Genomic DNA, 144,179 nt, shown 5'->3' on the forward strand with positions numbered 1-144,179 from the left:
TGGCTGAGGGAAGGAGGTTCTCACCCAAGGTTTGACGGTACATGCCTCCGTCCATCGTCCCTTTGATGTGGTGAAGTTGTCCTGTCCCCTTAGCAGAAAAACACCCCCAAAGCATAATGTTTCCACCTCCATGTTTGACGGTGGGGATGGTGTTCTTGGGCAGCATTCCTCCTCCTCCAAACACGGCGAGTTGAGTTGATGCCAAAGAGCTCCATTTTGGTCTCATCTGACCACAACACTTTCACCCAGTTCTCCTCTGAATAATTCAGATGTTCATTGGCAAACTTCAGACGGGCATGTATATGTGCTTTCTTGAGCAGGGGGACCTTGCGGGCGCTGCAGGATTTCAGTCCTTCACGGCGTAGTGTATTACCAATTTGTTTTCTTGGTGACTATGGTCCCAGCTGCCTTGAGATCATTGACAAGATCCTCCCGTGTAGTTCTGGGCTGATTCCTCACCGTTCTCATGATCATTGCAACTCCACGAGGTGAGATCTTGCATGGAGCCCCAGGCCGAGGAAGATTGACAGTTATTTTGTGTTTCTTCCATTTGCGAATAATTGCAGCAACTGTTGTCACCTTCTCACCAAGCTGCTTGGCGATGGTCTTGTAGCCCATTCTAGCCTTGTGCAGGTCTACAATCTAGTCCCTGACATCCTTGGAGAGCTCTTTGGTCTTGGCCATGGAGGAGAGTTTGGAATCTGATTGATTGATTGCTTCTGTGGACAGGTGTCTTTTATACAGGTAACAAGCTGAGATTAGGAGCACTCCCTTTAAGAGTGTGCTCCTAATCTCAGCTCGTTACCTGTATAAAAGACACCTGGGAGCCAGAAATCTTTCTGATTGAGAGGGGGTCAAATACTTATTTCCCTCATTAAAATGCAAATCAATTTATAACATTTTTGACATGCGTTTTTCTGGATTTTTGTTGTTGTTATTCTGTCTCTCACTGTTCAAATAAACCTACCATTACAATTATAGACTGATCATTTCTTTGTCAGTGGGCAAACGTACAAAATCAGCAGGGGATCAAATACTTTTTTCCCTCACTGTACCTCTCGTGCAGAGGATAAGTTAATTAGAGTTACCAGCCTCAGAAATTGCAGCCCAAATAAGTGCTTCACCGAGTTCAAGTAACAGACACATCTCAACATCAACTGTTCAGAGGAGACTGCGTGAATCAGGCCTTCATGGTGGAATCGCTGAAACCACTACTAAAGGACACCAATAAGAAGAAGAGACTTGCTTGGGCCAAGAAGCACGAGCAATGGACATTAGACCGGTGGAAATCTGTCATTTGGTCTGGAGTCCAAATTGGAGATTTCTGGTTCCAACCGCTGTGTCTTTGTGAGATGCAGTGTAGGTAAATGGATGATCTCCACATGTGTAGTTCCCACCGTGAAGCAAGGAGGAGGAGGCAGCAATACGCCATCCCATCTGGTTTGGGCTTAGTGGGACAATCCATTTGTTTTTCAACAGGACAATGACCCAACACACCTCCAGGCTGTGTAAGGGCTGTTTGACCAAGAAGGAGAGCGATGGAGTGCTGCATCAGATGACCTGGCCTCGACAATCCCCCGACCTCAACCCAATTGAGATGGTTTGGGATTAATTGGACCGCAGAGTGAAGGAAAAGCAGCCAACAAGTGCTCAGCATATGTGGGAACTCCTTCAAGACTGTTGTAAAATCATTCCAGGTGAAGCTGGTTGAGAGCATGCCAAGTGTGTGCAAAGCTGTCATCAAGGTGGCTACTTTGAAGAATCTCAAATATAAAATATATTTTGATTTGTTTAACACTTTTTTGGTTACTACATGATTCCATATGTGTTTTTTCATAGTTTTGATGTCTTCACTATTATTCTACAATGTAAAAATAAAGAAAAAACCTTGAATGAGTAGGTGTGTCCAAACTTTGACTGGTGCTGTATATTTGTGCACAGTTCCTACTTAAAATATCAAAGGGACGCAAAAGGAAGTTAATTTATTTCCCAGTTTAAGTGTCTCATCTGGGGAGTTTACAGACATGACATGAAAGCATTAGGTGATATCCATTTCATATGATTTACACAAGTATTTTACATCAAATAATCCATTTTTCCCAAACATTTTCTGTTTGGTCCCAGAGTGAATTAATTTGTAACAATATATTTGTATATGGCTTTCAAGTCTAGACATTATGTCTAGACAGTAAAAGACCATCACAACTGATAAACCCTTTGAAGGAAGAAACTAAATAAATGCTTCTGAGAGATTTTCCTTGTGTAAATTTACCATACTTTACCAAGTAGGTGATGCTGCCATCGTGTGGTTCATTCTGTCAATCCTATCTAGAATACCTTTGTTTATTTTTTTAATTTTACCTTTATTTAACTAGGCAAGTCAGTTAAGAACAAATTGTTATTTACAATGACGGCCTTGCAAAAGGCCTCCTGCGGGGACAGGGGCTGGGATTAAAAATAAAAATATAGGACAAAACACACATCACGACAAGAGAGACCTAAGACAACAACATAGCATGGCAGCAACACATGACAACACAGCATGGTAGCAACACAACATGGAAGCAGCACAACATGGTAGCAGCACAAAACATGGTACAAACATTATTGGACACAGACAACAGCACAAAGGCAAGAAGGTAGAGACAACAATACATCACACGAAGCAGCCACATCTGTCAGTAAGAGTGTCCATGATTGAGTCTTTGAATGAAGCGATGGAGATAAAACTTTCCAGTTTGAGTGTTTTTTGCAGCTCGTTCCTATTTGCTAGCTGCAGCGAACTGAAAAGAGGAGAGACCCATGGATGTGTGTGCTATGGGGACCTTTAACAGAATGTGACTGGCAGAACGGGTGTTGTATGTGGAGGATGAGGGCTGCAGTAGGTATCTCAGATAGTGGGGAGTGAGGCCTAAGAGGGTTTTATAAATAAGCTTCAACCAGTGGGTCTACAAAGATGACCAGTTTACAGAGGAGTATAGAGTGCAGTGATGTGTCCTATAAGGAGCATTGGTGGCAAATCTGATGGCCGAATGGTAAAGAACATCTAGCCGCTCGAGAGCACCCTTACCTGCCGATCTATAAATTATGTCTCTGTAATCTAGCATGGGTAGGATGGTCATCTGAATCAGGGTTAGTTTGGCAGCTGGGGTGAAAGAGGAGCGATTACGATAGAGGAAACCAAGTCTAGATGTAACCTTATCCTGCAGCTTTGATATGTGCTGAGAGAAGGACAGTGTACCGTCTAGCCATGCTCCCAAGTACTTGTATGAGGTGACTACCTCAAGCGCTAAACCCTCAGAGGTAGTAATCACACCGGTGGGGAGAGGGGCATTCTTCTTACCTGAGGAGATACTGTACGTTTTGGTAATATCTACGACATCTTATAGACACACTACTGGTTTCACAAAATATATTGTGAGGAGCAATACAAAACATACCTGATCAGAGGTATCAAATGTCCTCAGTATCAGTGAGACAAACAATATTATTTCCCAATGAATACTGGCCTCTAGTGGTTATTGTTCAGAGTCACATTTAAAAAGCTTTATGCGCTCCTGTTCAGAGGCTGCGTTTATACAGGCAGCTCAATTCTGATCTTTTTTTCACATCTTTGGTCTTTTGATCAATCAGATCAGATCGGAAAAAGATTGAATGTGAAAATATCTGATGTGATTGGTCAAAAGACCAATTAGTGGAACAAATATCAGAATTGGGCTGCCTGTGTGAACATAGCCTGTTCACCCAGACCCAGGTCTTGTCCTGCATGCTTTTTTAAATATCAGTTATTGGGCTGCCTGCCTGTGTGAACGTAACTGGTTCACCCAGACCCAGGTCTTGTCCTACATGCTTTTTTAAATGTTAGACACCATATAGCTTAAATAGTTATTTCAAAGGAAAAATGCTGAAGCATTGAAATTCAGAGCATGTACAGTGTACATTTACATTAACATCATTTAGCAGATGCTCTTATCCAGAGCGACTTACAGTTAGTGAATACATATTTTTTTTATACTGGCACCCCGTGGGAATCAAACCCACAACCCTGGCATTACAAACACCATGCTCTATCAACTGAGCTACATCCCTGCCGGCCATTCCCTCCCCTACTCTGGACGAATTGTGCGCCGCCCATGAGTCTCCCGGTGGCGACAGAGCCTGGATTCGAACCAGGATCTCTAGTGGCACAGTTAGCACTGCGATGCAGTGCCTTAGACCACTGCGCCACTCAGGAGTACACAAAGAGGGTGTGCCAATTCCCTGGATTTGTGTGTGGAACGTGAGCTCATTAACTCTAAACAGTCATCAGAGTTTATTTGAGGACAGGGCTCATCTGATCCCGCACCAGATCTCTTTGTCTGCCTGATGAAGCTCCTGTCAGGGCATGCTGAATAGAAAACAGTTCTCACTGTCTCAAAAAATGTGTCAGTCACACTGACAAGAACTCCCAAGGTGTGGCGTACTGGTACTGGGTGTGTATTCAGTTATCATCCATTACTCATGTGTGTGTTTACACGAAGGTCAGATGGAATCACAAAAGCTGAAAACAGATGGACTCATGTGATTCATATAGTTGGCTATCTACCCTCCACTGTCTACAGTGCAACTGTGTTTTTCTAGAGAGGAGAGTCCACCCTCCACAGCCAAATGTTGCTTTAACTGTCTTTGTATTATCCAAATTTATTTTCCTCATGGAATGTGCTCTAGATACACTATATATACAGCAGTATGTGGACACCCCTTCATATTAGTGGATTCTAATAGAGATACACTATATATACAGCAGTATGTGGACACCCCTTCATATTAGTGGATTCTAATAGAGATACACTATACAGTGGGGAGAACAAGTATTTGATACACTGCCGATTTTGCAGGTTTTCCTACTTACAAAGCATGTAGAGGTTTGTAATTTTTATCATAATTATACTTCAAGTGTGAGAGACGGAATCTAAAACAAAAATCCAGAAAATCACATTGTATGATTTTTAAGTAATTCATTTGCATTTTATTGCATGACATAAGTATTTGATCACCTACCAACCAGTAAGAATTCCGGCTCTCACAGACCTGTTATTTTTTCTTTAAGAAGCCCTCCTGTTCTCCACTCATTACCTGTATTAACTGCACCTGTTTGAACTCGTTACTTGTATAAAAGACACCTGTCCACACACTCAATCAAACAGACTCCAACCTCTCCACAATGGCCAAGACCAGAGAGCTGTGTAAGGACATCAGGGATAAAATTGTAGACCTGCACAAGGCTGGGAAGGGCTACAGGACAATAGGCAAGCAGCTTGGTGAGAAGGCAACAACTGTTGGCGCAATTGTTAGAAAATGGAAGAAGTTCAAGATGACGGTCAATCACCCTCGGTCTGGGGCTCCATGCAAGATCTCACCTCGTGGGGCATCAATGATCATGAGGAAGGTGAGGGATCAGCCCAGAACTACTCGGCAGGACCTGGTCAATGACCTGAAGAGAGCTGGGACCACAGTCTCAAAGAAAACCATTAGTAACACACTACGCCGTCATGGATTAAAATCCTGCAGCGCACGCAATGTCCCCCTGCTCAAGCCAGCGCATGCCCAGGCCCGTCTGAAGTTTGCCAATGACCATCTGGATGATCCAGAGGAGGAATTGGAGAAGGTCATGTGGTCTGATGAGACAAAAATATAGCTTTTTGGTCTAAACTCCACTCGCCGTGTTTGGAGGAAGAAGAAGGATGAGTACAACCCCAAGAACACCATCCCAACCGTGAAGCATGGAGGTGGAAACATCATTCTTTGGGGATGCTTTTCTGCAAAGGGGACAGGACGACTGTACCGTATTGAGGGGAGGATGGATGGGGCCATGTATCGCGAGATCTTGGCCAACAACCTCCTTCCCTCAGTAAGAGCATTGAAGATGGGTCTTCCAGCATGACAACGACCCGAAACACACAGCCAGGGCAACTAAGGAGTGGCTCCGTAAAAAGCATCTCAAGGTCCTGGAGTGGCCTAGCCAGTCTCCAGACCTGAACCCAATAGAAAATCTTTGGAGGGAGCTGAAAGTCCGTATTGCCCAGCGACAGCCCCGAAACCTGAAGGATCTGTATGGAGGAGTGGGCCAAAATCCCTGCTGCAGTGTGTGCAACCTGGTCAAGACCTACAGGAAACGTATGATCTCTGTAATTGCAAACAAAGGTTTCTGTACCAAATATTAAGTTCTGCTTTTCTGATGTATCAAATACTTATGTCATGCAATAAAATGCAAATTAATTACTTAAAAATCATACAATGTGATTTTCTGGATTTTTGTCTCTCACAGTTGACGTGTACCTATGATAAAAATTACAGACCTCTACATGCTTTGTAAGTAGGAAAACCTGCAAAATCGGCAGTGTATCAAATACTTGTTCTCCCCACTGTATATACAGCCACAACCGTTGCTGACAGGTGGATAAAATCGAGCACACAGCCATGCAATCTCCATAGACAAACATTTGCAGTAGAATGGCCTTATTGACGAGCTCAGTGACTTTCAACATGGCACTGTCATAGGATGCCACCTTTCCAACAAGTCAGTTCGTCAAATGTCTGCCCTGCTAGAGCTGCCCCAGTCAACTGTAAGTGCTGTTATTGTGAAGTGGAAACGTCTAGGAGCAACAACCACTCAGTCGCGGAGTGGTAGGCCACACAAGCTAACAGAACGGGACCGCCGAGTGCTGAAGCGCGTAGCGCGTAAAAATCGTTTGTCCTCGGATGCAACACTCACTACCGAGTTCCAAACTGCCTCTGGAAGCAACGTCAGCACAAAAACTGTTTGTCGAGAGCTTCATTAAATGGGTTTCCATGGCCGAGCAGCCGTACACAAACCTAAGATCACCATTCGCAATGCCAAGCGTTGGCTGGAGTGTTGTAAAGCTCGCCACCATTGGACTCTGGAGCCGTGGAAAAGGGTTCTCTGGAGTGATGAATCACGCTTCACCATCTGACAACCCGACGTACAAATCTTGGTGCCAGGAGAACACTACCTGCCCCAATGCATAGTGCCAACTGTAAAGTTTGGTGGAGGAGGAATAATGGTCTGTGGCTGTTTTTCATGGGAAATCTTAACGCTACAGCATACAATGACATTCTAGACGATTCTGTGCTTCCAACTTTGTGGCAACAGTTTGGGGAAGGCCCTTTCCTGTTTCAGCATGACAATGCCCCCGTGCACAAAGCGAGGTCAATACAGAAATGGTTTGTCGAGATCGGTGTGGAAGAATTTGACTGGCTTGCACAGAGTCCTGACCTCATCCCATCAAACACCTTTGGGATGAATTGGAACTCCGACTGCGAGCCAGGCCTACTCGCCCAACATCAGTGCCGACTTCACTAATGTTCTTGTGGCAGAATTGAAGCAAATCCCTGCAGCAATGTTCCAACATCTAGTGGAAAGCCTTCCCAGAAGAGTGGAGGCTGTTATAGCAGCAAAGGGAGACCAACTCCATATTAATGCCCATGATTTTGGAATGAGTCGTTTGACAAGTAGTGTAGCTTGGTATTGGGTATCAAATGTTTCTCCTTTGTCCTCAATGGGATTCTCACAGCAGGGGCATGGGAATTACTTTGACCACATGGTCAATCTATGATAAGACCATTACCAACACGTCCATCTTTATTTTACTATATGGGTACGTCTTGTGACGTCGTTCACACCAATTGCAAAATACCGTCCTGCCGCAATTCGTCAATTATTTGTTCGGAACAGGTTAGATATTTGTGTCTTTTTGCATTCCTAAAATAAGCTGTTGACCAATAGAAATTGTTATCTGGGACACTGCCACTGACAGGTCTGTCGGTTCGTTGTGTGAATTAATTCATTAATTTCTCTCTGCCTCTTTTTTATGTTTGCAATGCATCAGTGCAGCAAGGTATCAATTTATCCAATGTGATCACACCAGAGGTAGGCTACACGTTGCTCTCTCCATTCAAACTTCCCCGCCAGTGCATTGCCAACGCTGTAGCCTATTTTATAGTCATTCAGCAAGCAATAGGATTGATTGATGCTTCTCTCCTCTAAAAGGCCTATTAGTTTGAAAACATTGATTGAAATAAGTTTCAAACTATATTGCTGTTCATTGTCTATATAGGCTACTCGTTCAAGAGCTAGAGAGAGGGGGAAGAGATAGGTCAATGGAGTTGCCAGCGGAGATGCATGAATTGTGCAAGAAGGGAACAGTGAAGAAGACAGAGAGATGTGTAAGTTAGAAGTTAATTAATATATGAATGCATATATGGCCTATATATTTAAGCAATAAGGCACGAGGGGGTGTGATATATGGCCAATATACCAAGGCTAAGGGCTGTTCTTATGCACGATGCAACACAACCCCCCGAGGAGCCTTATTGCTATTATAAACTGGTTACCAACGTAATTAGAACAGTAAAAATAAATGTTTTGTCATACCCATGATATATGGTCTGATATACCATGGTTGTCAGCCAATCAGCATTCAGGGCTCGAACCACCAAGTTGATAATAGACTATATATTATAGGCCTGCTAAAGTCAATCTATAGGCGACCACCTGTGCTATAGGCAACCCTAAAAGACAGAGACAAAAAATTTATTGGCCAGAGTTTACCCTTATTAATAAGTGGTTGCACAGATTTAGATAAAGCACTCAAATTAAAATGTAGTGTCAACATAACCACCCATTGTTCACTCAAATGTATCAACGGCTGATCATTAGGCTGTGGACAGGTTACTGATCATTAGGCTATGGACAGGTTACTGATCATTAGGCTATGGACAGGTTACTGATCATTAGGCTATGGACAGGTTGTCTGATCATTAGGCTATGGACAGGTTCCTGATCATTAGGCTATGGACAGGTTACTGATCATTAGGCTATGGACAGGTTACTGATCATTAGGCTATGGACAGGGGTTACTATGGACAGGTTACTGATCATTAGGCTATGGACAGGTTACTGATCATTAGACTATGGACAGGTTACTGATCATTAGGCTATGGACAGGTTACCGATAATTAGGCTATGGACAGGTTACTGATCATTAGACTATGGACAGGTTGTCTGATCCTTAGGCTATGGACAGGTTACTGATCATTAGGCTATGGACAGGTTACTGATCATTAGGGTATGGACAGGTTACTGGTCATTAGGCTATGGACAGGTTACTGATCATTAGGGTATGGACAGGTTACTGGTCATTAGGCTATGGACAGGTTACTGATCATATCTCCCCCTTAAAACTTTCCTCGTCAATTTGTCATAGGCTACATTGATTTAGCATTATCCTATTATGTAGACTTGTTTTTTATATCCTACAGAAAAGGCAAGGTTTTTAATAAGTTTTTGGGAAAGGAGAAATGTGATTTGCTTCTGTGTCTGAGTGAGATGCGCTGCAGGCGGCTTTGATTGATAGGTCCTTTCAGGTAGGTGGGTGTGCGTGTACGAGTTGACTAATGTCCATTCAGAAAGTTTCCTAAAATAAGCCTGTCTGGACTTCATCTCTTTAATCAGATAGAAAGAAAACCTTGTCTTGTGCAGGGTCAGCATATTTGCGTTTCCTCTCTTATTAAATGGTGTGCAACTGAATGAAACATGATTCATGATTCAACATGATTCATCCTATCAGATGCATAGCCTATATCCTAATATTTTCAGTAGCATATTATTTTTTCCAGTAGTATATGATTTTTCTCTCATTACTGCGTCCTCTCTAGCCACTTAGAACAACATATTGTCACAGAGATTAACCGCAGGAGAGTTGGTGACGTTATGCAATATTTTTTGAGAAGTGCATTGGACTTGGTGTGAATGGTTTAGTGCATCAAAATTGGAATCTGTATTTTTTCAGAATTCTGACGAAAAGAGCCCAACGCAGTTGGTTAGAAAAGGCCTTAAAGATCAATCCTACTTGATGGTAATAGCACTCACTGTTGCCCCTGGTGGCTGGTTTTGAAGGCATTTCCCGATGTCCTCAGGACACGGATAAATGTCCAATTTCGAAGTCAGTCTTGAGCAACCTGCCTGTGCAAAACATGCAATTGTGATACTTTTTTTTATAACACACACACACACACAAGGCCGGTCCTTGCCTTTTTGGGGCCCTAAGTGAGATTTCGTTGGGGGGGGGCCCCCATCTTGCGGGCAAAACATTTTAGTGGCCCTCCTCTTGATGGTGGAGAATTGTTTGTTTGTTTTAAAGTACATTTTCCTTTCCCCTTAATTTAAAGTTAATTTCTACCCATTTTGCCATGGGGTGGAGGGCAACTATTTGCAGGCTTAAAGCAAGTTTTCTGCAATTCTACACATTTTGCCATGGGGCGGAGAGAACATTTTGCAGTTTTATAACAAATTCCATGCAATTCTATTCTCCTGGGCACGTGCCCTGTGTCCTCAGTCGGTATTCAGCCATGATTACTACACGTTTAGATAATAATCAAAAAATGGTTAGTTGACATGGGCTAATTGAGTGACTGTCAGTGACTGACATAACAAGAGAAAAACTGCTGATGCGCAACCACGTTTTGAATAATGTTACTGTGTTGCAATTGTGTGTTCTACCATTGCAACGCTCAAGATTAAGTTGAGACTCCAACTGAGGTCCCTCACAAACACATGCACACACACAGCCATGGAGACACACACACACGCAGTCTGAAGATATAACTCGTTAAAAAAACGACTCTTTATTGCATAAAAAGACACTGCTGATAATGGTATATTTAAACGACTAAATAAACCAAAAAAGATTGTCACCAGAATATATGTTACTGAATAACGATATGACCTTTTCCATTTCAACTGAAATATGACTTGATGAGTTATGAGTCCATAGAAAGTCCCATTCAATGTTTACAACACATTTTGCAATTATGTAAAATGAAGGCACGTCTGAGTATGACATGACACTACTAGTCTTCTGTAGCAGACTCATAGGGCTCTATTGATGCTGTTGAAAGAGACTACATTGTCTCCTGTAAGCCTTTATAAGTCAAATGCTGAATGAACTGTATATCTAACAGTCTGTGGTTGGGTGCTTCATGTGGGTTACCATTATCAGCACATGGAATGGACATGACGTTTTAATAACGGGCTGAATTCAATCTGTAGTGCCAAAGATCAGCGTTGTAGTGCGGTTGAAATTGAAAGGTGATTTTCGATTGAGCCGACATATGATATGCAGCGTTTACCGTGAATGCAGTCAGAAACATTGCTTTTAAATTTCAATCACGCTATGAACATTATAACACTTATCTTCGGCACTACAGATTGAATCCAGCCCAAATGTGTATTTTTCCTTTATTTGTGTTTTAGTTTTCACTTGTCACTAACAATTCAGCAATACCCACTGTCATACCCATCCATAGCCAATCAAGGACATTGTCATACCCATTCATAGCCAATCAAGAACATTGTCCTTGTTGTAGTAAAAAAACTATCATGTAAAAAAGGACAGAAAATCTTAAGATACAGCTGTGTGTTGCATAATACAATGACTAGAAACAGATTTCTTAAACTAATTGAATAAAAGCAAAACAACACTTGTCTCTTTCCTTGTACCATACACAGTATACATTTATGTTTACATTTTCTCTACTGTACTTACAATAATTCAGTTTAGCCATTAAATGACCTGAACCATTCAAATTAGGATTAAAGTGAATAAATCTTTGAAAAGCGACATCTTAAAACATCCAACAATCCTGCAGTCAAATACAGTAGCTTTGTTTGTAGGGCATATGCCCTCTAACTCAGCTGATAAGAACACTTGACATAATCCATCAACTCTAGGATGGAGTTCTTACCATTGATATTAAGTGCACTTCTGTGATTTTGAATTGAACGAATTTAAGGATAAGGTTATGGAGGTTTATGGACATTGTTTATGTATAATCTGCAATATTGCTTCTGAGTCACTTCAACTACTGTACACAAACATCAAACATGGAAAAACATCCAATGTGATAGAAACAAAGCCTCTGGGATATCCATACCTGGCAGCCTCCCTTGGTAACGTGGCCCACTCAAATCAATATAGGGATCAGTATAGGGTCGGAAATAGGGCATTAGACAGAGATACACATCTATGGGATCTTTCCAACGGAGAGGACATTCAGCGTTGTTGGAAATGACAAAAGTGACCTCCAATTATATGTCTAAGTGTCAGTGTCCTCTGTCCTCTGTGGTGGCAGAGGTGCTTCTGTCCGCCCGGAGCTGCATCTCAATAGTCTAAAGTGGGCTTCCTCTCCTTCATCTGGCTGATATGAAAGAACCTGAGCAGGTGAAAGTAAATTCCTGGTAGGTGTCTACTATATTGCTTTCACTGTCCTGTGTTTTCCTCAGTGCAGATGAAGGGAAGGAGATGAGGAGATGAGAAGGAGATGAGGAGGGAAGGAGATGAGGAGGGAAGGAGATAAGGAGATGAGAAGGAGATGAGGGGGGAAGGAGAAGAGGAGATGAGAAGGAGATAAGGAGGGAAGGAGATGAGGAGATGAGAAGGAGATGAGGAGGGAAGGAGATGAGGAGATGAGGATGGAAGGAGATGAGGAGATGAGAAGGAGATTAGGAGGGAAGGAGATAATGAGATGAGAAGGAGATGAGAAGGGAAGGAGATAAGGAGATGAGGAGGGAAGGAGATGAGGAGATGAGAAGGAGATGAGGAGGGAAGGAGATGAGAAGGAGATGAGGAGGGAAGGAGATGAGGAGGAGGAGATGAGGAGGGAAGGGGATGAGGAGGTGAGAAGGAGATGAGGAGGGAAGGAGATGAGATGAGAAGGAGATGAGGAGGGAAGGAGATAAGGAGATGAGAAGGTGATGAGGAGGGAAGGAGATGAGGAGATGAGGAGGGAAGGAGATGAGGAGATGAGAAGGAGATGAGGAGGGAAGGAGATAAGGAGAAGGGAAGTCACTTCAGACTATTGAGATGAAGCCTGGGGGTGTCCGTGGTTCCTCTAAGCTGAGGTATAGATGTATTTGGTCTTGGCAAGGCCCGTGAGCTCGTCTTCGTAGCGAGGCAGGCAGCAGAAGAGGATCCCACAGCCGATGCTAAGGATGGTGGCCCCCCAGCCGAAGCCGTAGGCCCAGGTGTAGTCGTAGTGGCCCTCGAAGATCAGGTCATTGAACCTGACTGGGTAGATGATGAGGGCGATGAACTGAATGATCACTGTGGTGAGAAACAGGCAGAACAGAGAGATTTGTCAGAGGTGGATCATTCAGAAACAGGCAGAACAGAGAGGGTCGTCAGTGGTGGATCATTCAGAAACAGGCAGAACAGAGAAACAGGCAGAACAGAGAGGTTTGTCAGTGCTGGATCATTCCAAACAGGGGAGGAGGCTGACTCTGTGGAACAGTGACACATAAGTGTGAGAGTCTACCAAAACTAGCGTGTGGGTGTGTGAACTTATAGCTCTAGGGCTTAGACGTAACAACAAATTAGAGTATGTGTCATTTAGAGTAGAAGGTGGATAACTAGATTAGAAGGTGGATAACTAAGGTGGATGAGTTCAAGTTGAGAAACTGAGAATTATATTTTACACATTCACTGTATGGACGGCGAATCACAAAGTGGGATCAAACAATGGATCACATAGCGATGATTACTACTGTTACTACTTTACATCCACATATACTGGTGATCCAGTCAGAACTAGTTCTGAATACTAATACTTATTTACTACACTAAACACTAGCAAAACATTCCCATGAGAGCACGACAGCTTTATAGTCAGACACCTCTATGATTCAGCTATGTCTGACAGACAGTTTCAGGGTAATTCTGATTGACTTTTCCCCTAGGCATAGGCCGGGCTGGGCTATCAGGTTTCACACTAGGGGGGCAGGGGGAGTGTTCCTATGATCTCACTATCAGTGCTGTGACTCAGCCAGACGCTGAACATTCTCCCAGATTCCATGGCAACGCCATACCACAGCCCTTCCCTGAACCTCAGAGCAGAGTAGGGACACAAACAACTCCCGCTCCTCGTTGGCAATGGTTCAAATCAGAAGAAGATTAGCTTTAGGACTCTCCAACTCCACAGTAGCTATGGTTGCAATGCTCCTTGAGCACCCTCAGAACGTGGAGGAGCATAAGTAGCACTAAAGTATGAGAGTGCTTGTAGTTTGAGGTTTGAAGCAATACATTTTGAGGCAGGCCGAATTCACAAAAGCAAGCCAGTTGTTAATATTTCACTGTCTTCAATAACTAACCTCTCCTCCATTAGCCCAGACACTTGAAGTACAAAAACATAAGGGGGTGGTTTCTCTGACACAGATTAAGCCTAATGCTAGACCAAAAAGCATTTTCAATGGAGATTGCTTTTTAGTCTAGGAGTAAGATTGATCTGGGAAGAAGAACAGAAAGGTGTTGTGTATCTTACCAGTGATGAAGAGCAGGACCCCGATGACGGGCAGAAGGCTGATGTTGAGGGTGCAGCAGAGAGCGATACAGGAGATGATGAAGGCGATGATGAGGATGATGAGGCCGATGATCATAAGAGCTGCCACAGCCTGGGCCCAAGCTGAAAACACATCAACAAGCAATGTTTAGTACAGAGCCTTCAGAAAGTAGTCACACCTCTTGACTTTTTCCACATTTTGTTGTGTTACAGCCTGAATTTAAAATGGATTCAATTGAGATTTTGTGTCACTGGCCTACACACAAAACCCAGTTTTGTCAAAGTGGAATTATGTTTGAAATGTCTTGAGTCAATAAGTATTCAACCCCTTTGTTATGGCAAGCCTAAATAAGTTCAGGAGTAAAAATGTGCTTAACAAGGCACATCATTAGTTGCACGGACTCACTCTGTGGGCAATAATAGTGTTTAACAAGATTTTTGAATGACTACCTCATCTCTGTACCCCACACATACAATTATCTGTAAGGTCCCCCCTCAGTTGAGCAGGGAATTTCAAACACAGATTCAACCACAAAGACCAGGGAGGTTGTCCAATGCCTGACAAAGAAGGGCACCTATTGGTAGATGGGTAAAAATGTAAAAAGCAGACATTAAATAACCCTTTGAGCATAGTGAAGTTATTAATTACACTTTGGAAGGTGTATCAATACACCCAGTCACTACAAAGATAGGCGTCCTTCCTAACTCAGTTGCCAGAGAGGAAGGAAACCGCTCAGGGATTTCACCGTGAGGCCAATAGTGACTTTTAAACAATTACAGTTTAATGGCTGTGATAGGAGAAAACTGAGGAGGGATCAACAACATTGTAGTTACTCCACAATACTAACCTAAATGACAGAGTGAAAAGAACGAAGCCTGTACAGAATAAACAATATTCCAAAACCTGCATCCTGTTTGCAAGAAGGCACTAAAGTAAAACTGTAAAAAAAAAAAAAAAAGCAAAGAAATTAACTTGATGTCCTGAATAGAAAGTGTTATGTTTCGGGCAAATCCAACACAACACATCACTGAGTATCACTTAATATTTTCAAGCATGGTGGTTGCTGCATCATGTTATGGGTATGCTTGTCATCGGCAAGGACCAGGGAGTTTTTTTAGGATAAGAATAAACGGAATAGAGCTAATCACAGGCAAAATCCTAGAAGGAAACCTGGTTCAGTCTGCTTTCCAACAGACACTGGGAAACAAATTCACCTTTCAGCAGGACAATAACCTAAAACATAAGGCCAAATATTCACTGGAGTTGCTTACAAAGTTGACATTGAATGTTCCTGAGTGGCCTAGATACAGTTTTGACTTAAAATCGTCTTGAAGATATATGGCAAGACTTGAACATGGCTGTCTTGCAATAATCAACAACCAACTTGACAGAGCTTGAAGAATATAAAAAAGAATCATGTGCAAATATTGTATAATCCAGGTGTGCAAAGCTCTTAGAGACTTACCCAGAAAGACTCACAGCTGTAATCGCTGCATCAAGTCTGACACCAACAGCCTCTTGAACAGCTTCTATCCCCAAGCAATAAGACTGATAAATAGCTAACAAAATAGCTACACAGACCGAGTTTACCTTGTATCTTTATTGTCCTTTTATTTCAGTATTTGCAGTGTCTCTATGCACACTTACAGGGCCCTACACACACACACGGTCACTCCAACACACACACAAACACTCACTCCATCATCTGATTACTCACACATACATGTATACTGACTCTAAACACCCACACACCCACTCACATACAAGCTGCTGCTACTCTATTTATCTTATATCCTGTTGCCTAGTAACCTTACCCCTATACATATCTACCTCCATCACTCCAGTATCCCTGCACATGTAAATATGGTATTGGAACTGACTTTTTAAATATTTCCTGTATATAGTATGCTTACTTACTTTATTGTGTATTTCATATTTCTTATTTCTCATTTTTTGTTGTTGTCTAGTAATACATTGTTTTTGATTACTGCATGGTTTGGTTCTGAGTTTTTAAGAAAGGCATTTCACTGTACTTCTGCATGTGACATTGAAACTTGAACTTGAAGAAATGTGATTCTAACATGTATTGACTCAGGGGTGTGAATACTTATGTAAATTAGATATTTCTGTATTTCATTTTCCAAACATTAGCTAAAATGTCTAAAAACATGTTTTCACTTTGTCATTATGGGGTATCGTGTGTAGATGGCAGATACAAAAATCGAGTTAATACATTTTGAATTCAGGCTGTAACACAACAAAATGTGGAATAAGTCAAGGGGTATGAATACTTCCTGAAGGCACAGTATAGACAAGACTATACTTTTGAGCTGGTAAGTACAGATGTAGGATCTTAATTTGATCACCCTGGTACAGGATAACTTTCCTGCAATGCAGGACATTTTAAACTTGTAGTGTATTTGAGGTTTAAAAAGACTTCTGTAGTTTGTAATTTCCACTTTGAAATTTCAGACTTGATTTTCCCTTACGAAAAATGTCCATGAATTATAATCCAAATAATAACTCACATTTCCTGTTGGTGCAGGATTATTTTTCTGCTGTAGCAAACTGGCTCAAATTAAGATCCTACATCTGTATACTATGGAGCTGGAATTAAATGTATTTTGGAATTTGAAGCATAAGAGGTTGAGAGATATTGGAATGATGTTTGGGAAAGTTGATTTTTTTTTTTGCAAAGCACTTGTCATAGACATAAACATTTACATAATTTAGCAGATGCTCTTATCCAGAGCGACATACAGTTAGTGAGTGCATACATTATTATTATTTTTTTTAAAAATCATACTGGCCCCCCATGGGAATCGAACCCACAACCCAGGCATTGCAAACGCCATGCTCTACAAACTGAGCTACATCCCTGCCGGCCATTCCCTCCCCTACCCTGGACAACGCAAAAAATAGTGCAATAATAATAATCATCGTAATAATAATGCATTTCCAGTCATACACACGTGATATGACTTTAACTGATACAAATAGCTCTTCACACATAGCCCTACATTTCGAAATATCTTGAAAACTGATAAAGGTGCATTCAAAGAACATAAACTCAGTCTGGAAGAAATATTGTTACAACGGTTTTTCTCTTACATAATATCCCCGTCCCCACAAAATATGTCAGCTCAACATGTGAAAAAAAATATTTAAAAATGTAAAAATGCAATTTCATGTGCTTTTTTGGTAAGGAAAGTAATGAAACGGTATGGGGTTTTTAAGGTAAGTGGTACGCTGTTCAGCTAAAATAGTGGAAAATCTTTAATCAATGACAATATGATTACATTTGACATGATCATTTGACTTTTCAATGATCCCATCTGGGATTTGAACTCAACCCCTGGCTTTGGGGTATACTGATCTTTCTGCTGCGCCACAAAGTCTGTAGCATTATCAGAAGTCCCCTACACATTCATTACCTATAATACATCTCTGCACTTAGCAAAAGAGTACAGTCGTGGTCAAAAGTTTTGAGAATGACACAAGTATTGGTCTTCACAAAGTTTGCTGCTTCAGTGTTTTTAGATATTTTTGTCAGATGTTACTATGGTATACTGAAGTATAATTACAAGCATTCCATAAGTGTCAAAGGCTTTTATTGACAATTACATTAAGTTTATGCAAAGAGTCAATATTTGCAGTGTTGACCCTTCTTTTTCAAGACCTCTGCAATCCGCCCTGGGATGCTGTCAATTAACTTCTGGGCCACATCCTGACTGATGGCAGCCCATTCTTGCATAATCAATGCTTGGAGTTTGTCAGAATTTGTGGGTTTTTGTTTGTCCACCCGCCTCTTGAGGATTGACCACAAGTTCTCAATGGGATTAAGGTCTGGGGAGTTTCCTGTCCATGGACCCAAAGTTTCGATGTTTTGTTCCCCGAGCCACTTAGTTATCACTTTTGCCTTATGCCAAGGTGCTCCATCATGCTGGAAAAGGCATTGTTCGTCACCAAACTGTTCTTGGATGGTTGGGAGACGTTGCTCTCGGAGGATGTGTTGGTAACATTCTTTATTAATGGCTGTGTTCTTAGGCAAAATTGTGAGTGAGCCCACTCCCTTGGCTGAGAAGCAACCCCATACATGAATGGTCTCAGGATGCTTTACTGTTGGCATGACACAGGACTGATGGTAGCGCTCACCTTGTCTTCTCCGGACATGCTTTTTTCCGGATGCCCCAAACAATCGGAAAGGGGATTCATCAGAGAAAATGACTTTATCCCAGTCCTCAGCAGTCCAATCCCTGTCCCTTTGCAGAATATCAGTCTGTCCCTGATGTTTTTCCTGGAGAGAAGTGGCTTCCTCGCTGCCATTCTTGACACCAGGCCATCCTCCAAAAGTCTTCGCCTCACTGTGCGTGCAGATGCACTCACACCTGCCTGCTGCCATTCCTGAGCAAGCTCTGCACTGGTGGTGCCCCGATCCCGCAGCTGAATCAACTTTAGGAGACGGTCCTGGCGCTTGCTGGACTTTCTTGGGCACCCTAAAGCCTTCTTCACAACAATTGAACCTCTCTCCTTGAAGTTCTTGATGATCTGATAAATGGTTGATTTAGGTGCAATCTTACTAGCAGCAATATCCTTGCCTGTGAAGCCCTTTTTGTGCAAAGCAAAGATGACGGCACGTGTTTCCTTGCAGGTAACCATGGTTAACAGAGGAAGAACAATGATTTCAAGCACAACCCTCATTTTAAAGCTTCCAGTCTATTCTTTAAGGAATACCTAGAATAGTATAAAGTAATCCTTCTACCCCCCCCATAAAAAATAAAATAAAAAATGGTTGTCCCACTGGCTATCATAAATTGAATGCACCAATTTGTAAGTCGCTCTGGATAAGAGCGTCTGCTAAATGATGTAAATGTAAATGTTATTCTAACTCAATCAGCATGACAGAGTGATCTCCAGCCTTGTCCTCATCAACACTCTCACCTGTGTTAACGAGAGAATCACTGACATGATGTCAGCTGGTCCATTTGTGGCAGGGCTGAAATGCAGTGGAAATGTTTTTTGGGGGGATTAAGTTCATTTTCATGGCAAAGAGGGACTTTGCAATTAATTGCAATTCATCTGGTCACTCTTCATAACATTCTGGAGTATATGCAAATTGCCATCATAAAAACTGAGGCATCAGATTTGTGAAAATTAATATTTGTGTCATTCTCAAAACGTTTGACCACGACTGTACCATCTGACTTCTATTTTAGTTATCAGTTAATCTGACTATTTTCTCGTCATTGATTTCATTGACTTATTTCAGCAATTGGAGGGTTTTCTGTCGAGTTGTCTAATGTTGGTGGGGCATATTATTCTGTAATGTTACTCCTGAATCACTATGAGTTTCCACATGTGAAATCATGTGGTTTTCAATAAGGGCCAAGAACAACTGCATCCCTCCAGCACAACTAGAGTCTCTACAGGAACAGAAAGTTGTCCACATTCCATGTTGACAGTATGTCAGTCTCAGGGACGGGTGTGGATACGCCCTGGTTACATCCTACCACACCCAACAATAACACAATTACAGGGCCAGGAGGACACAAAAAAACAAGATCTCATTTAAAGAAAAGTTGTGATTATGCATCCACTAAGTTTAAACACATTGTCCATGGAATCCTGCAATAAGAAATGCTCACAAATGCAAAGATTTGTCCCCCAATCAAATTAGGTTGTGAATGAGAGACTCTGATAGCTATTTAGAGGGTCTGGTTTGATCTCCTTCTCTTGAATGTACAGAAACCAGCAATGCGCTTGCACACTGTTGCAGAAAGTACCCTTGCTTGTTGTAGTTTCAAGTTCAAATTTCAAGTTTTATTAGTCGTATGTACAGGAAACACATGGTATACACCGTCTAATGAAATGCTTACTGACAGGTTCCTTCTGGACAATGCAACAACAATAAGAAATAATAAAAGATACGAACATAAAGTAAATGGCTCAGTAGAATAGAATAAACCATTTAGCATAAGTATAATACAGGAAAGCCCAATTTATAGTCCGATATTTACACGTGTATTGGGGAAGGGGGTAGTACATTATGTCATGCTGTAACACAAACATTGCAATGAAACTAGGGTATTATAATGAATGTATGAATGAATCCTGATAGGTTTCATTGCAATGCGGAACAAACCTTTGTTCTACAGTATCACAACTGCATCGTATTTCAACACACATTACTGGTGGTAGGTTATTAACTGACATCTGTTGCATGCAAATGCATAGCTCACACCTTAAATTATTCACTCTCTCTGTCTACCATCAAGATTAAATGGCAGGCAGCCTACACCTAAGCCTCAGGCACTGCAGTCATGCACTCACTTGCCTCTAACAGACAATGGGGTCCTAGTCTAACAAGTTCTATTTCGTGTGTACTAAACCATAGAGTAGAGAGTATCATTCAAACATTAAACAGAAGTACAGAGAGGTGGCGTGAGAACAGATAATATGTCCCTTGTGTTCAGAAAATGTAAATATTCTCACACTCAAAATGATGTGCTTCTCTGGATCTCAATTCCATGTTTGAGAACAGTTTTGGTGTATTAGTAGCCGACTGTTACAGTTGTTTGACTGTTGCAAAGGATCACTTTAAATGTTAGTGAAGGATCTCTTTAAATCTTAGTGAAGGATCTCTTTAAATTTTAGTGAAGGATCTCTTTAAATGTTAGTGTTAGTGAGTATGTCAATCCAATCCGAACAGTGTGATGTGGACAGCTTACAGGGCAGAAGATAGCTCACAAATACGCCTGACAGTCTAAATACTCTCCAGATGGGGAACATCTGTCTTGTGTCTTTCCTAATCAAGTTAAAAATAAACAACCAATGGCTAACCAATGTTGTTAATTAGAAAAAGTATGGGTCTGAACTTGAAGCGATTTAATCAGTTGAGTCGTCATCTACAGCGATTAAGTACAGATTCTAGAATTGGTTTTGGCACTTTTGTTCATGTGCACTTTTGAGTGTTGTTGATTTCATTCATGCACTGTGTATTTTTTTGTTGATTTCATTCATGCACTGTGCATTTTAAATGAGCAACCTTGTTATGTGACTCCAAGCTAAGCGGTATGCTTACCGTTTTAGGTAGGCTCTGTCTCTATCACATTGATTTGGCTAAAACTTTACATAGCCTAATAATCACACAAAAACGCTCCACTCCATTAAGCAATTCCTATTATTTCCTATTATTAAGTGATTAATAAATTATTGTCTGACAATGTTAAAACAATGTTGATACAATAGTAATTACTGTGTTAATACCCAATTTGTAAGTCGCTCTGGATAAGAGCGTCTGCTAAATGACTTAAATGTAAATGTACACAATATACAGAGAGAATGTCAATGATTTTGAAGACAAACAAATCCCATAACACCATCCATCCAACATGACCCCACTAATTCCAGAGAATCCATCCATGCTATCTTCCCACCCAGAAAGGGACAGGATTGGACAACATCCGGCTGAGGTTGTTTAATCACAACAAAGTTGTGTTCCAGTGGTAATATGTCAATACTAGTTCATCTTGATGGCACCAGTCAGAAAGCGACATTATAGCCAACTGCACTCACCCAAACATTGTTTACCTTGGACCAGCAGCACTGACTCTACATGCACCGCATAATAAAAATGAATATATAATTCCCCTTAATTTGTATTTTCTGACTATATATAAGCTAACTTTTTGTGGTACGAAAATGAATGGTACAATTATACCAACTTCATTTCTCTGAGTCCAATTCCACCTGCCTGCTTTGTTCACTACTGGGCTATGCAGTCCCACAGTATAGGGTAAGTGAATGGTTGCATTTATGTAAGTAACCCATTCACTGAGCAAGGACACTGTGATAAGTGTAACTGCCTTTTCCTCTCCTTATAACATCAACAATGTTGCCATTGTTTACTGAGAGCTGAAACTATTCCTCCATTTGGACTGCTACCTGAATGACAACACAGCTGTTCTAACTGACTGACTGCAGGAGTACTTCCTGAGTTCTGAGAAATAGCATATGTTCAGAATGTACCAGGCATTTATATTTTTCACCAGCGTCCAGTGAAGACAAAGAGGCATTTTCTCAATTCTCTTTTCTCACCACAGATTGTCTGGCAGTGGTTTGTAGCAGGACCTCTCCAGCTTGGTACAGGCACTCCTCACACTTCTAAAAATAGCCCTGAGAACATGACTGAGAAAGCCATCTTGATATGAATCCATCCTGCCTGTTAACACCAATATTCAAAGGCAATTCTCTATTCTATTTTGTTCTATCACATTATATACTATTGTTAGGAATTGGAACATTGGTTGCAATATTCTTACAATATATCTAAAGCAGCCAACATTATAATTTTGTATGAGAAAAGGATCTAAATGGAAATATTTTCTGATTACCATGATGAGTTGAGATGTAGGGGGTAGATCTATTATAGTAGCTGTAAAATGTGCAGGAAAACACCAACACAAACAGCTACCGGTTTGGGTTTGGGTTTATAGGCAAATGACATGCTAAAGACAATGGGGAACAGGGTAAATAAAGTGTTGTTGGAAGTTCACTCTGACTGGCTGCCACTTTGCCATTGAAAAACTCCCAGCAGAGCATTCCTTTGCTTGTTGAGGGCAGACTTTATGTAAAGGAATAAAGAAATAGGTTGTTCATGAAGTAGGCCTATGCACTTGCCCTTCAAACAATTTACAACTAATGAAATACCTCTGCGGAATACCTTTTGTACTGTGTAGGTAGACTATTAGTTATTAGCCCTCGTAAAACTGACTATCCTTAACGATCCTTGACTTCGGCGATGTCATTTACAAAATAGCCTCCAACACTCTACTCAGCAAATTGGATGTAGTCTATCACAGTGCCATCCGTTTTGTCACCAAAGCCCCATATACTACCCAGCATTGTGACCTGTACGCTCTTGTTGGCTGGCCCTCACTACATATTCGTCGCCAAACCCACTGGCTCCAGGTCATCTATAAATCACTGCTAGGCAAATCCCCGTCTTATTTTAGCTCACTGGTCACCATAGCAACACCCACCCGTAGTCTGCGCTCCAGCAGGTATATCTCACTGGTCGTCCCCAAAGCCAACACCTCCTTTGTCCGCCATTCCTTCCAGTTCTCTGCTGCCAATGACTGGAACGAACTGCAAAAATCGCTGAAGCTGGAGACTCTTATCTCCCTCACTAACTTTAAGCGTCAGTTGTCAGAGCAGTTTACCGATCACTGCACCTTTACACAGCCTTTCTGAAATTAGCCAACCCAACTACCTCATCCCCATATTGTTATTTATTTTGCTAATTTGCACCCCATTATCTCTATTTGCACATCATCTTTTGCACATCTATCATTCCAGTGTTAATTCGAAATTGTAACTATTTTGCACTATGGCCTATTTATTGCCTTACCGCCATAACTTACTACATTCGCACAAACTGTATATATATTTTATGTTGTATTTTTGACTTTATGTTTTGTTTACCCCATATGTAACTCTGTGTTGTTGTTTTTATCGCACTGCTTTGCTTTATCTTGGCCAAGTCGCAGTTGTAAATGAGAACTTGTCCTCAACTGGCTTACCTGGTTAAATAAAGGTGAAATAAAATAAATAAAATAAAAATAAATGATCTTGATCAGCTCTCTTACTGTGAGCATAATAATAGTCTCTAAATCAATTTCTGAATACATACACTATTGTACAGTAGGCTATAAATTGTCATAAATAATTAATATAGTCTTATTTTCCTTGTCACTATGATTAGGGCTGTTGAGTGAATCTTTATAGATTTTTTTCAATATGATACTTACAGAATTCCATGAGAGATTTGCATTCCCAGTTGTCATGCAGGCCTCGGCATTGACTCCACATACTTGCGTAGTGGGACTTTGCGTCCTTGTTCTCAACCCATCCCGAGTTAGCAGCAATTGCAATAATGTCAAATATAATCGCAAAAAGCAAAAGAAGTGGTACGATCCACCTGCATCTTGGATACGCAAGTCCACAGCGAAACATTATCGACAAACACAAACCGGACAGTGCGGATAGAAGCGGTCGGGAGTCCAGATACGATATGGGTTTGTGTAAACTACACCTTTTTTACTGATCAAATCTGAAAGCTCCACCCTAGTTTGCAACGTAATCTGTGCACAGTAGCCTAACGCGTCCCGTGCGCGAGCGTTGCAAAATAAATGTACACATACACTGCCAGTCAAAAGTTTGGACACACCTACTCATTCAAGGGTTTTTCTTTATTTTTACTATTTTTTACATTGTAGAATAATAGTGAAGACATCAACACTATGAAATAGCACATATGGAATCATGTAGTAACCAAAAAATAGTTAACAAATCAAAATATATTTTATATTTGAGATTCTTCAAATAGCCACCCTTTGCCTTGATGACAGCTTTGCACACTCTTGGCATTCTCTCAACCAGCTTCACCTGGAATGTTTTTCCAACAGTCTTGAAGGAGTTCCCACATATGCTGAGCACTTGTTGGCTGCTTTTCCTTCACTCTCTTGTCCACTTGGGTGACTGAAAGATGAACTGAGGTCTACGCTCCAGTCCAGTTGGTTGTGTTAATGCACCATAAAGTTGGTTGCCAACCGCCATATAAAGTCAAAAGAAGAAGAAGAAGCCTGAAGTAGGAGAGATTACTAGAAAATACATTTTTACGGTTTAATCAGTGGATTAATTGTCGGAGTAGAGGACCTTGTGGACTTCATGTAAAATAACAACACAATGTTTATATCCCAGGACAAATTAGCTAGCATTAACAAGCTAGCTAGCTAAATAGACAAATGTTTAATGCTTTTCGACCTGTCTCCAAATTAATGTAGTTGGTTCAGAGTTCGTTTTGATATTTCAACCTGCGTGTCCTGATCGTGTCTGGTGTGGGTGGACAAAATCAAAATGCGCGCAATGGCGCACGCGGACGCACGCGTGCGGGCGGTCTAGTCAGCATGTAAACCTGTTTAATAAACCTGTTACTTTGGCAGGAAGGCTCATTCTCGTCAGGCTTGGCCAAATGGCGAGAGTCAACCCAACCAGCATCTCAAGCCCAATCCATTGACACTGTAACATGCTGACCAGACCGCTCGCATGCGTGCGCCATCGCGCTCATGTTGAGTGTGATGGTGTGTACTACTGTGTGCATCTTGCTTGAAGGAGGAGAGATCAGCTCTCAGACTCTCAAGTAAGAGAGCTTTGGGGGGCAGGACCGAGTTTGGGAAACCCTGCCCTACGGCACTGCCCAGGGACACAGGGATCCCCTGTAGCTCAGTTGGTAGAGCATGGCGCTTGCAACGCCAGGGTTGTGGGTTCATTTCCCACGGAGGGCCAGTATGAAAATGTATGCACTCACTAACTGTAAATCGCTCTGGATAAGAGCGTCTGCTAAATGACTAAAATGTCAAATGTGATGTATGGTAAAGTGGCGGATTGTGGGCATGCACCTGTCACTGAGAAATTCAAACACCAGCTGGTTGACAGAGCGCTGGGCCATCTCTATGTGCTTGTTGATGTCCTCCTCACACTGGAACATCTAACTAGTCCACTGTGTGATGTCAGAGTAGACCACCGTTGTCCCAGGGAACATTCTGATGACTACCTCCAAATCAGCTCTCATCTGACGCACCAGGGCTGTCCCCTTTGTGTGTCACAAGTCGTTTCCACCGAGGTGGATGACTATGATCTTTCACGGTCACACCTCGCCTTGGAGAGAGAGAATATTTCAGAACCCTTCCATTGAAAACAGCTCATCCATATTTCGCTCTCCTGTAGTCATCTAGCCAGCTACATTGTGTAATCTCTCCTGTAGTCATCTAGCCAGCTACATTGTGTAATCTCTCCTGTAGTCATCTAGCCAGCTACATTGTGTAATCTTTCCTGTAGTCATCTAACCAGCTACATTGTGTAATCTCTCCTGTAGTCATCTAGCCAGCTACGTTGTGTAATCTCTCCTGTAGTCATCTAGCCAGCTACATTGTGTAATCTCTCCTGTAGTCATCTAACCAGCTACATTGTGTAATCTCTCCTGTAGTCATCTAGCCAGATACATTGGGTAATCTCTCCTGTAGTAATCTAGCCAGCTACATTGTGTAATCTCTCCTGTAGTCATCTAGCCAGCTACATTGTGTAATCTCATAGTAAATATTTGCTTCAGTCTTTCTTCCTTGCTTTCGGCAATTTGCTTTGAGCAATGATCAGTAGGATTATGAGCTGGGATTTTATCAATACATAAATGCACAAGTGAGGGTTCACAAGGAGAGCATGTATTAAACTGAATTATAATGTTGTGTGATAATGTTGCATAACCACCAAAAAACTACGTTTTAAGTGAGAATAGGCATGGGTCTGAAGCCGAAAAAGAAAGGAATTTCAAATGAGCACCACAATGCCTATTTTTGGACACAATATTGCGTTCTGCAGGTATAGAATGTTGCCCAGGTCGCGCAGCTAATGTGGCTACTATGTTGTCTCGCGCTGTGTTGGAGTCGTCACTAGTTACCACAGCCACAAATGGCTAAACCCCGCCTATTTCTACAATGTATTTTCTTAAAATCAGATTTGAAACCTACCTTAACCTTACCCCTAACCTTAACCACACTGCTAGTTTTATGCCTAATCTTAATTTTTAATTAATACAAAAAAGCCAATTGTGACTTTGTGGCTGTGGTAACCGGTGCGGTTGCCTGGAGGGTGAGAATAAATATAATGCATGGAGTCAGATTCCATGGAATTTATCTGCTGGAGAATGACGTGTTTTACATGTCTAAATTGACCTCAGGCTCGGGGCTAGATTGTTTATTCCGAAATACTACTATGTTCATCCCAACAATATTTTTACTTATAGGCCTATCATGTAAAAATAAATGGCCTAAAACACAATCTTGCAGCCACAGTGCCAACCGCTTGCTCCGTCAAAGCCGTTCCAGAAGAGAGCTCCATGGCCACAGTTTCCCAGTTTCTGATTTCCCAGAACGAATATGGGCCATACGTACTCGAATCAAGACAGTTCAGTAGGATAATAGGCATGTAATTTTTCGATAAATGCAGGTGTTTCATTATGAGAATGATCAGGTCGCTCGGTTGCATCAATATAAAACAGTCCGAAAACCCTGGTACGGCTGTGCAACGCTGTAAATAAACGCTTTGTCTCAGCTTCACGGATTTGACGTTCGGTCTTACATCACTGGCCTGGGAGTGAATCATCATAAGAGGATAGGGATGCTGCGGCCGTGAACTGGACATCGCACTTATTTAAACATTGCTCATTTTGTCATCTTTTTGTCATCATGGACGAAATACTAAGTAAGCTACAGAAGGACGCATCTGGAAATAAGCACAAAGCAATTCGGGATGCGTGCCTCTTCGCCTGTGGTGAGTAGCCTATAATAACAGGCTGCAACAGACACTAGCCAATGTTGCACCTGTCATAGAATCGAAAACTGACCAAAGATAGGCGTGTGTTTCAGGCTTCCTGAAAAACCCTCGTTTAGTAGTTCAGCCATTCAGATGGTCAACTATTTTACTATGCCTGCTGCTGACTTTCCGGAAATATTCTTATCAGGCTACTGGAGAGTGGAAAACGGACGTAGCATTATGTGCCATGGCCAACTCGGCAGCACCCAGACCAGTGCAATTATTAAAGCACTCATTCACCTATTTGGCCACATTACATGTGAACATTTCTGTTGTCCCTAATGCAATTGACAGGTGGGCAATAGCTGTCGCATCAATCATAATGTTTATGAATGACAGGTGGGCAATAGCTGTCGCATCAATCATAATGTTTATGAATGACAGGTGGGCAATAGCTGTCGCATCAATCATAATGTTTATGAATGACAGGTGGGCAATAGCTGTCGCATCAATCATAATGTTTATGAATGACAGGTGGGCAATAGCTGTCGAATCAATCATAATGTTTATGAATGACAGGTGGGCAATAGCTGTCGCATGAATCATAATGTTTATGAATGACAGGTGGGCAATAGGTGTTGCATCAATCATAATGTTTATGAATGACAGGTGGGCAATAGCTGTCGCATCAATCATAATGTTTATGAATGACAGGTGGGCAATAGCTGTCGCATCAATCATAATGTTTATGAATGACAGGTGGGCAATAGCTGTTGCATCAATCATAATGTTTATGAATGACAGGTGGGCAATAGCTGTTGCATAAATCATAACGTTTATGAATGACAGGCGGGCAATAGCTGTTGCATAAATCATAACGTTTATGAATGACAGGTGGGCAATAGGTTTTGCATCAATCATAATGTGTATGAATGATAGGTGGGCAATAGCTGTTGCATCAATCATAATGTTTATGAATGACAGGGGGAAAATAGCTGTTGCATCAATCATAATGTTTATGAATGACAGGTGGGCAATAGCTGTTGCATCAATCATAATGTTTATGAATGACAGGTGGGCAATAGCTGTCGCATCAATCATAATGTTTATGAATGACAGGTGGGCAATAGCTGTCGCATCAATCATAATGTTTATGAATGACAGGTGGGCAATAGCTGTCGCATCAATCATAATGTTTATGAATGACAGGTGGGCAATAGCTGTCGAATCAATCATAATGTTTATGAATGACAGGTGGGCAATAGCTGTCGCATGAATCATAATGTTTATGAATGACAGGTGGGCAATAGGTGTTGCATCAATCATAATGTTTATGAATGACAGGTGGGCAATAGCTGTCGCATCAATCATAATGTTTATGAATGACAGGTGGGCAATAGCTGTCGCATCAATCATAATGTTTATGAATGACAGGTGGGCAATAGCTGTTGCATCAATCATAATGTTTATGAATGACAGGTGGGCAATAGCTGTTGCATAAATCATAACGTTTATGAATGACAGGCGGGCAATAGCTGTTGCATAAATCATAACGTTTATGAATGACAGGTGGGCAATAGGTTTTGCATCAATCATAATGTGTATGAATGATAGGTGGGCAATAGCTGTTGCATCAATCATAATGTTTATGAATGACAGGGGGAAAATAGCTGTTGCATCAATCATAATGTTTATGAATGACAGGTGGGCAATAGCTGTTGCATCAATCATAATGTTTATGAATGACAGGCGGGCAATAGGTGTTGCATAAATCATAACGTTTATGAATGACAGGGGGGCAATAGGTGTTGCATCAATCATAATGTTTATGAATGACAGGCGGGCAATAGCTGTTGCATAAATCATAACGTTTATGAATGACAGGGGGGCAATAGGTGTTGCATCAATCATAATGTTTATGAATGATAGGTGGGCAATAGGTGTTGCATAAATCATAATGTTTATGAATATTGTTGTATGAGGTAATGATATATAATGCACTTTCCATGACCCCTGGTCACATTCTTTAGGCCCTACACAGAGCCATATTATTGACCCCCTTAGGAACTTTCTTTCACATATGACATGTACAGTGAGGGAAAAAAGTATTTGATCCCCTGCTGATTTTGTACGTTTGCCCACTGACAAAGAAATGACCAGTCTATAATTTTAATGGTAGGTTTATTTGAACAGTGAGAGACAGAATAACAACAACAAAATCCAGAAAAACGCATGTCCAAAATGTTAACAATCGATTTGCATTTTAATGAGGGAAATAAGTATTTGACCCCTCTGCAAAACATGACTTAGTACTTGGTGGCAAAACCCTTGTTGGCAATCACAGAGGTCAGAAGTTTCTTGTAGTTGGCCACCAGGTTTGCACACATCTCAGGAGGGATTTTGTCCCACTCCTCTTTGCAGATCTTCTCCAAGTCATTAAGGTTTCGAGGCTGACGTTTGGCAACTCGAACCTTCAGCTCCCTCCACAGATTTTCTATGGGATTAAGGTCTGGAGACAGGCTAGGCCACTCCAGGACCTTAATGTGCTGCTTCTTGAGCCACTCCTTTGTTGCCTTGGCCGTGTGTTTTGGGTCATTGTCATGCTGGAATACCCATCCACGACCCATTTTCAATGCCCTGGCTGAGGGAAGGAGGTTCTCACCCAAGATTTGACGGTACATGGCCCCGTCCATCGTCCCTTTGATGCGGTGAAGTTGTCTTGTCCCCTTAGCAGAAAAACACCCCCAAAGCATAATGTTTCCACCTCCATGTTTGACGGTGGGGATGGTGTTCTTGGGGTCATAGGCAGCATTCCTCCTCCTCCAAGAACGGCGAGTTGAGTTGATGCCAAAGAGCTCCATTTTGGTCTCATCTGACCACAACACTTTCACCCAGTTCTCCTCTGAATCATTCAGATGTTCATTGGCAAACTTCAGACAGGCATGTATATGTGCTTTCTTGAGCAGGGGGACCTTGCGGGCGCTGCAGGATTTCAGTCCTTCACGGCGTAGTGTGTTACCAATTGTTTTCTTGGTGACTATGGTCCCAGCTGCCTTGAGATCATTGACAAGATCCTCCCGTGTAGTTCTGGGCTGATTCCTCACCGTTCTCATGATCATTGCAACTCCACGCGGTGAGATCTTGCATGGAGCCCCAGGCCGAGGGAGATTGACAGTTATTTTGTGTTTCTTCCATTTGCGAATAATCGCACCAACTGTTGTCACCTTCTCACCAAGCTGCTTGCCGATGGTTTTGTAGCCCATTCCAGCCTTGTGTAGGTCTACAATCTTGTCCCTGACATCCTTGGAGAGCTCGTTGGTCTTGGCCATGGTGGAGAGTTTGGAATCTGATTGATTGATTGATTGCTTCTGTGGACAGGTGTCTTTTATACAGGTAACAAGCTGAGATTAGGAGCACTCCCTTTAAGTGTGTGCTCCTAATCTTAGCTCGTTACCTGTATAAAAGACACCTGGGAGCCAGAAATCTTTCTGATTGAGAGGGGGTCAAATACTTATTTCCCTCATTAAAATGCAAATCAATTTATAACATTTTTGACATGCGTTTTTCTGGATTTTTTTGTTGTTATTCTGTCTCTCACTGTTCAAATAAACCTACCATTAAAATTATAGACTGATCATTTCTTTGTCAGTGGGCAAACGTACAAAATCAGCAGGGGATCAAATACTTTTTTCCCTCACTGTAGGCCTATTCAATAATGGCACAGCAGTTTTCCCATTAGTACAGAGCACATTAACCTATTCACATTTGAATTTCAGGCCAAGCTCTATCACTGATTGACACATTTTCTTTCTTTAAATACCAAAATGCCAGGTTGTTGTGACAGAAATTACTGAGTACTGTAATTGTCCACTCCACAGTGGAACCTGCTCTTTGCAAGGCTCCTGTCACCTCTCTGTGAGGAATTAGAGTGACACGATAGCACAGGGCTGCCTGGCAGACAGCTGCCCTCCTTCCTGCAGCTGTATACCAATGGACAGCAGGTATGCTGGTGCGAGATTAATGCAATATTGCACATAGGGCACATGAATAAAGGCAAGGACAAGGAGAACTTATCCACTCCCACACACGTACTACATTATTCATGCTGCCATTTCAATGTGAATATCATCATATGGTAATGGTTTTAATGAACTTCCTGTTTTTCTAGAAAACCTAGACCAAACTGACCTGTGTTTCAGATTCTGATACTGTACCACAACAAAGACTGGGTATTCTACAGAAAGACTGAGAACCATATGGCCAGTCCAGTCCTATGTTATTCTACAGAAAGACTGAGAACCATTGGGCCAGTCCAGTCCTATGTTACTCTACAGAAAGACTGAGAACCATTGGGCCAGTCCAGTCCTATGTTACTCTACAGACAGACTGAGAACCATTGGGCCAGTCCAGTCCTATGTTACTCTACAGAAAGACTGAGAACCATTGGGCCAGTCCAGTCCTATGTTATTCTACAGAAAGACTGAGAACCATTGGGCCAGTCCAGTCCTATGTTACTCTACAGACAGACTGAGAACCATTGGGCCAGTCCAGTCCTATGTTATTCTACAGAAAGACTGAGAACCATTGGGCCAGTCCAGTCCTATGTTACTCTACAGACAGACTGAGAACCATTGGGCCAGTCCAGTCCTATGTTATTCTACAGAAAGACTGAGAACCATTGGGCCAGTCCAGTCCTATGTTACTCTACAGACAGACTGAGAACCATTGGGCCAGTCCAGTCCTATGTGATTTGATGTCTTAGCTGTAATCTGTTTCTTTTGTGTTGTATATGATTACAGAAACCCTTCAGAAACAAAATGGATCAGCCAAGATTCCCCCGTCTCGGCTCAGGTAAGTTAGTAAACATCATCAAGAGTTGGTTTGACTTCAGTCGTGTTTGTGTGTGTTGAGTCAGTGTGATTGTTGTGATGTTTCACTCTTCACAGTCCTACCATTCCCTCACCCACACATGCACACACACATCCATGGAGACACGCGCACACATAAAACACACGCACACACACCCAACAACACCTGCTGTGCTAGCAAGAAAGGCAGTGTGAAGATCATGATTTATCATAGGAAAAACTGTGAGTATGATAGTGCTCTAAATTAATTAAACATTTGCAGTATTCACCTTTCTTCAAAGCTGATAAAATTCCAGAGTTAATGATTTAGCCTGTGTTGGTTTAGTCTGCGTATTATAGTTTTGCCAATAACAGTAACTACTCATGTTTTCTTTTTTCACTCTTGCTCTTGTTTTCGACAATTGTTAGTGTATTCAAATTACTTCTTCCACAGTTGAATTCTCCTAACATTCTCTGCCCAGGACTCACAAATTATCTCCCTTTCTGCCAGCTCAGCAACTGCAGAGACCCACACCTCTGCATGTCCTCCCTCCGCTTCCCCCAGTGATATTTCTGTCAGCAAAACATGCTGTCACATGCTGGAACTGAAAAGGAATCCACGCTACACTGAGTTAGCCTCTGTTTGTCTCTGCAGTGTAACAGTTATTCCCTCCGGCTAAATGAGAGGTCTTGTGTAGGCTGGTGTTAGATCTGCAGGCTGGTGTTAGATATGGAAGCTGGTGTTAGATCTGGAGGCTGGTGTTACATATGGATCTGGAGGCTTGTGTTAGATCTGGATCTGGAGAATGGTGTTAGATCTGGAGGCTGGTGTTAGATCTGGAGGCTGGTGTTAGATCTGGATCTGGAGGCTTGTGCTTGATCTGGATCTGGAGGCGGGTGTTAGATCTGGATCTGGAGAATGGTGTTAGATTTGGAGGCTGGTGTTCGATTTGGAGTCTGGTGTTAGAGTTTGTGGTTGGTGTTAGATTTGGAGGCTGGTGTTAGATTTTGAGGCTGGTGTTAGCGTTTGAGGTTGGTTTTAGATCTAGAGGCTGGTGTTAGATCTGGAGGCTGATGTTAGATATGGATCTGGAGGCTGGTGTTGTATCTGGAAGCTGGTGTTAGATCTGGAGACTGGTGTTAGTTCTGGATCAGGAGTCTGGCGTTAGATCTGGATCCAGAGGCTGGTGTTAGATATGGATTTGTAGGCTGGTGTTAGATATGGATCTGGAAGCTGGTGTTAGATCTGGATCTGGAGGCTGGTGTTAGATCTGGATCTGGAGGCTGGTGTTAGATCTGGAGGCTTGTGTTAGATCTGGATCTGGAGGCTGGTGTTAGATCTGGATCTGGAGGCTGGTGTTAGATCTGGATCTGGAGGCTGGTGTTAGATCTGGATCTGGAGGCTGGTGTTAGATCTGGATCTGGAGGCTGGTGTTGATATGGATCTGGAGGCTGGTGTTGATATGGATCTGGAGGCTGGTGTTAGATCTGGATCTGGAGGCTGGTGTTAGATATGGAGGCTGGTGTTAGATCTGGATCTGGAGGCTGGTGTTGGATATGGATCTGGAGGCTGGTGTTAGATCTGGAGGCTGATGTTAGATCTGGATCTGGAGTCTGTGGTTAGATCTGGATCTGGAGGCTGGTGTTAGATCTGGAGGGCTGGTGTTAGATCTGGATCTGGAGTCTGGGGTTAGATATGGATCTGTTGGCTGGTGTTATATCTGGATGTGGAGACTGGTGTTGGATCTGGATCTGGAGGCTGCTGTTAGATCTGGATCTGTAGGCTGGTGTTAGATATGGATCTGGAGGCTGGTGTTAGATATGGATCAGTAGGCTGGTGTTCGATCTGTATGTAGAGACTGGTGTTAGATCTGGATCTGTAGGCTGGTGTTAGATATGGATCTGGAGGCTGGTGTTAGATCTGGAGGCTGGTGTTCGATCTGGAGGGCTGGTGTTAGATCTGGATCTGGAGGCTGGTGTTAGATCTGGATCAGTAGGCTGGTGTTAGATCTGGATCAGATACCATCACCTCAGAGTCTGTCTGTCTCCATGTAATCATATTCTGCCTGCTGTCCTGTTATTTGGAATGCTGTCTGGTTATGTAGAGACCTTTTCATTGCCTTGCCTTGTGTGCCCTGTGATGTTAGTCTGACAGTGGGAGGCTATTACAGGATTTATATAAGAGTCCAATTGCCGGACCCAATTTAGTTATTCTTTGAGGTTTAACCCCATCCCTTTAATTCAAAGTTCAATAGCCTGCTTCAATCAGTGATCTCAGTTAGCTTCTATCAATGACCTGACTATGCCCCCTTTGAAACACTCATCTTAAACTGTCATGCAATTGAATCAATGGGTGAAACTTCCTTCCCTAACATCAATAACATGAATAGTTAACAGCAGGTATGATTAGTCTCAGCCTCAGGCATTAATAATATATTGATATACAGTGGGTTTTCAGGCTCAGTAACCTGCACACTGACCAGTGGTTGCATAACTCCTACACTGCATCAACATTAGATATTCACATTGACACAGTATAGCCATGACAGGCCATGAGCAGCCTCAGAGGGAAATATACTTCCATCCCTGATACCAGTAAGCTTCCCAGATAGGCTTAGTGCATACTTGGAAATAAGTTGGCATTGTAGATTACTGATAATGGTGTTATGATGAATTGAAGTGCATCCAGTCTCATACTCTTTATCTAGTTATAGTTATATAGTTAATGCTGCATTTGTCATTTTAATGTTCAATATATTGATTAATGGAAAGGTTGGGATGAAGCTAGGTATGGAATGCTAATTAGTTCCTTTATAAGTGGCAGGATACTTATTGTGAATTGTTTTGATAAATGTGTATTGCACTGTTGAGGAGAGCTTGTGTAGGCATTTCACTGTACCGTTTACACCCTGTCCTGTAAATGTGACCAATAAACTTTGATTTGATGAGATGAGACAGGGGAAGTGTTGTTAAGCTCAGCATGATGCATGAGTTTGATACTGTAGACTGTAGCGAGAAGGCATCTCCTTATTATGCAGAATGTTCTGTTTAACACGCTCCCTGTAGCCATTTCCAAATGTAATTCCAGTTGGTTAAAAAGGGCAAGGCTGGCGTCCTCAATTCCGCTGTTTTTCCTTCCTTCTCTTGAAATCTCTCTTCCTTCCTGCAATGTTCTCGGAAAAAAAGCTTTTCCTTTTTTTAGATTTTCTGCATCAGCCATATCATTTAGTATCATTTTGAGGGCAAGCAGCAACAAGAATTCTCCCAAAACATAGTATTTAAAATGCCGTTAATAATAGGGGTTGTGTTGTGGATTTGTGGCCTTGATTTCAGACAGATCAAGATGAGATGAAATGTCTCTTGATTTCAGACAGATCAAGATGAGATGAAATGTCTCTTGATTTCAGACAGATCAAGATGAGATGAAATGTCTCGTGTTGTAGGCTGTTGTGATTATATCATTATATAAAATATTATACTCACAGCCTGTCCCCTGAAACATGGTGGATGTGAAACTATCATGCTTGCTTTTGCTCCTGCTTTGTTTTCATGGGATGTGAACATGTTAGCTGTAATCTCTTTTTGGAAAGCCCCACAGGAAATAATTGTCAGAGTGCCCTCAAACCAACCTTCTCCAGTCTAAATATGAAAACTTTGCCCCATTTGTTTTTTATTTTCTCTCTGTAGCTTAATTATATCTTTATGTCTTTGCAGAGAAAGATGCCTTCTCCCTCTTCAGCTGGCACTGGAGTCCAAGAACAGGAAGCTGGCCCAGACTGCCCTCACAGGAATGCAGGTACAGTCCAGCAGCCATACATGCAGCAACAATGACCTGTACAAAACAGCAGATGGGGTTGAACCAGGAAAAGGTCATTGCTTTGACTAGCCATGCGTTTGTGAAACTACAGTACATTCTATACTGAACAAAAATATAAACGCAACATGCAACAATTTCAAATATTTTACTGAGTTATAGTTCATATAAGGAAATCAGTCAATTGAAATAAATTCATTAGGCCATAATCTATGGATTTCACATGACTGGGAATACAGATATGCATCTGTTGGTCACAGATACCCCCCCAAAAAATGGGCCTCACAATGGGCCTCAGGATCTCATCACAGTATCTCTGTGCATTCAAATAGCCATCAATAAAATGCAATTGTGTTCGTTGTCCATACTTATGCCTGCCCATACCATAACCCCACCACCACCCTGGGGCACTCTGTTCACAACGGCTTATGGTAGAGAAATGAACATTAAATTATCTGGTAACAGCTCTGGTGGACATTCCTGCAGTCAGCATGCCAATTGTACGCTCCCTCAAAACTTGAGACATCTGTGGCATTGTGTTGTGTGACAAAACTACACATCTTAGATTGTTCCCAGCACAAGGTGCACATGTGTATTGATCAAGCTGTTGGATGGATTATCTTGGCAAAGAAGAAATGCTTACTAACAGGGATATAAACACATTTTGTGCACAACATTTGAGAAAAATAAGCTTTTTGTGTGTATGGAAAATGTCTGGGATCTTTTATTTCAGCTCATGAAACATGGGACCAACATGCTGCTTTTATATTTTTGTTCAGTGTAAGAGGAAATGTAGGTTAATTACATGCATTACTGCTGCAGACCCAACCCTTTACCCTTCAGTGAGTCTTGATTTGAATTATTTTTTGTCTGCCTAGATTCTGATGTTCTACACAGTATTCATTTTTTTTTTACTGTGTATTGAATTGTCCCACTCTCTACCTGTATCTGTCTCTCTCTCTCCTCCATTTTGTACTGTTCTCCATCCTACTCCTCCTGGTATGACTGTAGAAGATGCTGTCTGAGGACAGGTTTGTGGCCGTGGAGACGGAGGCTCTGGAGAGGCAGCTGTTGAGTCAGATGCTGGACGCAGTGAGGGTGACCCCCATGCTCCACGAGGACCTGCAGGTCGAGGTCATGAAGGTCCGTCCTCTATGCATGCAGGGATTATTAAAGCGATCAGATGACTTAGTCTCTGTTATAGTAATTGACCCAGTCGAAACATTGATTAAAGAAGTATACTTTATAATCCAATAAAGAGTTTGACTGTTTTACCTCTGTTGATGCTGTGTGAAGACTGCTGTTGTATTGTAGTGTAGTGTAGTGTAGTGTAGTGTATTGTATTGCACTAAGGGTCCCTACTCCCCAGGTAGTGAAGTAAAGCCGGGACCAGCCCCTGGCTTGTTGCCAGTCAGTTGTACTCATTCACATTCACATTCACATCGACGGGGCTGTAGTGGAGTGGGTCGAGATCTTCAAGTTCCTCGGTGTCCACATCACTAACAAATTAACATGGTCTACACACACAAACATAGTCGTGAGGGGGCACGACAACGCCTCTTCCCCCTCATGAGGCTGAAAATATTTGGCATGGGCCCTCAGATCCTCAAAATATTCTACAGCTGCACCATTGAGAGCATCTTGACTGGCTGCATCACCGCTTGGGATGCAAGGCATCCGTCCACAAGGCGCTACAGAGGGTGGTGAGTACGGCCCAGTACACCACTGGGGTCGAACTCCCTGCCATCCAGGACCTCTATACCAGGCGGTGTCAGAGGAAAGCCCTAAAAATTGTCAACGACTCCAGCCACCCAAATCATAGACTGTTCTCTCCAAATAGCTACCCAGACTATCTGCATTGACCCTTTTTGCAATAACTATTTTTGAACTATTCCCGTGTAGTTCTGGGCTGATTCCTCACCGTTCTCATGATCATTGCCACTCCACGAGGTGAGATCTTGCATGGAGCCCCAGACCGAGGGAGATTGACAGTTATTTTGTGTTTCTTCCATTTGCGAATAATCGCACCAACTGTTGTCACCTTCTCACCAAGCTGCTTGGCGATGGTCTTGTAGCCCATTCCAGCCTTGTGTAGGTCTACAATCTTGTCCCTGACATCCTTGGGGAGCTCGTTGGTCTTGGCCATGGTGGAGAGTTTGGAATCTGATTGATTGATTGCTTCTGTGGACAGGTGTCTTTTATACAGGTAACAAGCTGAGATTAGGAGCACTCCCTTTAAGTGTGTGCTCCTAATCTTAGCTCGTTACCTGTATAAAAGACACCTGGGAGCCAGAAATCTTTCTGATTGAGAGGGGGTCAAATACTTATTTCCCTAATTAAAATGCAAATCAATTTATAACATTTTTGACATGCGTTTTTCTGGATTTTAGTTTTTGTTATTCTGTCTCTCACTGTTCAAATAAACCTACCATTAAAATTATAGACTGATCATTTCTTTCTCAGTGGGCAAACGTACAAAATCAGCAGGGGATCAAATACTTTTTTCCCTCACTGTACATGCGTACTGGGCATACCTTAGAATGGGGCATCCTGTAAACCATGCCACACAGCTAGACTTAACTGGACTTCAACAGGTTCAATTGGGGGCCGTTTTCAAATTATGTATACCATATAATTGTAGTAAATCTGAAGTTGGACAAAATGTGAGAACTGTGAAAGGTTGTCCTTGCCATGTATAGATTTCTTGCGGATTGCTTTCGTGAGCATGCCACTTTTTGTACATGGTACTTTTTAAACTGCAGATTGTTTTACGGCCTACTTTACTAGTAGCTGTAAGTGGCTGCACCTAGCATGTCTCTAGTCTCCACAGAGTTCTTACTGTAAGTGGCTGCACCTAGCATGTCTCTAGTCTCCACAGAGTTCTTACTGTAACTGGCTGCACCTAGCATGTCTCTAGTCTCCACAGAGTTCTTACTGTAAGTGGCTGCACCTAGCATGTCTCTAGTCTCCACAGAGTTCTTACTGTAACTGGCTGCACCTAGCATGTCTCTAGTCTCCACAGAGTTCTTACTGTAAGTGGCTGCACCTAGCATGTATCTAGTCTCCACAGAGTTCTTACTGTAAGTGGCTGCACCTAGCATGTCTCTAGTCTCCACAGAGTTCTTACTGTAAGTGGCTGCACCTAGCATGTCTCTAGTCTCCACAGAGTTCTTACTGTAAGTGGCTGCACCTAGCATGTCTCTAGTCTCCACAGAGTTCTTACTGTAAGTGCCTGCACCTAGCATGTCTCTAGTCTCCACAGAGTTCTTACTGTAAGTGGCTGCACCTAGCATGTCTCTAGTCTCCACAGAGTTCTTACTGTAAGTGGCTGCACCTAGCATGTCTCTAGTCTCCACAGAGTTCTTACTGTAAGTGGCTGCACCTAGCATGTCTCTAGTCTCCACAGAGTTCTTACTGTAAGTGGCTGCACCTAGCATGTCTCTAGTCTCCACAGAGTTCTTACTGTAAGTGGGGAGTCATTTGTCTTCTCTTCCATACTAACCTGAGACCCTGTTGCTCCTTCACCCTCAGAGGCACAGGGCCCAGATATCACAATGTGAAAACAGCACTGTTGTCAAAGGACACAGTAAATATACTTCTAGCTGCATTTATTTCCAACTCAAAGTGCTATGTTGAGTGTTTGAAGTGATGCAGTCTGTTTTGACAGCAGTCACACAAAGCATTGGGTTTGTTCTCAACAGATGGTTTCTGTTCCCTGGCTGATTGCCTGACAGGATGATCTGTATGGTATGTGTAATGGGTGTTTTACAAGCCTTTGTCTCCTTACCCTACAGGTCCTTCTCTGTATCACATACTCCTCCACCTTTGAGATCAATGGAGACTCCATCCTGAGGATAGCTGAGGTAAGCCTGATGCAGGTATCACTGACATGCAAAGGGAGGCCAGGGAGCCAGAGAGGCCAGGGAGCTAGGGAGGACAGGGAGCCAGAGAGGACAGGGAGCCAGGGAGGACAGGGAGCCAGGGAGCCAGAGAGGACAGGGAGCCAGGGAGCCAGAGAGGACAGGGAGCCAGGGAGGACCGGGAGCCAGGGAGGACACACAGGACAGGGAGCCAGGGAGGACAGGGGGCCAGGGAGGACAGGGAGCCAGGGAGGACACACAAGACAGGGAGCCAGGGAGGACAGGCAGGCTGCCTGCCCCCTGACACTCCAGGCAATCAAATGCTCACAGTAATTTGAAAGAAAACCAATATTGTTTGAACCCAGGTCTGGTCTGTGTCTGTTCAGCCTGGCTCCAGGAGTAGGGGGGTGTTGATTATGATTATGGCTGACTCTTGACATAATGTGCCCCACCTCAGCGGCAGCACCTCCTTGCTTCTGCCATCCATCACCAAGGTGAATCTCTTTGTTGCTGCTATGCATCCAGTGTTTATGGTAATCACACTCATAGTAATCTAATGTATTATTTATGTATGTAGATCAATCAGTCACTGACTTCTAAAGAAGCATATCATTTGTAGAGTGGAGAGTGGAACTGCATGGGGTTCTCGTCACATTCATCAATATGAAAGTACAGCTCTCCGTATCTCCTCCTCACAGGCTGTCTGTAGATCCTTGGTCTGTCTCTCTGGACATGGGTTCCTGTGTTTCTCAGCTGTGCTCCTGGTTATCCATTAACAGCCCATAAATATGTCTAATGTTGTGTTTAAGTGGATCTGATCCCATTAGGCCAGTCCATCTGCTGTGTGCAGGCAGGAAAAGTCCAGCACCCCATAACTCTGCTGTTGGACAGAGAGGGTGAGCTGTCAACAGCAGCTCATAAATAACTGGACCTAATGCACCCCTGGATCTAATGTATGCTCCTGCTTCGTCGATCTGGCACCGGGAACAGAAGGTGTAAAAACATGTTGTTTGGGGTTTTAATTTGAATGGAGATTACCCTCTTTATCCCTGCATGGTAAGATCCATATAACTTATACCTCCCACTCTTTTCTAACAAATTAGAATGTCTATATTTTTACAGGTAAAAATTCAATTATCATGGTTATTTTATGATTTAATTCCAGTGATAAAACGTGTATGGCAGAATTTCATGAATGTTGTGTTCAGTGGATGGATGCTATTTCCTATCCTGCTCTTGCTGCTGTGTCACAGAGATGGTACATGCTCCTGTCTCTCTTCCTCATCCTTGGTACAGAGAGAGCCCTGCAGCCAGTGACCCAGAGTGTCAGTACAGACAGACTGACAGTCCCTAACTAATTCCTCCCTGTAACCTTTCAAAACCAGCTCAAACAAGGTGCTCTTTCCTCATTTAATCTCGTTGGTCTGGTCGCCATGGAAACCCCTAATTCAAGGCCACTGACATGACACCATGTCTGAAGTGGTCTTTCCACTACGTCAGCACCAGGCAGGGGGAGAGATGGAGAGTTGGGTCTTTATTATCAGATCTACTGGTCTGGGATCAGGTTACAGTATTTGTCATTCACAGTACTAACAGGTGCATTTCTAGTGTCAAGACTCGTTGAGATGTGACTTTGACTATTACTATACTTCATGATGCAGTACCCCAAAGAGAGAACCATTTCATTTCCCGAGTGGCGCAGTGGTCTAAGGCACTGCAACGCAGTGCTAGCTGTGCCACTAGAGATCTTGGTTCGAATCCAGGCTCTGTCGTAGCCGGCCGCGACCGGGAGACCCATGGGGTGGCGCACAATTGGCCCAGCGTCGTCCAGGGTATGGGAGGGAATGGCCAGCAGGGATGTAGCTCAGTTGGTAGAGCATGGTGTTTGCAACGCCAGGGTCGTGGGTTCGATTCCCACAGGGGGCCAGTTTGAAAAAAATAAAAAAATAATAATGTATGCACTCACTAACTGTAAGTCGCTCTGGATAAGAGCGTCTGCTAAATGACTAAAATGTATATTTTGATATAACTAAAGAGTTGATTTTTGGAAGCAGATTTGAGGAACTGAAGTTGACTTCTGACCTTTGACCTTTGTACATGGAGCCCTGCTGAACTGGTTTGGTCCTTTAATTTATACAGTCTTTGGTCTGGGCGGTCATCTCATAATTGGACGGACCAAGCTATTAAAATCTACTTTTAGTCTTAGCTGATTCATACCATGAATCACTGCTCAGGATGGATTATAAATGGACCAGCATGGCTCTTGGTTAACAGAACAGTAACGTTAATAATAGCAGTTGCCTTTCACATTTTAATCTGCATGTTAATTACCAGAGCGACTGGGAGTCTTATTTTAGATTGGATCAGCAGATATGGCGTGAAAGATGAGCCCGAACAGTGTGGAGAAGAGTTCTATCTCACCTGCCTGATAACCTCTCTGAATAGTGACTCCTGCTTTCATTATACCAGTACTAAGGGGAGAGGGTTAAGAGAATGTTCCGGTCAAGCTTCCTTGGCTGGGCCTTTTATGTGTTCGTCATCCACCATAGAACCCAGAGCTTTCAGAGGCTGTCATCCTCCATAGAACCCAGAGACCAGCTTTCAGAGGCTGTCCTCCTCCGTAGAACCCAGAGTCCAGCTTTCAGAGGCTGTCCTCCTCTGTAGAACCCAGAGACCAGCTTTCAGACGCAGTCATCCTCCGTAGAACCCAGAGACCAGCTTTCAGACGCTGTCATCCTCCGTAGAACCCAGAGACCAGCTTTCAGAGACTGTCCTCCTCCGTAGAACCCAGAGACCAGCTTTCAGAGAATGTCATCCTCCGTAGAACCCAGAGACCAGCTTTCAGACGCTGTCATCCTCCGTAGAACCCAGAGACCAGCTTTCAGACGCTGTCATCCTCCGTAGAACCCAGAGACCAGCTTTCAGAGACTGTCCTCCTCCGTAGAACCCAGAGACCAGCTTTCAGAGAATGTCATCCTCCGTAGAACCCAGAGACCAGCTTTCAGACGCTGTCCTCCTCCGTAGAACCCAGACTCCAGCTTTCAGAGGCTGTCCTCCTCCGTAGAACCCAGAGACCAGCTTTCAGACGCTGTCATCCTCCGTAGAACCCAGAGACCAGCTTTCAGAGACTGTCCTCCTCCGTAGAATCCAGAGACCAGCTTTCAGAGAATGTCATTTTCTGTAGAACCCAGAGACCAGTTTTCAGAGGCTGTCATCCTCCATAGAACCCGGAGACCAGCTATCAAAGGCTGTCTTAATTCAATTAGCCACTGGGATGTCATCTAGATTCATACACTGATTTATATAGAGTGGGAAGTAATGAAAAGTGTAAGGTGAAGGTAAAGCAATAATGTCCTGCTGACTCTTCAGGGCTTGGCATCACATTTATACTTTGGTTGATGTATCACACATTGCTTAAAGATGATATTTTCATTCACTCCCGATGTCAGACTTTCTTCAGTCCAGCCAGCTTTGCCTTGAAAGAGGCGTTTACCTTTGTGTATATACATTGGTTGTTACAGTAAACCCCTGCTCTGTTGTAACGTGTGTGTGTGTGTGTCCTGTCCTGCTATCCCCAGGTGTGTATTGAGACATACAAGTCCAGCTGTCACCAGCGCAGCATCAACACGGCCGTGAGGGCCACCCTCAGCCAGATCCTGGGAGACCTCGCTCTGCAGCTCGGACACAGACAGGTCAGCTACCCCAGGCACCTTTGACCTCTCACATTATCACCACTCAGACTAGATCAGAAGCAAATAATATGGGATTGTCTGGGAGGGAGGGGCTTAAATGAGATATTGTAATCAACTCATTAAATGCATCCATAGAGTACAGACGTACTGTGTTGAATACATTTTGGTTGACTTGTGGTGCTGTGATTACAAGAATCAGCAACAAGATCACAGTCTTTGAATATGTAGGGGAATGCATTGAATGCATAGTCATAGATGAAGCGACATACAGTGTCTGAAAGGCTATAATATTGTGTTGTGTGTCTGCAGGGAGTGGATGGCGAGGACGCACCAGTGCCCACACACCAGCGCAGAGGTACTTTATAGCCCTGTTATATAGGAAAGGCCTTCACTACCGCCCTTCGCATGCCATGGGGAATATACCTCCACATGGACTATACTGTCCCTTTTATGAGTCAATGAGCACAGGGTGTTAGACATCACAAATCTCTTACTGCAAGGCTGGGTGATTCACACCTCCAGAGTCCACGTCCAACAGTGGGAGAGGAGAGACCAGTAGTAGGAAGTGATGCAGTGTGTCTGCTGGTTTAACTGTTCTCTGTCAGACCTGGGTCAAATACATTTTGTCAAACACTTGAGCTGCGTTTGATTTAGTTTGGGCTGGACAATGCAACCAAAAGTTCAAACTCCACGCTTGGAATCGCACCTCAAATAATTTTAAATATATAAGGTATGTTATCAGTTGTATTTATTCCCCTGAGTGTGATGTCTCGGTAATGGTTGTTGGCCTGTATGTTTTTAGATGTGTCTCCCACGACACAGTCCCTGTGTGGGGACGTTGTGACAGTGCTAACGGTCTTCTGTGAGAAGCTGGAGGGGGTTGACCAGTAAGAATGATTCTTTATTCAGAGTTAATACTGTTTGTTTCTCTCTCATCTAAAGAACTCATCATTTCTCCCACCTTGTCTTACACCAATGTTATATAGAGATTGTCCTTGGTTGGCTTTTATTAAGGTGAGACACTGAGGCTGCGTCCCAAATACCACCCCATTCCATACACAGTACACTGCTTTTGATAAGAACCTATAGGGAATAGGGTGCCATTTGGGATGGCCTGAGACACTGACTAATGGCCTGTTTGTTTGTACAGTGAGAACCAGCTGCTCCAGCTGCTCTACTTAGAGTGCATCCTGTCCATGCTCAGCAGCTGTCCTCCCACCATGCACCTGAGTAGAGGCTTCACAGACCTGATCTGGTAAGCCTGCCTATGGCTGACATACAGTCACACTTCCCTGTCTGATCACCTGTCTCCTTATTCCTTATGTCCGCAGTTTAAACATACATTATTGGTAACACTTTACTTGAGGGGTACCTACATACGGTCTTCATTTCACATTCATAAGCAGTACTTGAGCACTTCATAAAGTGTTAGCTATATTATCTGTCTACATAAAACATGTGACATGTCTTGTCTTCTTCTCTCAGGAAGCAGCTGTGCCCGTCGTTGGTGGTGATCATGGGAAACCCTGTGAACGACAAGACTATCACCTCGGCCCAAGGCCACAGAGGTGGGTGTCAGGAACTGGACCCCTCTCTGGGCGGGGTGTCTAACCAGGGCCGGGGGACCGGCTGCTCCTCCACCACCCCCGCCATGATCGGCCCGGTGGTGCGGACCATCTGCTACGTGGCTGCTGAGCTGGTGCGCCTGGTGGGCTGTGTGGAGTCCATGAAGCCTGTTCTGCAGTCGCTGTACCACCGCATCCTGCTCTACCCCCCGCCACAGCACCGCGTGGAGGCCATCAAGATCATGAAGGAGGTGGTCAGAGCCCCAGAATCCTCACTGTTCACCAGTCACCTTAAATCCCCTAACATAATGTTTATAGATCAACCAATCAATTAGCCTAGCGGTTAAGAGCTTTGGGCCAGTAAGCGAAAGGTCGCTGGTTCAAATCCGCGAGCCGACTAGGTAAAAAATCTGTTGATGTGCCCTTCAGCAAGGCACTTAACCCTTATTGCTCCTGTAAGTCGTTCTGGATAAGAGCGTCTACTAAATGACTAAAATGTAAATGAATTAGACCGTGGAATGTTGCTGCTTTATCGGCAGTACCAGTTTTGCAGAGGGGATGCAATGAGCGAAAATCAACTTGGGTGTCTTTGTTTGTTTGCGTTTTGTAGATTCTGGGAAGTCCTCAGCGCTTGTTTGACCTGGCTGGTCCCTGTGTTATAGAGCCTGAGTCTAGGAAAAGGTCCTTCTCCAAGAGGAAGTCTCACCTGGACCTGCTCAAACTGTGAGGACCCACATTTTGTTATTTGATTTAGCACTATAACCTTGTAAAAAAGAATATGCCTCTACCTGTCTGTATAAGCCTGTAACCCAAAAGAATATGCCTCTACCTGTCTGTATAAGCCTGTAACACAAAATAATATGCCTCTACCTGTCTGTATAAGCCTGTAACCCAAAATAATATGCCTCTACCTGTCTGTATAAGCCTGTAACCCATACATCATGTGTTGTATAGCACACTGTATTACTTATACAACTAATATAAGGACAGGACATGAGACGGGAGTAGAAATTAACGTGGGCATTGTTTTAATGCGTTTCACAGGAAGAACATTCCAAGCATTTCAATGTAGGTAAGCAAGGGGGGGTTACAGGTGCCCTAAAGGGACAAAACTAGAATATCAATACACAACATATCCCTCCCCCTTTACCTTTGATGACTCGTAAGGAAAAAGTAAATATTCACTGTTTTGCCTATTGTTTTCTTAATGTAAATAAATGAACTTTTCAGAATAACCTTTTCTAAACTAGGGATAGAGGGTAGACTGCCTCAGTCCCCAGACTTAACCCTGGGGTGTATTCTGCCCCAATATCGGAGATTAGTCTGAACTAAATAGTCAACCTGCCAGGGGGTCGTCTTTCTCTTGCAGGGTAATGACGACGTACAGGTGAGTCTACAGTCACATTATCTCTGAGTCACATTTGTAGGTTGCTGCAGTGGATGTTCAGGTGATAGCTCGTAGTCATGGTAGGTCTCCAGTAGCTGATCTTGGTTTGTCACTTGACAGGAGTCATCTCTGAGGTTGGTTCCTGGCAACAGTTGATCCAGATGATGTTTTCCGGTGTGTGAACTGTGTAGGACACAGGCCCTGTTTGTGCAACCACTGTGGCTGGTATCCACTTTGGACCTTTGCAGTAGTTCCAAGCAAGAACTCTCTCTCCAGCTATGAAGCTTCTGTCTTTTGCTTTGCTCCGTCTCTCCACCTGTGCTCTCTGTTGCGTCTGTACAACCTGTCTCATCTTTGGAGATCTCAGGAGGTCGAGTCGCGTGCGAAGCTGTCTTTTCATCATGGCTGACGCGGGTGCCACTTTGGTTGTAGCGTGGGGAGTGTTTCTGTAGGTTAACAGGAAGGTGTTTAGACGCCTATTGAGGGAGCTGTTCCCTTGTGATGATTTTAAAGCTTGCTTCATCGTTTGGACAAACCTTTCAGCGAGGCCGTTCATTGCAGGGTGATACGGCGCTGACTTGATGTGCTGAATTCCATTTGCTTCCATGAATGACCGGAACTCTTCAGACACCAGTTGGGGGCCATTATCACTAACGAGTTGCGTTGGCAAGCCGAAGCAACTGACAATTGACCGTAGCTCTTCGATGGTTCTCTCCGCTGAGGTGCTCTTCATTACTGTGACCTCAGGCCATTTGCTGTGTGCGTCAACTACGACTAAGAACATACGATCCTCCATTGGGCCTGCATAGTCTATGTGGACTCGCTGCCAAGGCTCCTCTGGGAAGTCCCATGGGTGTAGTGGCGCTAGCTGAGGCATGTTCCTCATCTTTTGACATGCAGAACATGACTTGACCTTGTCTTCGATAGCTGCATCCAGACCTGGCCACCAAAAGTAGCTGCGTGCAATCTCCTTCATTCGCACCTATGCCACAGTGCCCTGAATGGAGTTCTTCAAGCACCTACCTTCTCAGTGGCGGCGGTATAATGACTCGAAAACCCCATAGCAAGCATCCAAACTGAACTGTGAGCTCGTTTCTCCTCACTAGGTACAGTGAGGGAAAAAAAGTATTTGATCCCCTGCTGATTTTGTACGTTTGCCCACTGACAAAGACATGATCAGTCTATAATTTTAATGGGTTTATTTGAACAGTGAGAGACAGAATAACAACAACAAAATCCAGAAAAACGCATGTCAAAAATGTTATCAATTGATTTGCATTTTAATGAGGGAAATAAGTATTTGACCCCTCTGCAAAACATGACTTAGTACTTGGTGGCAAAACCCTTGTTGGCAATCACAGAGGTCAGACGTTTCTTATAGTTGGCCACCAGGTTTGCACACATCTCAGGAGGGATTTTGTTCCATTCCTCTTTGCAGATCTTCTCCAAGTCATTAAGGTTTCGAGACTGACGTTTGGCAACTCGAACCTTCAGCTCCCTCCACAGATTTTCTATGGGATTAAGGTCTGGAGACTGGCTAGGCCACTCCAGGACCTTAATGTGCTTCTTCTTGAGCCACTCCTTTGTTGCCTTGGCCGTGTGTTTTGGGTCATTGTCATGCTGGAATACCCATTTACGACCCGTTTTCAATGCCCTGGCTGAGGGAAGGAGGTTCTCACCCAAGATTTGACGGTACATGGCCCCGTCCATCGTCCCTTTGATGCGGTGAAGTTGTCCTGTCCCCTTAGCAGAAAAACACCCCCAAAGCATAATGTTTCCACCTCCATGTTTGACAGTGGGGATGGTGTTCTTGGGGTCATAGGCAGCATTCCTCCTCCTCCAAACACGGCGAGTTGAGTTGATGCCAAATAGCTCGATTTTGGTCTCATCTGACCACAACACTTTCACCCAGTTCTCCTCTGAATCATTCAGATGTTCATTGGCAAACTTCAGACGGCCCTGTATATGTGCTTTCTTGAGCAGGGGGACCTTGCGGGCACTGCAGGATTTCAGTCCTTCACGGCATAGTGTGTTACCAATTGTTTTCTTGGTGACTATGGTCCCAGCTGCCTTGAGATCATTGACAAAATCCTCCCGTGTAGTTCTGGGCTGATTCCTCATGATCATTGCAACTCCACGCGGTGAGATCTTGCATGGAGCCCCAGGCCGAGGGACATTGACAGTTATTTTGTGTTTCTTCCATTTGCGAATAATCGCACCAACTGTTGTCACCTTCTCACCAAGCTGCTTGGCGATGGTCTTGTAGCCCATTTCAGCCTTGTGTAGGTCTACAATCTTGTCCCTGACATCCTTGGAGAGCTCTTTGGTCTTGGCCATGGTGGAGAGTTTGGAATCTGATTGATTGATTGCTTCTGTGGACAGGTGTCTTTTATACAGGTAACAAACTGAGATTAGGAGCACTCCCTTTAAGAGTGTGCTCCTAATCTCAGCTCGTTACCTGTATAAAAGACACCTGGGAGCCAGAAATCTTTCTTATTGAGAGGGGGTCAAATACTTATTTCCCTCATTAAAATGCAAATCAATTTATAACATTTTTGACATGCGTTTTTCTGGATTTCTTTGTTGTTATTCTGTCTCTCACTGTTCAAATAAACCTACCATTAAAATTATAGACTGATCATTTCTTTGTCAGTGGGCAAACGTACAAAATCAGCAGGGGATCAAATACTTTTTTCCCTCACTGTAAGATTGTAGGCTGTCCGACATCTCTCTTTCTTTTCCACGAGTGACAATGTCCACGACCTCAGACATCACTGGATCAGTGTGGGTGAACTTTTTCACTTGGACAGATGTAACTGGGGCGTTCGTCACTTCCTTGAAGTAGAAGATTTCAGCCTGGGAGTGCTCAGTGTGTGCGACAGGTAAGGGAAGCCTTGAGAGGCCATCTGCATTGCAGTGCTGCTCGACCTGCAAGCGATGGAATGCCGGTGTGGGGACCAAAGATGGAGGTGAGGGATCTATGGTCCGTCAGCAGTGTGAATTGTCGGCCAAACAGAAACTGATGAAATGTCTTAACTCCAAACACAATGGCGAGTGCTTCACGCTCTATCTGTGCATAATTGCTCTCGGCTTTACTTAAGGTCCGTGATGCGAAAGCAATTGGCCTTTCTTCACCTGATGGCATGATGTGTGAGACAACCGCACCAACGCCATAAGGCGATGCATCACATGCCAACTGTAATGGCAAGTTGGGGTTGAAGTGGGTTAGGGCCTCTAACTGAGCTAAGGCTGTTTTCACTTTCTTGAAGGCCTCCTCACATCTGTCTGTCCACTTCCACTGTTTGTTTTGTTCAAGAGTTCATGCAGTGGCTTTAACATGTTAGCTAGGTTTGGCACAAACTTTGCGTAGTATGTCAGTAGTCCTAAGAATGATCTCAGCTGACTCACGTTCTGTGGGGATGGAGCTTCTGCAACGGTCTTCACCTTTGATGGCGCCTTGTGGAGCCCCGAGCTGTCGATGACGTGGCCTAGGTACTCAACAGAGGGCCGGAAAAACTTGCATTTGTCCTTCCGGACCCTCAGACCGTCCTCCTCCAATCTCTGTAGTGTAGCGTTCAGGTTTCTCAGGTGCTCCTGCTCGTTTTTGCCGGTGATGATCATCGAGGTAACATTGGACCCCAGTGAGCCCGCTCAGTATCTGGTCCATAGCTCTCTGAAACAAGAGCTGAGGTGATTCCAAAAGGAAGCATCCGGTACCTGTACAGTCCTTTGTGAGTCACTATGGTCAACAGTTCTTGTGACTCTTGGTCCACATGCATCTGTAGATAGGCCTGACATAAGTCTATCTTACTGAATGTTTGTCCTCCAGCTAAACCAGAAAAGAGGTCGTCAATGAGGGGTAGTGGATATTTTTCAGCAGTCAAGACTGGGTTAATGGTGACTTTGAAATCACCACAGAGTCTGAGTGATCCATCTTTTTTTATGACTGGAACAACGGGTGTAGCCCATTCACTAACATTCACTGGATCCAATACTCCACTCTCGACTAGTCTGTTTAGCTCAATTTCTACTTTTGGTTTTATGGCGTATGGGACAGGTCTAGCTTTTAAGCATTTTGGCTTGCTGTCTGGTTTCACGGTCAGTTTAACTGTTATGTCCTTCATACTGCCAAGTTCTCCTTTGAACACATCCGCGTGTTTCCTCAATATCCCTTGTAGGTTTGTGTCCTCTTTTGCAACCATGTGAATTTCCTGCCAGTTTAGTTTGATATTTTCCAGCCATGTGCGTCCTAGCAATGCTGGATGGTTGCCTTTCACAATGTAGAGTGGTAACTTTACCTTCTGTTTGTTGAGCTCCACTGTAACAATCACGCTTCCTCTCACTGGAACAATCTCACCGGTGTATGTTTTCAGCGTCGTCTTTGTGGGCTGTAGTGTGAGGTGATGTAGTTTATCCTTGTATACAGCCTCAGACAGCAAAGATATGGCTGCTCCAGTGTCCACTTGCATCCGTACTGCGTTTCCATCCAGTAGCGGTGTCACCCAGTACCCGTATCCATTGTCTGAAATTGACATAACATGCAAAGATTCTTCCCCTTCAGACAGGGTATCACTTTGTTCATCCTCTGTGTGCTCCATTTTATGCACTTTCTTTTTGTACTTCCTGAAGTCCCTTTTCCTTTGTTCAGTACTTTTGTTTGATTGTGTCTTTTTGTTTTTACATGCACGTTCGATGTGACCCTTTTTTACCACAACTTCTGCAGTCTTTGCACCAACACTCCTCTGCTTGGTGACCTGGTTTCCCACAGCGATAACATGGCTTCCCACCTCCTGCCTTGGTTTTTAACTCCATAGACACCTTATGCACTTTGGTCGATGCACTTAGCTGTTGTGCGTCTTTATTTGCCATTTCCATTGACGTACTCACTTCTATTGCTCTCTGCAATGTTAAGTTACTCTCAGTCAAAAGGCGTTTCTGAATTGCCTCGCTGTGCATGCCACACACTAACCTATCACGTATAGTGTCACTCATTGATCGCCCAAATTCACAGTGTTCAGATAACTGTTTCAATACAGCCACAAACTGTGAGATTGATTCCCCCTCCTCTTGATTTCTCTCATGAAACCGGAATCTCTCTGCGATTATCAGTGGTTTTGGAGAATAATGTCCTTTTAAGGTAGCCACAATTTCATCATATGATTTATCACCAGGTTTTTCAGGCGTTACTAGGCTGCGCAGTAGATTGAATGAATGTTTTTCCTCCCATAACAGTCAAAAATGTTGGCACAACGACTTCAGCTTTATTTCCATTTGCCAACACAAAGTACTCAAAACGTTCTGTGTAAGAACTCCATTGTTCCACAGATTCATCAAATGTTCCTATATTTCCAATCAATGCAGACATTTTCGGTTTATTTTTCTTTCTTTTAACTCACTTCACTTTCTCCCGCAGCGAAACTCTTCCTATCCCTCAAGGCTCTTGTTGCCGTGACATCAAAGGCTAGCTAGCATCACTCAACTGGCTAGCTCCACGTTATGTTTGCGTCTTTCTACAGCGAGAAAAATAAATAAATAACGAATTTAACTCAGACTTTCTGCCGAAGACGAAGAGCACAAACGTGAGAACATTTCTTCCTCGTCGCCAGTTTTGTTGTATAGCACACTGTATTACTTATACAACTAATATAAGGACAGGACATGAGACGGGAGTAGAAATTAACGTGGGTATTGTTTTAATGCGTTTCACAGGTAGAACATTCCAAGCATTTCAACGTAGGTAAGCAAGGGGGTGTTACAGGTGCCCTAAAGGGACAAAACTAGAATATCAATACACAACATCATGGACTAGTGAGAAGGAAGTAGTACTGTTGTAAACTGATACGTAGTGTTAATGGTGTGCCTGTGTGTGTCTGTGTGTGTGTACCTACAGGGTGATGGACGGCATAACCGAGGCCTGTATGAAGGGGGGCATCGAGGCCTGCTACTCCTCAGTATCGTGTGCCTGTGCCCTCCTGGGAGCTCTGGACGAGCTGAGTCATGGGCGTGGCCTACAGTCAGAACAGGCCCGCGTGCTCCTGTGCCGATTGGACGAGCTGAAAGAGGGGGCAGAATCCACGCGGGAGTCCATGGAGATCAATGAGGCGGACTTCCGCTGGCAGCGCCACGTCCTCTCGTCTGCGCACGCTCCCTGGGAGCCCTCCGCCACCACCATCACGGAGCACAGCCCCGACATCAGCATCAGCGTCACCATGGATACGGCCCAGACCACTCTGGATGGGGAGCTGGGACAGACCACTTCAGAGGGGGAGGAGTGTGGGGAAGAACCCCGACTCCCTTCGCCTTCCTCTGGTGGGCCGGACGCTGACCCCTACCCTGAGCTCCGTCCCTGTGTGAGGGAGCCGGGGACGGAGCCCGGAGGACCCCCAGATGTGGTGCAGCGCAGCCACGCCCTTGTTTACCCTGACATCACCAACTTCCTGTCCGTGGATGCCCGTGTGCATTCCCAAGGCTCGCGCTACAGTGAGTGCAACTTTAGCGTGGACGAGGGGGAGATGTCACGCACTGAGTTTGATTCCTGCGACCAGTACTCCATGGCAGCGGAGAAGGACTCGGGTCGCTCAGACGTGTCAGACATGGGCTCTGATAACTGCTCCCTGGCCGATGAGGAGCAGACACCCAGGGACTGTCCCGGCCACCGCTCCCTGAGGACGGCAGCCCTGTCCCTGAAGCTACTGAAGAACCAGGAGGCTGACCAGCAGAGCGCCCGGCTCTTTGTCCAGTCTCTGGCCGGCCTGCTGCCTCGCCTGCTGGGGATGCACAGCACAACAGACGTGGACACTTCTCTGCAGAACTTCTCCTCTACATTCTGCTCCGGCCTACAGGCGGGTAAGAGATACAGAGAGGAGCTGAAGGGAGATAGCATGAGATAATGAAGAGAGGACGTGAGATGACATCAGATGTCATTGAAACGTCCATTGAAGCAATGATAGTATCTTATTCTGCTAAGACATCCTCTAATATTTCTAGGTCCCACTGTTTGATGGAGACACTAGGGGATAATATTGACCTGGTTGCATCCTTATGTTCTCTCCCAGGTGGCATCCACTCTCCAGGCTATGAAGGCAGTGAGAACCTGAACTGTCAGGCCCTGATGAACGCTGACGGCCTTTACCTGGTCTCCTACTACGCCTTGCTCCTCAACCTCAAACTCTGCTGCCAGGACTTCTACCGCAGGAGGCCCATGCCCGTGCTGGTCAGTCTGGTGAGTGGAGGAGGTGGAGTCAATGTCTTAGTGCACTAAAGCTGATATTCCTGTGTATGTTCGAGAGGTTTGTGAACCCTGAAGTGATCAGCTGAACACCATGTAGTACATGCTCTGTAGCCAGTTCTTTTGTTTATGTGCTTGATATATTTTGAAGTGATCCCACCAGGCTTCATGGTTTCCCCATTGAATTGTCTCATCTGCTGCAGAAAGAATTTGTTGGTCTCATCCAGAGCAGTGGGGTGCTAGTGGTGCTGTCTCAGGCCTGGATCGAGGAGCTCTACCTCAAGGTGCTGGACAGGAACCTGCTGGGGGAGGCTGGCTACTGGGGCTCACCAGAGGAACAGTCCTTACCCCTCATCACCATGCTCACTGGTAGGAGGGGACACAGCTCTCCCACACTGCTTTATTCATGAGGTTTCTTTATATGTCAACATAAATATATGAAATTAACATAATGCTCATTTGAGTCTTTAAAATGTTCTGCTATGTTTTTCTGACAACTCTCATCACTTTGTGTCCTCTCTCTCTGTCTGTCTGTCTCTCTCTCTCTCTCTCTCTCTCTCTCTCTTTCCCTCTCTCTGTCTCGCTCTTGCTCTCTCTGTCTCTCTCTCGCTCTGTCTCTCTCTCTGTCTCTGTCTTTCTCTCTGTCTCTGTCTTTCTCTCTGTCTCTGGTCAGATATCGATGGGCTGGGCAGTAGTGCCATCAGAGGTCAGCTGATCCGTAAGGCCAACACACAGTCCCCTTTCAGCTGTGACAAGAGTGGCAGTGACACCCTCATGGCAGGTACTGACACCACCAGGTACTTACACCACCAGGTACAGACACCCCCAGGTACTGACACCTCCAGCTGTACTTTCTGAGTCGCTTCACCAAGACAGTATTTGCTATATTTTGTTTAGATATTTAGGAATATTGTATTGTGTATTCTGTTTAGGATTTTTTGGGGGGGCATTTTGCTTTATTCAGACAGATTAGAAACAGTGGGGCAAACAGATTAGGAGGAGACAAAGTGGGAAGGGTGGAGAAGGGGACTGAACCCTGGTCTATACCGTGGCATACATGAGCCTAGATGCTGTACTCTCTACATGGAGAGAGAAATATATTGTTCTCCTTGCATCTCTCACAGGGGAGAGAATGGAGAGCTGCCAGCGTCTGCCTACATCTTTTATTATCACTGGGAACAAAAGGCGCACCGTCAAGCACTCGCGCCACTTTGTTACCACAGCAACCGCTGCTGTGTTGCTAATTAGGCATTACAGCTTCCATGTAATTAGCTAGCTATGTACACATAATCAATAGGGACGACTATATTAACATGGAACGGAGAGAAAAGGGATTGTTGTCAGTTCTAATATTTACTTCCCTGTATGAGAGGTTATTGTCACACAGAGTGCCTTTATAGCTCTTAAATCTCTAAGTCTCTCTAACTGGACTGCAGTTTACTGCCTGTCTGTTTACTGCCTGTCTGTTTACTGCCTGCCTGTTTACTGCCTGTAAGTTTACTGCCTGTCTGTTTACTGCCTGTCTGTTTACTGCCTGCCTGTTTACTGCCTGTCTGTTTACTGCCTCTGAGCAAATAATTCTACAGCACATTACAGAACTGCTGGGTCAATACACAGATAGATATAGTGTAGGTTCTGACTTATCTCCCATTAGTGCCTTTTCAGGCAAGGGGTCTTTGTCAATAGACGTGGATGTACTGTATCCTGTTTTAAAGGTCTGATTCAACCCCATTGTGCTGTAGCATAGGTCTTGGTCAATACAAAGATGAGGGTCTGACTCGCAGATTGGCATTTATTGTCATGAATCTTGCCCTGGAGGCAGCTCTGCAGACTGGCACAGCCACAAAGTCATAAAACTGATTTTTAATCTAACCCTAACTTTAATCTTAAACTAAACCACACTGCTAACCCTAATGCCTAACCCAAACTGTAAAAGACCAAAAAGCAAATGTTTGTTTTCATGAATTTCTACGATGTAGCCATTCATACTGTTTCATGATCAATAGTCTACTGTACACAGCTGAATGTACTGTATGCTGTATTTAAAGCTAGAACAGCATTTGCTACATCCATTTTTGGACTTAAATTAAAGATATACACTGAGTATACAAAACATGCTCTTTCCATGACATAGACTGACCAGGTGAAAGCTATGATCCCTTATTGATGTCACTTGTTAAATCCACTTCAATCAGTGTAGATGAAGGGGAGGAGACAGGTTAAATAAGTATTTTTAAGCCTTGAGACAATTGAGACATGGATTGTGTATGTGTGCCATTCAGAGGGTGAATGGGCAAGACAAAAGAGTTAAGTGCCTTTGAATGGGGTATGGTAGTATGTACCAGGTGCACCAGTTTGTGTCATGAACTGCAACTCTGCTGGGTTTTTCACGCTCAACAGATTCCCATGTGTATCAAGAATGGTCCACTACCCAAAGGACATCCAGCCAACTTGACAACTGTGGGAAGCATTGGAGTCAATATGGCTCAGCATCTCTGTGGAACGCTTTCGACACCTTGTAGAGTCCATGCCCCTATGAATTGAGGCTGTTCTGAGAGAAAAAGGAAGGGGGTGCAACTCAATATTAGGAAGGTGTCCCTAATGTTTGGTATACTCAGTGTATACCCATTGATTCTTGAAGAATAAAACTTCTAAATGCCTCGTGAGCTTAGTTTAACTGTCCTCCCCATCAGAACCCAAAATAGAAGCTTGTTTTACTCCAATGTTTGTAAACAATGTAAATGTAAACAAACACTGTATAGCCTCAAAACATGGTTCAATCTATAATGTTGGTATCATGGATGGTCAGTCCTTGCATCCATAACTCTGTATATGAAGTGGTTACATTTCTCCAGACCCATCCCTCAGCTTTTTACCAAAACAGAGGTGGGGTGCCACTTTGTTATTGTTTCAACTGCGGATTCTAGCTTCAAGGGTCTGACTTAACCCCCATTGATCCTGTTTCATACATAGGGGTTGTGTCGTGGAATATTCTAATCAAGTGAGAGAGACTGTCATTTCTTCAACAATCATCTTTATTCAATATCGATTTCATTATTGCAAAAATTAGACTTGTCAAACCAACACACTTGACTGTTGGGCCGAGAGCCTAACCTTTACAGAAAATGCTGGTTCTTATATAGCTGACACTAAAAATGCTTAGTCATGGCTGGTTCCACCCCTCCCATGCAGATCGGGTGGCATCATAAGCCACCTTGGGTTCATCCTATGGTTATCTGCACCTGGTGTTGTTTCAACCCCCAGCCCAAATACAAGGATGAACAGAAACAATAAGGGTTTTGTTCTACTCCTCCAGGTTATCTCTATCTCGGTTACACCCACCACATCTTGTCTATGGAATGCATGCTGTAGATCAATTGTCAGTGCAAGCTACCTCTAGTGACCATACGCCCAGATTAGCTGCAGGGAGCCAGAGTGGAGACCATAAAAACACAGCATTACTATTTGTTAAGTATTAATATCAAACAAATCAGGTAAATACGTAATTTTTCTCTCACAGTTGATACATGCTTCAATGCACAGATAAGGGTCTGACTCAACCCCCATTGATCCTGTTTCATACATAGGGGTTGATACATGGTTCAATGTACAGATAGGGGTCTGACTCAACCTTCATTGATATTATTTCAGGCAGAGTGTTTGCCCGCTACATTCTGATGGGCTGCTGGAAGAACCTGATGGACACCCTGTCCACCCCTCTGACGGGGCGCATGGCGGGCAGCGCCAAGGGCCTGGCCTTCATGCTGGGGTCTGAGGGGCTGAAGGAGCAGAGCCAGAGGGAGAGAGATGCCATCTGTCTCAGCCTGGATGGACTACGCAAGGCAGCCGGGCTCAGCTGTGCACTAGGTAACAGGACCCAACACCATGGTGACTGGAGATAATGCCTGCCTGACTGACTATAATCCTTAAACAGGAAGGGTGTAGTAAACCCATTAGCTAGCGTGTTTACATCAGAGGCAGGCTGGGTCAAAGTATTTGAAAGAAAACAAAAAAAATTTGATTACAGGTCTGGTTTAGAGATGTTTCCAGAAAGACGTTTTAAGATAATCGAATTCCTGAATACTTAATAGGCCTATTTGTGTAGCTATTGAAAATAGATACTGTATGATACTGTATGAATTAAGACCATAAATTGTTGTGATTCTCTGTTTGACTGTAGATGCTGCTATTGGCCAGGCACTCTGTGACAGGTGGCATAGTCCCTCCCAGCCCAGCTTGTCTTATTTACCATTATATCTAATGAATATTCATGCCTTCTCTAGGTGTGGCTGCCAATTGTGCCTCGGCTCTGGCCCAGATGGCGGCAGCCTCGTGTGTGCAGGAGGAGAAGGAGGAGAGGGGGGTGGGCGAGTCTGGAGATGCCATCACACAAGGTACTTACAGCCCCCCACATAACATACTGTGCTGTACACAGGGATTCAATTGACTGTTTCAAACTAAGACACCCACTGTACTATAAATCTACTGTAGACACAAAAAATTACTTTGGATTTGTCATTACTGCACAAGACAGGATACAGGATAAAGAATCTCTCTATTTCAGAAAAGATTCCATTGTCATATGGTCACATTTTGTTTTTGGAGCGGTGCTGTCTGGAGTGCTGGGATCTGTTCTGATCCTGTGTGTGTTCCCAGTCAAGCAGTGCGTGGAGCAGAAGCTGGAGCAGATGGGACGTCCTCAGGGGGTGCGGCTGCACACGGCCCACGTGCTCTGCATGGAGGCCATCTTCAACGTGGGCCTGGAGATGGGCAGCCACAACCAGGACTGCTGGCCCCACGTCTTCAGGTAACACAGCCAAGCTGTGGCAGGGCAGGCGATGCAGAGACATAGAAGAAGAAACCCTCTCCATAACAATTCAGAAAAGGCTGAGACAGGCATTCATGATGGCATATTACATTGGATTCATTCATGATGGCATATTACATTGGATTCATTCATGACAGCGTATTACATTGGATTCATTCATGATGGCATATTACATTGTATTCATTCATGATAGCATATTACATTGGATTCATTCATGACAGCATATTACATTGGATTCATTCATAACAGTGTATTATACTTGATTCATTCATGACATTGTATTACACTTGATTCATTCATGACAGTGTATTGCATTGAATTAATTCATGACATTGTATTACACTTGATTCATTCATGACAGTGTATGACATTAGATTCTTCATGACAGTGTATGACATTGGATTCATTCATGACGGTGTATTACATTGGATTCATTCATGACAGCGTATTACATTGGATTCATTCATGATGGCGTATTACATTGGATTAATTCATGACAGCGTATTACATTGGATTAATTCATGACAACGTATTACATTGGATTAATTCATGACAATGTATTACATTGGATTCATTCATGACAGCGTATTACATTGGATTCATTCATGACAGCGTATTACATTGGATTCATTCATGACAGCATATTACATTGGATTCATTCATGACAGTGTATTACACTTGATTCATTCATGACAGTGTATTACACTTGATTCATTCATGACAGTGTATTACACTTGATTCATTCATGACAGTGTATGACATTAGATTAATTCATGACAGTGTATGACATTGGATTCATTCATGACGGTGTATTACATTGGATTCATTCATGACGGCGTATTACATTGGATTCATTCATGATGGCGTATTACATTGGATTCATTCATGACGGCGTATTACATTGGATTCATTCATGACAGCATATTACATTGGATTCATTCATGACAGCGTATTACATTGGATTCATTCATGACAGTGTATTACATTGGATTCATTCATGACAGTGTATTACATTGGATTCATTCATGACAGTGTATTACATTGGATTCTTGGTACAGTTGCAGCCACAGGTTACTAACACTAATCTCTGTAACGACAGAACAATACAGTAGCGTACCTGTCTCTGTCTATCCAGGGTGAGTGAATATGTCAGCTCTCTGGAGCACAGCCATTTCAGCGATGGCAGCTCCCAGGCCACCATGACCATCACCCAGGCCCAGCAGGCCTTAGACCTGGGGCTGGATTTGTGCGGCGAGCCCAGTCCGGATAGAGAGCTTGCCCTGAGCAGTCAGCCGGTCATCCAGCCCCAGTCCCTACAGGAGCTGCTGAGGGAGGGCAGCTGGGGGAAAGGCCTGGACCGTAGCCTGATGACGGGGACCATTGCATCCAAGGCCGTCTGCACTCTATCTACACAGGCAGACAGGTACCGCATTATAGGCTACAGGACTCTAATGTTTTGTCCACTGTGTCTGAATCACATACTCAGTTTCATATTGTCCTTTGTCTTTCTGTTTCATTGACTTCCATGTCTGAATATAAAACAATGTAGTTGCTGTTGACTGAATGTTACTAGGCTGCAACACAAATGTTGTAATTTAAGTCAGGAACAAAACAGCCGGCCATGTAAAGAAAGTGGCCACCAGGTGACAGTGTGGATCAAGCGCAGCTAAAAAACTTGAAAGTATTGGACTGTATTTGACACAGGCCAGTACGGCTATGTTTACACAGGCAGGCCAATTATTATATTTTTCCACTAATTGGTCTTTTGACCAATCACATAAGATCTTTTCACTTCAGCTCTTTTTAGAGCTGATCTAATTGGTCAAAAGATCAGAATTGGTCTGCCTGTGTAAATGCAGCTTATGATTTGCTATTGATTGTACAAAGAGTCACATGGTCATGCAGCATGTTCTCTTCTGGACATAGGCCATGATGGATGAGCTATAGCCTGCAGTGTTTACAGAACTACAGTACCAGTCAAAAGTTTGGACACACCTACTCATTCAAGGGTTCTTCTTTCTTTTTACTATTTTCTACATTGTAGAATAATAGTGAAGACATCAAAACTATGAAATAACACATATAGAATCATGTAGTAACCAAAAAAGTGTTAAACAAATCAAAATATATTTTAGATTATTCAAAGTAGCCACCCTTTGCCTTGATGACAGCTTTGCACACTCTTGGCATTCTCTCAACCAGCTTCACCTGGAATGCTTTTCCAACAGTCTTGAAGGAGTTCCCACATATGCTGAGCACTTGTTGGCTGCTTTTCCTTCACTCTGCGGTCCAATTCATCCCAAACCATCTCAATTGGGTTGAGTTCGGGTGATTGTGGAGGCCAAGTCATCTGATGCAGCACTCCATCACTCTCCTTCTTGGTCAAATAACCCTTACACAGCCTGGAGGTGTGTTTTGGGTCATTGTCTTGTTGAAAATCAAATGATAGTCACACTAAGCGCAAACCAGATGGGCTGGCGTATCGCTGCAGAATGCTGCGGTAGCCATGCTGGTTAAGTGTGCCTTGAATTCTAAATAAATCCCAGACAGTGTCACGAGCAAAGCACCCCCACACCATCACACGTCCTCCTCCATGCTTCACGGTGGGAACCACACATGCGGAGATCATCCTCTCACAAAGACACGGCGGTTGGAACCAAAAATCTCAATTTGGACTCATCAGACCAAAGGACAGATTTCCACCGGTCTGATGTCCATTGCTCGTGTTTCTTGGCCCAAGCAAGTCTTCTTATTATTGGTGTCCTTTAGTAGTGGTTTCTTTGCAGCAATTCAACCATGAAGGCCTGATTCACGCAGTCTCCTCTGACCAGCTGATGTTGAGATGTGTCTGTTACTTCAACTCTGAAACATTTATTTGGCCTACAATCTGAGGTGCAGTTAATTGCCGATTTCTGAGGCTGGTAACTCTAATGAACTTATCCTCTGCAGCAGAGGTAACTCTGGGTCTTCCTTTCCTGTGGCGGTCCTCATGAGAGCCAGTTTCATCATAGCACTTGATGGTTTTTGCAATTGCATTTGAAGAAACATTCAAAGTTCTTGAAATATTCCGGATTGACTGACCTTCATGTCTTAAAGTAATGATGGACTGTCGTTTCTCTTTGCTTATTTGAGCTGTTCTTGCCATAATATGGACTTGGTCTTTTACCAAATAGGGATATCTTCTGTGTACCAACCTTACCTTGTCACAACACAACTAATTGGCTCATATGCATTAAGAAGGATATAAATTCCACAAATTAACAAGGCACACCTGTTAATTTAAATGAATTCCAGGTGACTACCTCATGAATGGTTGAGAGAATGCCAAGAGTGTGCAAAGCTGTCATCAAGGCAAAGGGTGGCTACTTTGAAGAATCTAAAATCTAAAATATATTTTGATTTGTTTAACACTTTTTTGGTTACTACATGATTCCATATGTGTTATTTCATAGTTTTGATGTCTTCACTATTATTCTACAATGTAGAAAATAGTACAAATAAAGAAAGACCCTGGAATGATAGTCCTGTCACGATTCAGACAGACGACCAGAGGACCACAATTGCGTCACACCAGAAAGTTTATTAAACTTAAGGGAAAAGGGAAGTAGGGAGTGAATGAAGGCTCCAGGGGTAACAGGGATCCCGTCCAATGCGCTGGGTCTGTGCCCCCCAGTGGCAGCGATGCGTCCTATGAAGCCGGTGGTGGGTGGTCCAGAAGTCCTGGGGGGGAGACACAGACACAACAGGGCGGAATGAAACCAGGCAGCAGTACAGTTCAAGGGAATCCAAAATACGTAGTAGCAAGGCAGAAGGCTGGTCAGAGTTACCGGGATTGAAGAGTAGTCAGGAGTCGTAATGGCAGAAGCAGGTCTGGATCTCCTAAGGCAGAAGAGTATCCAATAAACAGGCAGGTCCGGGGTCACAAAACCAGGGTGAGCCAGAAGCGCGAGCAAACAGGTTCCGGGTGTGAGCTTTGCAGACGATCTGACACCGGAGAGCTGAAAGACAGGGCCTTAAATACTGGGAGAGGTAAGTGGGTAATGCAGCGCAGCTGGCAGAGTAATTAGAGCCGAGCAGAGCAGGGACAGGTGGAGCTAGTTAGGCTGAGTAGAGAGAGGGAGGTGAGCAGAGTGGAAGATAGTGGAAACCAATTAAGGTGGTAACCCGGTGGAGTGAGAGGGCTCATGACAGAACCCCCCCCAAGGGACGGCCCCCAGAAGTCCCAAGAGCAACACCACGCCGGGCGGGAGGAGGGGAGCCGGAGGAGGGCTAGAACTCCTCCGAACGGTCCGAGTGAACGTCCTCATCCTCGGAGGAAGCCGGAGGGCCGTGGTCGGGAGATGGGACAGGTCCCGAGACAGGGTCAGGCACAGGACAGGAAGCCGAGCGGGCCGGACGGTTAGGGACCCCTCTGGGGCGGCCCCTACGGATTGCAGGTTGATCAGGATGCCGTTGGTGGAAAGCGGTGATGAGAGTCCTATCCACAATCCGACTAGCTGGCACCCAGGTCCTTTCCTCAGGTCCATAGCCCTCCCAGTCAATGAGGTACTGGAGACCCCTACCCCTCCGTCTGGACCGAAGCAGGCGGCGGACGGTGTAAACCAGACCACCTTCGGCGAGCCGTGGAGGAGGAGGACAAGGCGCAGCAGGGACCAGCGGACTCCTGGGCACAGGCAGGGGCTGCAGCAATCCGGCTGGGGGCTGGCAGGACGACTTGTGTTGGTTGCAGATGGGGCAGGCTTGGACGAATTCCCGTACATCCTTCCTCAGAGAGGGCCACCAGAACCTCTGGGCGAGCAGGTTGTAAGTGCGGGTGGAGCCAGGGTGACAAGCTAGGCGGGAGTCATGTCCCCACTGAACGACCTGGGACCTCAGGTCTTCGGGGACAAAAAGGCGGTCAGCTGGGCAAGTGCTGGGACCTGGCTGGTTACGGAGAGCCTCCAGCACCTGTTCCTCAACAGCCCAGGTCAGAGCTGCAACGATGCAGGGACTTGGCAGAATCGACACAGGGTCCTTGGAGGGGTCAGGAGCGGAGTTAGTAGGTACTGGCCGAGGGGGTAGTGCGGCGGCAAGCAGGCAGGTTCGGTGGCAGTCCTCTCCCCACTCCCTGATCACCCCCGGTCACCCAGTCGAGCTGAGGGTTGTGCCGGCGGAGCCATGGGTAACCCAGGATGAGGGGTTGGCCTGGAGAGGGGAGCAGGTGAAACTGGATAGTTTCTTGATGGTTTCCGGACAGACCCATCGAGACCCGGGGCCGTGACATGAGTGACCGATCCGAGTAAGTGTCCGTCCAGTGCCCGGGCAGGAATAGGAGGTGTCAAACGGAGGTTCTCCAGTCCCAGTTGGCGTGCCAGCTTGATGTCCATTATGTTGGCTTCGGCGCCAGAATCCACCAGAGCAGCCAGGGTGTGAGTTGAGTCAGGGAGGCGGAGGTGAACTTGCAGCAGGGGGTTTGCGGTCGGAGGACTGGATGGTCATTGAACTCAACCGGACTCCCCCTATGCCCGGTGAGCTTCGGCCCTTTAAAGGGCAGGTTACCACACGATGTCCATCACCTCCACAATAGAGACAGAGGTTTGAGGTGAAGCGTCGCTGGCGCTCTGCAGGAGTGAGAGAGGCTCGCCCAATCTCCATAGGCTCAGACTGATCAAGCTGACCTGGGTGAGTGGCAGTAGATGACAGGAACCCAGTCGGATCTCTCCGAATGCCGGTAGTAGGTGGACCTTGGCGCCCCCTCTCACGACGACGGGTCTGTATCCTACTGTCGATCCTGACAGTCAGTGCGATGGCTTCATCAAGAGTGGAAGGCAGTTCCTGGGAGACCAACTCGTCCTTGATATAGTCAGCCAAACTATGGAAGAACGCGTCCACCAACGATGGTGTGTTCCAAGAACTTCGTCTAGCCAGGGTTCGGAAGTCGATGGAATGGTCTGCGACTGTACGTCTGCCTTGTCGAATACTGAACAGTTCACGAGACGCCTCTGCGGTTGGTGAATCCAGGTCAAACACCTTCAGCATCTCCTCAGCAAACAGGTCGAAGGTTGCACATGCGGGGGTTTGACGTTCGAACTCTGCTGTTCCCCAGAGTCGAGCTCGGCCCGTCAGGTGAGTGATGGCATACCCAACCTTAGCCCCCTCCGTGGCGAAGGTCCTTGGCTGCAAGGAGAACTGAAGTCGGCAGCTAGTCAGGAATGGCCGGACCTGGGTTGAATCGCCGTTGAACCGCTCGGGGTTTCCAATCTTGGGTTCGGAGCAGCGGCTGCAATGACCGGGGCAGGTAACTCGGGGGCAGGGCTGGTGGGCAGACTGGCTGGGGTCAGGTTGGTGAGGAGTTGAATGATCATGGCGAGTTGTTGTTGCTGCTGCTGGGACTGCTGCTGGTGCTGCTGGAACTGCTGATGCTGTTGGTAGCCGGCCTGAAGCAGAGAGGTGATGTCGCCGCTCATGCGGCCTAGCTCTCTCTCAGTGTGTTCCAGGCGTAGCATGGCGGTGGGTTGCTCAGGTTCTTCGGTTTCCATGTGGGGGAAGTGTGCGCTGGGTCCATGATGGTCAGATCGTACTGTCACGATTCAGACAGACGACCAGAGGACCACAATTGCGTCACACCAGAAAGTTTATTAAACTTAAGGGAAAAGGGGAAGTAGGGAGTGAATGAAGGCTCCAGGGGTAACAGGGATCCCGTCCAATGCGCTGGGTCTGTGCCCCCCAGTGGCAGCGATGCGTCCTATGAAGCCGGTGGTGGGTGGTCCAGAAGTCCTGGGGGAGACACAGACACAACAGGGCGGAATGAAACCAGGCAGCAGTACAGTTCAAGGGAATCCAAAATACGTAGTAGCAAGGCAGAAGGCTGGTCAGAGTTACCGGGATTGAAGAGTAGTCAGGAGTCGTAATGGCAGAAGCAGGTCTGGATCTCCTAAGGCAGAAGAGTATCCAATAAACAGGCAGGTCCGGGGTCACAAAACCAGGGTGAGCCAGAAGCGCGAGCAAACAGGTTCCGGGTGTGAGCTTTGCAGACGATCTGACACCGGAGAGCTGAAAGACAGGGCCTTAAATACTGGGAGAGGTAAGTGGGTAATGCAGCGCAGCTGGCAGAGTAATTAGAGCCGAGCAGAGCAGGGACAGGTGGAGCTAGTTAGGCTGAGTAGAGAGAGGAGGTGAGCAGAGTGGAAGATAGTGGAAACCAATTAAGGTGGTAACCCGGTGGAGTGAGAGGGCTCATGACAAGTCCCACAGATTTCCAATGGGCTTGTGGTGATTCCTTTCTGCTGTTTGAAGAATACATTGACAATCATTTGCTCTTCACTGTGTGTCCTTTTTTGCAGGTTGTTTGAGGACTCCGTCTGTAAGCTTAACCTGGTTGGCCTGGTGGGTTTCCTGCACCAGCTGAGGAAGGCATCTCAGTCCCAGCTCTTTGACTCAGTCACTGAGACAGGAGACTATTCCTTAGCCATGCCAGGTACCAAACACAGCACACTGTCATTCCCAACAGACCTGGGTCAAAACCCTGATTCAAATTAGCCCAGTACAATGGAACAGTCCCAAAAGTGCTAACTCAAAAGTTAGACACAGGTCTGATCCACAATGTTCATGGAAAAATAGCCTTTTACAGGAGCAAATGAACCATCATGTTGCCTTTGTCCTTGTAGGAGAGGCCAAGTCCACCATGGACAGGCGTAGCGCCCTGCACCTGTTCCGCCTAGGGGAGGCCATGCTGCGGATCGTGAGGAATAAGACCAGACCCCTGCTGCACATGATGAGGGCCTGGAGCGTAGTGGCACCACACCTGGTGGAGGTAGGAACAACACACAGGTAGGAGCCCCACACCTGATGGATGTAGGAGCACCACACCTGGTGGATGTAGGAGCAACACACAGGTAGGAGCACCACACCTGGTGGAGGTAGGAGCACCACCACACCTGGTGGAGGTAGGACCGCCACCACACCTGGTGGAGGTAGGAGCACCGCACAGGTAGGAGCACCACACCTGGTGGAGGTAGGAGCACCACCACACCTGGCGGAGGTAGGAGCACCGCACAGGTAGGAGCACCACACCTGGCGGAAGTAGGCGCACCACCACACCTGGCGGAGGTAGGAGCACCACCACACCTGGCGGAGGTAGGAGCACCACCACACCTGGCGGAGGTAGGAGCACCACCACACCTGGCGGAGGTAGGCGCACCACCACACCTGGCGGAGGTAGGAGCGCTACACCTGGCGGAGGTAGGAGCACCATACCTGGTGGAGGTAGGAGCACCACACAGGTAGGAGCACCACCACACCTGGTGGAGGAAGGAGCACCACCACACCTGGTGGAGGTAGGAGCACAACCAGACCTGGGTGAGGTAGGAGTACCACCACACAGGTAGGAGCACCACACCTGGTGGAGGTAGGAGGTGCACCACACCTGGTGGAGGTAGGAGCTCAGGGAATGGATCTCAACTGTGTGGCCTCCTTTGCTTATGTCCTCTCCTCCACGATCACTGATCTGGCGTGGCCTAACAGGTTCACCCTTTCTGCAGTTTAAATTAGGCATATATTGTTCTCATTTCTGTTTCTCTCTGTCTCCTCTGAGGCTGCCTGCCACAAAGAGCGCCATGTATCCCAGAAGGCTGTGTCCTTCATCCATGACGTTCTGATGGAGGTGCTGACCAGCTGGGCAGAGCTTCCTCACTTCCACTTTAACGAGGCGCTCTTCAGACCCTTCGAACACATCATGCAGCTGGAGCTGTGTGACGAGGACGTACAGGACCAGGTTAGTTGTCTCTCACACACATAAGGTCTCCTTAACGCCCTCTTATAATTAGTTGACCCGGTAGTTAAGAACCTGCTGTTTGTCTGTCAGGTGGTCACATCCATAGGGGAGCTGGTAGAGATGTGTTCCCCTCAGATCCAGTCTGGCTGGAGACCTCTATTCAGTGCCCTGAGGACCGTGCATGGGACAGACATGAAAGACTACCTGATAGGAGAATACTCCATGGGTATGTATGTCTGACAGGCAGCCTAGTCTTAGAGTTTATTACATCTCAATGTTTCTGTGTATTATTGTATTCCCTAATGTACTGCACAGGTAACATATTTATGTTGTATTATTGTATTACCTAATGTACTGCACAGGTAACATATTTCTGTTGTATTATTGTATTCCCTAATGTATTGCACAGCTGGTCTCAGCAGCAGGAGATCTGTTGGAGCCTTGTCCCCTCTCTCTAAGGAGATTCCTGTGTCTTTGAGGTTGTTTTCTGCTCCGTCTCTAATGCAGGGAAGTCTCAGGCACCCGTGTTTGATGTCTTTGAAGCGTTTATCAACACCGACAACATTCAGGTCTTCGCCAACGCAGCAACTGACTACATCATGTGCCTTATCAAGTTTGTCAAAGGTTTAGGTAAGTCAGGTAAATAAGATGATTACATGATTTTTCTCTGTGGGTGTGTAATACTATTGTTATGATCATCACATTTGTAGACGGAGACATTGAATGTTCATGTTATTTGTAAGATATAATGGAAATGATTACTGCCATCAAACACCGGTGCCTTGTTCCCAGGAGAAGTGGACTATAAGGAGATTGGGGACTGTGTCAATGCCACTGGCTACAGTTCTACAGAACTGTGCCTCCCTGCTCTGGACTACCTAAGGAAGTGCTCCCAGGTAGGAAAACACTGGCCCATGGGCCACCTTAGCTATTTCCAATGGGTGTCACACTAAAATGAGTCCTCTTATCAGACGGGCTTCCAGAAAGTCTATTAAAATTGATAAATAAAGGGTCACAATCCTTCTACAGGAAGACTTCTCCCATCTACTTATGATGATCCTGTAGCTCAGTTGGTAGAGCATGGCGCTTGCAACGCCAGGGTTGTGGGTTCGATTCCCACAGGGGGCCAGTATGAAAAATTTATGCACTCACTAAAAACTGTAAGTCGCTCTGGATAAGAGCGTCTGCTATATGACTAAAATGTTAATGTAATGATGTTTTCTGCTGCAGCTGCTTGCCAAAATCTACAAGATGCCTTCTAAGCCAGTGTTCCTGGGAGCCCGGCTGGCCAGCCTGCCCATGAGGGCCCAGGAGAGGTCTGTCAGCAGTGAGGATGGCATGGACTGTGTCCTGGCTGAGTTTGACGATGACACAGGCCTGATCCAGGTGTGGATCCTGCTGCTGGAGCAGCTGACTGCAGCGGTATCTAACTGCCCCCGGCAGCACCAGCCACCCACCCTGGAACTGCTGTTTGAACTTCTCAGACAGCTCACCAACTTACCAGGTGAGAAGAGATACCATGACACCACAGGACAGGCCCAATTCAACACTATCCACTGAAGTTTGGTTTTACATGGTCTGGGTGATTATCTTCTAAAAGTCACATAATCAAGATTAACGTAGCCTACATGAAAACCAACCGTCAGTTCTTTTTTTCACCTCCATAGGACCAGGCTTTGCCATATTCTCCGTGATCCAGCTTCTTCTTCCTGTAATGTCACTCTGGCTGCAGCGTAGCCATGGTGACCATGCGTACTGGGACATAGCCGCAGCCAACTTCAAGCACGCCATTGGGCTGTGCTGTGAGCTGGTGGTGGAGCACATTCAAAGCTTCATCCACTCAGGTACAGTGGCCTTGGAAAGACAATGGAAATGACCCGAGTGGTGGTCGAGCATAGTGTACACAGCTAGCAGAGATGGAAGTGTACACAGCTAGCAGAGATGGAAGTGTACACAGCTAGCAGAGATGGAAGTGTGCACAGCTAGCAGCATAGAAGGAAGTGTACACAGCTAGCAGTATAGAAGGAAGTGTACACAAAGCTAGCAGCATAGAAGGAAGTGTGCACAGCTAGCAGCAGAGATGGAAGTGTGCACAGCTAGCAGCAGAGACGGAAGTGTACACAGCTAGCAGCAGAGATGGAAGTGTGCACAGCTAGCAGCAGAGACGGAAGTGTACACAGCTAGCAGCAGAGATGGAAGTGTGCACAGCTAGCAGCAGAGATGGAAGTGTGCACAGCTAGCAGCAGAGATGGAAGTGTGCACAGCTAGCAGCAGAGATGGAAGTGTGCACAGCTAGCAGCAGAGATGGAAGTGTGCACAGCTAGCAGCAGAGATGGAAGTGTACACAGCTAGCAGCAGAGACGGAAGTGTACACAGCTAGCAGCAGAGACGGAAGTGTACACAGCTAGCAGCAGAGACGGAAGTGTACAAAAAGCTAGCAGCAGAGACGGAAGTGTACACAAAGCTAGCAGCAGAGACGGAAGTGTACACAAAGCTAGCAGCAGAGACGGAAGTGTACACAAAGCTAGCAGCAGAGACGGAAGTGTACACAGCTGTCAGCAGAGACGGAAGTGTACACAGCTGTCAGCAGAGACGGAAGTGTACACAGCTGTCAGCAGAGACGGAAGTGTACACAGCTAGCAGCAGAGACGGAAGTGTACACAGCTAGCAGCAGAGATGGAAGTGTACACAGCTAGCAGCAGAGACGGAAGTGTACACAGCTAGCAGCAGAGACGGAAGTGTACACAGCTAGCAGCAGAGACGGAAGTGTACACAGCTAGCAGCAGAGATGGAAGTGTGCACAGCTAGCAGCAGAGCTGGAAGTGTACACAGCTAGCAGCAGAGATGGAAGTGTACACAGCTAGCAGCAGAGATGGAAGTGTGCACAGCTAGAGATGGAAGTGTGCACAGCTAGCAGCAGAGCTGGAAGTGTACACAGCTAGCAGCAGAGATGGACGTGTACACAGCTATCAGCAGAGATGGAAGTGTGCACAGCTATCAGCAGAGATGGAAGTGTGCACAGCTATCAGCAGAGATGGAAGTGTGCACAGCTATCAGCAGAGATTGAAGTGTACACAAAGCTATCAGCAGAGATGGAAGTGTACACAGCTATCAGCAGAAATGGAAGTGTGCACAGCTAGCAGCAGAGATGGAAGTGTACACAGCTATCAGCAGAAATGGAATTGTACACAGCTATAAGCAGAAATGGAAGTGTGCACAAAGCTAGCAGCAGAAATGGAAGTGTGCACAAAGCTAGCAGCAGAGACGGAAGTGTACACAGCTAGCAGCAGAGACAGAAGTGTACACAGCTAGCAGCAGAGACGGAAGTGTACACAGCTAGCAGCAGAGACGGAAGTGTACACAGCTAGCAGCAGAGACGGAAGTGTACACAAAGCTAGCAGCAGAGATGGAAGTGTACACAGCTAGCAGCAGAGACGGAAGTGTACACAAAGCTAGCAGCAGAGACGGAAGTGTACACAAAGCTAGCAGCAGAGACGGAAGTGTACACAAAGCTAGCAGCAGAGACGGAAGTGTACACAAAGCTAGCAGCAGAGACGGAATTGTACACAGCTGTCAGCAGAGACGGAAGTGTACACAGCTGTCAGCAGAGACGGAAGTGTACACAGCTGTCAGCAGAGACGGAAGTGTACACAGCTAGCAGCAGAGACGGAAGTGTACACAGCTAGCAGCAGAGACGGAAGTGTACACAGCTAGCAGCAGAGACGGAAGTGTACACAGCTAGCAGCAGAGACGGAAGTGTACACAGCTAGCAGCAGAGACGGAAGTGTACACAGCTAGCAGCAGAGACGGAAGTGTACACAGCTAGCAGCAGAGACGGAAGTGTACACAGCTAGCAGCAGAGACGGAAGTGTACACAGCTAGCAGCAGAGACGGAAGTGTACACAGCTAGCAGCAGAGATGGAAGTGTACAGATGGAAGTGTACACAGCTAGCAGCAGAGATGGAAGTGTACACAGCTAGCAGCAGAGATGGAAGTTAACTTAGACATTTAGACAGACAAAATAGGTGTTTGTGAAACAGATGTTCCCAGGGTCTCAGAGTAGGATTGCTGTTTTAGGATCAGTTTTAGGATCAGTTTTGCCTTTTAGATCACTTTTAAAATATATTACATGGGCAGGGAAAACCTGATCCTGACTCATATTATGAGATGCTTGATAAATCCCCCACTGGGCACAGACGTCAGTTGAACATCTAGTTTTTATTTACATTTGTGACTCAACACCTGTATTTGGTCTTATGTAGCAAAATTTGAAATTGTGTTTTTTACATTGGATAAAAGTAGAGACTCAGAGCTAGAAAATGGTATATCATACACTGCATTTGAGGAACAATGGGAAAGTAATTCTGCATTGAAAGTTGATAAACTTGTAAACTCACTTTTGAGAAAATGGCATTTGAATGTTTTGGTATCTAGTGAAGAGCTCTTCTTTGTCTACCCACATTCAGCATCATTCACATCCTCTTAAGCTTTAGCCTCACCCATCTCGTTTAGCTCCCGGAGCTTTCAGAACGCACACTTGACGCTCTGGCCAATGATTTGTTTACCTCCGGATAACATGAAAACAGCCTAACCAGCTCTGCTGGCAACAATTTTATTACGCTTTTTTGCTGATGTTTACTGACACCGGCCATATTCAACGGGTGTTGTACACTTTAGCTTAAGACATGTAGCTAGCTAGCTAAACAATTAACCTAGCTAGGTAAACAACGTGTAAGATCACATACGTCACGTAACGTTAGATAACGAGCCAGCCAGCTAACGTTAGCTAGTTAAACAACAATGAACATGGTGTCAAATCATGTCGTTACTACCCTGCATGAATCTGCTGGGAGCTAACCAAACAGGTTCAATGTTAGCTAGCTAACATTAGGTTCTAACTAGAAAAGCAAACAGCTCTGGGATACGAATAATAACGTCATTCACGTAAAGTTAGCTAGTGAGCCAGCCAGCTAACGTTAGCTAGTTAGCTAATAGTACACTTTATCTTGAAATGAAACACTTTCTGTCAAAATTAGAAACGTGTAATATCTGAAAATGTAGCTAGCTAGATGATCTTACCCGTACATCATCATGCATGATGGATGCGTCTCCCTGTCACTGATGCCATGCCACGGTTGCCCTTCCTTAGTTTGAAGATGTAATCCGGAGACAGGTGTTTTCGCCATCTCTTTAGCTATCATACTCTAATTCCACTGATTTCAAAACTCGATCCTCCAGAAAGTGGTAAGCAACACTTACAGTGAGGGAAAAAAGTATTTGATCCCCTGCTGATTTTGTACGTTTGCCCACTGACAAAGACATGATCAATCTATAATTTTAATGGTAGGTTTATTTGAACAGTGAGAGACAGAATAACAACAACAAAATCCAGAAAAACGCATGTCAAAAATGTTAGAAATTGATTTGCATTTTAATGAGGGAAATAAGTATTTGACCCCTCTGCAAAACATGACTTAGTACTTGGTGGCAAAACCCTTGTTGGAAATCACAGAGGTCAGACGTTTCTTGTAGTTGGCCACCAGGTTTGCACACATCTCAGGAGGGATTTTGTCCCACTCCTATTTGCAGATCTTCTCCAAGTCATTAAGGTTTCGAGGCTGACGTTTGGCAACTCGAACCTTCAGCTACCTCCACAGATTGTCTATGGGATTAAGGTCTGGAGACTGGCTAGGCCACTCCAGGACCTTAATGTGCTTCTTCTTGAGTCATTCCTTTGTTGCTTTGGCCGTGTGTTTTGGGTCATTGTCATGCTGGAATACCCATCCACGACCCATTTTCAATGCCCTGGCTGAGGGAAGGAGGTTCTCACCCAAGATTTGACGGTACATGGCCCCGTCCATCGTCCCTTTGATGCGGTGAAGTTGTCCTGTCCCCTTAGCAGAAAAACACCCCCAAAGCATAATGTTTCCACCTCCATGTTTGACGGTGGGGATGGTGTTCTTGGAGTCATAGGCAGCATTCCTCCTCCTCCAAACACGGCGTGTTGAGTTGATGCCAAAGAGCTCAATTTTGGTCTCATCTGACCACAACACTTTCACCCAGTTCTCCTCTGAATCATTCAGATGTTAATTGGCAAACTTCAGATGGCCCTATATATGTGCTTTCTTGAGCAGGGGGACCTTGCGGGCGCTGCAGGATTTCAGTCCTTCACAGCGTAGTGTGTTACCAATTGTTTTCTTGGTGACTATGGTCCCAGCTGCCTTGAGGTCATTGACAAGATCCTCCCGTGTAGTTCTGGGCTGATTCCTCACCGTTCTCATGATCATTGCAACTCCACGAGGTGAGATCTTGCATGGAGCCCCAGGCTGAGGGAGATTGACAGTTATTTTGTGTTTCTTCCATTTGCGAATAATCGCACCAACTGTTGTCACCTTCTCACCAAGCTGCTTGGCGATGGTCTCACTGTAATGTCTGCACCTGTTGTATTCGGCGCATGTGACCAATAAAATTTGATTTGATTTGATTTCTAGCCCATTCCAGCCTTGTGTAGGTCTACAATCTTGTCCCTGACATCCTTGGAAAGCTCTATGGTCTTGGCCATGGTGGAGAGTTTGGAATCTGATTGATTGATTGCTTCTGTGGACAGGTGTCTTTTATACAGGTAACAAGCTGAGATTAGGAGCACTCCCTTTAAGAGTGTGCTCCTAATCTCAGCTCGTTACCTGTATAAAAGAGACCTGGGAGCCAGAAACCTTTCTGATTGAGAGGGGGTCAAATATTTATTTCCCTCATTAAAATGCAAATCAATTTATAACAATTTTTACATGCGTCTTTCTGGATTTTTTTGTTGTTATTCTGTCTCTCACTGTTCAAATAAACCTACCATTAAAATTATAGACTGATCATTTCTTTGTCAGTGGGCAAACGTACAAAATCAGCAGGGGATCAAATACTTTTTTCCCTCACTGTATGCAGCTCCACTACACAATACATTTTTTTTTTTTTAAGCCGCGTTTGACAGGATTACCAACACAGACTGACAGAAGACTTTTATATGGCAGACCAATCTGAACTCCTCTTTTGGCATGTCCAGTCCACTCATTATCTCAGCCAATCATGGCTAGTGGGAAGGTTGCTGTCTTTTTCTGTGGCTTAACCAACAAGGCTCGTAATTTAACAATTCTATTCGTATTTATAGATGGCATACAAGTGTGTTATTAAGGCACATGAAAGTTTACATGTTCCAGAAGGCATTTCTGCCAAAAAACACATTTTGATAAATTAATTAAAAAACGTTTAAATGGCTCTCTTGTGAAGTCGTGACTTGCGACATACGCCTAGTTTCCTGAAACAGGTCACATTTGGTTGAGTTGTCAACTAATGTGAATACAATGTGAAATCAAAAATATTCACCGTAACATTGGATTTAGGTTAAAAGTTGGGTGAAAAAATGAAATTCCCTTACACACACACAATCCAAATCAGTTTACCACGTTGATTCAATATCACATTTAATTTTGTTGTTGAAATGACATGGAAACAACGTTGATTCAACCAGTTTTTGACAAGTGGGACGGCCCCAGATCCTGGTTGTGCCTCTGTCCATATCCTTCATATCTCTGTGCTCCTGTAGATATTGGCTATGAGAATCTGATCAACCTGATGCTGAAGGACCTCTTCAAGCTGCTGGTGGCCTGTGTGGCTGAACCTGCTGAGACCATCTCTAGAGTGGGCTGCTCCTGTATCAGGTGGCCACACACACACACACACACACACACACACACACACACACACACACACACACACACACACACACACACACACACACACACACACAGAGAGAGAGAGAGAGACAAACATAATGTGTATGACTGAGCTTTAGGTGACAGGTGTTTGTCTCTTCCTGTGGCAGGTACGTGTTGGTGACAGTAGGCCCTGTCTTCACTGAGGAGATGTGGCATCTGGCCTGCTGTGCCCTGCAGGATGCCTTCTCTGCCACGCTGGAGCCTGTGAAGGTAAAGGCCTTATATTGTTATATTATCTATATATATTTAACCCTAACCCTGGAGCCTGTCAAGGTAAAGGACTTATATTGTTATATTATCATATTATATATACAGTGCATTCGGAAAGTATTCAGACCCCTTCCCCTTTTCCATATTTTGTTATGTTACAGCCTTATTCTAAAATGGATTACAGTTTTTAAAAAATCTCAATCTACACACAATACCCTATAATGACAAAGCAAAAATAGGTTTGTAGAAATGTTTGCAAATGTATTTAAAAAACAAACAGATTTACCTTATTTACATAAGTATTCAGACCCTTTTCTATGAGACTTGAAATTGAGCTCAGGTGCATCCTGTTTCCATTGATTATCCTTGAGATGTCTCTACAACTTGATTGGAGTCGACCTGTGGTAAATTCAATTGATTGGACATGATTTGGAAAGGCACACACCTGTCTATATAAGGTCCCACAGTTGACAGTGCATGTCAGAGCAAAAACCAAGCCATGAGGTCGAAGGAATCCTCCGTAGAGTTCCGAAACAGGATTGTGTCAAGGCACAGATCTGGGGAAGGGTACCAAAAAATGTCTGCAGCATTGAAGGTCCCCAAGAACACAGTAGCCTCCATCATTGTTTAATGGAAGAAGTTTGGAACCACCAAGACTCTTCCTAGAGCTGGCCGCCCGGCCAAACTGAGCAATTGGGGGAGAAGGGCCTTGGTCAGGGAGGTGACCAAGAACCCGGGAGGTGACCAAGAACCCGATGGTCACTCTGACAGAGCTCCAGAGTTCCTCTGTGGAGATGGGAGAACCTTCCAGAAGGACAACAATCTCTGCAGCACTCCACCATCCGGCCTCTATACAGTGGCTTGCGAAAGTATTCACCCCACTTGGCATTTTTCCTATTTTGTTGCCTTAGAACCTTAGAAGAACCTTAGAATAATGTATTTTTGGGGGGTTTGAATCATTTGATTTACACAACATGCCTACCACTTTGAAGATGCAAAATATGTTTTATTGTGAAATAAACTGGAACCTTGAGCGTGCATAACTATTACAGCTGCAAGGCTCTTGGGGTATGTCTCTATAAGCTTATTATTTTTTTCTTTAAGCAATGGCTTTTTTCTGGCCACTCTTCCATAAAGCCCAGCTCTGTGGACTGTACGGCTTAAAGTGGTCCTATGTACAGATACTCCAATCTCCGTTGTGGAGCTTTGCAGCTCCTTCAGGGTTATCTTTGGTCTCTTTGTTGCCTCTCTGATGAATGCCCTCATTGCCTGGTCCTTGAGTTTTGGTGGGCGGCCCTCTCTTGGCAGATTTGTTGAGGTGCCATATTCTTTCCATTTTTTAATAATGGATTTAATGGTGCTCCGTGGGATGTTCAAAGTATCAGATATTGTTTATAACCCAACCCTGATCTGTACTTCTGCACAACTTTGTCCCTGACCTGTTTGGAGAGCTCATTGCTCTTCATGGTGCCGCTTGCTTGGTGATGCCCCTTGCTTAGTGGTGTTGCAGACTCTGGGGCCTTTCAGAACAGGTGTGTATATACTGAGATAATGTGACAGATCATGTGACACTTAGATTGCACACAGGTGGACTTTATTTAACTAATTATGTGACTTCTGAAGGTAATTGGTTGCACCAGATCTTATTTAGGGGCTTCATAGCGAAGGGGGTGAATAAATATGCATGCACCACTTTTTGGTTATTTATATTTTAGAATTTGTTGAAACAAGTTATTTTTTTCATTTCACTTCACCAATTTTGACTATTTTGTGTATGTACATTACATGAAATTCAAATAAAAATCAATTTAAATTCCAGGTTGTAATGCAACAAAATAGGAAAAACACCAAAGGAATGAATACTTTTGCAAGGCACTGTAGTAGAGTGGCAAGACGGAAGCCAATCCTCAGTAAAAGGCACATGACAGCTCGCTTGGAGTTTGCCAAAAGGCACAGAGAGATCCTTGATGAAAACCTGCTCCAGAGCGCTCAAGACCTCAGACTTGGGCAAAGGTTCACCTTAAAGTAGTTCCCCTATGGCATCGCGCTCAAGAACCTTATCTGGTTCCAACTTGCACATTTATTTTTAAGAGTGTAGTAAAAGTAAATGTCCACTTACTATACATTTTGATTCTTAGTTACAGTACTGTATAATATAATAATAATAATAATATGCCATTTAGCAGACGCTTTTATCCAAAGCGACTTACAGTCATGCCTGCATACATTTTTTTTTGTGTATGGGTGGTCCCGGGGATCGAACCCACTACCTTGGCGTTACAAGCGCCGTGCTCTACCAGCTGAGCTACAGAGAACCACGTTGGGATTATGTTGGGATTACTGTCATTCATTACTTTCTTTTTAGATTCTTCTTCTTATTTTTTTCTTCTCTTTTTAATAATGCAGATAGATTGTAACTTCCATCAATGTAATTGTCTGCATCACTTCCAAAAGCTATATCTCAGACTGGCCAATAAAAAGAAAATTTTAAGATGGGCAGTCTGAGATATGGCTTTTTCTTTGCAACTCTGCCTAGAAGGCCAGCATCCCGGAGTCGCCTCTTCACTGTTGATGTTGAGACTGGTGTTTTGCGGGTACTATTTAATGAAGCTGCCAGTTGAGGACCTGTGAGGCGCCTGTTTCTCAAACTAGACACTCTAATGTATTTGACCTCTTGCTCAGTTGTGCACCAGGGCCTCCCACTCCTCTTTCTATTCTGGTTAGAGCCAGTTTGCGCTGTTCTGTGAAGGGAGTAGTACACAGCGTTGTACGAGATCTTCAGTTTCTTGGCAATTTCTCACATAGAATAGCCTTCATTTCTCAGAGCAAGAATAGACTGATGAGTTTCAGAAGAAAGTTATTTGTTTCTGGCCATTTTGAGCCTGTAATCGAACCCACACTTGCTGATGCTTCAGATACTCAACTAGTCTCAAGAAGGCCATGTTTTATTGCTTCTTTAATCAGCACAGCAGTTTTCAGCTGTGCTAACATAATTGCAAAAGGGTTTTCTAATGATCATTAGCCTTTTTAAAATGATAAACTTGGATTAGCAAACACAACGTGCCATTGGAACACAGGACTGATGGTTGCTGATAATGGGCCTCTGTACGCCTATGTAGATATTCCATAAAAAATCAGCCATTTCCACCTACAATAGCCATTTACAACATTAATAATGTCTACACTGTATTTCTGATCAATTTGATGTTATTTAAATGGTTTAAAAAAATGGCTTTTCTTTCGAAAACAAGGACATTTCTAAGTGACCCCAAACTTTTGAACGGTATTGTGTATATATACATATACATCCATACAAATATACAGTTGAAGTCGGAAGTTTACATACACCTTAGCCAAATACATTTAAACTCAGTTTTTCACAATTCCTGACATTTAATCCTGGTAAAAATTCCCTGCTGTTTTAGGTCAGTTAGGATCACCACTTTATTTTAAGAATGTGAAATGTCAGAATAATAGTAGAGAGAATGATTTATTTCAGCTTTTATTTCTTTCATCACATTCCCAGTGGGTCAGAAGTTTACATACACTCAATTAGTATTTGGTAGCATTGCCTTTAAATTGTTTAACTTGGGTCAAACGTTTTGAGTAGCCTTCCAAAAGCTTCCCACAATAAATTGGGTGAATTTTGGCCCATTCCTCCTGACAGAGCTGGTGTAACTGAGTCAGGTTTGCAGGCCTCCTTGCTCGCACACGTTTTCTATAGGATTGAGGTCAGGGCTTTGTGATGGCCACTCCAAAACCTTGACTTTGTTGTCCTTAAGCCATTTTGCCACAACTTTGGAAGTATGCTTGGGGTCATTGTCCATTTGGAAGACCCATTTGCGACCAAGCTTTAACTTCCTGACTGATGTCTTAAGATGTTGCTTCAATATATCCACATAATTTTCCTTCCTCATGATGCCATCTATTTTGTGAATTGCACCAGTCCCTCCTGCAGCAAAGCACCCCCACAGCATGATGCTGCCACCCCCGTGCTTCACGGTTGGGATGGTGTTCTTCGGTTGCAAGCCGCCCCCTTTTTCCTCCAAACATAACGATGGACATTATGGCCAAACAGTTCTATTTTTGTTTAATCAGACCAGAGGACATTTCTTCAAAAAGTACAATATTTGTCCCCATGTGCAGTTGCAAACCGTAGTCTGGCTTTTTTATGGAGGTTTTGGAGCAGTGGCTTCTTCCTTGCTGAGCGGCCTTTCAGGTTATGTCGATATAGGACTCGTTTTACTGTGGATATAGATACCTTTGTACCTGTTTCCTCCAGCATCTTCACAAGTTCCTTTGCTGCTGTTCTGAGATTGATTTGCACTTTTCGCACCAAAGTACGTTCATCTCTAGGAGACAGAACGCGTCTCCTTCCTGAGCGGTATGACGGCTGCGTGGTCCCATGGTGTTTATACTTGCGTACTATTGTTTGTACAGATGAATGTGGTACCTTCAGGCGTTTGGAAATTGCTCCCAAGGATGAACCAGACTTGTGGAGGTCTACAATTTTTTTTCTGAGGTCTTGGCTGATTTCTTTTGATTTACCCATGATGTCAAGCAAAGAGGCACTGAGTTTGAAGGTAGGCCTTGAAATACATCCACAGGTACACCTCCAATTGACTCAAATGATGTCAATTAGCCTATCAGAAGCTTCTAAAGCCATTACATAATTTTCTGGAATTTTCCAAGCTGTTTAAAGGCACAGTCAATTTAGTGTATGTAGACTTCTGACCCACTGGAATTGTGATACAGTGAATTATAAGTGAAATAATCTGTCTGTAAACAACTGTTGGAAAAATTACTTGTATCATGCACAAAGTAGATGTCCTAAACGACTTGCCAAAACTATAGTTTGTTAACAAGACATTTGTGGAGTGGTTGAAAAACGAGTTTTAATGACTCCAACCTAAGTGTATGTAAACTTCCGACTTCAACTGTATAAATACATATACATACATATATATATATACATATCCTTAAAAAAAAATTGTTTCCTTTATTACTTTCTAACCCTACCACCCCTCCCCTCATTTGAGTAAACTAGTGAACAACAACGCTTAGGCCTCTACTTCCAGCTTATACATGCTATATACATTTTATGGACACAGTCAATCTTACAATAGTTCTATTTTGTTTGTTTATACTCCTGAACTTCCTCTACCCTCAACCTCTCCAATCATTTTCATGATGTCCATCCGGTTTGCTTCGATATGCCATATCTTTAAAACTGTGCTCTTTCACAAGAGTTCTTAACCTATAACCTATATACGTATTATTGACACAGTATGTTTTACATTAGTTATCTTGTTGTTATTTGTTGTTATTAGTCCCAACCTTCAGCTCCATTCAACCCCTCCTATCTATCTCTTAACACCATCCATATTGGATTTCTATTTGCCATATGTTTTTCAACTGTGCTGTGATGTTTCACAAAAGTTCTGAACCTTTCTATTCTCATTGTTTCTACAGATTGGAAATTGACAAATATTTTTGTTGTTGCTAAAAGTATTATTATATTATTATATTATTTTTAGATTTTTAGATTCTTAGTTACAGTACTGTATGTTGGGATTACTGTCATTCAGTACTTTATTATTAGATAAATAGAATCCTAGGTGTATGTGTACTTTTACTGTCTCAGCTGTACATGACTGGGACCACTGTATGAAGTTCCATGTGTCTGATGGGGATGGTTCCGTCAGTGTGCTGTGTGTTCTAGATCCTGTTGACTGGATCACATTGGATGGAACCTCGTGCACCAGACTGTACAGCTTCAGCATACATGTCAGAGTACTAGACTACATTGTTGTATTGTGTGTCTGTGTCGCTGTGTAGAATCTGCTGGCGTGTTTCCGTAGTGGTTCAGACAGCTCCTCTGGGGATGCCTGTGAGGTTAAGGTGGCCGCGCCGTCCCACTCCCCCTCTGCTGAGGCAGAGTACTGGAGAATCAGAGCCATGGCCCAGCAGGTGACCCTCCTCCACCACACACTACTGTACATGCAACACTACTGTACATGCAGCACTACCGTACATGCAACTACTGTACATGTAACACTACTGTACATGCAGCACTACTGTACATGCAGCACTACCGTACATGCAACACTACTGTACATGCAACACTACTGTACATGCAACACTACTGTACATGCAACACTACCGTACATGCAACACTACCGTACATGCAACACTACCATACATGCAGCACTACCGTACATGTAACACTACTGTACATGAAACACTACCGTACATACAGCACTACTGTACATGCAACACTACTGTACATGCAACACTACTGTACATGCAGCACTACCGTACATGCAACACTACCGTACATGCAACACTACCATACATGCAGCACTACTGTACATGTAACACTACTGTACATGAAACACTACCGTACATACAGCACTACTGTACATGCAACACTACTGTACATGCAACACTACCGTACATGCAGCACTACTGTACATGCAACACTACCGTACATACAACACTACTGTACATGCAGCACTACCGTACATGCAACACTACCGTACATGCAGCACTACTGTACATGCAACACTACTGTACATGCAACACTACTGTACATGCAACACTACTCTATATACATGTGATGGAACTTACACACTAGGAGCTAGATTCAGTCGCCCCTTTTCAGCTATGCACTATTTAAAGGCAATGTTTCCTTGTTTGCAGAGACTGCATATGTCGGCTCAATCGGAAATGACCTTTAAATGTGAATTGCGGTATTACGCAGATCTTCCGTGGTCCAGATTTAATCTAGGCCTAGGCAGCTGCATTCACACAGGCAGCCCTATTCTGATATTTTTTCCACTAATTGGTCTTTTGACCAATCACGTCAGATCTTTTTCAGATCTGATTGGTCAAAAAAAACATTAGTGAAAAAAAGATCAGAATTGGGCTGCCTGTTTAAACGCAGCCGGCTACATGCATGTTGATGTGACATATGTACATGTGTGGCAGTCTACAATCAGACCTGGGTCAAATACATACTATTCATCAATCTAGCTGTTATAATAGCTGTTATTAGACAAAATTTCAAATCTCTTGTATTATATCTCAAATCTTCTGGATGTTGTTCAGTATGACTATATAGCGGTTGAACATGAATTCCTCCTGTCTCCTAACTTCCTCCTGTCTCCTAACTTCCTCCTGTCTCCTAACTTCCTTCTGTCTTTAGGTGTTTATGCTGGACACCCAGTGCTCCCCTAAAACCCCCAACAGCAAGGAAGGCTTTGAGCATGCCCAGTCCTGTGTGCTCATCATAGAGCTCCCGTCAGACCAGCAATCCAATGGTCATACTCAGAAAAGGTTGGCAACTTTTAAATACATAGCTAGTCTGGTGGCTTGAGTCAGTGGGACAGATGTACTAAACGTTTGCACCAGGTACAAGCACTGCAAAAACATATTAAATCTGTCCCTGTGTGTAAAGTTTATATACTGTGTGTTCAACCTGTCATGTACAGTACATCGTCAACTTTAAATTGTTGCTCTATTCTAATCTATTCACACTGGTGTGTTACAGTTCATGTCTGGGTTCACAGCCTTTACTCATACTGTTCAGAATGTCGATTATGATGTGTAGTATATTCAGACTCATTCCCTCCTTACATGCCTCTGATCTCTTTCTTGTGCTGGACTTGCTGCAGAAAAATTGGGTAAGAGCACTTTGATGACATCCATGCCATGATTCTGGTTTACTGTGAGCAGCATTCACCCACCTGTCTTAGTTCATTACCTGATGTTTTTAAAGATCATCTATTCAATGTCATGTACCGTAAACATAATTATATTCTGTCAACATATTTTATCAGATGGCATAAGCTACTGTACAGATGATGAAGACTTCAGCTGGGGAAATGTATGTCTTATATTAAAAGCAGACTGTTATAAAACGTTAGTTAAGTCATGTGTACTTGCATGTGTGAAGTCAAGAAGTCCAGCAACCTGCTCGCTTAAATACCATTTCTCATATTCTCCCAATAAGGAAAATGTATTGCTCAAATCCCGTTACGTGTTTCTGACAATCAGAACTACTGCATCAGTAATATAGGCATCTGTTTTCATCAATGGCTTTAATAACCCTTTTCTCCATCTGACCACAGGATTCCTTTCAGAACTATAGTGGTTAGCTTACTTTCCCACCAAGTGCTGCTCCAGAACCTGTATGACATCCTGCTGGAGGAGTTTGTGAAGCACCCTGGTGATGCTGAGGCCCAGTTGAAGACCACCCCAGTATCTGATCCTAGACCAGCTGGTTTCCTGCGCTACATCTCCATGCAGAACCTGGCCATCATCTTCGACCTGCTGCTGGACTCCTACCGCACGGCCCGGGACTTCGACACGCGCCCGGGCCTCAAGTACCTGCTGATGAAGGTGTCTGGGGTGTGTGGCGCTGCCAACCTGTACCGCCAGTCTGCCATGAGCTTCAACATCTACTTCCAGGCCCTGCTGTGTGCCACGCTCACCAACCAGGAGAGCATCACGGCTGAGCTGGTGAAGAAGATCCTGTACGAGGAGGACGAGGGCAGCTCTGACTCCTCCCAGCAGTGCTCTTCCGAGGATGAGGACATCTTTGAGGAGACGGCCCAGGTGAGCCCCCCGCAGGGGAATGAGAAGCGTAAGTGGAGGGCCACCGTCCCCTCACTCAGCATCCAGCCAGTCAGCAGCGCAGACTGGGCCTGGCTGGTCAAGCGGCTGCACAAGCTCTGCATGGACCTCTGCAATAACTACATCCAGATGCACCTGGATCAGGAGAACGTGGTGGACGAGGCAGTGCCTGTCCTCCGGGGGGACCCCCTCTTCTTCCTGCCCATCTTCCCCTCCACCCCCGAGACTCCCACGGCCTCAACGGGAGGCCTTTCCGGCCGTGGAACACCCTCAGACGACGGCGTGCGCTCCCAGCTAGCGGAGACGCCGTCGGAGGACACCCACAGCCCTACTGCTGGCTACTGCATGGACAGCCTGCCACACCTCAGAGGGGAGAGGAGATACCCAGCGGGCCGCAAGAAGGAGTGGTGGGAGAGTGCTGGGAACAAGCTATACACCATCGCCACCGACAAGACCATCACCAAGCTGATGATCGAGTACAAGAAGAGGAAGCAGCAGCAGCATACCACCTTCGTGAAGGAGACCAAGGGGGGAGAGAAGACGGGTGAGGCAGGGACCATGAGGGGCCCAGAGTCGTCCGTCCCACAGAGGCCTCAGCAGCTGGTGGACCCGGGGCCCATGAGACACTCGTTCAGTGCTGGGCCAGAGGTGCTGAGGCAGGAAAATATCAGATCCCGCTCCGGTTCTACAGCCAGCTCCCATAACGTCTCCATCAGAGACTCAGAGGCTCAGATACAGGTAGGACCACATGCTGGAGAAACATCACTCAGTCTATAGTCAATTGGGTGATAACAGAAAGTACATTTTGTTTTTGATTTATCCAGTTTTCTTTTGATTATTGAATAAACGCATGTTGCACTCAAATGTAAGAGTAATTATCTTTCTCTCTTTCTCTCCCTCGCTCTCTCTCTCTAGGCGTGGACCAACATGGTTCTGACCATTTTGACTCAGATCCAGCTCCTCCCAGACCCTACCTTCGTGGCCCTGCAGCCCGCCATGTTCCCCTGCATTAGTCAGCTGACCTGTCACGTGACTGACCTCCGCGTGCGCCAGGCAGTGCGAGAGTGGCTGAGTCGCGTAGGGAGAATGTATGACATCACTATGTGAAGGGCACCTGCCTGCCTTAGATGAGATGGCACTGTTTTTATTGTAGAGACCCAGGCTCAGCCAATGAGAATCTGCGTTGCCGCTTTCAGCCGCATTCAGTTTGATTGTAATTTACAGGAAGTCATTCAGTTTGATTGTAATTTACAGGAAGTCATTCAGTTTGATTGTAATTTACAGTGTCACACTTTGCTAGGTTTTGCTTTAACGCTGTCACTCATGAATGAAATGGAAGTTAGCTTTTAACTTTCTGCCCAAAATTGTATTGTCATGTATTTAAATTTGCTGACGTACAGTGCCTTCAGAAAGTATTCATACCCCTTGACAGCCTGAATTCTAAATTGATAAAATATATATTTTTCTCACCCATCTGACGAAGTGAAAACATGTTTTTAGAAATGTTTGCAAATGTATTGAAAAAGAAATACAGAAATATCTAATTTACATAAGTATTAACGACACTCAGGAGCATTCAATGTTGTCTTGGTAAGCAACTCCAGTGTAGATGTGTCCTGTTTTAGGTTATTGTCCTGCTGAAAGGTGAATTTAAAATCAAATCAAATCAAATTGTATTTGTCACATGCGCCGAATACAACAGTGAAATGCTTACTTACAAGCCCTTAACCAACAATGCAGTTTAAAGAAAAATAAGTGTTAAGTAAACAATAGATAAGGAAATAATATGTGCTTAGCTGTTTATTTTTATCCTAAAAAAAACTCCCTAGTCCTTGCTGATGACAAGCAGACCCATAACATGATGCAGCCACCACCATGCTTGAAAATATGAAGAGTGGTACTCAGTGATGTGTTGTGTTGGATTTTCAGGACATAAAGTTTGTTTCTTTGCCACAGTTTTACTTTAGTGCCTTACTGCAAACAGGATGCATGTTTTGGAATATTTGTATTCTGTACAGGCTTCCTTCTTTTCACTGTCATTTAGGTTAGTATTGTGGAGTAACTACAATGTTGGATGCCTGTATCTTTGTAGTGATTGGGTGTATTGATGCACCATCCAAAGTGTAATTAATAACTTCACCATGCTCAAAGGAATATTCAATATCTGCTCTTTTTATTTTTACCAATCTACCAATTGGTGCCCTTCTTTGTGATTGAATCTGTGTTTGAAATTCACTGCTCGACTGAGGGACCTTACAATTATCTGTATGTGTGGGGTATAGAGATGAGGTAGTCATTCAAAAATCATGCTAAACACACTTATTGCACACAGAGTGAGTCCATGCAACTTATTATGTGCCTTGTTAAGCACATTTTTACTCCTGAACTTATTTAGGCTTGCCATATCAGGACATTTTAGCTTTTTATTTTTAATGAATTTGTTAAAATGTCTAAAACATAAGTCCACTTTGACATTATGGGGTATTGTGTGTAGGCCAGTGACACAATCTCAATTGAATCCATTTTAAATTCAGGCTGTAACACAACACAATGTGGAAAAAGTCAAGGGGTGTGAATACTTTCTGAAGGCTCTGTAGCTGTTTATTTTCACCCCAATGATTTATATTAACTCACATATTATTATTTATTATTATTATCATCAATGCTCTACAACTGCAAATATGCTAAACACATTAAGAGTATATAGTTTTAGATGTATGTTTGTTCTTTGACTGGATTAACTGTGTCATATGAAATTATTAGTTACAGTTAGCTTTACACATTTCAGTGGTAAATTGGTATACTGCACTTTTCATCTGACAAGATTCTGCTCTATAAATGAAGTGCCCCAGTCCCCTCTAGGTAAACAGACCACCATCATGCAGTGATGTTGTGGTAGAAAAATAGGTGGGTAAACTCTGATCACCGGTCTTGGTGAAAAAAAGTAACACTCCCTATACTTTCAATGCATTTTTCTGCAAAAGGTGGTTTACCCTCTACTACACCACTGCCGTAATCCATCCATTAACTGAAACAGGATAGAAATGCAGCCAAAAATCGTACTGTATCTAAGCACACCTGAGATGCTCTCACCAACTAGGTTAATGAGTCTTACTCAGCACTGTCCAGTGGAATCAGAAAGTAAATCCACACATGCTGATCCTCATTGAGAGCTGTTGATAAACAACCCAACACATAATGTAAAGGAGACTGGCAGGATGAGGTTTCGTTCATATAACCTCAAACCTCAACAACCGGTTGGGCTGGAACCCTGCTCAGATCTGGCCTGTCTGGAAACTGACGTCCTTAGATAATGTGACACCTTAACATGATGATTCTCCAATCACTACGCCTTCCCCGGACCCCACCGGACTCACCAGCCCCTCTACAGGAAATGCCATGGTGCTGTCCCTCCCTTCCCTCTCTGTCCCTCCCTGCCCTCTCTGTCCCTCCCTGCACTCTCTGTCCCTCCCTGCCCTCTCTGTCCCTCCCTGCCCTCTCTGTCCCTCCCTGCCCTCTCTGTCCCTCCCTGCACGCTGTCCCTCCCTGCTCTCTCTGTCCCTCCCTGCCCTCTCTGTCCCTCCCTGCCCTCTCTGTCCCTCCCTGCCCTCTCTGTCCCTCCCTGCCCTCTCTGTCCCTCCCTGCCCTCTCTGTCCCTCCCTGCCCTCTCTGTCCCTCCCTGCCCTCTCTGTCCCTCCCTGCCCTCTCTGTCCCTCCCTGCCCTCTATGTCCCTCCCTGCCCTCTCTGTCCCTCCCTGCACTCTCTGTCCCTCCCTGCCCCTCCCTTCCCTCTCTGTCCCTCCCTGCCCTCTCTGTCCCTCCCTGCCCTCTCTGTCCCTCCCTGCTCTATGTCCCTCCCTGCCCTCTCTGTCCCTCTCTGCACTCTATGTCCCTACCTGCACTCTGTCCCTCTCTGCTCTCTCTGTCCCTCCCTGCCCTCTCTGTCCCCCCCTGCCCCTCCCTGCCCTCCCTGCCTTCTCTGTCCCTCCCTGCCTTCTCTGTCCCCCCCTGCCCCTCCCTGCCCTCCCTGCCTTCTCTGTCCCTCCCTGCCTTCTCTGACCCTCTCTGACCCTCTCTGTCCCTCTCTGACCTCTCTGACCCTCTCTGACCTCGCTACTCTGAGTCAGCTCTAATAGCTGACATCTGCTTGGGCAGTAATGAAAAGTAGTAGAAAAGGGACAGATTATTTAACATACAGTACATGTATCACTGTAAAATATGTTCGCTATTGCTGTTTGTGTACATTTGAGGAGTCAAATGACAGCCTTTTATGCAAACACCCATGTGTCTTTTAGTTAGTTTAGTGGACTATTTAGAAGTAGATATAATATGCACTTGCTGTCAAAACATTTGAAGTTCAATAATATGTTGAAACAGTTGCCGGCCTCCAAAGATTACGGTAGTTGAATTTTAGTAGAAAATGTCTGCTCTTAAAAGGTATTACAGGTAAATATAACTTATTAGGTTTTCAGCTCTACTCTAAAATAGGCAATAATTTAAAAAGCACATCACAATTGTAAAAGAATATGTAAAAAAATTGGCCAAATGCATTTGTGAATACAGTACATTTTTTATATGTAAGTACTCTCAAGCTGTTAATAGTAAGACACTTTTACAATGAATCAAAGATTTCATACAGAAAACAAACTGATAAATAAGTCAATTTAAATGTATAAATTTACATATCTAGAACATAACATGATATGTTGTTAGAATTATGTCATGAGAGTTAATTTTACTATTGAAAAGTTTGCAACCTGGTAATTGCTTGCATAATTTGATGAGAGCATTCTGAGCTGGTTTCCATTGCAGTACTGTGGCTAGGATGTTCAGTGTCAAGTTTACCGATTTACAGTGCTTTATAGGGTATTTTCTTCTGACTCTACCTGGGACAGTCTTTTGCATACTGTTCGTTATAGAATGTCCTTTTTAGTTTACTGTCTTAATGTGATGATCAGCTTTGGGAGGTGAAAAGGACTGACCAATGACACTGTGTGTGTCTTGATGTGAACTGATGATGATGGTGATGATGAATAGGTTACAGCATCATCTCTCTGGAAACTAGGCTGAGCATGCAGCTTGTGAATGTGTAATATAGAGCCACTATCTTCTAACTGTTGGTCAGCCTAGAAACGTCTGGTCTGCCATAGCTTCCTATCTGCTGATTGAGGCTAAAAAGAGCAGGATCCAGAGAGAGTGTGTAGGGGTGAAGGAGACAGAGAAACCGTCTACTACACTCTATTGTCTGAGTGGATCATTTGTGGGTAGATTGTTAAAGTTAAAAGTGCTCAGAGTTCATGGGATGATGGACGTTGATATTACAAACAACAATAGGAGTGTTTGTGTATCAAACTTTGTACAAGACTGGGGCAATATCACTGCTTTCTATAACATATTTTTACACTGCCCCAAACTGTATTGATGCATTTATTCGAAACCGTCATTAGTCCAATTCCAGATATTCTGCAGTGTGGGAGCACATGATTTTATGGCACACACGTATGTTCAAGATTCAAAGCAATTAATTCTGAGCATTTATCCACAATATTTGAGAAAAAGGTGAAATATGAAAATTTTACTGATCTTTTGAAACACGAGTATGATCCCATGAGATGGCAATTGTTTTCAACACAGTTCAATGTGATTTTCTATTTCAATAACCAAAAGCCCATTATTTAACAATATATTTGTACATCAATGGTATAGAGAAAGGAGTCTTGTTTAATGATTTATTTGAGTGTTGTAAAATGTAGATAGGAATGTGTGGAGCATGACTGAAGGTTTCGGTGTGCTAAGACAACATTTTACATTTACATTTTAGTCATTTAGCAGACGCTCTTATCCAGAGCGACTTACAGTTAGTGAGTGCATACATTTTTCATACTGATTCATTCTGAGATCTTAAGAGTTTGGCCAAACAAAATTACATTCATTAATGAATTATTACAAACATTTAATATATTGTTATTAATATTAATATTTTCAATTTTGAAATTTGTACTGTTCTGCAAGGTACATATACCGTCAAACTTTTGCCAGTTTGTAAGTCCTGTATGACTATGGTTGGTATTATGGATGTACTGAATGGCACAAGCCTGCCTGGGAGAATGTGTTACTTAGATTGCCAATATTGTTACAGTGATTTAAAAGCTTTTTTTTTTGCCTTTCATAAAAATCTCAAATAGATAATGCCTTTGATAAATAAGTAACTATCATAATGTTTGTTGTGTTCTGGCTGGACTCCCTTGCTGATGTCATTTCGAGACCTTGGGACAATAAGGTTCTATCTAAACAAAGCATAGTTCTGAGATATTGAGTATCAAAGTTTTCACATCCCAGATCTCAGAACAGTTTTGTAGTGAATTCATCTTTCATAACCCATTAAGGTCATCACCTTAAAGGTACCTAAAGTGCGGAGTATCAAAATCCTAAGACGTTTGTAAATCAGTTTTATTAACGGGGTGCATTCGCTGATAGAACCTTCTGTCTGGCAGAGAATGTTACAATTATTTCAATTTCAATAGAAAAAGACAGACATTTAATGATTAAATAAAGAGAATACCCTTCCTTCTTTCTGATCACATCATCAAATATATTAATGAATGTTCATCACACATTTGTTAAAGTGATAGTTCCCTAAAATGACAACTACACTATATCCTATGGATAACTAGCAACATTGCTAAAGCTTAGCTCTGGATGAGTAAACTGATATACACTGCTCAAAAAAATAAAGGGAACACTTAAACAACACAATGTAACTCCAAGTCAATCACACTTCTGTGAAATCAAACTGTCCACTTAGGAAGCAACATTGATTGACAATAAATTTCACATGCTGTTGTGCAAATGGAATAGACAACAGGTGGAAATGATAGGCAATTAGCAAGACACCCCCAATAAAGGAATGGTTCTGCAAGTGGTGACCACAGACCACTTCTCAGTTCCTATGCTTCCTGGCTGATGTTTTGGTCACTTTTGAATGCTGGCGGTGCTTTCACTCTAGTGGTAGCATGAGACGGAGTCTACAACCCACACAAGTGGCTCAGGTAGTGCAGCTCATCCAGGATGGCACATCAATGCGAGCTGTGGCAAGAAGGTTTGCTGTGTCTGTCAGCGTAGTGTCCAGAGCATGGAGGCACTACCAGGAGACAGGCCAGTACATCAGGAAACGTGGAGGAGGCCGTAGGAGGGCAACAACCCAGCAGCAGGACCGCTACCTCCGCCTTTGTGCAAGGCGGAGCAGGAGGAGCACTGCCAGAGCCCTGCAAAATGACCTCCAGCAGGCCACAAATGTGCATGTGTCTGCTCAAATGGTCAGAAACAGACTCCATGAGGGTGGTATGAGGGCCCGACGTCCACAGGTGGGGGTTGTGCTTACGGCCCAACACCGTGCAGGACGTTTGGCATTTGCCAGAGAAAACCAAGATTGGCAAATTCGCCACTGGCGCCCTGTGCTCTTCACAGATGAAAGCAGGTTCACACTGAGCACATGTGACAGACGTGACAGTCTGGAGACGCCGTGGAGAACGTTCTGCTGCCTGCAACATCCTCCAACATGACCGGTTTGGTGGTGGGTCAGTCATGGTGTGGGGTGGCATTTCTTTGGGGGGCCGCACAGCCCTCCATGTGCTCGCCAGAGGTAGCCTGACTGCCATTAGGTACCGAGATGAGATCCTCAGACCCCTTGTGAGACCATATGCTGGTGCGGTTGGCCCTGGGTTCCTCCTAATGCAAGACAATGCTAGACCTCATGTGGCTGGAGTGTGTCAGCAGTTCCTGCAAGAGGAAGGCATTGATGCTATGGACCGCCCGTTCCCCAGACCTGAATCCAATTGAGCACATCTGGGACATCATGTCTCGCTCCATCCACCAACGCCACGTTGCACCACAGACTGTCCAGGAGTTGGCGGATGCTTTAGTCCAGGTCTGGGAGGAGATCCCTCAGGAGACCATCCGCCACCTCATCAGGAGCATGCCCAGGCGTTGTAGGGAGGTCATACAGGCACGTGGAGGCCACACACACCACTGAGCCTAATTTTGACTTGTTTTAAGGACATTAAATCAAAGTTGGATCAGCCTGTAGTGTGGTTTTCCACTTAAATTTTGAGGGTGACTCCAAATCCAGACCTCCATGGGTTGATACATTTGATTTCCATTGATAATTTTGTGTGATTGATTTTGTTGTCAGCACATTCAACTATGTAAAGAAAAAAGTATTTAATAAGATTATTTCATTCATTCAGATCTAGGATGTGTTGTTTAAGTGTTCCCTTAATTTTTTTGAGCAGTTTATTTTCTGGTCTCTGACACCCAAACTCAATAAACTACCTGCTAGTTATCAATAAAATTGGGTAAGTTTGTAATTTTAGTGAAATGCCCCTTCTATAGAGGTTTTTGTATTGATATAGAGCAAGACAAAAACAGCAATGCCTCTCCTAAGGGCCTTAAACATGCTCTAAGGAACCTGGATGTATTTGTTTTTACCATAAAGAGCTTACGTTATGGCCATTCTTCTAAAAAAATCTAAGTAATTGAAAAAGAGGACCATAACTTATGATAGGAATAATCAAGTACTTGAGACTATAAGGTTCTATCTGCAAAATGTATAGTTTTGAGATTAGCATTTTTCAAGGCCCAGATCTCAGAACTGTTTTGTGAGGTCTGCCTCTTTCATGACGCAATAAGTATATCACCTTACATACAATTATTTTTGATTAACAACCCAGCATTATGATTGGATTCCGGATAGAACCTTATAGCACCAAGTTAAAAGGGGTTTGACTTTTTTGGGGGGACATATCGCACATGTAAAGAACCACCTAAAGAGCAACTCTATGTGAGTACCTCATTTTTGACCAAAATCAGATAGAACCTTCTAGTCCCAAGGTCACAATTTGTCTTCAGATTGTACTGTAATTATTTATCTTTGTATTCATACTCTCTATATTTATGTTGAATAAACAAGCAAATAGTTCACTGTATCTGTTAACTTTTTTTTACCATCACTATTGGTCTTGACAAGTAGGGCACATGGACCACTTTTATCCAACAGTGGTTCTTCAAAACCTTTTCTATGGAAAAAAAAAAGCTTCTAAGCCAGAATAACCCTTTTTCTAAGAGTGCATTTTCCTTCTCCAAATCCGCTCCACTCAGCACATCAGTTGACCAACCACCCGCTTAACCACTATACACTATCTACAGTGCATTCAGAAAGTATTCAGACCCTTGACTTTTTCCATTTTGTTGTGTTACAGCCTTATTCTAAAATGGATTAAATCTACACACAATACCCAATAATGACAAAGTGAAAACAGGTTTTTAGACATTTTTGCAATGTATCTACACTTCCTATTAGCCACCGTTAGCGGTTTTCACCATTGTCCATGGCCTGCACTACCTACCAGCCAGCTCTAGCCTGGACAATTATCGGCCAGTCTGCACAGTCTGCACAGCGCGCTATCGACCCAGAACATATCGGATTTTCTGCCGGAATCACTGAATCATTGGACCTTAACACCGGATCATCGCAACTAGCTAGCTGCAACGAATGGATGTTGTTGGCTAATCACCACTGTCCCGAAGCTAGCACCAGTTAGCCTTGAACTAGCCTCGAGCCAGGCCCATCTCCCGGCTATCTACCTCTCTGTCAACCGGATGGGACCTCCTAGTGTCGACACGGAGCCCCGCCGATCCATCACGACTGGTCTGCCGACATAATCGTCTGATGTGGTTTCAACAGGCTTCCCGTTGCAACGACCACGAAGATCCATCTGCTAGCCGCGGACCGCTAGCACACGCAATCAACAGCCGTGCCTCCTGCTCACCTGTGCCGTAGCAGCCATCAAACTGCTCCCGGACTCACCTATTGCTGTTCACTGGACCTTATGATCACTTAGCTACACAGCTGATGCCTGCTGGACCGTTTCTTTACACGGTACCCCATCCTGTTTATCTGTCCTGTTTATCTGTTTAGCCTCAGCCCAAACTTTCGTCGCCATTACCAGTTGTTGTCATAGCTCTCTCGAATAACACCTGTGATTGCTTTATGCCTCTCTCCCATGTCAATATGCCTTGCCTATTGCTGTTTCGGTTAGTTCTTATTATACAACTTCACTGTAGAGCCTCCAGTCACGCTCAACCTGCCTCAGATAGCTCCTTTGTCCCACCCCCCATACACGCGGAGACCGGCTCAATCGGTGCCTCCAGTCATGCTATCTCTTTCATCGTTACCCAACGCTTAGGTTTACCTCCACTGTACTCATATCCTTCCATATCCTTGTCTGTACATAATACCATGAATATATTCTACAAAGCCCAGAAATCTGCCCCTTTTATTCTCTGTACCCAACGCACTAGAAGATCAGTTCTTAAAGACTTTAGCCGTATCCTTATTCTACTCCTCCTCTGTTCCTCTGGTGATGTACACTGCTCAAAAAAATAAAGGGAACACTTAAACAACACAATGTAACTCCAAGTCAATCACACTTCTGTGAAATCAAACTGTCCACTTAGGAAGCAACACTGATTGACCATAAATGTTACATGCTGTTGTGCAAATGGAATAGACAACAGGTGGAAATTATAGGCAATTAGCAAGACACCCCCAATAAAGGATGGTTTTGCATTTTGACTTGTTTTAAGGACATTACATCAAAGTTGGATCAGCCTGTAGTGTGGTTTTCCACTTTAATTTTGAGGGTGACTCCAAATCCAGACCTCCATGGGTTGATAAATTTGATTTCCATTGATAATTTTTGTGTGATTTTGTTGTCAGCACATTCAACTATGTAAAGAAAAAAGTATTTAATACGATTATTTCATTCATTCAGATCTAGGATGTGTTATTTTAGTGTTCCCTTAATTTTTCTGAGCAGTGTAAATGTTAACCCAGGCCCTGTAGCCCCCAGTATCACTCCTACTCCCCAGACGCTATCATTTCTTGACTTCTGTAACTGTAAAAGCCTTGGTTTCTTGCATGTTAACCTCAGAAGCCTCCTCCCTAAATTTGAGTTATTCACTGCGTTAGCACACTCCGCCAACCCTGATGTTCTAGCAGTGTCTGAATCCTGACTTAGGAAGGCCACCAAAAACTCTGAAATTTCCATCCCCAACTACAAAATGTTCCGTCTAGATAGAACTGCCAAAGGGGGTGGAGTTGCAATCTACTGTAGAGATAGCCTGCAGAGCTCTATCATACTATCCCGGTCTGTGCCCAAACAGTTTGAGCTTCTACTTCTAAAAACCCACCTTTCCAGAAATAAGTCTCTCACTGTTGCGCTTGCTAAAGACCCCCCTCAGCCCCCAGCTGTGCCCTGGACACCATATGTGAATTGATTGCCCCCCATCTATCCTCAGAGTTCATACTGCTTGGTGACCTAAACTGGGATATGCTTAACACCCCGGCCGTCCTACAATCTAAACTAGATGCCCTCAATCTCACACAAATTATCAAGGAACCTACCAGCTACAACCTTAAATCTGTAAACATGGGCACCCTCATAGATATCATCCTGACTAATTTACCCTCTAAATAAACCTCCGCTGTCTTCAACCAGGATCTCAGCGATCACTGCCTCATTGCCTGCATCCGTAATGGGTCCGCGGTCAAATGACCACCCCTTATAACTGTCAAACGCTCCCTAAAACACTTCAGCTAGCAGGCCTTTCTGCCTTTCTAATTGACCTGGCCCAGGTATCCTGGATGGATATTGACCTCATTCCGTCAGTAGAGGATGCCTGGTTGTTCTTTAAAAGTGCTTTCCTCTCCATCTTAAATAAGCATGCCCCATTCAAAAAATTCAGAACTAAGAACAGATATAGCCCCTGGTTCACCCCAGATTTGACTGCCCTTGACCAGCACAAAAACATCCTGTGGCGTACTGCATTAGCATCAAACAGCCCCCGCGATATGCAACTTTTCAGGGAAGTCAGTAACCAATATACACAATTAGTTAGGAAAGCAAAGGCTAGCTTTTTCAAACAGAAATTTGCATCTTGTAGCACTAACTCCAAAAGGTTTTGGGACACTGTAAAGTCCATGGAGAATAAGAGCACCTCCTCCCAGCTGCCCACTGCACTGAGGCTAGGAAACACTGTCACCACCGATAAATCTATGTTAATTGAGAATTTCAATAAGTATTTTGCTATTCTCGGGCCGACTCTATTCTCTCTGTATATCAATGATGTCACTCTTGCTGCTGGTGACTCTCAGATCCACCTCTACGCAGACGACACCATTTTGTATACATCTGGCCCTTCATTGGACACTGTGTTACCAAATCTCCAAACGAGCTTCAATGCCATACAACACTCCTTCCGTAGCCTCCAACTGCTCTTAAACCCTAGTAAAACTAAATGCATGCTCTTCAATCGAACGCTGCTTGCTCCCGCCCGCCCGAATAGAATCACTGCTCTCGGCGGGTCTGACTTAGAATTTGTGGACAACTACAAATACCTAGGTGTCTGGTTAGACTGTAAACTCTCCTTCAGACTCACATTAAGCAACACCAATCCAAAGTTAAATCTAGAATCTGCTTCCTATTTCGCAACAAAGCCTCCTTCACTCATGCTACCAAACATGCCCTCGTAAAACTGACTATCCTACCGATCCTTGACTTCGGCGATGTCATTTACAAAATAGCCTCCAACACTCTACTCAGCAAATTGGATGTAGTCTATCACAGTGCCATCCGTTTTGTCACCAAAGCCCCATATACTACCCACCATTGTGACCTGTACACTCTCGTTGGCTGGCCCTCACTATATATTCATCGCCAAACCCACTGGCTCCAGATCATCTATGAATCACTGCTAGGCAAATCCCTGCCTTATCTTAGCTCATTGGTCATCATAGCAACACCCACCCGTAGTATGCGCTCCAGCAGGTATATCTCACTGGTCAAAGGAGCCAACACCTCCTTTGGCCGCCACTCCTTCCAGTTCTCTGCTGCTAATGACTGGAACGAACTGCAAAAATCTCTGAAGCTGGAGACCCTTATCTCCCTCACTAACTTTAAGTATCAGTTGTCAGAGCAGCTTACCGATCACTGCACCTTTACACAGCCCATCTGTAATTAGCCCACCCAACTACCTCATCCCCATACTGTTATTTATTTTGCTCATTTGCACCCCAGAGACTTGTCCTGAAGCCACTCCTGTGTTGTCTTGGCTGTGTGTTTAGGGTCGTTGTCCAGTTGGAAAGTGAACCTTTGTCCCAGTCTGAGGTCCTGAGTGCTCGGTAGCAGGTTTTCATCATGGATTGCTCTGTACTTTGCTCTGTTTATCTTTCCCTCGATCCTGACTAGTCTCTCAGTCCCTGCCGCTGAAAAACATCCCCACACCATGATAGTTCCACCACCCTGCTTCACCGTAGGGATGGTGCCAGGTTTCCTCCAGACGTGACGCTTGGCATTCAGGCAAAATAGTTCAATCTTGGTTTCATCAGACCAGAGAATCTTGTTTCTCATGGTCTGAGAGTCTTTAAGGTGCCTTCTGGCAAACTCCAAGCGGGCTGTCATGTGCCTTTTACTGAGGAGTGGCTCCCGTCACTCTACTATAAAGGCCTGATAGGTGGAGTGCTTAAGAGATGGTTGTCCTTCTGGAGGGTTCTCCCATCTCTACAGAGGATCTCTGGAGCTCTGTCAGAGTGACTATCAGGTTCTTGGTCAGCTCCTTGACCAAGGCCCTTCTCCCCCGATTGCTCAGTTTGGCCGGGCGGCCAACTCTAGGAAGAGTCTTGGTGGTTCCAAACTTCTTCCATTTAAGAATGATGGAGGCCACTGTGTTCTTGGGGACCTTCAATGTTGCAGAAACATTTTGGTACCCTTCCCCAGATCTGTGCTTCAACACAATCCTGTCTCGGAGCTCTACGGACAATTCCTTCGACCTCAGGACTTGGTTTTTGCTCTGACATGCACTGTCAACTGTGGGACCTTATATAGACATGTGTGTGCCTTTCCAAATCATGTCCAATCAATTGAATTTACCACAGGTGAACTCTAATCAAGTTGTATATACTGTATAGGGTGTATATACTGTATAGGGTTATAGACCGTATAGGGCTATAGACCGTAGAAACTGTATAGGGGTATAGACTGTATTAGGGGTATAGACTGTATTAGGGGTATAGACTGTATAGGGGTATAGGGCGTTGGGTCACCACGAGCCGCCAGAACAGCTTCAATGCACCTTGACATAGATTCTACTGTACAAGTGTCTGGAATTCTTTTGGAGGGATGCCAAATTCCATAATTTGGTGTTTTGTTGATGGTGGTGGAAAACGCTGTCTCAGGCGTTCAATTGTGTTCAATATGGTTGAGATCTGCTGACTAAGACATACACACATACACACTTTAAGTCCCTGTATGCTCATTCGAGACCCCTCTTTGAAAGTCACAGATCTCTTCTAGCCATGGTAGCCAATATAATGGGCAACTGGGTGTTTTCAGACACTCAACATAATAGGACATTATCTGCTTAATTAACTCAGAAACCACACCTATGTGGAAGCACCTTCTTTCAATATACTTTGTATCCCTCATTTACTGAAGTTTCCTTTATTTTGGCAGTTACCTGTAGATGAGAACAGTTAGCTGTAGATGAGAACAGTTAGCTGTAGATGAGAACAGTTACCTGTAGATGAGAACAGTTACCTGTAGATGAGAACAGTTACCTGTAGATGAGAACAGTTACATGTAGATGAGAACAGTTAGCTGTAGATGAGAACAGTTATCTGTATGAGAACAGTAAACCTGAAATGAGAACAGTTATCTGTAGATGAGAACAGTTATCTGTAGATGAGAACAGTTAGCTGTAGATGAGAACAGTTAGCTGTAGATGAGAACAGTTACCTGTAGATGAGAACAGTTAGCTGTAGATGAGAACAGTTAGCTGTAGATGAGAACAGTTAGCTGTAGATGAGAACAGTTAGCTGTAGATGAGAACAGTTAGCTGTAGATGAGAACAGTCAGCTGTAGATGAGAACAGTAAGCTGTAGATGAGAACAGTTAGCTGTGATGGGAACAGTTAGCTGTAGATGAGAACAGTTAGCTGTAGATGAGAACAGTTAGCTGTAGATGAGAACAGTAAGCTGTGATGAGAACAGTTAGCTGTGATGAGAACAGTTAGCTGAAAATAAGAACAGTTATCTGTAGATGAGAACAGTAAGCTGTGATGAGAACAGTTATCTGTAGATGAGAACAGTTAGCTGTGATGAGAACAGTTAGCTGTGATGAGAACAGTTAGCTGTAGATGAGAACAGTTACCTGTAGATGAGAACAGTAAGCTGTGATGAGAACAGTTAGCTGTGATGAGAACAGTTATCTGTAGATGAGAACAGTTAGCTGTGATGAGAACAGTTAGATGTAGATGAGAACAGTTAGCTGTGATGAGAACAGTTAGCTGTAGATGAGAACAGTTATCGGTAGATGAGAACAGTTATCTGTAGATGAGAACAGTTAGCTGTGATGATAACAGTTAGCTGTAGATGAGAACAGTTACCTGTAGATGAGAACAGTTACCTGTAGATGAGAACAGTTACTTGTAGATGAGAACAGTTAGCTGTAGATATGAACAGTTAGCTGTAGATGAGAACAGTTAGCTGTGATGAGAACAGTTACCTGTAGATGAGAACAGTTAGCTGTAGATGAGAACAGTTAGCTGTAGATATGAACAGTTAGCTGTAGATGAGAACAGTTAGCTGTGATGAGAACAGTTAGCTGTAGATGAGAACAGTTAGCTGTAGATGAGAACAGTTAGCTGTAGATGAGAACAGTTAGCTGTAGATGAGAACAGTTAGCTGTAGATATGAACAGTTAGCTGTAGATGAGAACAGTTACCTGTAGATGAGAACAGTTAGCTGTAGATGAGAACAGTAAGCTGTGATGAGAACAGTTACCGGTAGATGAGAACAGTTACATGTAGATGAGAACAGTTAGCTGTAGATGAGAACAGTTACCTGTATGAGAACAGTAAACCTGAAATGAGAACAGTTATCTGTAGATGAGAACAGTTAGCTGTAGATGAGAACAGTTAGCTGTAGATATGAACAGTTAGCTGTAGATGAGAACAGTTAGCTGTGATGAGAACAGTTACCTGTAGATGAGAACAGTTAGCTGTGATGAGAACAGTTACCTGTAGATGAGAACAGTTAGCTGTAGATGAGAACAGTAAGCTGTGATGAGAACAGTTAGCTGTGATGAGAACAGTTATCTGTAGATGAGAACAGTTAGCTGTGATGAGAACAGTTAGCTGTAGATGAGAACAGTTACCTGTAGATGAGAACAGTTACCTGTAGATGAGAACAGTTACCTGTAGATGAGAACATGATTATCCTGAATAAATATTCTAAAATGTAAAATGCTTGTCACTTCATAATTGGGCTGTCCTTAAATGTATATCAAACAACAAGTAATCTTATAAATCATCAACATTGACTTGAAAACCTACCATGATCCCAGTGTGGTAAGCATGAATCCTGCAAAACCTATGTCAAAGGACCTCTTCACTCGACCTGTGAAAGACAAAATTAAAGACATGGGGAAGAAAGGGGGAATAACTGTGAGAAACCTATAACAGAACAAATATAATATTCTTACTAGACTTGATGGACAGTTGGCTAGATTTCACCCAAACTAATTAGCTCGAGACAAACAGCTACCTGGCACGAGAATAGGTTATGGGTTCTGAGATTCCACACAAACATAAATATATGACAATGAGTCTGCAGGGAAAGCAAACTTACTTGTGGCCAAAAAGTGCAAAAGTCCAGCAGCTAGGGATCCCCACAACCATGTAGAAGAGCCTCTCTGGCACAAGGTGTGTACTGAACATCCAGAATGCCCAATACCCTGAAACCCTAAGTCACATAGGGTATATGAAACACTATGGGAGATGAAACTACACAGAGAATGAGCAGATCATTATAAAGATAACTACAATTTGTCACAGTTGTTTATGTTGTATCATATCAAGCACTATATTACATTCATTACTGTGAGCTGGCAGACACAAAAGATGGGTAGCTATCTAGCAGGTAACTGATGCAAGCAGTAGAATCAGATTTTAAAAACTGGTAAAAATACACCTTATGGAACAGCGGGGACTGTGAAGAGACACACACACACACAGGTACAGACACACGCATACACACACAAGAGCTAGCACACGCACTCTACACACATGTACATTCTAATATTGTTGTATGATAGTATTATGCATTTTGTATTGTAGATATGTAGTGGTGAAATAATGTTATGTGATGTACAGTTGTATATTTTGTTTTATATGTAATGTAAGTGTCTTAATGTGTTTGGACCCCAGGAAGAGTAGCTGCTGCCTTGGCAACAGCTAATGGGGATCCCTAATAAATACAAATACAAATCTAGTTACGCAAACCATCCAGCTAGCGACAACATCACCAATTGTTGACCTTCTAACTGGCTAGCTCACTGGGTGGCTCAAGTTGCTGCTAGCTCGAATTGTAGTTGACCAGACGACACAGTGACATTGTCCATGACACTTACTTTATTTTTGTCACTCTCCTCTTCAACTGCCATTATTATATTAACCCTTGTCCCATCTCTACCCTTGTTTTTTGTGGGGGGGGGGGGAAATCACAAAATGTATATAATTTATTACATCACAGACACAGTCAAACACACACACCAATCCTGCATCTCTACCCTTGTAAAGTACAAGGGTAGAGGTGTATATATATATTATATGACTGGAGATGCAAAATGTAACAGCAGATGTAAGTAAAAAAAAAAAAAAAAAAAAACTATTCTAAAAAGTGAGTGAAACACATGGTAAGAGCATCCGTTTCATTTGGAATGGTATGTTTTTGAAAGCATATTAAGGATCAATTCTCATCTCCATTGTGAGCCATATTTACAGTTATCCAATCACCTCAGCCCAAATCTGACTAACTAGTTATTACCTGTATCCAAGTGCATTGCTGGATAATTCTCACTGCATAACCATCACCATGAAAAAGCATAATCCTTGCCGACCCCAGTCACTGTTATTCGAGTCAATGTGAACAATGGGTCTGGTCACCTCTCTTGGTAAGGGCATCAAAGTCTGGTGTCATCTTTGATGTAGAGCAGGGTTCTTCAATTCCGGTCCTGGAGGGCCGAAACACTTCTGTTTTTTATTCCTACCTGGTAGTTAATTGCACTCACCTGGTGTCCCAGGTCTGAATTAGCCCCTGATTAGAAGGAGAGGATGAAAAACAGAGGTGTTTCGGCCCTCCAGGACCGGAATTGAAGAACCCTGATGTAGAGTCTCAAAACAGCTGATCATTTGTTAAATTTGACCTGTGACAGGATTTGTTGTAATTCATGATTGAAAACGTTTGATCACACACATGATTGAAGCCGAATAAAACAAGCATCCTTTGGACGTGCTTTTTCATGTTTGGAAACTTTGTTTCATTCAGTGAGCCATAGAACTGGTCTATTGTTGCTGTTTTGTACTTCTCCTTCAAAGCACTGTCACATTGGATGTCGATGAGCTCAAATTGTGTGTCTGGTGGTGCTTTCTCACTGTCGAAAGACAGGGGGCATGATATAACCTCCAGCTCAGTCTCAATCTAGGTGAAGTCTGAGAAGCGGCGGGAAAACTCAGCATGCAGGTCAATCAAAGTACTACTGTATGTCTCAGTGCGGCACTGCGATGTGGGCGCGTTCAGTGCGGCCAGTGTTGGAAAATGAGCGAGAGACCGGCTGTTCATTTGTCTGGAGAACAACATAAGTTTGGCCTTGAATGCTTTCACGTTGGAATACAGTTCATGCACAAAAACACAATTTCCCTGCAGTTTCAGGTTTAGATCGGTCAGATGCCCCAATATGTCCACACCAAAAGCAAAGTCGCCCAGCCAGTCTGTGTCCTTCAACTGGGAGAAATCGTCAGCTTTACCAACCGTAACAATTAACAAACATATCTCCCCTCTCAGTTTCCACAGCTGAATGAACTGATGATGGTTAAGCCCCCTTGCCCGTATAAAGTTGACAAGTTTTACAACCACTTTGACAACATTTTCCAGCTTTAACACACTTTTAGCATGCTTGCTTGAAAAATGACGATTGCGATTATATTCCTTAAAAATGGCAACACTTTCTTGTCCAACATTAGTAAAAAAGTATTTTGCTGTCCATTCTTCTTTAAACACACGACATTCAGGGTCCACTTCTCATTTTCGCAGCACTCATTTTTCACCTCAAAAGTCATCAAGCAATGAAGTGGCTATGATGACTGAGCGCATTCTGAATCTGACTGTAGGCCCAAATACAGAGAGCGCTGCCAGGCTACAGCGCCATCTATTGGAGGTTGTTTGTGTATCATGGAATTTTTGACAAAAAATCGTAACTCAAATATAATCATATTTAATATATTTAAAAAATGTATTGCAGGCCGGATTGAAGTGCCTGGTGGGCTGGATATGACTCCAGTACATAAACGGGAGGCAGGGGCGCTCCAGTACAGTAGATGGCGGTAATGCAGCATAATGTTGGATGCCAACCGGTGATAAACCCTGCAGAAGAAGAAGAGGCAGTGCCGACAACCGTAGCTAGCTATAGCTAGTACACATCGGTAGTGTCCTTCATTACCGCAGTTCTGGTAATGACGTTGAGGGCAGGTGTTCGGCATGCGGGAGCGAAGAAGACCCTGGTACACAGCAGGAAGGGGCGAAAAAACTCAGATAATACTTATATTTCCCCTTTGACCCACATTCAAGTGTCACAAGCATGAAGATGTGGTGCTCGGGGGAACACCCAGAATTGCGGTCTGCAGTTGCACACTTGGGATTAGAGAGTCTAATGGATGAATGATTTACATTTTAGTCATTTAGCAGACGCTCTTATCCAGAGTGACTTACAGTTAGTGAGTGCATACATTTTCATAAAATGTCATCATCCTCATGTGGAAGTCTAAACTGTGCTATGTAGAGGTCAGGAGGAAGTCATTGTGTCAAAGTAATCCATTCTGTGGCAAACATGGGATTCTATTCAAGGTTGTGGTCAAGGGGGAGAAATAATGGGCTTAACATCCAACCCTGCATACTAGCCTCCTTCTCTGTATAAATGTCCAAACACACTGCCCATCAGGACACAACTTTCTGCTGCCTGCTGAGCCGCTTGAGTCCGTCAGGTAAACCTATCTATATTGATTGACTTCTCTTCCTTTTATAGATAGTAATGACAACATTCATTTGTTCATAATAAGCTATTTAAACTGCACCATTTGAGATGCCAGAAAATATCATTGTTTGAACTTTTGCTCTCTTTCAGGATGTTAGGTCTTCATGTAGGCACCTGCCTGTTCCTGTGCGTCCTCCTGGACCTTGTTGAGGGGTCTCTCATGCAGCCCTGTCAGCCCATCAACCAGACTGTGTCTTTGGAGAAGGAAGGCTGCCCAACGTGCTTGGTCATTCAAACCCACATCTGCAGTGGCCACTGTGTCACCCAGGTACAATCTATACAGTGGTTTAGTATAACCTGTATGTACTATGCAGTGGTTAGTATAATCTTATTTAGCAAGGCCTTAACTTTCTTATTTTGAGACTGTGTACACCAAGTGTATGAAAGAGTAACAGAACTGATGTTTAAAAACGAAAGAAAACATTGATCTACATTTACCTTTCTTCCTGTGTATTTATTTCCCAGGAGCCGGTTTTCAAGTGCCCATTTTTCACCATGTACCAGCACGTGTGCACCTACCGGGACGTCCGCTATGAGACGGTCCACCTACCTGACTGTCCCCCTTGGGTGGACCCTCATGTCACATATCCTGTGGCTCTGAGCTGTGACTGCAGCCTCTGTACCATGGATACCTCCGACTGTACCATTGAAAGCCTTCAGCCAGATTTCTGCATGACCCAAAGAGTACTAGCGGATGGTGACATGTCAGCCAACATGCCTGCCTATATAATGACATGTTGTATTATGTTTGGTGAACTCAAATTTCAAAGACCGACAAGCCCATGTCTGTAGTAACTATGTGAATGTAATTGTACTCATATTAGGATCTGAATAAACTGTCTATTAGGATCTGACTAAACTGTCTCTATTAGTCAGATCTGACTAAACTGGCTCTATTAGTCAGATCTGACTAAACTGATCTCTATTATGATCTGATGAAACTGATCTCTATTAGGATCTGATGAAACTGATCTCTATTAGTCAGATCTGACTAAACTGTCTCTATTAGGATCTGACTAAACTGTCTCTATTAGGATCTGAATTATTTATTTATTTAAAATTTTCTTTCACATGTATTTAACCAGTTAAGCCAGTTGAGAACAAGTTCTCATTTACAACTGCGACCTGGCCAAGATAAAGCAAAGCAGTGCGATAAAAACAACAACAACAACACAGAGTTACATAATGGATAAACAAAACGTATAGTCAATAACACAATAGAAAATCTATATACAGTGTGTGCAAATGAAGTAAGTCATGGAGGTACGGCAATAAATAGGCCATAGTGCAAAATAATTAACACTGGAGTAATAGATGTGCAGAAGAGGATGTGCAAATAGAGATACTGGGGTGCAAATGAGCAAAATAAATAACAATATGGGGATGAGGTAGTTGGGTGGACTAATTGCAAATGGGCTGTGTACAGGTGCAGTGATCGGTAAGCTGCTCTGACAACTGATGCTTAAAGTTAGTGAGGGAGATAAAGAGTCTCCAGCTTCAGAGATTTTTGCAGTTCGTTCCAGTCATTGGCAGCAGAGAACTGGAAGGAATGGCGGCCAAAGGAGGTGTTGGCTTTGGGGATGACCAGTGAGATATACCTGCTGGAGCGCATACTACAGGTGGGTGTTGCTATGGTGACCAATGAGCTAAGATAAGGCGGGGATTTGCCTAGCAGTGATTTATAGATGACCTGGAGCCAGTGGGTTTGGCGACGAATATGTAGTGAGGGCCAGCCAACGGGAGCGTACAGGTCACAATGGTGGGTAGTATATGGGGCTTTGGTGACAAAACGGATGGCACTGTGATAGACTACATCCAATTTGCTGAGTAGAGTGTTGGAGGCTATTTTGTAAATGACATCGCCGAAGTCAAGGATCGGTAGGATAGTCAGTTTTACAAGGGCATGTTTGGCAGCATGAGTGAAGGAGGCTTTGTTGCGAAATAGGAAGCCGATTCTAGATTTAACTTTGGATTGGAGATGCTTAATGTGAGTCTGGAAGGAGAGTTTACGGTCTAACCAGACACCTACAGTGGGGAAAAAAAGTATTTAGTCAGCCACCAATTGTGCATGTTCTCCCACAAAAAAAGATGAGAGAGGCCTGTAATTTTCATCATAGGTACACATCAACTATGACAGACAAATTGAGGAAAACAAATCCAGAAAATCACATTGTAGGATTTTTAATGAATTTATTTGCAAATTATGGTGGAAAATATGTATTTGGTCACCTACAAACAAGCAAGATTTCTGGCTCTCACAGACCTGTAACTTCTTTTTTAAGAGGCTCCTCTGTCCTCCACTCGTTACCTGTATTAATGGCACCTGTTTGAACTTGTTATCAGTATAAAAGACACCTGTCCACAACCTCAAACAGTCACACTCCAAACTCCACTATGGCCAAGACCAAAGAGCTGTCAAAGGACACCAGAAACAAAATTGTAGACCTGCACCAGGCTGGGAAGACTGAATCTGCAGCTTGGTTTGAAGAAATCAACTGTGGGAGCAATTATTAGGAAATGGAAGACATACAAGACCACTGATAATCTCCCTCGATCTGGGGCTCCACGCAAGATCTCACCCCGTGGGGTCAAAATGATCACAAGAACGGTGAGCAAAAATCCCAGAACCACACGGGGGGACCTAGTGAATGACCTGCAGAGAGCTGGGACCAAAGTAACAAAGCCTACCATCAGTAACACACTACGCCGCCAGGGACTCAAATCCTGCAGTGCAAGACGTGTCCCCTTGCTTAAGCCAGTACATGTCCAGGCCCGTCTGAAGTTTGCTAGAGTGCATTTAGATGATCCAGAAGAGGATTGGGAGAATGTCATATGGTCAGATGAAACCAAAATATAACTTTTTGGTAAAAACTCAGCTCGTCGTGTTTGGAGGACAAAGAATGCTGAGTTGCATCCAAAGAACACCATACCTACTGTGAAGCATGGGGGTGGAAACATCATGCTTTGGGGCTGTTTTTCTGCAAAGGGACCAGGACGACTGATCCGTGTAAAGGAAAGAATGAATGGGGCCATGTATCGTGAGATTTTGAGTGAAAACCTCCTTCCATCAGCAAGGGCATTGAAGATGAAACGTGGCTGGGTCTTTCAGCATGACAATGATCACAAACACACCGCCCGGGCAACGAAGGAGTGGCTTCGTAAGAAGCATTTCAAGGTCCTGGAGTGGCCTAGCCAGTCTCCAGATCTCAACCCCATAGAAAATCTTTGGAGGGAGTTGAAAGTCCGTGTTGCCCAGCGACAGCCCCAAAACATCACTGCTCTAGAGGAGATCTGCATGGAGGAATGGGCCAAAATACCAGCAACAGTGTGTGTGTGGTATCTGAACAATTTATGACTTTGCTAATGGTTGCAAATGGTCTTAGAGGATGTTGACTCAGCTTAAGGGAGCATCTGGAGAGCAGTTCTATAGGGGCACCCTAAAGCAGAGGAAGTCTGTTAGGTGGAGTCCTGGGATTGATCTGTAGGGGAAAACACCCATATCAGGTTACATAGGATATATACTATGGTTTGGGACAAAGGACGGGGAGAATAACATATTAGAGATTGGTGCCGGTTATTCTCCAGATGTCTGCAGATATCTGTAAATTGATGCTGGAATCCTTTGATATAATAAACCTTTATAATCAAAGTACAGTGTCAGCGGATTTCCTTGTTCTCACAGCATAATTACCATAGTTTTCTCGACACTACATAATGGCGACGAGGAATTTGGGTCGTGTTGCGTCTTTTCTCAGCGTTCCATTCATGGGCGCCGAGCTGACTCTAGCTCCAGAGTTCGGCAGATAAGGGTGAGTTTTCTCACCACTTTGGGCACTGGTTAGTCGTGTGTCTGTGAGTATGTGCGTTGAATGAATGCACCGTTAAGAACTTGCGTGTGTGCTTTGCTGTTATTTGCTTTGGGATAAGAGTCCGTTGTAAATTTCTAAATTTGTTTGCGCTGGTAACAACGCAAACAGGGGGGAGTGTCTATAGGGATATTTTGCTTGAATAAAATTCAAAAAGAATACAATGAAGGAAAGGCTAGGAACTAAGGAAAAATGTATACAAATTTGGACATCGCGGATCTATGATAAGCCCTCCAACGAGGCGATCATTAGGATGGGCCGAAAATCCTAAAAGCGCATTAGGTGGGTTTAGGTCAGTCCCGGGAACTGGGGTTGTGGTATATACATTCGATTGCAAGTTACCGCTCAACTTATAGTTGACGAAGTATATGTTTGATGTAACCGCTCATTGGATATCCGCGAACTTGTGGTAGCAGAAATTTAGGAACAAAGGAAAAAATGGCGCGATGGTAGTAGCATGCTTAGGGGTCCGTAGGAACGGAAATAAGCCTCTTAAACTGTATGTGTGTGTGTGTGGAAGAGAGTAGGATTTGTGTTCTATGTTTTGTGTTGGTTTGTGAGTTCTGTTAAGTGTTACTGTTTGTCTATGGGGGGAAAGAACGGAGCGACAGCTGGTCTGTCTACTTTCTGTTGGTTACATTTACATTTACATTTTAGTCATTTAGCAGACGCTCTTATCCAGAGCGACTTACAGGAGCAGAGCTGGAGAGAGCTGCTTGGGAGCTCCTTCCACTCTGAAATCGCATTGGTGAACGAACTACGCATGCGTGTGATTTTATGAGTTTAGAGTTACGTAGAGCAAATATGCCACTCCCCTGCCTACACTGAGTTGCTGGGAGACGCAGACTCAGAGCAGACAGAGAGGGAGGAGGAGATTTAGACACGAATGGAGTGTTCTGTTTGTTAAATCGGCTGTTGCTTAACGATGAAACTATTTGATTGAGATCTATTGAATTGATAAATGAGAGAGATATGTTGACGGATTAAAAATAAAAATAATTAAATAAATAAATACAATAAAATGTTATTGAGCTATTTATACTATTCCTGAGTTAAGTTGTTTGCTTATTTTTTAGAGCGAATGTGAACAGAGGGGTATTGAATGGTTGAAATACCCAGTGAGTGCATAAAATACTAAATTCTTGTCTGTTCTTTGTTCTTCTGTGATATGAGAGACGATAAGAAGGAGGAGACAGAGAGAGAGAGGAGGTGCTGACGAGTGCATAATGCGACAGGGTGTGCTGCAACGGATCAAGTCAAATCAAGGCTAGTACTGTTCTATTCACAAAACTTACCTTCCCATAGAGGATATTTTGGGTGCCTAGCATATTTGATGTTATGACAATTTGACAAGGACTTGGCAACAGACTTATCAATTGATGTAATTAAGAATTGCATTTTGGAGTTTTTGTGCATGAGTGGGTTTGATTAGAGTTGAGTGGGAAATCGAGCACTGACATTCTGTAAAATTAAGGTAATTGGGTGCTTATTAGGCAATTGGTTTGTGAGTGCTGTAGTGTTGCTGGATTAGAGGTCTTTCTTTTTTTGGATTGCTCGGAAGTTGACTACTTTCATTTACTTTCCTGATCGGATGTGGTAAGATTGCCACTAATCAATAATTTGGTAAAATAAAATAAAATAAATTGATAGAAATAAGTAAATTTATGAATTAATTAATTAATTAATTAATTGATTAATTAATTAATTAGAAGGGAAAAAAAGAGGGAACCATAGGATACATAGTCTAAAATAATAAAATAATTCACAATAAAGGAATATAAAAGAGTTGTTACAAGGGGGAAAAAGGACATAAAAATTATGAAAGTAATTACTCCTGTTGATGTAGTAGAAAATAGTAATCATCTAGTTAATGGTATTGCAAGGTTATCTGGAAAGGGAATAAACGTTGGCCTGACATTGAACAACCATGGCTAGTGGAAGGGACTCTTAACCCTGACGTCATCAACATAATGAAAGTGCTTGAATAATAGAGAGAGGAAAAGCAGAAACGACCATAAAGATGAATCCAAACTCCAAAAGTATGAAGAAATCGAGATGTCTGGAAACTAAGGGTGGAGTGAGGTTCAGGAGGATGGAACTTGAAGATGATGATGATGATCAGAGTGATTGAGAAGAGATCATGGGTGGATATGACTCTGTGATCAGAAGGAAGTTGGCAAGAGAGGAAAGAAAGGGTGATGGAAGTTGAAGGAAGAAGAAGGATACTAGAGATTCGATCTCTGATGAAAGTGAAGATGGAGAAAGCAATGAAGATTTGGAGATTAAAGGTGCTTTATGTTAAAGAGGATTTTATCCTACAATGACTAGCACAGAAGAAATAGAAAGAGATATAGACCGATGCGTATTATGCCTGGATAAGGAGAATAATTTAGAAGAAGTAAGAGAACTGGAAGAACAACTCAAGAAGCTGAAGATACAGAAGAAAAAAATGCTGAGAAAAGGATCCCAAGAATTGGAGAAGTAGTATACATTGAGGCCAAGGAAAGAGGGCACAAGTAAGAAGATGATGCCAGATGATATTTCGAGGACAGAGCCTAGAATATAAACCTTTGAAGAATACCGATATGTCAGATATACTTGAGAAGCTGCCTACTCTTCAAGATGGAGCATATCCTTGGATTTCAAAATTGGAAGAAATTATGGTGGGAACATAGTCTGCCATAGGAGACATTCAGAGACTTTTGGCTAATCTCCTTGGGATTCCAGATATGGAAGAAATATTTCAGAGAGCTGGACTTAATAGATGTGGGGACTGCAGTGAATGACCCTGAATTGTTGGCTGCAAATAGAAATCGGCTGTGGAGAGCACTGAAAGATATGTTTCCAACAAATGTGCATTCTGACAACATTCTGATTGACTCACTAGGACAGTGCCTATGTGTCAAGAGTTCATCAAGTGTGGAGAAATATTACCGGAAATGATCCAGATGTGAGTCAAATTGAGAAGTCAGTTTTGAGAGCTAAACTGCAGATGGGACTGCCCTCACAAGTAAGGAGCAAACTGGCAGAGGTGGTTGGACTTGGAAGCATGACAAAAGGTGTCTATAGAGATCATATAGCCCATCAAGTGGATCTGTAGAGGAAAAAGGAACACAACTAGAAAGAACAGGACCAAGAAACTCTCAGAAAACTCGATGAAATACAACTGAGGGAGAATAAGAAGGAGAAGAAATAAGCTTTGGTTATGAAGAATCAGTGTGCACCAAATCAACAATCACTGCCACAGCTTCAACTGAACAAGGTCAAATGCAGTTGTACCAGCCACCAATAGCGGTACCAGTTGTTTCATATCCATAACCAGTCTCTGGACTGACAAAGAATTGGAGAGGAAGAGGACGAGAAGGCTTAGGAAGAGGGGGAAGATTTAAGCCATACTTCCAGCAATCTTTAGAAGTGTGTTATGATTGTGGACAGGTTGGTGACTTTGCTGTGAGTGTAATGGGCCAGAAGGAAACACAAGAGGGAATTTCAGAGGAAGATACAGGAGCAAGTGAAGATCATCTGGAGGACAGGTGAACCCTTATAGGGGCAAGGAGCAAGGATTCTAGGGGTGCCTAGAAGATCCGAAAGGGGGGTGTCAGCTGGTAGCATCAGTTAAGGGGAAAAATATCCAACAATTGAGGTGTAAATAAACAACCGACCATTGGAAGTGATGGTGGATAGCGGAACGGCTTTTATCTGTGTTCAGTCTGAAGAGGTTACACATCTCACTATGTCCAATCAACTAATTAGGATAGGGATTTGAGGGAGTGAAACAGTTGATTACTCTTAAGGAACCAATTGAGCTCTGCTATGAAAATGAGAAAATTACAATACCCATACTGGTATCAGAACATAAACCTATTGCATTGTTGGGAAGAGATGCATTGTGTGAGTTTAACTGTACAATAAGATGTACACCAGACGGCTGTCTGGTAGAAGTGCCAAAGGAAAAGGTTTACCAATTGTTGATGATGACAGAGATGGATTAGTCTATAGTATTCTGGATTGGAAATCTCAGTGAAGATTTTTCGAAGCAGGCTAAAATATGGAAGAAATTTAAGGGAAATATGCCAGATGCGAGGCTTCTGGAATATCCATTTCAATTCAGCTGAAGTATTTCAAGAACGCTGCCCAATTGAACTCAGAGGAATGGTTGAGTCATCAATCAAAGAAAGTTCAACTCGGCTTATGTTGAATAGTTTTAGGTCCACAAGGAGCAGCTACGAAGAGAAATACAGATGATTATCTGGATAAAGAATTTGAGATTGAGAGGAGTGTGCCACATGTGACCTTGTTGGTTTCTGAAGGCTATGAGAAGAAGCAAATAGGAGAAATGAAGACAGAAGCAGAGAAAGCTGTTTTTGTACTGATGGAAGAGAATTGGGGGATTTGGAGGAGTGAAGATCAGCGATTTCTGAAAATGATGATTTTGGCTCAAGGACAAGGAGAGTCATAAACTGTACGGATGAGACAATCTATTTGCACTGTGAAGATGGATTAAGAATCTATGGAAGAGAAGATGTTGCAAAAAGTTCAAGAATGTTTGTGATATCAAAGTAGTACCGATATTGGACTTGTGAAATCAGCCCAATTGAGGTGAAAGTTGAACTTCGACGAGGAGGCAGACCTCCTTTGAAGAATCAGTATCCATTGAAAGATGAAGAAATCCAAGGGATTGAACCAGGAATTGAAGGACTTTCAAAAGCAGGTGTTTTGAAGACAATAGAAAAAATCCTCAGAGTAAGAATGTTTGTTGTTTTGGGAGAAACCATGAGGGGTTGATAGTAGCGCCTCTAGACCTATTAGGTCTGATGATTTAGGAAGCTAGGGGTTAGCTAACATTGCAAGGGGGGAGATTAGGAGAAAGATCACAAAGGAGTAGGGTTTTTGGGAATCATATTTGCTTGAATAGATTGACTATATCATAGGAAGGTGGACAATCTGTCTGAAAAATAATGTTTACAGGGGGTGACTGTTATTCTTGGTTACATTCCTACACCAAGAGGTGTATAAGATGTCAAACTAAGCTAAAAGATGCTCAATCGTTTGCCAAGTTTTTGTGTAAAGAAGTCATAAGCAGGTGGGGACTTCCCGATCAAATATCCTAAAAATTAGAGGGAAAGGAATTTGTGGATAAATCAGTGAAATGGTTTTTGAAAAATTAGGAGAAAAAGTCAGACTAAAAAGTTATGAAAACTAGAATTGAAGGAACTCTAGGACAGTCAGCTCAGCTTCAATGTTAGTTAGTACGAGAGAGAGAACAGTGGTGAAGGGAAATTTTGAGTTCAGTGGGAAGATAGATATGGCAGGAGTTTAGATCTGTTAGGAGCAGTTGCATTGAGAAAGTATGCGATGCTGAATGATAAGAGAAGATTGAGGGTGATTGTAGTCTCTATGTGTACAATTCCCAGGGGGATCAAGGTGATTATAAATGTAATTTTTATAATCCACAGTTTGAAAGTAAGGGATTAGAGTTGGGACTGAGAGTTAATGTAGTGACACTAGTGGTGATAGATGGAAATACAAGTAGAGTTCAAAGCTTTGGGGAAAATAGATGAATCAACAACAATGACATCAACACTTCAGCCTATTACAACAACAGTGAGAAGCAATTCAACTCTTTCAACATTGACAGTTATTAAAGGTATAAATGTATCACATTTGATTGCAAGGGAGCCAATCGCTCCAGCACCAATTTTAGAGGAAAAGACTGTCATTGGGGTTAGGATGGGTGGTACAGCTCATCTTCCTTGTAGATGTGAGAGAAGGAATGTGTAGAGGTGACATTCCTCTCATGTGGAGAGATAATTATGGAGAAGAAGTGTTGTTATGAGGACAAGAAGTAGAGGCTGTTTCACCTAGTGAAAGGAAGTATATTTTGTACAACGATATGAAGTGGAAGAGGGTTATGAGTGATTGCTCACTTATTTTGAGTAATGTTAGAGGGAAAGATTAGGGAGAATACTATCATGGAGGTACAGGATGAGTTCTTTGATTTTGATGGAAGACAAGAAGATATATCTGATCAATACTGCTCGTTAGGGAAGAGAGAAACTAAATGGAAGGCATATGGATTTGATTCTTCTGTTTTGGAAATTAAAGATGGATGGGCAGGTAGGAATCTTTGGTTCAAGCAGTTAACTCATTCTGTAAGATCAGTGAGGAATCTTGAGGGTCTATGTCTGTTGAGAATTCCAGCACAAGGAACATGGGGTTGAATCTTAGAGAAGGTGGCTAAACCTCTATCAAGTACGTGTCAATCTTATGCTTTATTATGGCTGTTGTATCAGCAACTGTTACGAACCCCGTGGCTCTAAACGTCTAGGGTGGATGGACATGAGACCCGTAACATAATTCATGCAAATTAGGAGTGTGACATGGAACAGTGAGAACAAAAACTACACAACAACCATGAACTACCGTCAAACATAAATGGTTTATTGCTGAACACACGGTAAAGGTCTGGGAAAAAGGGCTGAGCAGGACCCAAGAAATGAAACAATAGTGTAAAACACCCCTAAACTGATCTTGCCTGCCTCAAGAACCGCTAAGCTACTGCTACTCATACAAAAATACAGTGGGTGGCCCGCTCAGGTCTAACTAGTGTTTTTAGACAGATTTCTTCCTACGGGTAATGTACGCCCAAGGGCAACTTGCTTAAACTCCCCTTTTCCCAGAAACACACAAAGTTACCAAACAGAGTAATCAGCAAATTACTGAGTACACAATACACAGGATACCACAGTATCCATACTCACAAACGGAAATAGTCTCTACAAAATTACCAAACAGAGTAACCAAACTTAGTGAGTACACAATACACAGGATACCACAGTATCCATACTCACATACGGAAACAGTCTTTCTCTCTACAAACACAACGGACTGGTTTTTATACAAAGGGATGTGTGATTGAAAAACCAGCAACAGGTGGTGCCATGCCGAGGAATGTTCACTGATTGGTCCACCTTAGCAATCAGCAGACATCTCAACGACCACCAATCAGGAACATACAGGACACCTATGATTAGGGCAGAAGGAGAGGAAAACACAGGACACAGGATACCTGTATCCGTAACACTCCCACCCTTAAAAGAGCAAACCACAATGGTTTGCGACACACGTACCATCACAACACCCAAAATTCAAAAATAATCCTAGGGGATAACAAAAAAACCTAGATCATTAAACACGAGACAAAGCATCTGCCAACACATTATCCAACCCCTTTTTGTGGCGGATCTCCAAATTATAATTTTGCACGACAAGTGCCCAACGCATAAGGCGTTGGTTCTGGTTGTACATCCGGTGGAGAAAAACTAAGGGGTTATGGTCAGTATACACTATCACTGGTAATGCACTGGAACCAACATAAACTTCAAAGTACTGCAGAGCTAACAACAAAGCTAGAGCTTCTTGTTCAATGGTGGAATAGTTTGTCTGACATTTGTTAAATTTCCGTGAAAAATAACAGACAGGATGGTCCACTCCACTCTGGTCCTGCTGCAGTAGAACAGCACCAGCACCTCTGGCACTTGCATCTACCTCCAGTTTAAACGGTCGTTCAAAATCTGGCGCAGCAAGAACAGGAGTACTACATAATAGTGCTTTAGCAGTGTTGAAAGCAGTACGACAATCTTCAGACCATACAAATTTTCTCGCCGGACTGAGCAAATCCGTTAATGGAGCAACTACCGCAGAGAAATTTTTACAGAAACTACGGTAGTAGCCAACCATCCCTAAAAAACGGCGTAGCTCTCTTCTGGTGGTAGGTGCGGGAAATGCATTTATAGCTGAGACCTTGGCATCTAGAGGGCGCACCTGACCATGGCCGACCTGTTTACCAAGATAAGTAACAGTGGCCTTCCCAAACTCGCACTTTGCTAAGTTCAGGGTTAGAGAAGCGGCTGCTAGCCGTTCACACACTACCCTTAGAGTGTTAACATGATCAGACCACTCAGTTGAATAAATTACCAGATCATCAAGGTAAGCACTACAATTAGGAACTCCAGCCAATACTGTGTTAACCAGGCGTTGGAAAGTGGCTGGTGCGTTCCGCATCCCAAATGCCATAACAGCATATTGTAGGAAGTGATCTGGGGTCACAAAGGCAGAGATGTCGGAGACACGTGAGGTTAACGGCACCTGCCAGTAACCTTTTAGAAGATCTAGTTTGGTTACATAAGTAGCAGCACCAACAGTATCAATACAGTCATCCAGTCTGGGTAACGGGAACGAGTCGGGCACTGTGACAGCATTGACCTTCCGATAGTCCGTACATAATCTGGATGTCCCATCAGGTTTAGGAACCAGAATGCACGGAGAACTCCAAGGACTTGAACTTGGCATAGCCAGGTTATTCTCCAGCAAATAACCGACCTCATCCCTCATTATCTTTCTCTTAGAGACGTTGACACGATAAGCATGTTGCTTGATAGGTGCAGTGTTTCCAACATTAATGTCATGTTCTAACACATTTGTGCATGTAGGAACATCATTAAAAAGACATGGAAAGCTGTGTAATAGTCTCACAATATCCTCTGACTGTCTGTCCGTTAAATGAATCAGGCTTGACGGGAGAGACAGCAGCATCTCTGAATTGGGCAATCTAGCACACTGCTGCTGAGTATTGCGCAACTCCAAACCATCTCCGTCCACATCATTAACATGACCTCCCACTACAGCCGTAGCAGCAATAGAGACAGCCGACTCGGCCAGTTTCTCTGGACTGTCTATCTGAGTGACGGGTCTGGTGTGGTATGTCTTCAACATGTTAACGTGGCACACACGAGATTGGCGTTTTCTATCAGGAGTCTGTATCACGTAGTCAGTTTCACTTAGTTTCTTTTCAATGACATAAGGACCAGAGAAACGTGCTGACAATGACGCTCCTGGCACAGGCAACAATACAAGAACTTGGTCACCTGGCTGCAGTGAACGAGAAACAGCCTGTGTGTCATAGTGTCGTTTCATCCGTTTCTGTGAGGAAGACAGCGCTTCCTTTGCTAGAGCACAGGCACCATGTAGGCGCTCACGAAAGCGACTAACGTAGTCCAACACATTTTCTTTCACACACAACTCTTGTGATAAAAACTGATCCTTAAGGACTTTCATAGGTCCTCTCATGGTGTGTCCAAACACCAGTTCAGCTGGGCTGAACCCTAGGGGATTCCTGTACTGTCTCACGGACAGCAAACAAAACTAGAGGAACTCCCTCATCCCAATCTTTCTCAGATTCCAAGCAATATTTACGGAGCATAGACTTCAGTGTCTGATGCCAACGTTCAAGCGCACCCTGAGACTCTGGGTGATATGCGCTTGACACACGGTGTGTAACTGACAAGGATTTTAACACTTGTTTGAAAAGTTTAGAAAGGAAATTCGTACCCTGATCAGTTTGTATCACCTTAGGTAACCCAAAAGTTGAGAAGAATTTGATCAACGCTTTACTCACCACCGGAGCAGTAATCCTTCGCAGAGGAATGGCCTCTGGGTACCTGGTGGCCACACACATAATCGTCAACATAAACTGGTTACCAGATTTTGTCTTTGGTAATGGTCCAACACAATCAACCATCACATGTTCGAATGGTTCACCTATGGCCGGTATGGGACAAAGAGGCGCGGGGGAAATAACCTGGTTCGGTTTCCCAATTACTTGACAGGTGTGGCAAGTCCGACAGAACTGAGCCACATCTTGTTTTAAACCAGGCCAAAAGAAATGTCGCAAAACTCGATCATAAGTCTTGGTGACTCCCAGATGTCCGGACCACTGGTGATCATGAGCGAGGGATAAAACATTTTGTCGAAAGGCTGTAGGAATCACTATTTGGTAAACAGCATTCCAATCTCCGCCAGCGTCAACATGGGATGTCCATTTACGCATGAGGAGATTACCATCAATGAAGTATGCCATGTTTTTCTTCTTTAGCTCCTCCTCTGAGACAACACTAGAAAAACATTTAGCCAGGCTAATGTCAACCTTTTGGTTAGCGATCAGCTGCTCACGAGTGACTGGTAACTGTATTGCCTCAGCAACAAGTTCCACATCCTTCTTCCTTTCTCTGGGCTGTTGGTCAGACTGCACCAGCTTACCAGAGGTAGCACCCGAACTATCCTCTGGGTCACACTCTCTGAATAGAATCGTGTTCGACAAATCTATCACTTCACCCACTTGTCGTGCTTGAGCACGTGTGACAGCACAAGCGGGGAACACATCTGGATAACCCTGTGCCAGCTCCTCGGAGAGAGACTGGTCACTTTTATCCAATACCTCCAATACGGGTATCACCTTTCCTCCGGCAATATCGTTGCCCATTATAAATGTCACACCTTTTACTGGCAACATAGGACGTACGCCCACTCTGAACAATCCACTGACTAACTCAGAGTGTACGTTCACAAAGTGCAATGGCACTGGGACAAATCCCATTTCAATTCCTTGTACTAACACACTGGAACCACAATATGTATTATTAGACAAGGGCAACACATCAGCTAGTATGAACGACTGCGCCGCACCAGTATCTCTGAGGATTCTAACTGGACGCTGAGACGCTTCGTCATCTGATATAGAAACAAACCCCTCAAAAATGAACGGTTCATAACTGTGATCTGGGACAGGGACTTTCAAACCACATTCACTATGAGGCCTCTGTCTTGATTCCGGCCTTACAACCGTACGAATCAGCCCAACACCCGTTGGCGGCCTGGCGTGCTGAGGCATCCCCTGTTTGCGTTTAAGCAAAAGCAATCACTAACCAAATGTCCCACCGTATGACAATAGAAACAGTGACGCACATCTTTTGGGCGTGCTGGATGTACTGCTGGTCGACTAGGACTAAAAGTTAGCAACTCCGCAGCCCTGCTCTCCGTACGAGCCGAAAAACACGCTCTTATGCGTCAACACAAACTTCGTCTGCCAATACAGACGCTTCCGACAGTGAGGATACTTTCTGTTCGTTCAGATAAACTACAATGCGTTCCGGTAAGCAATTTTTAAACTCTTCTAACAAGATTAACTCCCGTAGAGAGTTAAAATCAGTTACCTTACTAGCACTGTGCCATTTGTCAAACAGATTTCCTTTGTCTCTAGCAAACTCCACATAAGTCTGAGTAGGATACTTTTTATGAGACCTAAATCTCTGTCGATATGCCTCAGGAACAAGCTCATAGGCACGAAGAACAGTAGCTTTGACCACGTCATAATTCAAGCTGTCTTCAAGAGGTAGTGCTGACAGAACCTCTTGGGTTTTACCTGTTAATTTACACTGAAGTAATAGGCACCATACCTCTTCGGGCCATTTCAATGCTACCGCTATACGTTCAAACACACTGAAATAGGAATCAACCTCTGACTCCCTAAACACATGTACCAAGGTGATCTGTCTACTAATATCAAAAGTAGCAGACGACACAGCTGGTGAGGATGGCTCACTAGCAGGCATAGTATGAGCAGAGACTAACCTCGCTGTTTCTGCCTCTAGTTCCATTTTACGCATCTCCAGTTCCATCTTACGCGTCTCCAGTTCTTGATCAAGCCTACGCGTCTCCAGTTCTGCCTCTAGCTTACGCGTCTCCTGTTCTGCCTCTAGCTTACGCGTCTCCTGTTCTGCCTCTAGCTCCATTTTACGCATCTCCAGCTTGTCTTGCCTGATTTGTGCCCGCTCTTCCGCCTCCATTTGGAGTCGTGTCGAGCGGACATCGATCCTGGCATCACTGTCAGTCAGTGGGGAGAGTGGGTCATAACGGGGCAATGTGGCTGGAGCCTTAGCCTCGTCCTCAGACACTGATGGGCTTACAGGAGCAGCAACCACATCCCCTACAGGAGCAGCAGGGTCAGGCGGCGGTACTTCAACCACTCGCTCGTTCAATAATATCGCTAGCACTACTTCCCTAACTTCTGCTTTCACTAAACCCCTCGGTATGGGTACAGAAAAGTGGTCAGCCAAAGCCTGTAGATCCACTCTACGGCAATTCTCAAAAATCTCCCACGTAGGGTTTTCCAAAAATGCATCCAACTCAAAAGTAGCCATCCTAAACTAGCAACACGAGCCGTCGACTACTGAACACACAAAAAAAAAACAGGTAGTTACAGCTGCCAAGCTCAACACTGAACCAGACACTAACTAATTTGCATGCGTATCAATGAGATAGATCCCGGACGAACCCCCACTTTATGTTACGAACCCCGTGGCTCTAAACGTCTAGGGTGGATGGACATGAGACCCGTAACATAATTCATGCAAATTGTGTGTGACATGGAACAGTGAGAACAAAAACTACACAACAACCATGAACTACCGTCAAACATAAATGGTTTATTGCTGAACACACGGTAAATGTTTGGGAAAAAGGGCTGAGCAGGACCCAAGAAATGAAACAATAGTGTAAAACACCCCTAAACTGATCTTGCCTGCCTCAAGAACTGCTAAGCTACTGCTACTCATACAAAAATACAGTGGGTGGCCCGCTCAGGTCTAACTAGTGTTTTTAGACAGATTTCTTCCTACGGGTAATGTACGCCCAAGGGCAACTTGCTTAAACTCCCCTTTTCCCAGAAACACACAAAGTTACCAAACAGAGTAATCAGCAAATTAGTGAGTACACAATACACAGGATACCACAGTATCCATACTCACATACGGAAATAGTCTCTACAAAATTACCAAACAGAGTAACCAAACTTAGTGAGTACACAATACACAGGATACCACAGTATCCATACTCACATACGGAAACAGTCTTTCTCTCTACAAACACAACGGACTGGTTTTTATACAAAGGGATGTGTGATTGAAAAACCAGCAACAGGTGGTGCCATGCCGAGGAATGTTCACTGATTGGTCCACCTTAGCAATCAGCAGACATCTCAACGACCACCAATCAGGAACATACAGGACACCTATGATTAGGGCAGAAGGAGAGGAAAACACAGGACACAGGATACCTGTATCCGTAACAGCAACAATCATTAAGAGATAAAATAATGTCATTGTGGAAGCATTTGTTTAGGCCTAGGTTTAAGTGTTATTGGTTAAATGAATTACCCTATGTGAATTTGTTAGATGGGAAGGAAAATCAGTTAACAGCGCTTCATGAAGCATTGGAGGTGAAACCAGTGAGGGCTAAAAGCTGTTTTTGTTGAAATAAAACATATGATGGAAAGAGGATGTTTAGGGGAATATCAGATGGTGATGATTATATGATGACTTTGGGCTAAGCATGAACATAAGGTTAGTAATGAGAAATATAATGTAACTTTTTATGTTGAATTTAGTAAGAAGAGAAGGACTTTGATGGGGAAAGAGAAGTTTTTGCATGGTAATGTGACTATTGGGAATTTTAGAGATATTTAGGGGGTTTGTGGTGAGAAAATATATTCTTACCCTATGGATGGAAAGGATGTTGTTACATGTCGATGTTGAAGTGTCCATATGAGGTTTTTACAATTAAAAGAGGGGAAGCAAGGGACATAGATAAATATGATTCTGAAAGAGAGAAGTTTAATAGTCTGGAAGCCTACCATTGGAGGATAAGTCTAGGAGAGAAGTGGGGACTTTTTCCATGGTATGGTGTAAAATGTTGGAAGATAACATAGATAATATTACCTATAATTTGAAGGGTTTTGCAAATTAAACAATAAGAGGGTTTAACCTTCTGTCAAGACTCAAAGGAGTATTGATGGATAGATATCAATTTTGAATATCCGATCATTTTTCACGTTTTTAAATATTAGTGTGATAGTTAGTATTTTGTGATGAATCAAAGGGGGGAAATGGAATGTGATTAATTTTATATATAATTTTATATACAATTTTTAGTTGATATTGATGTTTTAATTTGAATGTGTTGTTTTGCAAAAGATACTGTTTGGTCTTTTCTTTTCTTCCAGAAGCATATGGGGGAATGTGTAGAAGGGACAATATGAAGGGACAATATGAATGGACTGGAGGAAGTGGAACAAGGAAGGTGTGGAAATGTTCAGATTCCATCATCGACGATGCATTGGAAGTCGACACTGCTGAGGAGATGAAGTGTAGTGGACTACATTCCAGTGTCTGCAATGATATATAGACATATTTGCATGTGTAATACATAATTTGTGTCATATTCTTTTTCTGTATTAATTTTTGAAGAATGATATTTGCTGTAGTTGGGTACATGTGGGGATCTCAGATGTTTTTGTTTATTTCGTGGATGATTAGGGATATTGGGTCTAGGCAGGGACAGAGAGAATCCACAGGAGGGTCCGATGGGTCGACCAGCCTGAATGTGGACAAATTTGATTGTATTTTGTTTGCTGAGGCTTTCATGTGTATTTAATTGCATCATAGTTTAAAATGCATTGATAAAGATGTATGAATTGATCTGGAGTACTTAAGTGGTTGCCTGGGGCAGAGGGGCCGTGAGAGAATTTTACTGTCTTGATTGATTGATGGATATTTGGAAAGAAAGCTGCCAGACAGGTTTTTCGCTCTCACACTCCATAAAGATTTGTTCATATTTCATAGAAATGTATTTACACTCCATAAAGATTTGTTCATATTTCATAGAAATGTATTTACACTCCATAGAAAAAGGTGTTTACTCTCCATAAAATGTGGTTTATTGTTAGTTACTCAATAAGAGAAAAATTGTTCTTTGTCATAATCCTATTATTTTTGTTTTCGAGACTTAGTTAGTCTCGAAGGGGGGAAATATGTGGTATCTGAACAATTTATGACTTTGCTAATGGTTGCAAATGGTCTTAGAGGATGTTGACTCAGCTTAAGGGAGCATCTGGAGAGCAGTTCTATAGGGGCACCCTAAAGCAGAGGAAGTCTGTTAGGTGGAGTCCTGGGATTGGTCTGTAGGGGAAAACACTCATATCAGGTTACATAGGATATATACTATGGTTTGGGACAAAGGACAGGGAGAATAACATATTAGAGATTGGAGCCGGTTATTCTCCAGATGTCTGCAGATATCTGTAAATTGACGCTGGAATCCTTTGATATAATAAACCTTTATAATCGAAGTACAGTGTCAGCGGATTTCCTTGTTCTCACAGCATAATTAGCATTGTTTTCTCGACACTACATGTGAAAACCTTGTGAAGACTTACAGAAAACGTTTGACCTGTGTCATTGCCAACAAAGGGTATATAACAAAGTATTGAGAAACTTTTGTTATTGACCAAATACTTATGTTCCACCATAATTTGCAAATAAATTCATTAAAAATCCTACAATGTGATTTTCTGGATTTTTTTTCTCATTTTGTCTGTCATAGTTGACGTGTACCTATGATGAAAATTACAGGCCTCTCTCATCTTTTTAAGTGGGAGAACTTGCACAATTGGTGGCTGACTACTTTTTTCCCCCACTGTATCTATGCTGCAATAGTCTATGTGTCGGGGGGCTAGGGTCAGTCTGTTATATCTGGTGTTATTCTCCTGTCTTATATGGTGTCCTGTGTGAATTTAAGTATGCTCCCTCTAATTCTCTCTCCCTCCCATCTCGGAGGACCTGAGCCCTAGGACCATGCCTCAGGACTACCTGGCCTGATGACTCCTTGCTGTCCCCAGTCCACCTGGTTGTGCTACTGCTCCAGTTTCCACTCTTCTGCCTGCGGCTACGGAACCCTGACCTGTTCACCGGACGTGCTACCTTGTCCCTGACCTGCTGTTTTCAACTCTCTCTCTCTACCGCACCTGCTATTTCAACCTCTAAATGCCCGGCTATGAAAAGCTAAGCGACATTTACTCCTGATGTACTGACCTGTTGCAACCTCTACAACCACTGTGATTATTATTTGACCCTGCTGGTCATCTATGAACGTTTGAACATCTTGGAGAAAAATCTGGCCTTAATGGCCATGTACTGTTATAATCTTCACCCGGCACAGCCAGAAGGGGACTGGCCACCCCTCAGAGCCTGGTTCCTCTCTAGGTTTCTTCCTAGGTTTCTGCCTTTATAGGGAGTTTTTCCTAGCTACCGTGCTTCTACATCTGCATTGCTTGCGGTTTGGGGTTTTAGGCTGGGTTTCTGTATAGCACTTTGTGACATCTGCTGATGTAAAAAGGGCTTTGTAAATACAATTTGATTGATTGATTGATACACAATCCATGTCTCAATTGTCTCATGGCTTAAAAGTCCTTATTTAATCTGTCACCTCCCCTTCATCTACACTGATTGAACAGTAATATGCCATAATATGCCATTTTAGCAGATGCTTTTATCCAAAGCGACTTACAGTCATGCGTGCATACATTTTTGTGTATGGGTGGTCCCGGGGATCGAACCCACTACCCTGGCGTTACAAGCGCCGTGCTCTACCAGCTGAGCTACAGAGGACCACAGCTACAGAGGACTATCTCCTGAGTGGCGCAGTGGTCTAAGGCACTGCATCGCAGTGCTAACTGTGCCACTAGAGATCCTGGTTCGAATCCAGGCTCTGTCGCAGCCGGCCGCGACCGGGAGACTCATGGGCGGCGCACAATTGGCCCAGCGTCGTCCAGGGTAGGGGAGGGAATGGCCGGCAGGGATGTAGCTCAGTTGATAGAGCATGGCGTTTGCAACGCCAGGGTTGTGGGTTTGATTCCCACGGGGGGCCAGTATAAAAAAATATGTATTCACTAACTGTAAGTCGCTCTGGATAAGAGCGTCTGCTAAATGACTAAAATGTAAATGTAAGTGGATTTAACAGGTGACATCAATAAGGGATCATATTTCACCTGGATTCACCTGGCCAGTCTGTCACGGAGGGGACAGGTGTTCCTAATATTTTGTCCACTGTGTATATAGACTTTTCATACAGACTAGCTAAAAGTGAAAATTGACAAAAAAAAGTGTTGGTGCAAAAACATACGTTTGTACCCCCTATCTTAATTTGATCCATGGCTCAGGCAGCCAAATGGACAGAAGGCTGTTTGGCTCATCTCAGTCAGGAAGAGGAATAGCTTTGCAGCTGTTTATGATTAATGAACAATGCCATGCTGGTGAGTGGTAACATTCGAATAAAACCCAGCCCTGAAACATAGGCTGAAAATAATTTGTACATCATGTCACAGTCAAAGTCACGGCATTCACACGGATTTGCACAAAGTGGGCAGTTCGGATGTCACTTCAAACCCAGCTAGATATATCATTGACTAAAACAATGATCTATTGACTTAAATCGTTGTGCAACATCATGGGTAAACTCTGGCCAACGTCTTTCAGCTCGAAAAAGTGGATTTCTATTGATGTGGACGTTTAAACAGTCTCAGTAATGTTAGCAAGTAATCTATTTTAGAAGATGTAAGTCCTAAGTGTAGGATAACCACTGCTGATACAGGGTCCTATGAGCGTCCCACTCTCCACACTGACAGTCAGACCCAGGGCTGGCTGTGTTTTTGCTTCCCACCGACAGGCAGATTATGATTTAGCTAGATTACAAAACAGACGCCACCGGAGACAGTCAAACATCCTGACCCTGGCTGTTAGCCCAGTTAAATCTTAGTTTTGGGGTTAACATTTCCATAGCCATACATCAGCAATAGCTCGGGGTTCTATCAATGCTCCATCCATCCTCAGCTTCAGACACAAATCTTGTTAGCTACAGTAGTTAGCTGGATAGCTAGCTCGCTTTTTAGCTAACGTTTGCTTGCCAATTAAACACCGGGCGTTAGGAATAAATTAGCTGCGAGCTGCTGTATTCTGGTTAGTGTTTTTACATTTAAGCAATTTAAATGTGACATTAACTTAACTAAATACATAACTCACCATATCATAGATGTTCAAAATTATCGTCTCGTTTGCCATTAGGAATTTCTTCAGGTCCTGGTGCACTTTCGCTAGTTTTCTTCAATCCACACCCTCCAACTAGTTATTTTTACTTATTTGTTGCACTGATCTAGTTAGCTAGCTTGCTAACTACTTAACGTAGTTAATCGTACAAACAGACAAATTATACCTTAAGTTCAGAAAGTAGTTCACCACTAGTCCCGCATCCGAAAGCTTCGTACAATTTAACATTCATAAGCTAACAGCTGTGCAAATCAGTCGGCGAGCTGGCAAGCTAGCTATAGTACTGCCTGGAGACAGTTTGCGATTTGAGTTGTTAGCGAAAGTGAATATTTTCTGCATGAAATTGCCATTCAAACACCAAAATGAAATGTCTTCTAATAAACCAAAATCATGTTAAATATTTTCCAAGTTTAATAGTATTTTCCCACAAAAATATCCAACTGAAAATTTACAAAATTCTCAGGTAACTGGTGGCCACTGTTGTGCTGTAGTGAAGCGCTTTGGAACGATACATTGACAGTCGTTTAGTCAACCTGGAAATTGCTGATGAGACGCGGAGGTTCGGCTATCCATTAATCAACCTAGCATTTATAAATACAAAATCTTATGAAGCCTCTGAGAAACTTAATCAAATAGCTATTGCTTTAAATAATCCATCTAATCTAACAAAAGAGTAATGAAAACTGAAGGTTAGACATAACTACCCAGTCTTGGTTTATATTCTCCTTGGTTTATTATAAATTTTTTGAAAGAGCACCAAGAAATCAAGACACAAAAAGTTCAAAGTTCAACATTACTTTTGGGATTGGTTCTTAAACATCATATTTCAATTCCATTAACGGCATAGACATGTAGGAGACCATGACAATCTATAAAATACATATCATGACTCAAAGATGCATAACTGATGTTAAACATATAATTACAAACAGTAAGATTGAAATAAAACAACTTTTGGTGAAAGTATTTCAATTACCTATTCGTATTTATGCTTTCTGGTTGCCAGCAGATACCTGAAAATAGTCACATATTGACAGTAACTGTAGCCCAGTATACAGAGTGAGAAAAGGGTAAACACTATGGCCACATATGTAGTTAGATGCTGATGCTTCCTGAAATGAAAAAGAATGCAAAGATATTTGTTGAGCAACTGACCTAGCAATGCTGAAAAGCAATATGTCAGGTTTTTATTTATCATAGCCATTTTCTCTGCCCCATAACTTACGGAATTGTAATGCCATAGGTCTGGACTGCAAACACAGCATGAAGGTCACAGAAGCTGAGAAAAGAAGATAGATCAAGCTGAATGAAGGCAGTATTCCATTTTATTTTAATCTTTGGTATAGAGCAGGGGTTCTTAAAACCTTTCAGCTCGAGACCCCAACGAGAAATTGTTTGTTCTCCCGGGACCCAAATTGTCCTCAAACGGCCAAATTAACAAGAAATAACGTGATTATAAATGTATTCCCATAACCCACGACCCACCTCTCACAAGCTCAGGGCCCAGTTTGGGTCCCAATCCATAGTTTAAGAAATACCTGATGAAAAGCACAATGACAGTCAATAAACATGACTGACATGGTTAAAATGTGGTTGACAGCTGCCACCTTGTGGCCTCCACCTCTTACTACAAGACATGATGAGCAGGGAACAATGACTATTGGCCAAAAAAAAAAAAGAAAGAGTCCACTTAACGCAATGTCACCTAAATAACATTTCTGAGGTGTATACTACAAAGCAGCATCAATGACATAGCCAGCTTGCCAAAATATTCTGAAATAACTTTACGTTTTTTAGAAAGATAAGCTTGAAATGGGGTTCTGTATATGGTACTCTGTATATAGCCTTGTTATTACCTGGTACCCCTGCACATTGACTCAGTACTGGTACTCTGTATACAGCCTTGTTAATACCTGGTACTTCCGGTATATAGCCTTGTAATTACCTGGTACTTCCTGTATACAGCCTTGTTATTACCTGGTACTCTGTATACAGCCTTGTTATTACCTGGTACTTCCTGTATACAGCCTTGTAATTACCTGGTACTTCCTGTATACAGCCTTGTTATTACCTGGTACTTCCTGTATACAGCCTTGTTATTACCTGGTACTTCCTGTATACAGCCTTGTTATTACCTGGTACTTCCTGTATACAGCCTTGTTATTACCTGGTACTTCGTATATAGCCTTGTAATTACCTGGTACTTCCTGTATACAGCCTTGTAATTACCTGGTACTTCCTGTATACAGCCTTGTAATTACCTGGTACTTCCTGTATACAGCCTTGTTATTACCCGGTACTCTGTATATAGCCTTGTTATTACCTGGTACTCTGTATATAGCCTTGTTATTACCTGGTACTCTGTATATAGCCTTGTTATTACCCGGTACTCTGTATATAGCCTTGTTATTACCTGGTACTCTGTATATAGCCTTGTTATTACCTGGTACTCTGTATATAGCCTTGTTATTACCCGGTACTCTGTATATAGCCTTGTTATAACCTGGTACTCTGTATATAGCCTTGTTATTACCCGGTACTCTGTATATAGCCTTGTTATTACCTGGTACTAGCTTATTTAGGTAGTTATTGTAGGTTTCCGTAGGCAATTATTGTAGGCAAGTATTGTTTACGTATTGTTTAAGTATTGTTACGGCGGAGCCCGGCGAAGCACGAGGCTAGCTAGCTAGCGGGTAGCTACTGGTAACGTTTATTGGTTATTATCTGTTTAGTGCAATGGTGGAGAGTGGTTTCCAATGTTAATGTGCTAGCTAATGTGCTAGCTAGCTAGCCAACGTTTAATTTTTTTGCTGCGTTATGAAAGGAACTTGACACGGACATGAATGATCTGTTTTGTGTGTTAACACACTCTTGGTATGCTAGCTAGCTAGCGGGTAGCTACTGGTAACGTTTATTGGTACTTATCTGTTTAGTGCAACGGTGGAGAGTTGTTTCCAATGTTAATGTGCTAGCTAACCAACGCTTAATTTTTTGCTGCGTTACGAAAGAAACTAGACACGGACATGAATTATCTGTTTAGTGTGTTAACACACTCTTGGTGGTTTGTTGTAACCAAGTATTGGTGCTAAACTGTGTGTTATTGGATGCTAGCATGCTAGTTAGCTATGGCGTCATAGCTAGGCATCGTGGGCTGTTGTGGTTAGTTACTGTGGGTTGGCATTGTTGTTCGGGCGGTGCCGGGGTAGCACGAAGCTAGCTAGCTAGCCGTTCTTCAAACAAGGTCAACACAGTGGCCATTGCTAGCTAGCCAACAGACACGGACACGAATTATCTGCTTAGTGTGTTAACACACTATTGGTGGTTTGTTGTGACCAAGTGTTGGCGCTAAACTGTGTGTTTTTGGATGCAAGTGTTGGTGCTAAACTGTGTGTTTTTGGATGCTAGCATGCTAGTTAGCTATGGTGTCATAGTTAGCTAGCTGAATAAAGTGGGTTGAGTCTATTCCTTTAAACATTGAACCGCTGTGGTTCACAACAATTCTGATTTCTAAAGGTGGAAGTTGGTAGAGTTTTTGTTCGGGTGGTTCAGTGAAACAATTATAGTTGTTAGAAGTAGAAGTTTTTGGTGAGGGAGGCCCTGCTCTCTACTGTCCCAGATGTTTAGTTCATTTCATTCCGATCTCCTCTGCATTATTGTAGCCATTTGCTACAGCCTGTCAACTATGCCTCTGCCTATCCCTGTTCTCTCCTCTCTGCACAGGCTACACAAACGCCCCACACCGCGTGGCTGCTGCCTCTCTAACCTGGTGGTCCCTGCACGCACCCCACACCTGGAGTTCCAGGTCTCAGGCAGCCTCTGGAACTGCCGTTCTGCTGCCAACAAAGCTGACTTCATCCCAGCCTATGCTAATCTCCAGTCCCTCGACTTCCTGGCGCTGACGGAAACATGGATTACCACTGAAAACACTGCTACTCCTACTGCTCTCTCCTCGTCTGACCATGTGTTCTCGCATACCCCGAGAGCATCTGGTCAGAGGGGGTGGTGGCACAGGAATCCTCATCTCTCCCAAGTGGACATTCTCAATTTTTCCCCTAACCCATCTGTCTATCTCCTCATTTGAATTCCATGCTGTCACAGTCACTAGCCCATTTAAGCTTAATATCCTTGTCATCTATCGCCCTCCAGGTTCCGTTGGAGAGTTCATCAATGAGCTTGACGCCTTGATAAGTTCCTTTCCTGAGGATGGCTCACCCCTCACAGTTTTGGGGGATTTCAACCTCCCTATGTCCACATTTGACTCATTTCTCTCTGCCTCCTTCTTTCCACTTCTCTCCTCTTTTGACCTCACCCTCTCACCGTCCCCCTACTCACAAGGCAGGCAATACGCTTGACCTCATCTTTACTAGATGCTGCTCTTCTACTAATCTCACTGCAACTCCCCTCCATGTCTCCGACCACTACTTTGTTTCCTTTTCTCTCTCGCTCTCCTCCCACACTACTCACTCTGCCCCTACACAGATGGTAATGCGCCGCCGCAACCTTCGCTCTCTCTCTCCCACTACTCTCTCCTCTTCCATCCTATCATCTCTTCCCTCTGCTCAATCCTTCTCCCTCCAATCTCCTGATTCTGCCTCCTCAACCCTCCTCTCCTCCCTTTCTGCATCCTTTGACTCTCTGTGTCCCCTATCCTCCCGGCCGGCTCGGTCCTCCCCTCCAGCTCCGTGGCTTGATGACTCATTGCGAGCTCACAGAACAGAGCTCCGGGCAGCGGAGCGGAAATGGAAGAAAACTAAACTCCCTGCCGACCTGGCATCTTTTCACTCCCTCCTCTCTACATTTTCTTCATCTGTTTCTGCTGCTAAGGCCACTTTCTACCACTCTAAATTCCAAGCATCTGCCTCTAACCCTAGGAAGCTCTTTGCCACATTTTCCTCCCTCCTGAATCCTCCCCCCCGCCCCCCCCTCTCTCTCTGTGGATGACTTCGTCAACCACTTTGAAAAGAAGGTTGACGACATTCGATCCTCGTTTGTTAAGTCTAATGACACTGCTGGTCCTACTCACACTGCCCTACCCTATGCTTTGACTTCTTTCTCCCCTCTCTCTCCAGATAAAATCCTGCGACTTGTGACTGCAGGCCGCCCAACAACCTGCCCGCTTGACCCCATCCCCTCCTCTCTTCTCCAGACCATCTCCGGTGACCTTCTCCCCTACCTCACCTCGCTGATCAACTCATCCTTGACCGCTGGCCATGTCCCTTCCGTCTTCAAGAGAGCGAGAGTTGCTCCCCTTCTCAAGAAACCAACACTCGATCCCACTGATGTCAACAACTACAGACCAGTATCCCTTCTTTCTTTTCTTTCCAAAACTATTGAGCGTGCCGTCTTTAGCCAACTCTCTTGCTATCTCTCTCAGAATGACCTTCTTGATCCAAACCAGTCAGGTTTCAGGACTGGTCATTCAACTGAGACTGCTCTTCTCTGTGTCACGGAGGCTCTCCGCACTGCTAAAGCTAACTCTCTCTCCTCTGCTCTTGTCCTTCTAGACCTGTCTGCTGCCTTTGATACTGTGAACCATCAGATCCTCCTCTCCACCCTCTCCGAGCTGGGCATCTCCGGCGCGGCTCACTCCTGGATTGCGTCCTACCTGACCGGTCGCTCCTACCAAGTGGCGTGGCGAGAAGCTGTCTCCGCACCACGTGCTCTCACCACTGGTGTCCCCCAGGGCTCAGTTCTAGGCCCTCTCCTTTTCTCCCTATACACCAAGTCACTTGGCTCTGTCATATCCTCACATGGCCTCTCCTATCATTGCTACGCTGACGATACACAACTAATCTTCTCCTTTCCCCCTTCTGATAACCAGGTGGCGAATCGCATCTCTGCATGTCTGGCAGACATATCAGTATGGATGACGGATCACCACCTCAAGCTGAACCCTGGCAAGACGGAGCTGCTCTTCCTCCCGGGGAAGGACTGCCCGTTCCATGATCTCGCCATCACGGTTGACAACTCCGCTGTGTCCTCCTCCCAGAGTGCGAAGAGCCTAGGCGTGACCCTGGACAACACCCTGTCGTTCTCCGCCAACATCAAGGCGGTGACCCGCTCCTGCAGGTTCATGCTCTACAACATTCGGAGAGTACGACCCTGCCTTACACAGGAAGCGGCACAGGTCCTTATCCAGGCACTTGTCATCTCCCGTCTGGACTACTGCAACTCGCTGTTGGCTGGCCTCCCTGCCTGTGCCATTAAACCCCTACAACTCATCCAGAATGCCGCAGCCCGTCTGGTGTTCAACCTTCCCAAGTTCTCTCACGTCACCCCCCTCCTCCGCACACTCCACTGGCTTCCAGTTGAAGCTCGCATCCGCTACAAGACCATGGTGCTTGCCTATGGAGCAGTGAGGGGAACGGCACCTCTGTACCTCCGGGCTCTGATCAGTCCCTACACCCAAACGAGGGCATTGCGTTCATCCACCTCTGGCCTGCTGGCTCCCCTTCCTCTGCGGAAGCATAGTTCCCGCTCAGCCCAGTCAAAACTGTTCGCTGCTCTGGCACCCCAATGGTGGAACAAGCTCCCTCACGACGCCAGGACAGCGGAGTCACTCACCACCTTCCGGAGACATTTGAAACCCCACCTCTTTAAGGAATACCTGGGATAGGATAAAGTAATCCTTCTACCCCCCAAAATTGTAAAGTGGTTATCCCACTGGCTATAGGGTGAACGCACCAATTGGTGAGTCGCTCTGGATAAGAGCGTCTGCTAAATGACGTAAATGTGCCCCTGAGCAAGGCACTTAACCCTAATTGCTCCTGTAAGTCGCTCTGGATAAGAGCGTCTGCTAAATGACTAAAATGTAAATGTAAAAAATATATAGCCTTGTTATTACCTGGTACTCTGTATATAGCCTTGTTATTACCCGGTACTCTGTATATAGCCTTGTTATTACCCGGTACTATGTATATAGCCTTGTTATTACCTGGTACTCTGTATATAGCCTTGTTATTACCTGGTACTCTGTATATAGCCTTGTTATTACCCGGTACTCTGTATATAGCCTTGTTATTACCCGGTACTCTGTATATAGCCTTGTTATTACCTGGTACTCTGTATATAGCCTTGTTATTACCCGGTACTCTGTATATAGCCTTGTTATTACCTGGTACACTGTATATAGCCTTGTTATTACCTGGTACTCTGTATATAGCCTTGTTATTACCCGGTACTCTGTATATAGCCTTGTTATTACCCGGTACTCTGTATATAGCCTTGTTATTACCTGGTACTCTGTATATAGCCTTGTTATTACCTGGTACTCTGTATATAGCCTTGTTATTACCCGGTACTCTGTATATAGCCTTGTTATTACCTGGTACTCTGTATATAGCCTTGTTATTACCCGGTACTCTGTATATAGCCTTTTACTGTTTTTGTCGTCTTACTATTTCCTACTTTAGCAAATATTTGTCTTACTTCTTAACTCTGCATTGTTGGTTAAAGGCTTGTCAGTAAGCATGTCACTGTTGGTTAAGGGCTTGTCAGTAAGCATGTCACTGTTGGTTAAGGGCTTGTCAGTAAGCATGTCACTGTTGGTTAAGGGCTTGTCAGTAAGCATGTCACTGTTGGTTAAGGGCTCGTCAGTAAGCATGTCACTGTTGGTTAAGGGCTCGTCAGTAAGCATGTCACTGTTGGTTAAGGGCTCGTCAGTAAGCATGTCACTGTTGGTTAAGGGCTCGTCAGTAAGCATGTCACTGTTGGTTAAGGGCTTGTCAGTAAGCATGTCACTGTTGGTTAAGGGCTTGTCAGTAAGCATGTCACTGTTGGTTAAGGGCTCGTCAGTAAGCATGTCACTGTTGGTTAAGGGCTCGTCAGTAAGCATGTCACTGTTGGTTAAGGGCTCGTCAGTAAGCATGTCACTGTTGGTTAAGGGCTCGTCAGTAAGCATGTCACTGTTGGTTAAGGGCTCGTCAGTAAGCATGTCACTGTAAAGTCTACACCTGTTGTATTTGGAGCGTGTGACCAATTAAATTTGATTTGATTTGTGTGTGTTTGTTTCGGTTCAAAGGGGATGGAGTAAGTTATTTGTTCTGCAACCACTGGGGGTGGCAGGGTTGGGGTGCATTCCACAAATTAAATTATAATTAAATTATTGCTCACTGTAAATTCCATTTAATTCAAGTCAAATTCCAGGTCAGTCTTTGAATTCAGAGATAATTCAATTCCAATGTTAGGGTCAATTCCAGAAATTCAATTTCCAATTCAACATTATCCCCAACAATTGCACAAATTCCAATTACATTCCCTCAGGGTTTCAGGCTGATCATGTCACTGTTCAGCCTAGCTATACAGTATGTGGTCCTCTGTAGCTCAGCTGGTAGAGCACGGCGCTTGTAACGCCAAGGTAGTGGGTTCGATCCCCGGGACCACCCATACACAAAAAATGTATGCACGCATGACTGTAAGTCGCTTTGGATAAAAGCGTCTGCTAAATGGCATATTATTATTATTACTATACTGGAAATATATAAATACAAGTTGAAATGTAAAAATAAATAAATCCTGCAGTCAACTTTTGATACTAAGTGCATTCATTCCATTGACTGGGAAATGTACAAATATTGAATTCCAATTCAATAGATGCAATGTTTTTACAATAGCAATTCACACAGTCTAATTCCAATTACATAACTTGAAGATTGTTGAAATTCGAATTGAATTCAATATAAATTCTCCACTTCATGAGTTAATTCAAGAATTTAATCAGAATTTCAAATTAAATTCGAAATGACCCCAACCCTGGACAGTGGTCATTCACCTGTAATTGGGGTCCAGTATCTTGACATTGAACACATAGGTAGCACTGTCCACCTGGGAAAATGTCAGAAAGTTTTTGGAGCTTCTGTTCATTATTTCATAAGGCTGGTCCAGGTTCCCCAACTTGCCAGGGATGACCTTAAAACAAGTCCTGTAGTTCTGGAAAGGGAATAAGAAGAATTGAAGTTTATAGAACAATGATAGGATATGTTTCTGGCAGTTAGAAATGTATACAGATCAAGAGAACTACAGTATATAAAGAGTGGAGCTCTGTACCTCCGGACCCCAGGCCTCCTCCAGGCTTTTCCCCCCAGTCAGCATGAAGCTCCAGGTCTGAGCTTCACGGAGACAGGCAACCTGAAGGACCCCCAGTGAGCATACCGGTAAGGAAAATTCAAACCCACCCCACCCACACACTCCAAGTTCACTTATTTGATAGCGTATGAACTGTACCTGGCGCATGGTTGCGTTAAAAGAATAGTCCTTCCGACCAAATCTGTCCCATACTATGAAGTTGGCATCGACGTTCCGAACAAAGTTGTCTCCATCATACCTGATAACATTAAAAAAACTGTAATCATGCATAGAAATATGTGAACCAATAAGAATTACTCTGATAGTTTTAGTCATTCCCGTTTATGCATCATTTTCTTTTTTTGACTTACAGGTCAAGGCTTGGGTGAAATGGATTTTTATAGTGCGTTTTGAGTAGACATCCAAATTTCTCCCAGTCGTAATCCACAACCTATAACAATAATAAATGCAATTTAACTTTTATTAAAAACGACATAACTTACTTTAAACATCACATTTAACTACAACACTAAAATTTCAAAACTCAATCTGTTTTCAACACAAACTATTTCCATTTCCAGCCTCAGGTGCAATACTAGCTACAATAGTTACTGTACATATGTATACTAGCCAACAGGAACATCCAATACTGTGTATTTCTGACAAGTGCAAACTAAGTTACTTACTAGATCATCTTGTTGTTGATCTCTGAGTACAGACCTAAGATGAAACAGAATGTTTGAATGCAGAGAACTGATACTAATATGAGACAATACAGTCCCTCAACATCCTTGATTACCTTAGAATGGTGTAGTTGGTGAGGCTGTGCATCTCACAAGGCATTCCCCAAGGCCTGGAAATAACAAGGCGGCATCACTACAATGTGGTCCTTTGTATCTCAGTTGTTACAAGCGCCATACTCTACCGCCAGGGTAGTGGGTTTGATTCCCGGGACCACCCATACATAAAATGCATGCAAGTCACAATGGGTAAAAGCATGAACGTTTATCAGTTAAAGAATAGATATCGGTCCACCGTCACACAAACTCTGTCTAGAGAATATAAATCTTACAGAATAGTTTCCACTTACCTAGCAACACGGATATGTCTATTTGGTGGGCAGCCAACATTAAAATGGGATATCTGTCAACAATATGAGAGTTGGTAAATAACAACGTGCTACAGTAAAATCTAGATGCAGCAAGAGAAATTAACTGTTGAATATGTTAGAAAAATCATTACCCGACTCTTTGGCAAATTACAAGTGTTGCCAATCTGGTTGGGTACTAGTTCCAGGGTAAGAATGCCACTTGTTTTTTTTCTGTGAGGTAAATTAACAGTTTATGTGAATATATTCCCAAAACTGATGAATTAAGCCTTTGAATGAACATCAATCACAAATTAAACAATAAAGGACTAACGTCAAATGTGTGTAACTCGTTGCATCACTGTAATCCACTTTCTGGCTGATTATAAATGTCTGTAAATAAAATAAAAGCATAAAATAAGTCTTTAGAAGACTCTTCGTGTAGCCATGGTAACTCGTCATGTATCCGTTTCACTGACCATTAGCAAAGTTTCGCAGAACAACAAAACATGCTACAAATCTGTCGACAGGAAATATCTGTAAAGAGCAGCACTGTATCTTTCCAGTTTCTGGAAACGACATAATCAATACAGTAACAGCCTTACCGTGTTCACTGTGTCCACACTGTTCACACCCTCAAAGTGAGACTTCTGCTCAATATTAAGCAGGTCCTCATTGTTGCTGAGGAGCTTTACGTGCACACCTTTGCCCTCTGGGTAGACTATCTGAGCCCACAGGACCATCTGGTCTCCCTTATCCATGTTATAGGAAATGGTATTCATGCTGTGCTCAAATGAGATGAAGGGACAGTCATGGTAGCTGCCCTTCATGGCGCTCTTAGTCTCCATCAGCATGGGGTACTTCTGGACGTGCAGCCCCTCGGGTGTCAGGGTGAGCATGTGGATCTGCTCTTTCTGGTTGAGGTAGAGGACCATGCGACTGTCCGGCTCGATCCACTTATGCAGGCGCACCACCTCGTGCATGCCCACTTTACAGTAGAACAGGATGTTGTTCTCCATCTTCACCAGCATGTTCCAGGAGTTATCTGAGGCAGAAAGTAAAAGATGATGCACACCAATAAAATACACTCTTAGGAAAAAAAGGTGCTATCTAGAACCTAAACGGGTTCTTCGGCTGTCCCCATAGGAGAACCCTTTGAAGAACCCTTGTGGTTCCAGGTAGAACCATTTTGGTTCCAAGTAGAACCGTTTTGGGTACATTTTACATTGACATTTTTAGTCATTTAGCAGACGCTCTTATCCAGAGCAACTTACAGTTAGTGAGTGCATACATTATTTGTATTTATTTATTTATTTTATTTTTCATACTGGCCCCCCGTGGGAATAGAACCCACAACCCTGGCGTTGCAAACGCCATGCTCTACCAACTGAGCTACATCCCTGCCGGCCATTCCCTCCCCTACCCTGGACGACGCTGGGCCAATTGTGCGCCGCCCCATGGGTCTCCCGGTCGCGGCCGGATACGACAGAGCCTGGATTCGAACCAGGATGTGGCACAGCTAGCACTGCGATGCAGTGCCTTAGACCACTGCGCCACTCGGGTACCGATCAAACGTTACAGCTGTTTAAGTAACCGCATCAACAACATGTTCTCTAATTCTTATAAACTGAACTTCTGACCACTTTCCCAATAGGTTAGACAACAAGTTGGAAGGGATGACATTTTCGTCTACTTCTCTGCTATTCAAATCAGTCCGTGGAACAAAAATATCTGCAACGGATCTAACGGTACAGCTGTTTAAGTAACTACATTAACACCTTTTTTCCAAACAACTGCCGTTTTGACCACTTCCCCAACAAGTCAGACAAAAATTTAGAGGGTATGAAATCTTCCTCTACTTCTCTGCTATTCACATCTGGCGTATGAACAAAAATTCCTTCTTCCCATAACATTTTTTGCAGGAGTTTGTAGTTTAGAGCGACGAAAAAAGAAGCTAGATAACACCAGCTAACAGCTCTGTTATGTCTCATCATAGAGTACGTTTAAATGCACAGTAATAATTTGATAATAAACTGATTACGGCAGTAGGCAGATTATGCAATAGTCATGTAAACACTTTACTCGGCTTATCTTAATGGGCGTAAGGTCAAAATCGAAGAGCATACGATGATTAACTGGTTTTCTGAGCAATCTTTCGAATTATTAGGACATGTAAACACCTTAAATTGGCGTTCCAGCTGTGTATTTGATCCGGGCTAGCACAAGCCGAGCGTGTGTGAATAAGTTCAGAACAACTGAACGTACGCTAGAACACCTACTCATTCAAGGGTTTTTCTTTATTTTTACTATTTTCTACATTGTAGAATAATAGTGAACACATCAAAACTATGAAATTACACACATGGAATCATGTAGTAACCAAAAAAATGTTAAGCAAATCAAATTATATTTTATATTTGCCTTGATGACAGCTTTGCACACTCTTGGCATTTTCTCAACCAGCTTCACCTGGAATGCTTTTCCAACAGTCTTGAAGGAGTTCCCACATATGCTGAGCACTTGTTGGCTGCTTTTCCTTCACTCTGCGGTCCGACTCATCCCAAAACATCTCAATTGGGTTGAGGTCGGGGGATTGTGGAGGCCACGTCATCTGATGCAGCACTCCATCACTCTCCTTCTTGGTCAAATAGCCCTTACACAGCCTGGAGGTATGTTGGGTCATTGTCCTGTTGAAAAACAAATTATACTCCCACTAAGCCCAAACCAGATGGGATGTCGTATCGCTGTAGAATGCTGTGGTAGCCATGTTGGTTAAGTGTCCCTTGAATTCTAATTAAATCACAGACAGCGTCACCAGCAAAGCACCCCCACACCATAAAACCTAATTTATGCTTTACGGTGGGAAATACACATGCAGAGATAATCCGTTCACCCACACCGCGTCTCACAAAAGACACGCCGGATGGAACCGAAAATCTCAAATTTGGACTCCAGACCAAAGGACACATTTCCACCGGTCTAATGTCCATTGCTCGTGTTTCTTGGCCAAAGCAAGTCTCTTCTTCTTATTGGTGTCCTTTAGTAGTGGTTTCTTTGCAGCAATTCGCCCATGAAGGCCTGATTCACACAGTCTCCTCTGAACAGTTGATGTTGAGATGTGTCTGTTACTTGAACTCTTTTAAGCATTTATTTGGGCTGCAATTTCTGAGGCTGGTAACTCTAATGAACGTATCCTCTGCAGCAGAGGTAACTCTGGGTCTTCCATTCCTGTGGCGGTCCTCATGAGAGCCAGTTTCATCATAGCGCTTGATGGTTTTTGCGACTGCACTTGAAGAAACTTTCAAAGTTCTTGACATGTTCCGTATTGACTGACCTTCATGTCTTAAAGTAATGATGGACTGTCGTTTCTCTTTGCTTATTTGAGCTGTTCTTGACATAATATGGACTTGGTCTTTTACCAAAAAGGGCTATCTTCTGTATACCCCCCCAACTTTGTCACAACACAACTGATTGGCTCAAACGCATTAAGAAGGAAAGATATTCCACAAATTAACTTAAGGTGGCACACCTGTTAATTGAAATGCATTCCAGGTGACTACCTCATGAAGCTGGTTGATAGAATGCAAAGAGTGTGCAAAGCTGTCATCAAGGCAAAGGATGGCTATTTGAAAAATCTCAAATCTCAAATATATTTGGATTTGTTTAACACTCTTTTGGTTACTACATGATTCCATATGTGTTATTTAATAGTTTTGATGTCTTCACTATTATTCTACAATGTAGAAAATAGTAAAAATAAAGAAAAACCCTTGAATGAGAAGGTGTTCTAAAACTTTTGACCGGTAGTGTGTGTCTTAGAAGTAGTTTTGACATACAAACCTTATATGTCCGAACTCAAAATCAAATATGCTCCCCAAAATTAACATGGTCGCTGTGGTAAAAACGTTTATTTTGATTGGCGATTTTCTGCATTTATCAGAGTGCCATCAGGTAGCCAGATTTCAGATGTGTCCGTGTAAACACGATTATTAGGGAAATAGTTCTTCTTGCAAAGCATGTCAACGTTCTAAATATAACTATTATATTAAATATGACTATCCACAATAATCGCATTATGTACATGTAACTGTACTCATTGAGCAGCTCAAAACAGAACTGTTGCTATGGATACTCACAAACGTAGAGTAAAAAGGTTACAGCTGTTTGTCAGAGTTTAGTGACGAAAAGCAGCTAGCTAACGTCAGCTAGGCGCACTCTCATATCGCGTCGCTGAGCAGCACAAATCGAGCTGCTACAATGGATACCAATGCAATCAATTGCAAAAACGTCCCATTGACTGGAATGTTACAGATTTAAAAGAAATCTATAGATCTATCTCCTCTTTCACCGCTTAAGTTATTAACTCCAAACCAATGCTGAGATGTTTAGACTGACCCTACTTAGATTGCTTGTTGTCAAAAGATTTTTGATAATATATATAATTTTTTAACTATAACCATTTAAAATGTACATACATTAACATGGGTTTGAATGAGAACCATAGGAATACAGACATAGCAATTCAAAATGGTCCTGCTCCTTGTCCAATTAAGCTACAAGACCAACATTAAAACATTTAGGCTATCAAATTCTTTGAAACATATATAAAACTATAACTAAATAAATGTGCATAAATTTGTATAAAAGAACTCAACAGTAATTCTTGAACTGTTCAAGCTAGGGAAACCAAGCCAACTTTCACATGTTCAGGCTATCCTAATTTCAAATTATTTAGAACTTTTATCAACTATACAGTGGGGGAAAAAAGTATTTAGTCAGCCACCAATTGTGCAAGTTCTCCCACTTAAAAAGATGAGAGAGGCCTGTAATTTTCATCATAGGTACACGTCAACTATGAGAGACAAAATGAGGAAAAAAAATCCAGGAAATCACATTGTAGGATTTTTAATGAATTTATTTGCAAATTATGGTGGAAAATAAGTATTTGGTCAATAACAAAAGATACTTTGTTATATACCCTTTGTTGGCAATGACACAGGTCAAACGTTTTCTGTAAGTCTTCACAAGGTTTTCACACACTGTTGCTGGTATTTTGGCCCATTCCTCCATGCAGATCTCCTCTAGAGCAGTGATGTTTTGGGGCTGTCGCTGGGCAACACGGACTTTCAACTCCCTCCAAAGATTTTCTATGGTTTGAGATCTGGAGACTGGCTAGGCCACTCCAGGACCTTGAAATGCTTCTTACGAAGCCACTCCTTCGTTGCCCGGGCGGTGTGTTTGGGATCATTGTCATGCTGAAAGACCCAGCCACGTTTCATCTTCAATGCCCTTGCTGATGGAAGGAGGTTTTCACTCAAAATCTCACGATACATGGCCCCATTCATTCTTTCCTTTACACGGATCAGTCGTCCTGGTCCCTTTGCAGAAAAAACAGCCCCAAAGCATGATGTTTCCACCCCCCATGCTTCACAGTAGGTATGGTGTTCTTTGGATGCAACTCAGCATTCTTAGTCCTCCAAACACGACGAGTTGAGTTTTTACCAAAAGGTTATATTTTGGTTTCATCTGACCATATGACATTCTCCCAATCCTCTTCTGGATCATCCAAATGCACTCTAGCAAACTTCAGACGGGCCTGGACATGTACTGGCTTAAGCAGGGGGACACGTCTGGCACTGCAGGATTTGAGTCCCTGGCGGCGTAGTGTGTTACTGATGGTAGGCTTTGTTACTTTGGTCCCAGCTCTCTGCAGGTCATTCACTAGGTCCCTCCGTGTGGTTCTGGGATTTTTGCTCACCGTTCTTGTGATCATTTTGACCCCACGGGGTGAGATCTTGCGTGGAGCACCAGATCGAGGGAGATTATCAGTGGTCTTGTATGTCTTCCATTTCCTAATAATTGCTCCCACAGTTGATTTCTTCAAACCAAGCTGCTTACCTATTGCAGATTCAGTCTTCCCAGCCTGGTGCAGGTCTACAATTTTGTTTCTGGTGTCCTTTGACAGCTCTTTGGTCTTGGCCATAGTGGAGTTTGGAGTGTGACTGTTTGAGGTTGTGGACAGGTGTCTTTTATACTGATAACAAGTTCAAACAGGTGCAATTAATACAGGTAACGAGTGGAGGACAGAGGAGCCTCTTAAAGAAGAAGTTACAGGTCTGTGAGAGCCAGAAATCTTGCTTGTTTGTAGGTGACCAAATACTTATTTTCCACCATAATTTGCAAATAAATTCATTAAAAATCCTACAATGTGATTTTCTGGATTTCTTTTCTCAATTTGTCTGTCATAGTTGACGTGTACCTATGATGAAAATTACAGGCCTCTCATCTTTTTAAGTGGGAGAACTTGCACAATTGGTGGCTGACTAAATAATTTTTTTCCCCACTGTAACTACAAATGAAGTAGGAAGTTTACATACACAAATGTCTTGTTAACAAACTATAGTTTTGGCAAGTCAGTTAGGACATCTACTTTGTGCATGACAAGTAATTTTTCCAACAATTGTTTACAGACAGATTATTTCACGTATAATTCACTGTATCATAATTCCAGTGGGTCAGAAGTTTACATACACCAAGTTGACTGTGCCTTTAAACAGCTTGGAAAATTCCCTAAAATGATGTCATGGCTTTAGAAGCTTCTGATAGGCTAATTGACATAATTTGAGTCAATTGGAAAGTTACCTGTGGATGTATTTCAAGGCCTACCTTCAAACTCAGTGCCTATTTGCTTGACATCATGGGAAAATCAAAAGAAATCAGCCAAGACCTCAGAACAAAATTCGTAGACCTCCACAAGTCTGGTTCAGCAATTTCCAAACGCCTTAAGGTACCACGTTAATCTGTACAAACAATAGTACGCAAGTATAAACACCACGCAGCAGTCATACCACTCAGGAAGGACACGCGTTCTGTCTCCTAGAGATTAACGTACTTTGGTGCGAAAAGTGCACATCAATCCCAAAACAACAGCAAAGGACCTTTGTGAAGATGCTGGAGGAAACAGGTACAAAAGTATCTATATCCACAGTAAAACGAGTCCTATATCAACATACCCTGAAAGGCCGCTCAGCAAGGAAGAAGCCACTGCTCCAAAACCGCAATAAAATAGGCAGACTACGGTTTGCAACTGCACATGGGGACAAAGATCGGACTTTTTTGGAGAAATGTCCTCTGGTCTGATGAAACAAAAATAGAACTGTTTGGCCATTATGACCATCGTTATGTTTGGAGGAAAAAGGGGCTCACTTGCAAGCCGAAGAACACCATCCCAACCGTGAAGCACGGGGGTGGCAGCATCATGCTGTGGGGGTGCTTTGCCGCAGGAGGGACTGGTGCACTTCACAAAATAGATCCATCATGAAGAAGGAACATTATGTGGATATATTGAAGCAACATCAAGACATCAGTTAGGAAGTTAAAGCTTGGTCGCAAATGGGTCTTCCAAATGGACAATGACCCCAAGCATATTTCCAAAGTTGTGGCAAAATGGCTTAAGGACAACAAAGTCAAGGTATTGGAGTGGCCATCACAAAGCCCTGACCTCATTCCTATAGAAAATGTGTGGGCAGAACTGAAAAAGCGTGTGCGAGCAAGGAGGCCTACAAACCTGACACATACACCAGCTCTGTCAGGAGGAATGGGACAAAATTCACCCAACTTATTGTGGTAAGCTTGTGGAAGGCTACCCGAAACGTTTGACCCAAGTTAAACAATTTAAAGGCAATGCTACCAAATACCAATTGAGTGTATGTAAACTTCTGACCCACTGGGAATGTGATGAAATAAATAAAAGCTGAAATAAATCATTCTCTCTACTATTATTCTGACATTCACATTCTTAAAAGTGGTGATCCTAACTGACCTAAGACAGGGCAT

The 144,179-nt window shown here is 43.6% G+C and overlaps 5 protein-coding genes across 9 annotated transcripts in view; 2 read left to right on the forward strand and 3 right to left on the reverse strand.

Moving 5' to 3' along the window:
• Window positions 1–12,850: 12,850 nt before the first annotated feature.
• On the reverse strand, window positions 12,851–24,543 carry LOC121584644 (p53 apoptosis effector related to PMP-22). Its single transcript, XM_041900654.2, has 3 exons — window positions 24,205–24,543; window positions 14,377–14,517; window positions 12,851–13,163 (listed from the first exon to the last, which is right to left on the reverse strand). Exons 1-3 carry the CDS (start codon window positions 24,407–24,409, stop codon window positions 12,952–12,954), a joined length of 558 nt encoding a protein of 185 aa, XP_041756588.1. The 5' UTR covers window positions 24,410–24,543; the 3' UTR covers window positions 12,851–12,951.
• Window positions 24,544–27,388: 2,845 nt separating this feature from the next.
• LOC121578079 (brefeldin A-inhibited guanine nucleotide-exchange protein 3-like) lies at window positions 27,389–85,815 on the forward strand. 3 transcript variants are annotated; one of them, XM_041892172.2, is made up of 34 exons: window positions 27,389–27,781; window positions 32,563–32,614; window positions 36,325–36,406; window positions 37,436–37,567; window positions 40,219–40,287; window positions 43,863–43,976; window positions 44,286–44,331; window positions 44,779–44,863; window positions 45,127–45,231; window positions 45,462–45,792; window positions 46,152–46,264; window positions 52,819–53,774; window positions 53,984–54,150; window positions 54,360–54,525; window positions 54,830–54,937; window positions 57,808–58,023; window positions 58,440–58,550; window positions 58,813–58,963; window positions 60,120–60,407; window positions 66,307–66,440; window positions 66,631–66,776; window positions 67,557–67,736; window positions 67,827–67,962; window positions 68,244–68,375; window positions 68,529–68,632; window positions 68,967–69,240; window positions 69,404–69,580; window positions 75,331–75,445; window positions 75,610–75,712; window positions 81,551–81,682; window positions 82,920–83,050; window positions 83,389–83,397; window positions 83,845–85,087; window positions 85,265–85,815. In XM_041892172.2, the coding sequence occupies exons 1-34, from the start codon at window positions 27,697–27,699 to the stop codon at window positions 85,454–85,456; spliced, it is 6,585 nt and encodes a 2,194-aa protein (XP_041748106.2). In that variant the 5' UTR covers window positions 27,389–27,696; the 3' UTR covers window positions 85,457–85,815. The 3 variants fall into 3 exon arrangements, with proteins under 3 accessions (XP_041748106.2, XP_041748115.2, XP_041748124.2); XM_041892181.2 differs by having other exon boundaries at window positions 68,244–68,366; XM_041892190.2 differs by having other exon boundaries at window positions 68,244–68,366; window positions 68,532–68,632.
• Window positions 85,816–99,970: 14,155 nt separating this feature from the next.
• Window positions 99,971–101,907, reverse strand: LOC121570776 (cytochrome c oxidase assembly protein COX20, mitochondrial-like). The gene is given in 4 exon segments (XM_041882209.1): window positions 99,971–100,862; window positions 101,094–101,135; window positions 101,138–101,207; window positions 101,875–101,907. Coding segments are annotated over 4 exon segments (213 nt in total). The 3' UTR covers window positions 99,971–100,794.
• A 2,737-nt stretch (window positions 101,908–104,644) lies between these two features.
• On the forward strand, window positions 104,645–105,515 carry LOC121570935 (gonadotropin subunit beta-2-like). The gene is made up of 3 exons (XM_041882221.1): window positions 104,645–104,821; window positions 105,019–105,257; window positions 105,509–105,515. Exons 1-3 carry the CDS (start codon window positions 104,645–104,647, stop codon window positions 105,513–105,515), a joined length of 423 nt encoding a protein of 140 aa, XP_041738155.1.
• A 21,392-nt stretch (window positions 105,516–126,907) lies between these two features.
• LOC121584650 (cation channel sperm-associated protein subunit epsilon) overlaps window positions 126,908–144,179 on the reverse strand; it is a 28,704-nt gene continuing 11,432 nt past the window's right edge. For 2 of the 3 annotated variants that reach the window (XM_041900677.2, XM_041900667.2), the window contains exons 11-22: window positions 136,949–137,388; window positions 136,678–136,736; window positions 136,499–136,577; window positions 136,347–136,399; window positions 136,056–136,109; window positions 135,943–135,976; window positions 135,628–135,707; window positions 135,416–135,515; window positions 135,239–135,319; window positions 134,964–135,121; window positions 127,419–127,472; window positions 126,908–127,305 (exon numbers count right to left, since the gene is read on the reverse strand). In XM_041900677.2, coding sequence (XP_041756611.1) covers window positions 127,170–127,305; window positions 127,419–127,472; window positions 134,964–135,121; window positions 135,239–135,319; window positions 135,416–135,515; window positions 135,628–135,707; window positions 135,943–135,976; window positions 136,056–136,109; window positions 136,347–136,399; window positions 136,499–136,577; window positions 136,678–136,736; window positions 136,949–137,388 — 1,328 coding nt within the window. In that variant the 3' untranslated portion in view covers window positions 126,908–127,169. Of the gene's footprint in view, window positions 127,306–127,418; window positions 127,473–127,678; window positions 127,732–134,963; window positions 135,122–135,238; window positions 135,320–135,415; window positions 135,516–135,627; window positions 135,708–135,942; window positions 135,977–136,055; window positions 136,110–136,346; window positions 136,400–136,498; window positions 136,578–136,677; window positions 136,737–136,948; window positions 137,389–144,179 lie in introns of all 3 variants that reach the window. The other variant, XM_041900686.2, reaches the window with a different exon arrangement.

Source organism: Coregonus clupeaformis, chromosome 1, assembly GCF_020615455.1.
Source record: "Coregonus clupeaformis isolate EN_2021a chromosome 1, ASM2061545v1, whole genome shotgun sequence".
Lineage (NCBI taxonomy): Eukaryota > Metazoa > Chordata > Actinopteri > Salmoniformes > Salmonidae > Coregonus > Coregonus clupeaformis.

What these genes read in the sequence shown, in the direction of transcription:
- LOC121584644 (XM_041900654.2), bottom strand. Translation starts at nt 24,409, where the DNA reads ATGTTTCGCTGTGGACTTGCGTATCCAAGATGCAGGTGGATCGTACCA. An exon ending in CAAATCTCTCATGGAATTCT is followed by an intron (nt 14,518 to 24,204) that starts GTAAGTATCATA and finishes ATGTGTTTTCAG; the next exon opens with CTTGGGCCCAGGCTGTGGCA. An exon ending in GGTCCTGCTCTTCATCACTG is followed by an intron (nt 13,164 to 14,376) that starts GTAAGATACACA and finishes TTCTCACCACAG; the next exon opens with TGATCATTCAGTTCATCGCC.
- LOC121578079 (XM_041892172.2), top strand. Translation starts at nt 27,697, where the DNA reads ATGGACGAAATACTAAGTAAGCTACAGAAGGACGCATCTGGAAATAAG. An exon ending in TGCCCGTGCTGGTCAGTCTG is followed by an intron (nt 54,151 to 54,359) that starts GTGAGTGGAGGA and finishes CATCTGCTGCAG; the next exon opens with AAAGAATTTGTTGGTCTCAT. An exon ending in CAAAGGTTTAGGTAAGTCAG is followed by an intron (nt 68,376 to 68,528) that starts GTAAATAAGATG and finishes CCTTGTTCCCAG; the next exon opens with GAGAAGTGGACTATAAGGAG.
- LOC121570935 (XM_041882221.1), top strand. Translation starts at nt 104,645, where the DNA reads ATGTTAGGTCTTCATGTAGGCACCTGCCTGTTCCTGTGCGTCCTCCTG. An exon ending in GTGGCCACTGTGTCACCCAG is followed by an intron (nt 104,822 to 105,018) that starts GTACAATCTATA and finishes TTTATTTCCCAG; the next exon opens with GAGCCGGTTTTCAAGTGCCC.